Source organism: Mytilus edulis, chromosome 4 (genome assembly GCF_963676685.1).
Source record: "Mytilus edulis chromosome 4, xbMytEdul2.2, whole genome shotgun sequence".
In the NCBI taxonomy this organism is placed as follows: Eukaryota; Metazoa; Mollusca; class Bivalvia; order Mytilida; family Mytilidae; genus Mytilus; species Mytilus edulis.
In genome coordinates, this window is record NC_092347.1 from 90,065,519 (window position 1) to 90,209,697 (window position 144,179).

At 32.6% G+C, this 144,179-nt stretch overlaps 10 protein-coding genes and 3 long non-coding RNA genes across 14 annotated transcripts; 7 read left to right on the forward strand and 6 right to left on the reverse strand.

Annotated features, from left to right (window-relative positions):
* The first annotated feature begins 23,773 nt into the window (after positions 1–23,773).
* Positions 23,774–26,795, forward strand: LOC139518556 (CD209 antigen-like protein E). Its single transcript, XM_071310047.1, has 3 exons — positions 23,774–24,037; positions 25,233–25,406; positions 26,431–26,795. Exons 1-3 carry the CDS (start codon positions 23,851–23,853, stop codon positions 26,691–26,693), a joined length of 624 nt encoding a protein of 207 aa, XP_071166148.1. The 5' UTR covers positions 23,774–23,850; the 3' UTR covers positions 26,694–26,795.
* Positions 26,796–27,700: 905 nt separating this feature from the next.
* On the reverse strand, positions 27,701–29,276 carry LOC139518557 (uncharacterized). The gene is made up of 2 exons (XR_011663407.1): positions 29,189–29,276; positions 27,701–27,781 (listed from the first exon to the last, which is right to left on the reverse strand). It is a non-coding gene; the product is annotated as an uncharacterized lncRNA (long non-coding RNA).
* Positions 29,277–29,292: 16 nt separating this feature from the next.
* LOC139518558 (uncharacterized) lies at positions 29,293–32,139 on the reverse strand. The gene is made up of 3 exons (XR_011663408.1): positions 31,806–32,139; positions 30,243–30,303; positions 29,293–29,338 (listed from the first exon to the last, which is right to left on the reverse strand). It is a non-coding gene; the product is annotated as an uncharacterized lncRNA (long non-coding RNA).
* A 7,103-nt stretch (positions 32,140–39,242) lies between these two features.
* On the reverse strand, positions 39,243–83,438 carry LOC139520974 (uncharacterized). Its single transcript, XM_071314094.1, has 12 exons — positions 83,286–83,438; positions 81,569–81,683; positions 78,329–78,436; positions 77,728–77,841; positions 76,512–76,625; positions 75,685–75,798; positions 74,861–74,974; positions 74,044–74,157; positions 72,388–72,501; positions 69,911–70,194; positions 68,280–68,553; positions 39,243–40,864 (listed from the first exon to the last, which is right to left on the reverse strand). Exons 2-12 carry the CDS (start codon positions 81,657–81,659, stop codon positions 40,281–40,283), a joined length of 2,025 nt encoding a protein of 674 aa, XP_071170195.1. The 5' UTR covers positions 81,660–81,683; positions 83,286–83,438; the 3' UTR covers positions 39,243–40,280.
* On the forward strand, positions 45,514–48,214 carry LOC139520977 (acanthoscurrin-1-like). The gene is made up of 2 exons (XM_071314098.1): positions 45,514–45,575; positions 47,644–48,214. Exon 2 carries the CDS (start codon positions 47,651–47,653, stop codon positions 48,104–48,106), a length of 456 nt encoding a protein of 151 aa, XP_071170199.1. The 5' UTR covers positions 45,514–45,575; positions 47,644–47,650; the 3' UTR covers positions 48,107–48,214.
* On the forward strand, positions 53,984–57,845 carry LOC139520976 (acanthoscurrin-1-like). Its single transcript, XM_071314097.1, has 3 exons — positions 53,984–54,077; positions 57,221–57,333; positions 57,379–57,845. Exons 2-3 carry the CDS (start codon positions 57,228–57,230, stop codon positions 57,732–57,734), a joined length of 462 nt encoding a protein of 153 aa, XP_071170198.1. The 5' UTR covers positions 53,984–54,077; positions 57,221–57,227; the 3' UTR covers positions 57,735–57,845.
* LOC139520975 (acanthoscurrin-1-like) lies at positions 62,719–65,580 on the forward strand. Of its 2 annotated transcripts, XM_071314096.1 has the most exons (3): positions 62,719–62,775; positions 64,941–65,296; positions 65,342–65,580. In XM_071314096.1, the coding sequence occupies exons 2-3, from the start codon at positions 64,948–64,950 to the stop codon at positions 65,464–65,466; spliced, it is 474 nt and encodes a 157-aa protein (XP_071170197.1). In that variant the 5' UTR covers positions 62,719–62,775; positions 64,941–64,947; the 3' UTR covers positions 65,467–65,580. The 2 variants fall into 2 exon arrangements, with proteins under 2 accessions (XP_071170197.1, XP_071170196.1); XM_071314095.1 differs by having other exon boundaries at positions 64,941–65,580.
* A 13,490-nt stretch (positions 83,439–96,928) lies between the features above and the next one.
* Positions 96,929–103,086, reverse strand: LOC139520978 (palmitoyltransferase ZDHHC22-like). The gene is made up of 2 exons (XM_071314099.1): positions 102,903–103,086; positions 96,929–98,005 (listed from the first exon to the last, which is right to left on the reverse strand). The coding sequence occupies exon 2, from the start codon at positions 97,992–97,994 to the stop codon at positions 96,942–96,944; it is 1,053 nt and encodes a 350-aa protein (XP_071170200.1). The 5' UTR covers positions 97,995–98,005; positions 102,903–103,086; the 3' UTR covers positions 96,929–96,941.
* LOC139520981 (uncharacterized) lies at positions 102,723–105,068 on the forward strand. Its single transcript, XR_011663982.1, has 2 exons — positions 102,723–102,951; positions 103,729–105,068. It is a non-coding gene; the product is annotated as an uncharacterized lncRNA (long non-coding RNA).
* Positions 105,069–105,344: 276 nt separating this feature from the next.
* On the reverse strand, positions 105,345–107,804 carry LOC139520979 (uncharacterized). The gene is made up of 2 exons (XM_071314100.1): positions 107,229–107,804; positions 105,345–106,339 (listed from the first exon to the last, which is right to left on the reverse strand). The coding sequence occupies exons 1-2, from the start codon at positions 107,802–107,804 to the stop codon at positions 105,692–105,694; spliced, it is 1,224 nt and encodes a 407-aa protein (XP_071170201.1). The 3' UTR covers positions 105,345–105,691.
* Positions 107,805–111,945: 4,141 nt separating this feature from the next.
* Positions 111,946–114,890, forward strand: LOC139520982 (temptin-like). Its single transcript, XM_071314101.1, has 3 exons — positions 111,946–112,146; positions 113,344–113,491; positions 114,735–114,890. The coding sequence occupies exons 1-3, from the start codon at positions 111,964–111,966 to the stop codon at positions 114,824–114,826; spliced, it is 423 nt and encodes a 140-aa protein (XP_071170202.1). The 5' UTR covers positions 111,946–111,963; the 3' UTR covers positions 114,827–114,890.
* Positions 114,891–116,128: 1,238 nt separating this feature from the next.
* LOC139520983 (temptin-like) lies at positions 116,129–127,295 on the forward strand. The gene is made up of 3 exons (XM_071314102.1): positions 116,129–116,346; positions 123,395–123,545; positions 127,130–127,295. Exons 1-3 carry the CDS (start codon positions 116,164–116,166, stop codon positions 127,219–127,221), a joined length of 426 nt encoding a protein of 141 aa, XP_071170203.1. The 5' UTR covers positions 116,129–116,163; the 3' UTR covers positions 127,222–127,295.
* A 15,497-nt stretch (positions 127,296–142,792) lies between these two features.
* On the reverse strand, positions 142,793–143,925 carry LOC139520984 (5-hydroxytryptamine receptor 4-like). Its single transcript, XM_071314103.1, has one exon. The coding sequence runs from the start codon at positions 143,888–143,890 to the stop codon at positions 142,880–142,882; it is 1,011 nt and encodes a 336-aa protein (XP_071170204.1). The 5' UTR covers positions 143,891–143,925; the 3' UTR covers positions 142,793–142,879.
* Positions 143,926–144,179: the final 254 nt, after the last annotated feature.

A 144,179-nucleotide genomic window follows, 5' to 3' on the forward strand; every position in this document is an offset into this window, starting at 1 on the left:
TTATGAAGAATCTGGTGCCATCTCATACTTTCGATTAGACCTACTGAGTTATTTTATTTTCCTTTTCAAAATCCTCCTGCCCCCCCCCCCCCCGCCCCTCCCTCGAATACCAAATGGTCGTTCACTAAGGTGCATCTATGTTATATTAATCCTGTCTGGTGGACATTTTTCTCATAGGCAATCTTACCACATCTTCTTGTTTTTATAAATGGTATTTTTCTTTCAGATTGACTCGCACGAAAGTGTTTTTTTTTTCTCCAGAATATTGTATGTTATTCCACAATTCTGTCCTGAATAGACATAAAGATATGATCGATAAAAGCGTAGGTTGACAAAGTTGAACTACGATAAGGTGTCCGTCCCAGGTCAGAACCATATGATGATGAACTACGATTAAGTGTCCATCCCAGGTCAGAACCATGTGATGATGAACCACGATCAAGTGTCTGTCCTATGTAAGAACCATATGATGATGAACTACGATTAAGTGTCCGTCCCAGGTCAGAACCATATATATGATGAACTACGATTAAGTGTCAATCCCAGGTCAGAACCATATGATGATGTACTACGATTAAGTGTCCATCCCAGGTCAGAACCATATGATTATGAACTACGATTAAGTGTCCGTCCCAGGTCAGAACCATATGATGATGAACTACGTTTAAGTGTCCATCCCAGGTCAGAACCATATGATGATGAACTACGATTAAGTGTCCATCCCAGGTCAGAACCATATGATGATGAACCACGATCAAGTGTCTGTCCTATGTCAGGACCATATGATGATGAACCACGATCAAGTGTCTGTCCTATGTCAGGACCATATGATAATGAACCACGATCAAATGTCTGTCCTATGTCAGGACCATATGATGATGAACTACGATTAAGTGTCCGTCCTATGTCAGAACCATATGATGATGAACTACGATCAAGTGTCCATTCCAGGTCAGAACCATATGATGATGAACCACGATCAAGTGTCTGTCCTATGTCAAGACCATATGATGATGAACCACGATCAAGTGTCTGTCCTATGTCAGGACCATATGATGATGAACCACGATCAAGTCTCTGTCCTATGTCAGAACCATATGATGATGAACCACGATCTAGTGTCTGTCCTATGTCAGGACCATATGATGATGAACCACGATCAAGTGTCTGTCCTATGTCAGGACCATATGATGATGAACCACGATCAAGTGTCTGTCCTATGTCAGGACCATATGATGATGAACCACGATCAAATGTCTGTCCTATGTCAGGACCATATGATGATGAACTACGATTTAGTGTCCGTCCTATGTCAGGACCATGAACCACGATCAAGTCTCTGTCCTATGTCAAGACCATATGATGATGAACCACGATCAAGTGTCTGTCCTATGTCAGGACCATATGATGATTAAACCACGATCAAGTGTCTTTCCTATGTCAGAACCATATGATGATGAACCACGATCAAGTGTCTGTCCTATGTCAGGACCATATGATGATGAACCTCGATCAAGTGTCTGTCCTATGTCAGGACCATATGATGATGAACCACGATCTAGTGTCTGTCCTATGTCAGAACCATATGATGATGAACCACGATCAAGTGTCTGTCCTATGTCAGGACCATATGATGATGAACCACGATCAAGTGTCTGTCCTATGTCAGGACCATATGATGATGAAACACGATCAAGTGTCTGTCCTATGTAAGGACCATATAATGATGAACCACGATCAAGTGTCTGTCCTATGTCAGGACCATATGATGATGAACCACGATCAAGTGTCTGTCCTATGTCAGGACCATATAATGATGAACCACGATCAAGTGTCTGTCCTATGTCAGGACCATATAATGATGAACCACGATCTAGTGTCTTTCCTATGTCAGAACCATATGATGATGAACCACGATCAAGTGTCTGTCCCATGTCAGGACCATATGATGATGAACCACGATCAAGTGTCTGTCCCATGTCAGGACCATATAATGATGAACCACGATCAAGTGTCTGTCCTATGTCAGGACCATATGATGATGAACCACGATCAAGTGTCTGTCCTATGTCAGGACCATATGATGATGAACCACGATCAAGTGTCTGTCCTATGTCAGGACCATATGATGATGAACCACGATCAAGTGTCTGTCCTATGTCAGGACCATATGATGATGAACCACGATCAAGTGTCTGTCCTATGTCAGGACCATATGATGATGAACCACGATCAAGTGTCTGTCCTATGTCAGGACCATATGATGATGAACCACGATCAAGTCTCTGTCCTATGTCAGGACCATATGATGATGAACCACGATCAAGTGTCTGTCCAATGTCAGGACCATATGATGATGAAACATGATCAAGTCTCTGTCCTATGTCAGGACCATATGATGATGAAACACGATCAAGTGTCTGTCCTATGTCAGGACCATATGATGATGAACCACGATCAAGTGTCTGTCCTATGTCAGGACCATATGATGATGAACCACGATCAAGTGTCTGTCGTATGTCAGGACCATATAATGATGAACCACGATCAAGTGTCTGTCCTATGTCAGGACCATATGATGATGAACCTGTCAGGACCATATAATGATGAACCACGATCAAGTGTCTGTCCTATGTCAGGACCATATGATGATGAACCTGTCAGGACCATATAATGATGAACCACGATCAAGTGTCTGTCCTATGTCAGGACCATATGATGATGAACCACGATCAAGTGTCTGTCCTATGTCAGGACCATATGATGATGAACCACGATCAAGTGTCTGTCCTATGTCAGGACCATATAATGATGAACCACGATCAAGTGTCTGTCCTATGTCAGGACCATATAATGTCTCGACGTTGACCTTGTTTGTATTGTTGTTTGATATATAGTGTAGAAACACACTTTTTCTGGTCAATGCTAGTGATCGATTACGGAAGTGTATAGGGTTAATAAAAATAGAAAAAATATTGAGATCAACTATCATATACATGTACAAAAACAGAAACATTATTATGTCATGGGTGCATATAGAACACTGAAGATATATCTAATGCCGTTCTAACAAAGGGACGCTCTAGATCTATAAGCAGCATTCTCGTTTATGAAATACCGAGTAATTACAAAAACCCTTCTAAACCTTCTCACATTATTCTCAACAATATAAATGAATAAGCCGCAAGTCGCCATCAAGCCCTAATATAGATTAACAATACAAATCTGTATGTTTCTTTTCAGATATAATCACAGTAGACGATCGTATTCAAATTAGCACTAATTTATTAAATTCATATCATGCCGTGAATAAAACTTTAAATCATTAATTGTGTTCTCACATGGCGAAATCCATGTCAAGAAGCAAGGCTTAAAATCGTTAATTATTCTTTAGATATAGATCACCGTGCCCCAGACTAGCACTTAAAAATTATGATGTAATAGTTTAATTTTGTGTTGGTATTTGCATGTTTCATTCTGAATTAAATGATACAACTATGCTTTCATTTATGATATAAGGAATGTCAATACTACTTAATATTAAATTGACTTATCATTCTGGAATATTTAATTCGTCAGTAAGCATGAGATTATGACTCAATGAATTGCATTACAGCCCATTTGACCGCTATGATGAAATGGTAACGTCACATTAAAATGAGTTTTTTTTTTAAAAGTGTATTATACATTTTTTATATTGATTGCAGGATTTGTTGCTCGTGCTGTGTGGATACATTAGAATGTGTCCCCATGCTTGTAACTTGCATGGTCTTATTGTTTAGAGTTATGTTTTTTTGCTTGTGACAGAGCTGGCACTAGTATAAATTGTTTTTATCATTACATTTTTTATTTTAATTTCATTTTACTTTCAGATATATTGAGGATGTCCTTCCACTGAATGATCCATATTTTAGTCAGAACTTGCATCTCATATATCCCAGTGAACTTGAAATTAAATATACTGTTGACACTAGAAGGATTGCTTCATACCTTGATCTTTTCCTCAATATTGACACAGAAGAACGACTTCACACTAAAGTCTGATCAAGTCTATGACAAACGGGATGATATCAATTTCCCAATTATCACTTTCCCATTTCTCAGCAGTAACATATGGTAACATATACCCTCTGCTCCGTTATATGGTGCTTACATGTTTTAATTGATACGTTATGCTCGTGCATGTTTACACTATACGGAGTTCATACACAGGAGTGTGCTCTTTGTGAAAAAAACTGCTCCAACAGAGTTACGAGGAGGAAAGCTTAAACTGACACTCCGTAAATTGTATGGACACCATCACGAATTGGTTGATCTAAACGATGTGTCTATGTCTAAACTAACTAATGTATTTTTTTCTGCGTCATATGTGGTTTGTTATCTCTATGTCGTCTGTCTTCTAAGCAAAAAACGTGACCTTTCCCCGAATAATTAGATATAGGAAGATGTGGTGTGAGTGCCAATGAGACAACTCTCCATCCAAATAACAATTTTAAAAAAGTAAACCATTATAGGTCAATGTACGGCCTTCAACACAGAGCCTTGGCTCACACCGAACAACAAGCTATAAAGGGCCCCAAAATTACTAGTGTAAAACAATTCAAACTGGAAAACCAACGGCCTAATCTATATAAAAAACACGAGAATACTGTTAAACCATGTGTGAATTTGCATTGCTATACGGCGAGTTTCAGTAATATAAACTTCCAATATTTATATATTTGTTTTTGATGTTTCTATTGTGGTTTCGGTTAGATAAAGTGTTATGTTTTATCGTGTATAGTCCAAATAATTATAAAATAGCCTTTCAGTACCGTCATTGTCGTGATAATTGTTTGGACTGGTATTGTTAAAATGATTTTATGTAGTTCAAGATTAAATATTGTATGTAGTTCAAGATTAAATATTGTCTGTAGTTCAAGATTAAATATTCGCTAAATAAGTAACGCAGTTCTGCCGGTTACATGTTGTATCGACTATTATATCATTTGTTTCACTGTGACGAGTTTTCTTTCCTGTGTTTGAGTTGTATTTCTGTCACGTAGTAAATCGCGGACATTAAGAGCGTGGGTGACGTGATGTAAACTGTTCTGTGTACTGTGAACAGACATATACTCTGACAATCTCTATAACTATATATGACCGCCGTTGTAGTAAACTTGGAATTGATAGTAAATAGCAAAAAAAATGTTCACTTTATTGATAGTATACCTATTAAGTTTACTGGTTGGTAGATTCTTATAGACTCTATATATATATATATATATATATATATATATATATATATATATGTTCATAGTATATAGAAAAAAAAACGGACAAAATGCATTTCCCCCAAGTACCTATGAAAATTATGTGTAATTTTAAACAGTCTTACACGGAAGTCTTGTCGATGACTTAAAAGTCCGTCCGAAGACGGGAACATTATCCGGACGCCTTTATTTTCGTTCTCCTCCTAAAATAACCCAAACAGAATAATCATAAGCGAGGATGAAAAATGCGACTATGCATGGTACATATAGGACACAACGGCATGGTGATAATTTATTGTGGAAAGAAGAGAAGCGACAAACAAAATGAGGTCTCCTCATTTTATAAAATTTTATATTGAATAGTATAGATTGTATGTTTGATTAACATTGCCATATAAGCGGGAGGTTTGGCTAATCATAAAACCAGGTTTAACCCACCATTTTTTTCTTAAAATGTCCTGTACCAAGTTAGGAATATGACAGTTGTTATCAAAAAGTTCGTTTCTAATGTATGTTGGCGTTTGTTTTTGCTGCACTTCAGTGCTCCTGTTGCTAATTTGTTTCCTCTTAATGTTGATGTGGTTCCTTCGGTTTTTGTTTGTAACCCGGATTTGTTTTCTCTCAATCGATTTTTCACTTTTGAACAGCGGTATAATACCGTTGCCTTTATTTACTATAAAAGACAATTAAAAGAGAGTCCACAGATACAAACAGGACATGCAAACTCAATAGCATATTGCATCACAATAGTTTGTTTTCTTCATGTTATGATATGACCTTCAAGTTCTACATGGTCATTTTTAACTTAGAATGTAGACCAGCTAGGGGTATAGCCCTGTGACTCTTGGTATTGTAATGAGGAATATAAGTATGCTTTATTTTGTCGATTATAAGTTCTGCTTTTTAAGTTTTTCCAATGCAAGTCTCATTTTGTTTCAGTATGTTGCATGAAGCTGCATGATTTTATATGATAGTCGGTTAAAGAGCTAACCAGAGCTCATGTTTTATCTGATATTATATGTGTTATTTATATGCCAGCTTTATTTTTTTTTTACTAACTTACTTTTTTTACTTACTTCAATGTGAACTGTGTATGATAGTAACTAGAGGTTCCACCAATAAGCTTGTGTGTTTCTGGTAATACATAGATATGTATAATAACCACAAAATGAATCAACAGATACTTATATAGATTGTGATATGATTATGATTTTTACATCAGAGGCCCCTGAGGGGCCTCGGGTGTATTGCCATCGCCTACTTTTCAATTCGCGCAAAGATCAAAGAGATGCATATATAATTAGTGTTGGAATAATAACCGACATTATAGACCCGCGGACCTATATAGTGCAGAATAAAATTCCGTATCACTTCTTTTAAATTCATGTTTTCAATGGATACTCAGTTTTTTTTAATTTTTCTTAATGCAAAATTTATAATATGAAAATGTTTTGTCGTTAGAAATATTTGTATTTTAATCAAACGATCTTCAATATCAAAAAATTGGTGTTGCGGACGAATACCACGAGTGCGCAAGAGGGCAAGAGCGTGTAGAAAATCGAGAGGAAATCAATTCACACATTTATACACAGAAAGGTAATTATATTTCAATTATTTGATTTGGAGTAACCTTTTTAAACCGTTTGTAGCATATATTTGTCTATAATATTAACAGAGCAAAACCAGGAAAATTTAATCTGTCATAATATTAAAATAAATTATCAGGTCACGTCCCCCGCAGCCATTTTGAAAATACCAGCAGATTGGGTAGGAGTAACAAGAACCTGCAAGGCCTTTAAAGATAAGGTTACTATTTGTATATTTTTTATAACAACAATTTGTTCTTATAAAGATCTCAACAATTTTTTGAGTTAAATTTCTTTTCTTCGTGAATAACAGGTAGATTGATCACTTGGACACACACACGGAACTATTTTCTGTTTTTTAAGATACTGTTTCGGATTTTCGCTCCTTCTCCGACTTAGTTTGTTGCATTAGTATATATGTGAATATGTCCCCTTGACTGGAAAATACGCGGAATTTGTAATGACTTTGACTATGTCTATGTAAGTAATTCTAATATATAATTATTGGTTGAATTTATTGTTTATATAATATTCAGAGAAGACTTTTTCTTCTTCCTATAGAGTTGGACTCTTTTTGAGTGTATAAAGACTCTTGCTCGTGAAATCAAGAGTCTTACTTTACACTGAACAGCTGAAATGTCAGAATTTGGGTTAATCACATTTACTGAATTACTATAGATATATTGGGAGAAACCTTACAGTTTTGGAGATATAAATATAGATTAACTGTCCTGTTTTTTAAGTCTTCCTTAGCTTGTAGTATTGTATTATTTTGACCATACATGACATGTATCGCCAAAATTATATGATAATTTGATGACGAATTCCAACGTAGCAGATTTTGCAGTTTATACTTTATCTGGTTTACTCCCTATAGAAGCTGAAATCCACGTCAAAGCTATCAATCTTTTTGGAAACATATATAGAGCGAATTGTGATTCAATTGAATGGCGGCTAGCCGAAAGACAGTTACAGATAAAACCCCATAATAGTTGCAGCTGGTTTATTGAAGTCAAGGAATTATGTTTAAAATATGAAATTAATGACTTATATGCTTATTTAACCAATCCGTTATCAAAATTCCAATGGAAAAAGCTAGTTAAATCCAAAATTCATGACTTTTGGACATCTAAAATTACTGATGAGTCAAAAGGTTACTCAACTCTTAAATTTATGGACCATAAATATAAAATTGGATCCGTACATCCTTTAAATTAGCTATATCAGTTAATGCAAATCTAAAGGACATCAGAAAAATTCCTGTACGTCTTAAAATTTCAACTGGAAACTATATCCTACAAACCCACAAGGCATCATTTTCAAAGAATAATTTTATAAGTCCAACTTGTAAACTCTGTGGTAAAGCGGATGAAACGGTGGAACATTTTATTCTATTGTGTGAAAAGTTAGAAGAGACAAGAATACCACTTTTGTCAAAGATCTTAGATAATGGAAGCCTGATCCTAGCCAAAGTTGCAACTTCGTTTCCAATTGATCTTATCCAACTAATTATCAATCCGTTCTGTTATGTAGACATTAATGCAAACAGAGCCATTTTTGAGGAAACCAGTAACATTTTGGAACCCCTGTGTAGACAGTTGCTTTATAATATGCATAACAAACGCTATGCTTTTAAGTTTATTAGCTAATATCATGAATATAGATAAGCAAGGCAGTAGAAAATCTAACTTCTAATTGCTTAATAGTGTAGTTTAGAAAGATTGACCTTGTAAGTACATATCGGGCACACATGGTCCCAGAATGAGTTGTTTTTGTATTCAAAGAACATTTTAGTTTTATTTCTATCAAAGATTTTTCTTATGTTTTATTTGTGTATGTAACATAAATTCTTGAGGTGGCGGAAAATTTTTATATTTTAAAATATGAAGTGATGCGCGTTGTATTGTGTTATATTGCGTATTGACATTTTCCTCTGTGTGAATGGAGGTGTGCCTTGATTGGCAGAACTACGATTACAGATTACAGATGACATACTTGTGCTTATCATTCTCTACAGCATTATTTAATTTAAATGTGTAACCATATCCATGTCAAATTTTAGTAACTTATATTAGACATTTGTTCACACATACATGCATATGTGCATATGAGAACTTGAATTGAGCAAATATGATTAGTTATATCTATGAGAAATACAATCAGTTAAACTTTATCTACATGTATGAGCACCCATGAGATCTTAAATGATCAGTTATATGTTGAGTAAAATTTGAGCTAGATGTACTCAATTGAGTTAGATATATATCAATATTGAGACTAATCTTAATGGTTATTTGAGCACACATGAGCCTATTTATACTATTGAGAGCAATATTGGGATACTGCATGAGCAAACTAAGCAAATCTTTATTGAGACAAACCTATGAGCGCTATATATTTAAATTTGATCTTGACAATTTTTTGTTTATTTTTAAAAAAATATATAGGGACAACAGAGTTGGTGTATGTGGGTTCGATTCCCACCCTAGGCATTCATTTATATTGGCTGGTGCAAAGCGGGCAGTTTAGCTTAGTGGCCCCACACTGACTCTGTTGTTCATATGTTACTTAAAAAAATTCGGCGGCATCGTTCAGGTCTTGCCATCTTTATTTTTCTATTGGAAAATCAGACACAACAAAACCATTGAATAATTGTGAAAATTATACCACAGATAACTATGGAAAAACTTTAATTGTTTTTGGCATAATTAAACTTGGCTGCCATCCAAGATCTAAAAAGTTTTTATATTGATGAATTATATATATCAGATTTGGATTCTTTTGGTTACAAAACATTTTGGATGGTACATGTAGGTAGCGGCCAAATCTTTATTCCTAAAGGCTTAAAGCTTTCAGGTCTGAAAATTGCCCAAAATCATCACATTTTGACAAATTTGGAACATAAAATGTACTTTTATGAAAAGAACTGATTTATTGAGTGTTAAGACTTTTGAAATAGACCCAAATTACGAACCAAATTGAGAACTTTTTGGAGTTTTATAGTTTAGGCTATTTTGGGCAATAAGTGAAACTTGTCCTTTGAATCAGTGGTTTCACAATAACCATTATATACTAAGTATCTGTTAGAAGATAGCTCTTTCACAGTACATTGTTAAACTTAAAGATAAATATATACCGACAATGACCAATATTAATGATGGAATGAGATTATACATGTATGTATACTGTTTTATATTGTTACATGTACATACATAAATGAAAATTAAAACCAAACTGTTGTCATTATTCATAAAAAAAGAAAAGGGAGGTATGATTGGTATAAATCAGACACCAGCTCTAGACAAAATGATGAAAAAGAAATAAAGCTTATAACCATACAACATTTTTACAATCAGAAAAAAACTATACATAAATCAGTTAGAAATAGCCATGAAATGTCAAATGTTAAACAATATATACAAGAAAACTAATGGCCACATCAATGTACAATCGGGAAATCAAGATATACACCAAAAAATTAAGGCCTGTTTTACAGGTTTCTTATGGTAGTTGTGTTCTATATGTATAGTGCAAAATGTTCTCATTGCTAAACCAGTGGTATCCAAAGTATTAAATCCAGAACAAAGTAAAAAAAAACTAACAGTTGAAAAACTATCCAAATGTTGTGATATTCAATTGACAAAAATACCATCATTAGCAAATGGCTATCTACATATAATACATTGTAATATTTACAATGAACCATTTAATAATTAAAAACCAATTGTTCAAAGAACAATTGAAGGTCTTTCCACAAGTGAAGATCTATTTTATTATCAAAATATTAAAAATCAATCTAAAATGTCAGTTCCTATGGCTTTATAATATATAAATATGAATTTAAAGCAAAGATCAAAATCTAGAACGTGCAAATTACCTATGACCTTGACCTCAATTTCAAGGTCATAAACCAAGGATCTCAAATCAAAAGACCCTAGGTCTTTATTATGTATGGTTAATGAGTTATATGACTTTACGCATAATTCTAAATATAAGATGGGCAAAAACTCCTATTTATTGTTTACGCACCCTTTCAACAAAAATTTATAAGTAATGCCAATGGCATGTCGCAACTAACAATTTAGTGAAAATAAGATGTAGATATGTTATAAGGTTTTGAAAATAAGTAAAAATAAGCCAAAATAAAAAATTTAGAATATGACCTTGACCCTTGACCTTGACCTAATTTTCCTTTTTTTTGGACCAAGGATCTCAAATTAAAAGACTGTAGGTCTCTATCACTTATGGTTTACCAGTTAGAAATGCAAATCACTTATATCAAATACATAAGGGGGAATAACTCTCATATGGAGTATCAGGATAGCTTCGGTTAAAACTAAACTCCGAATCCTGAAGATGTAACGAGCAATTTGGTACAATAAATTTGTTGTAATCTCTTACGGTTGCGAAGGAGTAGTGGCCACAAGAAAAACAGTGTTTGGGGAGATCACTCTTACTGCGCGGTTGTCAGATTTAAAGCGTATAAACTATACGATATCATATTCCAAATATCTAAGCGACATCTTTTGAAACAACAAAATTACCCAAGAAAAAAAATTAGGCATAAGAAAAAAAAAAAAAATAATCAGAACAAAATCAATAGGTCTTTCCACGGAAAGGTGGAAAGACCTTATTAGAAAACAGAACCTACAATGTACATGTATAGCTGCTAATTTAAAAAAAAATATAATGGATAAATGATTGACTGTGTTACAATAAAACCAAGATACAAATGTAACTCAGTGAAGCTATTTATGAACATTTAAAGAGTTTGTGTTGACTGCAACAAAAATCTAGAATAAGGGATAGTAATCTTGCTGTGTTAACATCCATTTAATTAGCAATTGATCCAAAAGCTAAATGTTTCAGAAAAAAGACCTGGATACTACATGTACAAACATTGTTAATTAATGCCATTTGTAGAGCAGGATCTGCTTACCCATCCGGAGCACCTGAGATCACCTGTTTTGGTGGGGTTCGTGTTGCTCAGTCTTTAGTTTTCTATGTTGTTTCTAGTGTACTTTTATTTGTATGCATGTCTTTTTCAGTTTTAGTCATGGAATTGTAAGTTTATTTTCCATTTATGAGTTTGCTGTTTATCTGGTATCTATAGCCCCAAAGTTTCCCCTGGGTCAATTATTTTTTTCGCCGCCCCTTTGGCCAAAACAATATATTTTTCCCCACTTTATTTTTTAATTAGCCACAATATTACAATTTATCTGTTTTGATATGATTGTCTTGAACCTCTTTTTCATAGTTCAGTGAGTGACTATATAGCTACTCGAAGAATTGTTTGCTATGTTGATTCTCTATTATAAGTTATACGCTAACGATTTTTGTATGTGTGCATATATATGGTCATAATGCCAATCTAACAGTTCTCATTTGACCAAGTAATCATTGATAATTCACAAAGTTAAGTTCCCTAGTTCAAGTCAGTATCTCAGATATGATAGCATATTATATTTAATATTTGTACTATATTGTATGGTGAACATATCTGTCTGGTAGGTATAATATAAACACCTGTCATTTATCAATAATTCAACACAACTTGAGGTCCTCTGATGTTCAGTACTTCAGTACTTTGATTTTATTTAGTTGTAATAAATAGATGAAGAATGTTCAATCTTAGAAGCGTGCAAATTCTGCATTAAATATTTAAAATATAATAATCTGACGCGCCACATTTATAAAGAGTTATTTTTGTTTTCATACCTGAGGGATGTATTATGTTATATAATAAAAGATGGAAAATAGCGATGTAAGATAAATAGTTTGTAGAATATAGCGATACTTGTTACAGATTTCGTAGATCACAGAACATAAATGGAACATATAATTATTACGTTGAACACACATTGCTAATTGCTTTGCATCACGTTGAACACAGAGTTATACATGTAACGAATACCACAGAGTATAGCGATAAATGATACATATTACGTAGAGTATGGCGATAAACGTAACATATTACACAGAGTATGCCGATAGATGTTACATATTACGGTAAAGCGGTAAATGTTACATATTACACAAAGTAAAGCGATAAATGTAACTTATTACGTAGAGTATGGCGATAAATGTTACATATTACGAAGAGTATAGCGATAAATGTTACATATTACAGAGTCAAGCGATAAATGTTACATATTACACAGAGTAAAGCGACAAATGACACATATTACACAGAGTAAAGCGATAAATGTTACATATTACGTAGAGTAAAGCGATAAATGTTACATATTACGAAGAGTATTGCGATAGATGTTACATATTACAGAGTCAAGCGATAAATGTTACATATTACACAGAGTAAAGCGATAGATGTTACATATTACAGAATCAAGCAATAAATGTTACATGTTACACAGAGTTAAGCGATAAATGTTACATATTACTTAGAGTATAGCGATATATGTTACATATTACAGAGTCAAGCGATAAATGTTATATATTACACAGAGTAAAGCGATAAATGTTACATATTACGTAGAGTATAGCGATAGATGTTACAGCTTTCCAATTGTCAGCTTTCCAATTGTGAACTTTCCATTTCTAAGTAGCAACATTCCAGCAGCTCCTGCATACGGGGTATATATCTCCCAATTGATACGATATTCCCGTGCTTGCGTTTCCTATCATGATTTTCTTGATAGAGGGTTACTGCTCACAAGGAAGCTATTAAACCAAGAGTTCCAAATGGTGAAGTTGAAATCATCCCTTCGTAAATTTTACGGACGCCATCACGAGTTGGTTGACCGTTATGGAATAACCGTTTCACAAATGATATCGGATATGTTCCTTACGTCGTAACTACAATCCCCTTCCCTTTCATGAATGTGACCTACCGAATTAGACTATTTACCGGATTTGTAATCACATAAGCAACACGACGGGTGCCACATGTGGAGCAGGATCTGCTTACCCTTCCGGAGCACCTGAGATCACCCCTAGTTTTTGGTGGGGTTCGTGTTGTTTATTCTTTAGTTTTCTATGTTGTGTCATGTGTACTATTGTTTTTCTGTTTGTCTTTTTCATTTTTAGCCATGGCGTTGTCAGTTTTTTTTTTTTAGATTTATGAGTTTGACTGTCCCTTTGGTATCTTTCGTCCCTCTTTTACATATTACAGAGTCAAGCGATAAATGTTACATATTACACAGAGTAAAGCGATAGATGTTACATATTACAGAGTCAAGCGATAAATGTTACATATTACACAGAGTTAAGCAAAAAATGACACATATTACACAGAGTAAAGCGATAAATGTTACATATTACGTAGAGTATAGCGATAGATGTTACAAAGCGATAAATGTTACATATTACACAGAGTAAAGCGATAGATGTTACATATTACAGAGTCAAGCGATAAATGTTACATATTACACAGAGTTAAGCAAAAAATGACACATATTACACAGAGTAAAGCGATAAATGTTACATATTACGTAGAGTATAGCGATAGATGTTACAAAGCGATAAATGTTACATATTACACAGAGTAAAGCGATAGATGTTACATATTACAGAGTCAAGCGATAAATGTTACATATTACGTAGAGTATAGCGATAAATGATACATATTACACAGAGTAAAGCGATAAATGATACATTTTACGTAGAGTATAGCGATAAATGTTACAAATTACGTAGAGTATGGCGATAAATGTTACATATTACGAAGAGGAAAGCGATAAATGTTACATATTACGTAGAGTTAAGCGATAAATGTTACATATTACGTAGAGTGTAGCGATCAATGTAACATATTACGTAGAGTATAGCGATAGATGTTACAAAGCGATAAATGTTACACCTGAGATCACCCCTAGTTTTTGGTGGGGTTCGTGTTGTTTATTCTTTAGTTTTCTATGTTGTGTCATGTGTACTATTGTTTTTCTGTTTGTCTTTTTCATTTTTAGCCATGGCGTTGTCAGTTTTTTTTTTTTAGATTTATGAGTTTGACTGTCCCTTTGGTATCTTTCGTCCCTCTTTTACATATTACAGAGTCAAGCGATAAATGTTACATATTACACAGAGTAAAGCGATAGATGTTACATATTACAGAGTCAAGCGATAAATGTTACATATTACACAGAGTTAAGCAAAAAATGACACATATTACACAGAGTAAAGCGATAAATGTTACATATTACGTAGAGTATAGCGATAGATGTTACAAAGCGATAAATGTTACATATTACACAGAGTAAAGCGATAGATGTTACATATTACAGAGTCAAGCGATAAATGTTACATATTACACAGAGTTAAGCAAAAAATGACACATATTACACAGAGTAAAGCGATAAATGTTACATATTACGTAGAGTATAGCGATAGATGTTACAAAGCGATAAATGTTACATATTACACAGAGTAAAGCGATAGATGTTACATATTACAGAGTCAAGCGATAAATGTTACATATTACGTAGAGTATAGCGATAAATGATACATATTACACAGAGTAAAGCGATAAATGATACATATTACGTAGAGTATAGCGATAAATGTTACAAATTACGTAGTGTATGGCGATAAATGTTACATATTACGAAGAGGAAAGCGATAAATGTTACATATTACGTAGAGTTAAGCGATAAATGTTACATATTACGTAGAGTGTAGCGATCAATGTAACATATTACGTAGAGTATAGCGATAAATGTTACATATTACGTAGGGTAAAGCGATACCTGTGACATATTACATAGAGTATAGCGATAAATGTTACATATTACGTAGAGTATAGCGATAAATGTTACATATTTTGTAGAGTATAGCCATAAATGTTACATATTACGTAGAGTATAGCGATAAATGTTACATATTACGTAGAGTATAGGGATAAATGTTACATATTACGTAGAGTATAGCGATAAATGTTACATAATACGTAGAGTATAGCGATAAATGTTACATAATACACAGAGTAAAGCGATAAATGTTACATTTTATGTAGAGTATGGCGATAAATGTTACATATTACGCAGAATATAGAAATAAATGTATATACAATATAGCCAAATGTTATATATCGCGTAGAAAAAAGTGATATATAGTATGCATTAATACGTAGAAGAAAGGTCGTTAAATGTTAAATATTATTATGTAGAACAGAACGATACATGCACCAACAAAAAACCATAGTGCGATAAATGTAACATATTACGTGGAGTATAAGACTAGATACAACTATAGAATGTAGCTTGTGTTATGTATTATATTTTTTCACAGATGCGATTAATGCTACGTATTACGTGGAATATAGTAATTATTGTCAAATAGATTGGAGAGTAAATCAAACTTTACTTATAAGGTTTAAAAATGAATATCTACTGCATTTAAGTAGACAGAAAACGGAAGAAATCAGACCGTCTTAATGTAACAAACAAATAATGTGTTTCAAAAGTGAGTCTTCTTTCTAGTTTAATTTTTATAGAGATTAAACTGTTAGTTTTCCTGTTTGAATGGTTTTACAATAGTGATTGCTGGGGACTTTTATAGCTTGCTGTTCGTCGTGAACCAAGGCTCCGTGTTGAAGGCATTACTTTGACATATGGTTGTTTACTTTTTAGAAATTGTGACTTGGATGAAGAGTTGTCTCATTGGCACTCATTCCACATCTTCTAATATCTATCTTAATAACAACAGTTACGTTTTCTATGTAAAGAACAGTTTATCAGGTGTTCTAACGTTAGTAAGCATAATAAGTATTTCGCATGCCTCACCATAAAAAAATCACGACAACATTTCTTATAATATGAAACCATAGTTTTCTGGACTACAATCTTCATATGTGAATATCTTTGTTGTTCCAATCTTACAAATTTAAGAAAATGTGTTGTGTTGAATGAATTGGTAGACCTTTAAGTATGATAAGGGAAAATATATCGGATGCCGGAAGAATGATTACCAATTTCGATAATCAAGGAGACCATAAAATAATTGTCCTGAAACTCACTTTTTTACTGGTCTATTCTTTGTATCAAGAGAAGTCTGGTTCTGCAATTATGTTTTCAACATAAAAAAGCAATTTTCATTGATTTACAATATGTTTTCATGTCTAGTGATGATAATAAGATAATAAATAAGAAATAATATTGTCTGTTTATAGCTTCCGTTCAGTATGTGTAGACAAATTCTGAATTGAAATTACTAATATAATAAGACTACAAACAATCAGAAAGTATCATAGTCATAACACTCTATTAACTATAATTTGTCTAACTTACAGTATACATTGTCACGGAAGAATATATTCCGTAAAAATTGGCTCTTATGAAGAAGGAATTATCGTGGTATAGATATATAGACTGACCAAAGTACTATAAAAGACTAATTTAATGTTGTATTGACAGATGAGGATAGTATCAAAGCTGACGTCATTACTACTGTCACAAGAGCAGTCTATTTTTTCGCCAGAATGCTCTCATGGTAATAATCTTTCATGTTTAGTTCTTTGAAGAAAATAAAAAAATTTAGGGAAAATTACATGAATCGTAACTAACCATTCCCAGAATGGTGGCACCAACATATATGTAGACTTTTTCATTCGTGTAAACGTGGTTATGTATCATTTTATAATCTGTCATTTAAAGTGATAAAAAAAACGTTTACTACAAGTTTATTTAATTACAGTAATCAAAAAGCACTCTTACATCTTACTCTAACACTGACATATTTTGACAAATAAATATGCAAGTGTCTGAATTAATCATAAACAAAATTTCCATTTGAATACCAACGTTATTTCAAACTTTATTCCCTCAAATCGTTTCCTCTGTTTTACAAATGATATCCTGTCGAAGTAATATAATGCTACTGCCGAATCAGGCTATTAAATCGATATCAAAGTTCAGAGAGTTTCAGAAACGGAATTGTTTTTATTTCTTGACACGCATTATTACTTTTATTTATGATCTGCAAAATGTTACATTGTTCATTGTTTGCGGTAATATATTCATGATTCAAACGTTTGTAATAACTACTTGCGGGGAGCATTTTAATATTTCTGAGTGAAATGAGTACCATGTAACTTTTAACTAACAATACGTTTGATATATACAAATGTTACATTTCTCTATTTTGTACTTCAAAATATAGATCACATAAACACCTTTACGAAACAAATAACCTTACTTATAATTATATTTCAGGAACATAACAATGTAGTGGGGTTAAACTAGGTGTTTGCTAATTTCTATACAAAACGCCGATCTGATAGATATCAAAAACACAAGTACAACCAAAACAACAACAAAAAATATTAAAGTACGTACATTCTATCAAATAATACTGAAAGAATGCACAAAATACATTTTCTTAACCTGCTGATATGAAATCTTTGTCGACCTTTGGTCTTTAGTTATTACTCGGTTCTTATAAAGAACAATCTAAAGATTGTTATAGTTTAGACCGTATATTACTTTTTTTTTTAACTTTTATTATTGGGATGGGAACGCGGAACGTATTAAAGAGACAAAACCCAGAACACAAAGAGCAGAAACAGCCCGAGGCCATCGTTGCAACGTGAGTCTCCGATACAGAGAGATAATCATGCACCCGGAGTTGGGCTTTAGCTGGACCCGGACAGACTCATAAAATTTGAAATCGTTTAGCTAACAAGAGGTAGATATTGCTAAAATGATCAATATGTTGTTTGTATCCCTTACACGTCAAAAAACAACTTTGCTGTTCCCTTCTTGTTACGATGTCTCTTATAAGCGGCTAATGGTTGCAAAAAACACAAACAAAACATACGAAAACAGTTCTAAATAAACAAAGATAGAAACAATGATTCAAAGGGAGAGAAACAAACATGCAAGCAAAATGAATCGAAATAGTCAATATTGTATTGAAACATGTGGAAAAAGATATTTCCTTTAAAATGCTTTACTCGTATCGTGATGTGAACTTGATCATACACAGCTATTTGAGTGTTTATCGATTGCTCATATCTTCAGCGCATAGTGCATCTTTTCATCTTGGCATATACAAATGCATCAAGTCTAATTTTCTTTACACAAATGGAAGTCTGAAAATATTTTATTAACTTAACTTTGGCGAAATTGTACTTTTATTAGAAAATGACATTATTGGTTATTTAAATTTGATTATGGAGAAGTATGATTTATATTCATATTGTCTGTAAAGTCATTTCTGTATTATCATCAAATCTGATTTATACTTAAGGTGACTTGCCTATCATATGTATAATGCGTTGTATAAATTGGAAATAACCATAGCAGATGGCAAAGTGTGCTCTAAAAACAATACGTATACCCCATTAGTTAAGTCGAACTTGACGGCAGTGCACTCTATCCACTTGTCTTATTTGATTTAATATAGTTTTGTCAGAATAACAGTTTGGTATATTACATGTATTGTCTGACATAAACGATTATTTCATCATGTAGAAATCCTCGGAGTTTGAAACTTAAGTCTTCTCCATTGAATGACATTTTTTGCTAGTTTTAGAGGCATAAAGTTCCGTTTTATATCACAAACATCATTGATATTTTTATCGTATTTTCACTTAAGAATTGAATGCTGCTTTTTGTAACTTTATAGGGTTGTAAAAGCGTTGACCGTGCGCACATTTTTAGTATGAAGCGAGAAGCATTCAATACTTATAATTACATTTTTTTTAGCTAGAATCATGAAAACACGATTTTTATTAAGTTTTCATTTAATTTACCTGTGCACTTTATTGTGGGACCTCGTGTCATCATGAATGATAAATGTTATTGTCTAATACAATTGTTTCAGGAATAGCACGTGATGTGAAGTTAGCAAATCAGAATAACGTATTATAATGAAACATACATCTAATGTAATTATTTGTGTATAATAGACTTCGTTTTGTTATTATCCTTTAATTTAAATGATTAAAAAAACGTTAACAACTACTCAAGAATTTTCGTCTCTAGCAAACCTGATTATCTATTGCAATTGGCAGGATATGAATTACGTGGTGTTGCAATGGATCTATAACAAACCTGGTCATCTATTGATCTGGACAGGGCATGAATTATATAATGTGACTTACCTTATACTTAAGTGCCAGACCATTGCAGATATAAAAAAGAAGATGTGGTGTGATTGTCAATGAGACAACTCTCAACAAGAGACCAAATGACACAGAAATTAATAGCCGTCAACAATGACCAAAGCCCATACCGCATAGTCAGCTCAGTATGAAAGACCTCGATATGACAAATGCAAAACAATCCAAATGAGAAAACTAACGGCCTAATTTATGTTAAAAAAAAATGAAAGAAAACAAATATGTAACACATCAACAAACGACATCCACTGAATTACAGGCACCTGACTTGAGACAGGAACAAAAAAATCAGAATGCGGCGGGCTTAAACATATTAGCTAGATCACAACCCTCGCCCTAACCTGGTACAGTGGTGTAACAGTACAACATTTTAACGAATTATGAAAATCAGTTGAAAATGGCTTAACTCATCAGATGGGTACAAATAGAAATACATCTAACAAACAGAGTGGACGTGGTCGGGTATTTTTATATACCAACAACAAAAAAGATATATATTATAGTATATTTAATGTTTTAGTGTAAATGAATTATTTCTTAGTGAACGGGAGATAACTCATTTTGCTATGCCCATCATAAATGCACTCTAGATAGCTGATAGATAAACTTTTTTTTTATTTCCATTAGAGGACCCATTATAGGCATAATCAGTACATTAATTCTCACACAATTGCAATAGACAATACACAAGAAAATAAAAGATAGAAATACACTAAAAAAACGTAAACCAGTATATATAGGTATATATATAAAAGAAAATGTGGTATGATTGCCAGTAGACAACTCTCCACAAGAGACCAACATGACACAGAAATTAACAACTATATTTCACCATACGGCCTTCAACAATGAGCAAAGCCCATACCACATAGTCAGCTATAAAAGATCCCGAAATGACCATTTAAAACAACTCAAACGAGAATACATATGCATACATTATATATATAAGTTATGTCACTTCTGGCACTTTTCAGAAGCTTACTTACTTATATTGGGATCACCCAACAGATTAGTCATTGCTAGCAAAATGTTATATATAATACAAAGGGAGTATATGTTCGAAGTGGGAGATTGAAAAAAAGAGAAACCATGAAATAGTTTGACAACTTTTTTTCGCAAAGTCGATCGTGTTTTTCGCTAGTAGAATGGTGTTTAAAGAAAAATATACTATCTAAGTAATGGAGACCATTCAAATCAAATGATGTACCCTAACCAGAGTTTACTCAATCATGGAGATTTTTGCAATAGATACCTTACTAGGTGCAGTTGTAAAGGGAATGTATTAATGAATGTAACACGTTGAGCTCAATGCTGCTATGGACATTGGTGAGTTCCTGTAGTTACTCAAAGTTTAATTCCTTCGTGTACTAATAATTGTCAGAGTAGTTCAAAATGTCCTCAATTTCCGGTTCTATCATATCATTGTCTTTTGTAGGTAATACTGTGTCATTTCTTAACCATATAGGTTGTGAGTGGGTGTGTAGGTCATACCATTGAACGCATTGTATTATAGTATTATTGTGTCATGTATTATTTTTAGCTTTACCATATCGACGGATACCATTGCGACAACTCCCTTGTTGCCTAAAATACATTTCAAAGATAAACAGTTGAGCTAAATAACAAAATGTCCTCATATTGATATTCCGAGTTTCACCAACTATTTTCAGCAATCAAAGATATATGCTGTTTTGGGTTAATCTTTGATTTCAATATGTTGCGGTGCATGCGTAGTCAGTTTTTGACATCAGAGCTAGGGTTGTGGTTAGCGTAATTGAAAAAGTAGAGATTAGAGTTGGAGATAAAACAAAACCATCAAATATACCAGGATTATAGTTTGGTACGCATAACACACGTTACATTTACATCAGACCCGTCAGTTGTGCTCGAATTAAAACAGTTTTAAGTCAAATCAAATTGAAGAGCATATACCAAAGGGACATTCAAACTCATAAGTCCAAAATAAACAATGTCAGTTAAGCTACTACAAAATCAGAATCTCTTGAATTAATATTGAAAGACGTTGTTCAAACAAAATCAATTCGGTCCTTCAGGTTATGAGCCTCAGAAAACAATTATATATGTGTTTGTTAACACGTTTGTATATATGACATTGAAATGTTATGATAGATGTAATTATAGAATTTAAAAAAGAACAATATAAAAATCAATTTTTATTGATATTTAGTAATAATATTTTGAAAAAAATGTTTTCAAATACTCTTGTTAAATTCGGTAAAGAAAACCACCCATTACTCAAGGTCAATATTGTATCAATGCCTAATGTTCAATCTTTCAATCTCATGTTGGTTTAGTTTACAGAAAACGACTAGGGCCAAATTTAGAGCCAGCTTCAATCGCAATATTATTTAGTAGTAGGTTGTATTGTGTTGATGAATACACACCATTGCACACGTTAGTTTATAATTGCCCTTTGGAGAAGAAGAAACAAATAAGAAACCACTATTGACGTCTTAAGTCTTTCCTGCCTCCTTCAAAGATGAAATTGTTAATGTTGTTGTGGATTGTATTTTCGTCAAACACAGGTAAGTTAATTAAGAAGAAGAACCAATTTTCAAGTATTTATTTTAATTGATCAATGAAAGATATTTTTTTCATTTTATTAGAATTTGTTCAGATTTTTTAGTGATGTTCGTTGTTGATTGGATTTGTTCAGAATTCATTTTTGTTCGAAGGATTGGAATGTTGGTGGTTGATGTGCTCTGTTGTACTTTTCAGTATTTTTGTTATTCCTGCTATCCTTTTTGTATTGTCATGTTACAGTAAGAATAGGAATTGAAAGAATCCTCATTCCACAAAGAACTCGAAATTCTAATAAATACATATTCTCATGAATCAAAATGTCCATAACTATAGGTACCCGAGAGTACACAAATTATAATACAACATAAAACAAACTATTATTCGGATTGTATTGCATCTTTTTATACGACTGGGAAAGAAACTATAAGGTAAAAAAATTATAGTAAACACAATTTACTAATATAATTATCTATACATCAGGCATTTAATAAATAGTCCCGCAAGGCTATTCATATAAACAGTTTTCATTTTAAGTTTATGACTACCTGTTACCGAAACCGTTGGGACTTTATGGTGAGAAAAACAGAGAGTTTACAAAACAGTTTTACTGCAAAGTTGCTGAACGATAACTAACAGACAGTTTCTTTGTTTTTACGTGATGAGATCAATGAAAAATAGTTGACGCCATCATCTTCTATACTACATATATAATGTAGCATTCTACTGTTTTCATTGGATATTACGACCATGCACGTGCTTCAAAGGTTATTTTACGTATCTGTAGTGTTGTTTCTATTTATTTGTATATTGGTGGTCAATCATATAAAAAAAAATCATGCTAAATTTAGATTTATGATGTCACACATAACGACCATAGCGGAAGCTTAAGTACCACCTTGGCTAAAATAAATTCGACTCGTTTGATTTTCATAAAATTTTGACAAAATATTTACTTTGACCCTTTGACAAAAATATTAAACTTTCAAAAACATTGAACCACACACTTTCTCGGAAAAAAATCATTGGATACATAGCAATTTGACAAACACTAGTTTTGATCGTCGAGAAGCTTAATATTTCCTTATGAATACAATGTCAATAAAACGTTTAGCTGATTTTACAGATTTATTTCCCTGTATCGGAGTTACAATGTACCACCTTAAAAAGCAGACGATAAGAATACAAGAAAGCTTATGCAACAAGCTATGAAGTTGTTAAAAAACATATTGGTATTTTCCGAAACATGTTAAAGATAACAATCATTGAATTCATACAACTCTTCCCATGAAAGTATTTTATTTTAAATGTTCCAGCTAATGGTCGAGAGTGGTTGTATTATGTGGTACAATGGGACCATTTACTAAGTCTTGAGCCAAATTCACCTCAACAGTTCATGTTCGGAACCACTAAAGGCGATACAAACAGTTGTTTTGAATTCTGCTATTTTACTGAACAATGCAATATGATTATCGAATCTGAATGCTGTTGTTATGCCAGTGACTTTCCAACAATCGACACTTATTATTTCACAATGAGCAGCAGCAACCAAAATAAAGTATGGTTAAAACGTCCAGTCCACGGTATGTCATATAACAATAATACATACACAAATGTGTTCATGCAATATTCATAGGGTTAAAAAGTAAAATGGTTATTTCGGGGGAAGCTATAAAAATCAGAATTGCAATGCTGTAATGGGGATAAATGCATGGAGAGAATACATTTTCTGTATGAATCTTTGTCATATATATTTAGGCAAGTTCTTAGTATATACAATAATGTATATACATGATACATGAGGAATGGAGTACAATCAAGTATTAAAAAATAGGATGAGACAAGAAAAGAAAAACAACAGAATTAACAATGCAAGTCATTGGTCGGCTCGGTAGAAATATGGCAATCAACTGTACAAAGTGTTATTTTGTTTGTGAAACTATGCCGTTGTTGTCGGTTGGATTGGTGGGGGTATAAACGTATCACGTGTCTGCGATACGTATTGTCAGGGCTGGGTTTTTGTAAGTTGGGTAGCAGTGAAGCATTTATTTGAACTTAAAATTCGGATATTTTGGTGCAGCTTCTGTGCTACAATAATTTTCAAAATGCACATCCGGAGCAATAATATTGGTGCCGATGATGATATAATTATCCCGAGAACAGCTATAGCTCATCAGTGAAGACCGTATGGTAACATGCATTTGTTAACATCATTGCCCTTTCGTTTTCGTTGGATACTTGTCTAGTTGGTTATCATACAGAATCTTTTTATTTTTATGCACGGTCTCTATTGATAGAAAACAATTTTAAGTGTGAGACTTGGTACATTAGACTAAAAAAGAAAGGATTTTGTATAATAAGACAATGATGACAAGATTCTAGGAACAACGAAGTTTATAAAACCCTAAACAGATGTCAGTCGTGGTCATAACTCTACTACAGTTCTCGCGCAAATCACATTCAATATGATCAACCTCATTTCTACATTTGAATAAATTGTTATCTGTAATTCATCATTTGCCTGATTTCAATTGATGGATAAGCAGTTCTAGTTGCACTCCGATAATAGCAGACTTGTCCTTGTTCTGTTATGGAACACATGTTAATATTCAAAATTGATTCAATTATCTATACTTAAGTACTTAATGTTATCGAATCATGATTTTGATTGATTTTCAAAAGTCTTCATATTATTATCTACCACACCTTTAAATTATAAAGTCAAATAAAAAAAAAAATAATTGCCCAATAAGAAAGAAATACATGATCTTGTTTCAGTTTGTGATGTGCCAGGGTTTATTTATTACAACGAGGTATGTTTTAAAATATTTGAAGAAAACACTAAAACATGGGGTGATGCCAAGCAGGAATGTGAGCTCTTGGGAGGAAGATTAATTGTCTTGAATTCAGAATACAAGCATAACACTACTGTGGAAGCATTACACAATTTTTGTAAGTATAGAACTAGATAATAAAAAATAATAAAGACTTTATCAAAAAACTGTTGTAGGCCGTGCGATTACAACATTTGCAGTTTACTGATAATTATGACATGTACACTAATCCCTATATAAAGGAATAAACAGTTACAAAGTTCCTCTCATTTGTTGGAACTCGTGATACTTTACGTCATATGACAAAACTAGCAGTAGCATCTGGACGACATTTATACATGTTTTCCCTCAATTGATTTAGGACTTTCGAACAGCGGAATACTACTATTGGCTTTATATACCTTTAACTTATGTCTGTTTGTATCGTTTACACAACGATGTCGATATAATGCAATTGTATGCGACTGTCGCACAAGTGAGAGGTTAAGCTAGCTATAATTTCATGTTTAATCCACCAATTCTACATAAGAAAATGCATGTACCAAATCAGGAATATGACAGTTGTTTGAGCTGTTGATTTTCTCATTTGAGTATGGACTTACCGTTTTGAATTTTCCTCTGAGTTTATTATTTTTGTGATTGTGCTATTACTCTCAACTACTTACCGGTTAAAAATTCTTAGTCCAAATTTACATTATATTAATTCAAGAGTACAACCTTACGACGATACAGTAACTGATGTTCTGATGTTGATATTATAGCAACCTTAAACTATGTAATATATGTTCCATGAAATAATCATATCTTATAGTTACAATTAAAGATTTTGAAAACATAAAGTATATCGAAAGATAGAATTGTAAGAACGATGGATTAGATCTCAAATTATTAAATCCACCTAATTTTCTATCACATTTGGTAACTGGCAATGTGTTTGTACAACTGCATGCGTTTTAGTATTTTAGAAAATATTGTGAGGACATTATATTTTCCAAAATATTTTAATTAATGAACAACTTGCATACACATTGGGTTAATGTTTAATATATTTTGTTAAAACAAAGACTAATGTCGACTTCTATATGTGTCTTCGATTTTTTTCTTTTATCGAAGTAAACATCCGTCTTTTTTATACATTAAAGCTCCCAATCCGTACACTGGCCAATATTTTGTCGGCGCTACAGATATAGGAAGTGAGGATACTTGGCGTTGGGTAGATGAACAAAGCATTGGATCAGCAACATACATGAAGTTCCATGGGAATAATCCTAACAATTATGATTTTCACTACCCTGGGGAAGATGCTAATTGTGGCGTGCTTAAAATGAGACATGATGGGATGGTAGATGATTACTGCCTCCAGGAGAAAGGGTTTATATGTGAATACGTTAAAGGATTACCGTGATAAATTAGGTTGTCTGTGATTCCTTTAACTGACAACCTCTAACACATATTTGATTAACTACAACTATAACAGTACTTCTGTGAATAAATTATTTTCCAAATAAAAAAAGTATCCACATTAAGTACTATGTGTGTGAAAACAACCATTTGTTAAATAACAACATAACATTCTATCTCCAGATAATTTAAAAAACTGGTCAAACTTATTCGCGGGATAACATTTTTGGGGGATTTCGCAGATAAAGGTGAAACACAAATATAAATATTCAACATATTGTCTGTAGAATTGCCTGCAACTATTGGCGAAACCTCGAAATTAAATATCCTCAAATGTAAAGTTTACCTCAATCCACGAAAATTGGAATAAATTTATCCACAGCATTTGAATTTGCTGGTTTTTTTTACAACCAATATAACTCTATTCTGTCCTCAGATTTGCCCATTTATATTTGAAATCCATAAATAACAATCGATAAAATAACACCCTGTCTATTCAATAATAATCGATGAGACTATCGGGTTTCTACGCATTGATATCGTAATATGTATGCTGGGAGATAATATTTTAATTTATCTTACCTCCTATACATTTCTATGAATATGATTAGTTAAAAGCAACCGCGTGGAGAACGTGTATATTCCATATTTGGTGTTGAGGAAAAAACTTAAGGTTTTTAAAGACACAAATAACAACCGTAACAACTCGTTAGCTTAAAATTTATTTTTAAGAATTTATTTTAATCGTTCATCATCAATTTCGTCTTCTGTCGAAACCTTTTTGACTTTTCATCAACACCATAATGTTATGATAAAAGGATGTAACACTACTACTAACTGTGTATTGAAATAAGCCCCGGGCTACTAGCTTTATATGAAATGTACACGGCATCCATGCTGTTGTTTTAACCAAATCATATTTATAGAAATGAATTTGAGGTAGGATTAGTTTAACAAAAAAACAAAGATTAATTTCTTCATTTGATTGCACAGTAAAAACAAATATTGACACAATGCTTCAAATTTATTCAATTATATTATGACATGAATGGATGTTAGCAAGACATTCTCATTTCCACACTGCCTAGTATCCTGAAACGATAAAACATATACAAACATATATCATCACGTTTTATATTTATATATATATAAAACTAAGATTTGGTGTGATTGCCAATGAGGCAGCTCTTCACAAGAGACTAAATGACACATCAATCCACAACTATAGGACATCGTTACCCATCAAACATGTCCCTTTGGTGATGTTACAATAATTTCGTTTAAAAGGTCAATTTAAAGAAAAATGCACAGACGGCGAATCTAAAACAAAAGAGTAAAACGGTCTGATGTATGCAACCACAACACATAGTTGTAAACAGCAGTAAACAATTACGAATACTGGAACATGGAATGCCTCGATAATAGAAATCATAAAACTAATAAAACTCTATTTTTGTTATATGTGCCCATTTTCAATCCTTATTTAGGACCTGTATGCACAGACTTCGTATTAGTTGAGATACTACGACAATTACCCCAGACAGAGTTATCTCGACATAGTTTGAGATGTTCCGCTCAATTAAAGTAACTAAATCAAAAGCAATCATACAACGTAACGAAATACAGACTAAACAAATCAAAAGCTAAAGCTAAAAAAGAAAACCATTAGTACACACACTACAGAGAAAACTAAAATTGTCATGAACAAACAGTGACCTCAAGTGCTACGAAAGATTCAGCAGTTTCTGCTGCACTGATTACACCCGCCGATGTAAATTTTTCTTTAACACATTGATAACACTGAAGTTGCAATCAAATTTTGATAATTAAAGTATTATCTGAAAACCAAAATGAAATACGAGCTGACATGTCAAACATATTAAATTGCCCCGCTATTATTTTTTTTTATTTGCTTATAAATATATATGTTTTGTGTACAAATGCGTGTTATCAAATTTTTCATTAATGGGGTTGAATATGCAGATTTACAGTCAAGTTGCATACGTCCTGTTTTGTTTTTATTTTTAACCATTATATATTTACAAACGCAATGCATACAAGTAGACATGCAGTTGCATTTGAACAGGGACATTTGGTGTAAAACCAGATACATGTATGTTCAATCCACCGGAGTAACTTATTATCTAATGATACATTTTTTTTTACAAGTTTGTCTTGCGGTATAACTGTTTGAAGTATTTTGTGCTTTTGTGCTTTATCCGTCTTGAAATATACGATCGATTTTTACCTTTTAATTTTAAACTATCGAATATTTCTGTTAGCAATTAACTGTTTAAACTGAATTTAGTTTTCACTACTGTTCTGTTCTATTCAATGTCTATTTAAGTAGGTTTTTTTTGTAGTTTTGCATTGAAGTTGTTGTTATTAAAGGATGTAGATATTTATATATGCTTCAAATAATGTTGAGTTTAATTGTCTCATGAGCAGTATTTCTCATTTATAATTGCATCATTACATGTATTAGTTTTACGTTTTTACCTATTCTGCCACCACCCCAGTGTCCTCCGCCACCGCCCCAACGTCCGCCACCCCAACGTCCACCACCTCCACCCCAGCGTCCACCACCACCACCACCCCAACCTCCTCCTCCTCCTCCCCATCCTCCATCGTCATGATCACCACCTCCTCCTGTAAAAAAAAAAAATGATCCTTTGTATAGCCAGCAGTGATATGTTGGTTGTTTCTTACCGTCGCTTATGCATGACTTCAAGTATGTATAAAGCAAGATAATTGTGGATTTAGCACGGTACTTGGTATTTTATATCCTCCGAAAGCTATCAAAAAAGAAGAGAGGATGTAGATACCAAGAGAACAGTTAATACTTTTAAAAGAAAATTATATGTAAACTTACCACTCCAGTATATTGCCTTATGGTAGAAAAGGTAATTGTAAACTAACCACAACACTATGTCGCATCGTGTAAAATAAAGGCGACAGTAGTATACCGCTGTTCAAAACTCATAAATCCATGGACAAAAAACAAAATCGGGGTAACAAACTAAAACTGAGGGAATCGCATTAAATATAAGAGAAGAACAACGACACAACATTAAAATGTAACACACACAGAAACAGACTAAGCACCAGACAAAATCCTATGAGAATAATAAATATAACATCAAAACCAAATACAAGACATTTTTACCAATTATTTCTGTGTTTTATTCAAGCATCGTTGTCAATATAACTGAATTTTGATGCGACTGTCATACAAGTGAGAGGTTTAGCTAGCTATAAAACCAGGTTCAATCCACCATTTTCTACATAAGAAAATGCCTGTACCAAGTCAGAAATATGTTTGAGCTTTTTATTTTCCATTTGATCAGAGACTTTCTTTTTTTTTTTTTAATTTTCATCGGAGTTCATTATTTTTTGGGTGATTTTACTTTTTACCACCCTAGTATGTTGATTCATGGTAGAAAAAGTAAGTGTTAACTAACAACAACATTATGTAGCAAAATAGCAGACAAAGATATATGAACTTACCACCCTAGTATCTTGCGTCATGAAAGCAAAAGACATGTAAACTTACCACCCCAGTAGTTAGCAGTTGCAACTCCAACTAGCAATGCAAATATAAACAACTTCAACATCTGAAATTGACAAGAAATTGGTGGATATTGAACATTATTAAATGCAAGTATTAACATATAAAAATAAACACAATTTTGCGAACATCGTAGTACACACATACACCTTTGTAATATCTGCAAATTTGGGAAAATATTGATCGAAGATCAGTAGAATAAATAAAGACAACAGAAGAATACCTCTGTTCAAAAGTCATCAATCGATTGATAGAAAACAAATCGGGGTTACAAACTAAACCTTATAGGTACCAGACTTATAATTTATTAAACCATACGTGCGTTTCGTCTACATAAGACCAGTGGCGCTCGGATCAAAATAGTAAAGAAAGCCAAACAAGAACAAAGTTGAAGAGCATTGATGACCTAAAATTCCCAAAAGCTGTGCCAAACACGGTAAAGATTATATATATGCCTGGGATAAGAAAATCCTTAGTATCTAGAATAATTCGTACTTTTGCAAACTGTAAATTTATAAAAATTATCATATAATTGATTATCATGTCAAGACTGAAGTGGTGACTAACAGAGACAACAACCTAACAAGAAAGCTGTGACTGTTTCACAAGTATCATCGACTTTGTATTTTTTAAAGACTGTCATATAGTAGACACATGGGTAGTGTAAACGACTGCAAAATTATCTCTATACATCTTTGGTTTTGTTTTGCTGTTCTATTGTCGTTTTGAGAATTTGAAATTTGCCCGATTATAAGTACAAAAAGGGATATTTGGTAAGATTACAATGAGGCAACTATCCAATAGAGAATAATAATAAAAAAAAAAAAACGTTGATAAACGCCATTATAGTAATATATATTATTCGATACAGTTGATGTTATGGTGGAAGCTTATACAAAAAAAAAGAGACCGTGATAAGGCAGCTCTTTGATTCTTTAACCTTTATTGGTAAAATTTGATAAAATGTTGAACCAACTAGAATATAATCCTCATACTTACTGTATTAGAAAGTACAAATGGATCTCGAGTTTTATTTGTTTCAGTAGATTTTAAAATTTTGTGTTACGATATATTTGAAATACAAAAACAAAAATGCCCAGTACTTATTAGGACGAGTTTTTGAAAGCAAGAATTACACTGAACGTATATATTCTGATACATTGACAGTTAGTTCATTTAGATAGTTTAAATATATTTATTTATAGTGCATTGGGAAACAAGTTATTGCAACGTATGTTAAAGCGAGAAATTATTATTTTCCTTAATTTTAGGAGAGTGTCTTTGCCATCTTGAAAAGAGAAGATTAACACTTGGTAAATAATATGCGTCCGAAATAGTTATCAAAGGTACAATTTAGTACGCCAGACACTTCTTGATTAACCTTCATCAGGCAATGATGTTTTTGTATTTGAAACTGATTGCCAGTCTTTATCTTATTTACATTTTTGATTTTTGAACGTTTTAGTTTCCTAATGTGCAATACTGTTTTTACATCTATTAAACAAGAAATTTGAAATTGACTTTGAATAATATATAAAGTACGCTTACCTTTTGTATTTGAATGAACCTCAATACTACAATACTACCAGTTATTTGAGTTTATATAGTATGACCAGTACAATCTACTTGTACGTTTGCCATGTTCTACATCTTTTTTTAGAAGGTTACAAATTGGTTATAATTGTTCAAACTGTTTGTTGTCTAAATTGTTAAGTAAAAGGTGATGTTTTAAACACAATGTATATAGGTTATTATCCAATAATTACACGATATTAATCAGTGATGACTTCAATTATTGACTTTGTTGACAAACATATAAGGAAAAATATAAGAGTGAAACCACAAGAATAGTCGTAACTTCAAAGCTTAATAATGTCATACAAGTCCGTAGGATAAGTAACTCATTATGACATTATTACTAGTTCAAAACCGCATGTTGTATGCATTAGTCGCGTGTTATTCCGCGTGATATTTTGCGTCGTATCAGTTGGGCATTTTCACACTTAGAGAAACAGATTCTTCAACTTTATCCCGTTGACTTTACAAATATTCAGAGTGAAAAGTTTATCGTTATTTACCAGATGGTGCGGTAGGATCTATACTTAAAAGATATCTACTAGATTCAACTAAGAAGTTAAAATAAACAAGGAAATCCGATCAGAAAATGTTTTAATGTTCTTTTAACTTTAAAATTATTGATGTTGTTGAAAAACCATGAATATTTCTTCTTTGACGGCATTTCCTGCCCTTTGAAGAGTATGTGTGTTACAGTGAATTTGTATAATCAGGCATTATGTAGAGTTCCTGATTTTAAGGGATTATTTAGAATCTTTAAAATCATTAGTGATTATATACAATCCTTGAAAATTACCAATGATTCTACATAATCAATGAACATTTCAATAATTATTTTACAAATTCCCTAATATGATTTCAGGGATTATCAATAGTTCAAAGATCGTTTGTTGATAAAAATTAAATATAGAAAAAAATTTCAAACAAAGTTCAAGTGAACAGTAAGTTTAAATTGTTAAAAGGCTCCTACTACTTTAACATTAACATAGGATGGGGATGGTGGTAATTAATCTTAAATAAAAATTAACAAATCTTAAATATCTGACGAACACATTAAAATTTGTGAATAGCAAAAGAAATTAAACTAAATATACAGAAATAAAAGTATAGCTTATCATATATACATTTCTACGATCAGCGTCTCTGACATTCATACATTATTGTTTTGATCAGGTTTTGGACTTGCTGTTAACACTATTGTAAGCAAATACCGAATTCACGTGGACGAATTGATTTAGTTAATACGCAATTTTAAGTCCATCATGGTTTACCAAAATCATTTATGACAAAAATGGTCTTAGTGTACATCCTAAGCTATTTGTGGTAAAACACATGTTGAAGAAGGTTATGGAACATCTATTTTGTGGAGACAGATGCTTTTAAGGACTCAAAAGTAAAATAACGAACATAAAGAAACTGGGGACAATTCTAAACGGAAAGTTTCTAGGCAAATGGCTAAATAAATTTTTTTAAACACAACAAACAAATAGATAACAACTGTCATATTCCTGACTTGGTACAGCATTTTCTTATGTAGAACATTGTGGACTCAACCTGAGTTTATAGCTAGCTAAACATCTTGTATGTAATTTCACTTGTTTGACAGTAGCATAAAATTCAATCATATAAACAATATTTTGTGGACAAAATAAACATACATAATAGGTGAAAATGTCACAAATAGGGGTGCGGCAGTCAACATTGTGTTTTAATCTCAATCACTACAAAAACAATGAAATATGTCAACAAAGAACACGAAAAGGCATATAGACACTTAATATTAGCAATACAAAAGACAAGAATACATTTTACGGTCGTAATACTCCTGTTAACATGTGTTAGTGTATAATACACAACTGTCCAAGGTTAGGGGACAGTTTTGTCACTGTTACCATGTTTAACCCCGCCTCTTTATGTATGTGTTTGTCAAAAGTCAGTAGCTTGTAATTCAGTGGTTGTCGTTAGTTGCTTTGTCACATATTTTTTTCCATTATTTTGTACATAAATTATGCTATTAGTTATTTCGTTTGAATTATTTTACATTTGTCATTTCGGTGCTATTTTTATAGCTGACTTTGTGGGATGGGGTCGCACATTGATGACGGCCGTACGGCGACCTATAATTGTATGATTTTCTGTGTCATTTGGTCTCTTGTGAAGTGTTGTCTTATTGGCAATCATACCACATCTTCTTTAAAAAAAAAGTTAACCAACAAACACACTTTGACTTAATTCAGTACATTTTTTCTAATAAATTGATCGGTAAAACGGGATAAAAACTGAAAAAAAACACATTAAAAGGTCAGGAGCATTATAATTGAGCGATTATTTCGTTCTGATAGTCTTTAAAATCTTGATATCGAATTGAGCTTTGACCGTTAAAGACAGTTTTGTAGTTTTCATCTGTTAGTTTTAGTTTGTGATTATTCCGTTTCAAAAAAGTTTTTAGATCCGTGTATTCAAAACTATATAGATAACCTCAAAGTATACAATAGAAATCAATAGGAGCCTTTATAAAAACTATCGCTAGATCTCAAAACAAGAACCTAAAAACGTTTTTATATTATGTCATGCTTGCCTTGCCTCGTTTAAATTATTGTTTCATGTTTTTTTTTATGTTTGTACATGTTGTATAAATTTCCTTTCCAAAAATCGAAACCATGAAATATGTTTAAAAAGAGACATTAGGGACATTGTATCGACACATACTAGTTTAAGCAAAAGCTTACATGTAAAACTACTGTTTGACCTTGATGTTTGGTTGACATATATATAGCATATTATGAGGTTTACGTATTTGGTTATGATAGTTACTGTAATATTGTGGTCATATCAACTAGAAACTAAATATACATGTTAATTGTGAGTGGATTTTGAACCCGAATTCAGTTTTCACCGATTATGTCCGGGAGCTTTTGACACACACACGCATAATCTGGGTTACTAAATATATTGATTTGAATATTTTGGTTAAAAAAATAAACATGCTTCTCGTTATGGTGTTTGTTTGAGTACCTTAGATGATATAACTGTACGATATAGTCTTAAATATAATAATTGAAAAACACCTTCTGCATTGTTAAAAATGAGGGGCGAAAGATCCCAGAGGGACATTCAAACTCATAAATATAAAATAAACTAACAACGCCATGGGCAAAAGAAAAAAAGACAAACAGACAAATAAAAGTATACAAGACACAACAAAGACAACTTAAGACTAAGCAACAAAAAAAACCCACCAAAAACTGTGAGTGATCTCAGGTGCTCCGGAATGGTAAGCAGATCCTGCTCCACATGTGGCTTAAGAAGTCACGCGCTATCTAGAAGGAGCAAGAAGTTTATTACCATAGGAATGCCGACAACTTGTTGTAAATGCTACTCTAAATTCAACAAATATGTTGTCACGATGTTGTGCTCGTATTTTTTTATGACAGATGCAGTAAAATGTATGTAAAGATAGTCGGAGGTGACTGAAAAACTGTCGCGGCAATTATTTTAGATGCACACTGTATAAACTCAGGACGATTAACTGCATGTATCTTCCTAGATGTTATTTAATTATTTTTGTTTAATGATAACAGACGCATATAGATATTACTAATTAAATTGATTTTTTGTAACTCCAGACTTGAGTTTCTACAAATTAAAAGACTCTTCAGTGACGGTTGTATCAGAATAGTTTAAAATAACCAAATAGAGTTCGAAGTTGAAGAGCATGGATGACACTAAAGACAAAACTTGATTTTTTTCCATATAAATTGATATTGAATGCCAGTATTGGCAATAAAGACTTTAAAATAATAAACTCACAACTATAAACAAAATAATCAGCAAATGTTTTTTAAACCTACCAATTATACCGGATATGACACCAAATTTCATCAAACTATTCAAAAATGACCTTTCACTGTCGCTTTATAAAAATGTTATCAGTACAATTATAATATGTTGTTATTGCTGGTAGCGACCCTAATGATGTGCAATCGTCATCGTCAACATAAAACATATAACTAGGATCGTTTAAAACACCAGCAAGGTTATCCTTGTCACAATCCCCCCCTGCTGCTACGCCAAAGGTGTGGATGTCTTGTTGTTTTGATAATTGAATCTCCAGATCGATTTCATCAAGATTGTTCCATCTCGCGTTTGAGAATAACACAACGAGATTTCGTGATGAGTTGAATAAGTTACTTTCTCGTATATGTTTTAAAGCATGACTTGTATTTGAAATTGTTTCCCTATATCAATCCTGACCTTCAATGCAGCGGAAATTAATTCATCGATATCAGCAGACCATGATAAAGTAAACACTTGTTCCAATTCGTCCGAATATGAAAACATGCCTATGTTTGCATCAGGATTGTAAGTTTTAATTTGTTCTACTGTTCGTCGGATTGCTGTGAGACGCGTGTTGTAATCTTCTCTTGTTTGGTTATTGTTTGTATCCAGAAGGAGAATGACCTGTGATTCAGTTACCAGAGAACAGTCTGTAAAGATAAAACAACAGACATGTGAAGGTGGTTAAAAAATACAAAATTTGAAATGTTTAAAACAATAAATTCATAGAATCGACACATTTTTGTATCTAAATATGTATATTGTTTTATCCTGTTATGATGAATTTGTTGGTTTATTTTAGGATAAAGTTATTCACAAAGTAACAAAAATGAAAAATTTGGTGATTCCAAAGACCGAATAAGAAACCTTTGAATAGCCGAACCTCAATGTTATGGGCTACGAAAAGATACAAAAAATATACTAAACTATAGAATAAAGAGATTTGTATGATTGTCAATGAGTCAACTATCCACGTCATAAATATGACAGTTATCTTTTATCCTTTTTTATTTGACTAATTTGCCTCTGTTAAAGGAGTCTCTGTTTTGAATGTGCCTTGATCTTTTGGTATTTTTTGTAAGTTTACTTTTTATCAATAGAGTCCAAATGACGTGGATTTAAGGAATTTTCAAATATAGATAAAAGTAACGGCAACCATCAATGAGCGAAACTCATAAATTACATTGATAAACAGAAATTTTCCACATTTAAACATCTTATTACAGTACCTAACTCTTTAAAAAGTCAGGAATGCATAGAAAGAAACTCAATTTTCTCCAATAAATGTACGTTCTGTTCTTTTTTCAAAATGAATCATTATATAATGTAAGACGGCTGTTATCATTAACTATTCTAAGCGTCAGCTATGTATTTAAGACATTAAAGCAGTTACAGTCAAAACTTATATAACGGCTACAGCTATGTATACTATTAATTGAAAATCTGACTTTTTAGTTCACCCTCTTGATATGCATGACCCAATGTAGTAATATCTTCGCATTTTGAAGCTCAATTCATAGGTCAGCTTTCATATAAGGTCATCATGACCTTAGGATTATATACAAGTTTGACTGTGAATTTATTTTTTGTTTGACAAAAGTGCGATAATAGGTGCTTACGTAAGTCGCATAATGTATTATCCAAATCACTTATAACATTACATATACAGTTTGTACTATTTCGTTAATTGATGAATAGATTCATTATCTTGAATGATCATAAAAAAAATACGACAACTGCTTTTATTTGGTTTAATTTATTCCAGGTTTTTTTGGTGGTTTATTACAAATTATTGTACTCTACCACACAAAACAACAAATCACTAATCATCTGACCATATGTACTGATATTTTGACAGGTACTACAATTCTATGATTGAAACAATGAGGTAGAACAATATCACTGAGTGTTGAATGTATAACGTACCACTTGAATATTAGTCTGATATAAAATACATTCCTTCATTGTTATCATAAGCCAAACATGCAAGTAAAATCTAAACGCAAAAAGATTTGTTAAAAAAATTGACTTGATAGAGTAGAAAAAATAAAATCAATGTCTTAGATTTACCTAAATAACGAAAATCAAATTATAGAAATAACAAATTAATAAATACTATATCAAGAATGCGTTTGTTGAAGTGCTTTTTATACCCCACTCGTAATTGAAAGTAGAAGAAAGCAAGATGAAAGTGTCTAACAGAAATAACAACAAGGGCATACACGTTACAACTCGTTCCTGTTATACGTCTGACCAATTTCAAACTCATTCCCTTTTGAAGTTCTGGCGGAAAATGTGACGAAAACTTTAAGTTTAATTTATCATATTGAAAAATACAAAAGTATCTAGAAACAGGAAATCATTGTCCGTCAGATCTTAAAAAAGCACTGTCATGCCGCTGACCAAATATAACATCATTCTGTTCAGTAGTACCAGAGAAAAGTGTGACAGAACAATTTGTTAGATGAACAAACGGACACGGTAAATGCAAAAAGTAAAATCCCAAAAATACTGAACTCGAGGAAAATTTTAAACGGAAAGTCCCTAATCAAATGGCAAAATCAAATGATAAAACACATCAAACGAATGTACAACAACAGTCATATTCCTGACTTAAGTCCCCCACTAATGATATTAAACACAGTGAAAACTAAGGTCAAGTATATATTTGTATATGCGTTTTTGTTTCTTAGACAGCAATGGAAAATCATTTCAAACAGCCTTTAATAATAACATATATCCAAGAAACAATAAATTATATAAGAAATTTCAATTTTCACCAAAGATACCTTATCCTTACACTTTGCGCTGTATGACATAAAACCAGATTTTCAAGCGTTCAAGAACAGGAAAATGTGCTGTCAGGGCAAAATAATATCGGTATTAAGGTACACACCATCATAAAGGTTGATGGTCAAATCGTTGTTAATTACTTATTACTATGGAACGCCACAGATGTCTTATGTGGAACTCTGTTATTACTTTATGTCGTTTTATTATTACTTAATGGTCTTTTGTCTTTACTTAATATGGGTTTGACATAACGTAATGATGTTTTAATATAACTCAATATGGAATAGTCATTACTTAATGATATTTCGATATTACACGATCTGGTTTCGTATTGACTTGATATAGTTCTGTCATTACTCAATATGGTTTTGTCATTACTCGATGTGGTTTCACCATTATTTAATATGGTTGTGTCATTAGTCAATGTGGTTTTAACATTATTTGATGTGTATGTGACTTAAAGTAATGTAGTTGTTTCATTACATGATGTGGTTTTGTTATTTCGTAATGATGATTTGTCTATTCTTTATATGGTTTTAACACTACGTAATGATGTTTCAAAATTTGACGATTTTACACTACTTGATGTGTTTGTTTCATTATTTGATGTGGTCTTATCATACTTTGATGTGGTCCTGTCATTCTTTGATGTGGTTAACCCATTACTTGATGAGCTAAAACCACGTGACCAATTCGTCTTAAACTATTAGTATCTTAGAAATATAGTTGAATCGTCTAGGAAATTAACTTCATCTCATTTTGAATAACTAAGAAAGGTACTTAAGTTATACATTTTATTTTATGTACTTGTTTGGCTTTATAACTATTTTGATCTGATCGTCACTGATGAGTCTTATGTAGACGAGACGCGCGTCTGGTGTATTAAATTATGATCCTAATACTTGATAACTATTTACATCACTGGGTCGATGCCACTGCTGGTGCCATTTCGTCCGCGAGGGTATCACCACTGCAGGGGCGGATCTACCCATTTTAAAAAATGGGGTTCCAACCCGGGACAAAAGGGGGGTGTTCAAACTATATGCCCCCATTCAAATGCATTGAGCGGCCATAAAAAATGGAGGGGGTTCCAACCCCCGGAACCCCCACCAACCCCCAAATAGATCCGCCAATGCACCAGCCCAGTAGTCCGCACTTCCTTGTTGACATGCATATCAATTCTATAGTGCATGTATATAGTCAGAAGTGATCAACCATTGTGGCACACAGTCTGTGAACTCATGACGATTTAGAGGCACCTGTATCTGTCTTTAGAGATACCATTGATATAACAAAAGATGGGGTATAATTGCAAAAGAGACAACTCTTCACTAGAGACCCAATGACAAAGAAACTATAAGTCACCAAACGACCGTCAACAATGATAAAATCCAATACCGAATAGTCGTTATAAAATGAATCGAAATAACAAATGTAAAACAATTCAAACGAGAAAGCTAACGGTCTTATATATGTACAAAATATTTCCTCACGAAAAAAAAATGTTACACAGCAACAAACGACGATCACTGAATTACAGGTTATTTACGAGTTATTTTTTATGTATGGTAGCTGTTGCATTTTGGGGTACTATATTTTAGACGATATTTGAATTTTTCACATCGACATTGATAGTGAAAGCTAATTTTTCCAAAACAATTTATAAAAAAAACAGATAACAAATCGATACAAAATAATTTTGAGCTTAATGTTTAAAAGTAACATACGAAACAATCAATATAAGTCTCTTATACCCTAGAAATAGATAGACCGGGTATGACGGTAAATGAGTTCTAAATATTCTATAAATCTGACATTTTACTGTCGCTTTTTAAAAATGTCATCAGTGCAATTATTATACTTTGTAATTGATGCTAGTGACTTTAAGGAAGTTAAATCGTCATCGTCAACATAAAACATAAAGCTAGGATCGTTTAAAACACCAGCAAGGTTATCCTTGTCACAATCTTTCCCTGCTGCTACGCCAAAGATGTGGATGTCTTGTTGTTTTGATAATTGAATCTCCAGATCGATTTCATCAAGATTGTTCCATCTCGCGTTTGAGAATAACACAACGAGATTTCGTGATGAGTTGAATAAGTTACTTTCTCGTATATGTTTTAAAGCATGACTTGTATTTGAAATTGTTTTCCCTATATCAATCCTGACCTTCAATGCAGCGGAAATTAATTCATCGATATCAGCAGACCATGATAAAGTAAACACTTGTTCCAATTCGTCCGAATATGAAAACATGCCTATGTTTGCATCAGGATTGTAAGTTTTAATTTGTTCTACTGTTCGTCGGATTGCTGTGAGACGCTTGTTGTAATCTTCTCTTGTTTGGTTATTGTTTGTATCCAGAAGGAGAATGACCTGTGATTCAGTTACCAGAGAACAGTCTGTAAAGATAAAACAACAGACATGTGAAGGTGGTTAAAAAATACCAATGTTAAAAACAATAAATTCATAGAATCGACAAATTTTTATGTCTAAATATGTATATTTTTTATCCTATAATGATGAATTTGTTGGTTTATTTCAGGATAAAGTTATTCAGAAAGTAACAAAAATAAAAAATTTGGTGATTCCAAAGACCGAATAAGAAACCTTTGAATAGCCGAACCTCAATGTTATGGGCTACGAAAAGATACAAAAAATATACTAAACTATAGAATAAAGAGATTTGTATGATTGTCAATGAGTCAACTATCCACGTCATAAATATGACAGTTATTTTTTTATCCTTTTTTATTTGACCTATTTGCCTCTGTTAAAGGAGTCTCTGTTTTGAATGTGCCTTGAACTTTTGGTATTTTTTGTAAGTTTACTTTTTATCAATAGAGTCCAAATGACGTGTATTTTAGGAGTTTCCAAATATAGATAAAAGTAACGGCAACCATCAATGAGCGAAACTCATAAATTACATTGATAAACAGAAATTTTCCAGATTTAATCATCTTATTACAGTACCTAACTCTTTAAAAAGTCAGGAATGCATTGAAAGAAACTCAATTTTCTCCAATAAATGTACGTTCTGTTCTTTTTTCAAAATGAATCATTATATAATGTAAGACGGCTGTTATCATTAACTATTCTAAGCGTCAGCTATGTATTAAAGACATTAAAGCAGTTACAGTCAAAACTAATATAACGGCTACAGCTATGTATACTATTAATTGAAAATCTGACTTTTTAGTTCACCCTCTTGATATGCATGACCCAATGTAGTAATATCTTCGCATTTTGAAGCTCAATTCATAGGTCAGCTTTCATATAAGTTCGTTATGACCTTAGAATATTAGTAATAATCTGATAAAATTCATTCCTACTTGAATATTAATAATAATCTGATAAAAATTCATTCCTACTTGAATATAAGTAACAATCTGATAAAAATTCATTCCCACTTGAATATTAATAACAATCTGATAAAAATTCATTCCTACTTGAATATTAGTAACAATCTGATAAAAAAAATCTGTTCTCTCTTTTTTATTATAAGCCAAACATGCGTATTACATCCAGACGGAAAACATTTGTTAAAAAAATTACTTGAAAGTGAAAAAAGACAATCAATGTCTTAAATTTACAGAAATAACAAATTAATAAATACTATATCACGAACGCGTATGTTGTAGGGCTTTCTATACCCAACTCGTAATTGAAAGTATCTAAAAACAGGAAGTACTAGGTGTCTAGCAGATAGAAAATAAGGTATAGACGTCATTATTTATTACTGTTCTTCCTCTGACCAAATTCCATTTCATTCTATTTTGAAGTTATTGAGAAAAGTGAGTCGACAAATTTAAAGGTGCCTTCAACATATTGAAAGATTCAAAGTATCGACAAACAGTACATTTGTGAGTCATAATGATTGTTCATCAGATCCTTAAAGAGCTCATGCTTTAAAACTAATCACTGTGAAGCTACTGACCCAATATAAAGAATTTTTGTCATTTTAAGTAGTACCGGAGAAATGTGTGACAGAAAAAGGTGTTGAACGAACAGACGGACTGGTGGACGGATAAGGTAAATACCGTATATCAATCCCATCACCAGTTTTGATAATAAAACAGCGAAAATTAAGGTCAAGTACATGTGTTTTAGTATCTAAGATACTAATGGAGAAACATATCGCTTTAAAAAATAAAAACTTTCCAGAAACTAATAAATTACATCAGAAATGTCAATACTTCAGTCTATTCCAAAGAAAGAATACTTTAATATCCTTACATTTGGTGCTGTTGTTGTATTGCCACACAACTACAATTTTTAGCGTTAACAGGAAAGAGTATGTGCTGTTAGGGTTAAATATTATCAGTATTAAAGTACACAAAATGATGAAGGTTGATAGTGAAATCGTTGTGAAATACTTATTACCACACTGCTTTTCATACTTCAGTTTCTGAAAATGTAAATTCTTTCATTTCCTGTTTTTGTTGGTGTTTAGATTTTTGTCTCACTTATACATGTTATATATATTCCTCATCACCTTTTATTGGTGTTTTTATAAAAACAAAATGTGTCAAACATGTTTCATTATAATTATATTTTGAAATTGATCAATTGTATTTTATCTAATTATTTGGTCGACTGTTTTAAAACTTTCAAATTTCTTTCTTTTTTCCTCAATGAAATTATGAACAGATATATCATGTTAAGGAGGGGTATTTGCGAAAAATAGCAGTCGAGAGAATTTTAAATTTCGCGAGCCGTAAGTCGAGGGAAATTCTTTCTCAAGACTCGCAAATACCCCTCAAGAACATGCTATATCTGTTTAATTACACCGAATGTTAATGTTTAAAAACGCATTGATGATCGTGACGTTACAAGCGTCCAGTCGGATAGAGTATTTCTTTTGGCAAATACCACGGCAGAGAGGGTAAAAAAGGCATATCCTTTTTGCATATACCCCGGCGGCGTTTAAAAATTAACGATATTCATTTGATAACAGTAAATTGGTGAAAAATACACTGGCTATCAACCAATTAAAACCCAGGATTCTTACATAAGGTGTAATTACAAACATACTATCCCTTAAGTAATATATAATCCAATAATGTCTTCTGTGTTTAATGATTACATGGGGAAAGTATTTCGAGTTAAAGTAAAGGTATGTCAAGCAAAGCTCATACAATGTTTCCCTTAGCCCTTTTCGGAGTCCTTGGCATTATACTGGGAAGATTATGAGAAAGATTCTTTAAGTGGATATAATGTGTACTGTCATAAACAGATGTGACAAGGTCAATGGCGTGGCAAAGTAAACCCCAAAAATTAGGTGGATAAAGTAAAACAATATAAAGTGTAAAAGTATTTCTTGTGCCAATAATTGCATGAAACGTTTCACACAAGGTTGTGACTTGTTTGAGGAGAAGAAGCGAATAATAAAGTGGGATGGAAGGATGATACAATCCGCCATCACTACTTGATCCCTTTCGAGTAACAGAGGTATAATTCTATTTGTAATTAGTTTATTTTTAATTCACCAGTGTATGTCAATGTTTATGGGTTTTCTCGGTATTAATTTACCTTTAATACTTTTCCATGTACTAGTAAAAAATCGATTTACATACAACATACCTACAGATTTTTATTCAGTGTGAGACTTTCTGACCCATAAAACGAAATGATAAAGTAAAAACATCCATAGTTTATCATAAAAAAAATATTCCCAAAAGTATTTATCAAACATTTATAAGCATAATTTGTCATTTTCAAAAACTTCATTGGGCTGAGACAGTGCATTTAAAATCTACTTAAAGAATGAACATAATGTAAATCACAAACAATTACACAAAAAATTAAACTACAATGCAGCAGATTAAAAGATAAAACGTTTACTAGCATTTTGTAGTCTGTGCTTTTATCATATAATTGATAGGTGAAATTGCTATGTCACAAAAAAACCAAGGGATTTCAAGGAGCCTGTATTCATCACATATCATATTAACCTAATTTCAAACTAAGTACCCATATATTAAATAATTATCTGTTTTCAAATAAAAGGCATATTGGTGGTTAAGTTGACGTATGCAGTCATTAGAGAAAATTATAAATTTTACCCTTAGGTCTTTGTTTACCAAAATGAAAATGGACTGTCCTATATATATAAGTGAAATTGAACCTAAATTAAAAATTTACTCCCCCCTTTTTAGTTGTCAGAATTTCAAATATTCATAGCATTTTCTCCTTATTATTTTAGTAATAATAATCATCTGGAATGAGAAATATATTTGGAAAATTTTACCCCCCACCATAGGTTAGGTGTTATAACTTCAAATTATTGAAATATTTAGACTTATCATACATCTGACACGTTATCGTATCCTGTCCCGTTGACTGATACCCCTTCATTTTTTTGTGAAAATCCTGTTATGGACTATTATCTAACTTTTAAAAGGCAGTGTTTTTAAACAGCCGTAGCCTATAAGTCTGCTTTTTATTTTATTTCGCATGACTGAAATAATGCACCAATAAAATTCCTTATCAAATAAAATATGTTATCAGACAATATATTGCAATTCCTTTCTAAGTCAATGTATTTTGAACCACATGCTTTTGGACATGGTAATTTGACCCATATCATTGAAAGTCTTGATACTAAACATTTATATCTCTACCAAGACTTTTTTAAACAGGGATCTATTCTTCCTTTAAGACTCCAAAATTGAATGCGAAAAATGTTACCCAAATGAGAAATTGATATAAGTCACTTTAAAGAAGCACAATCAAAATGCCGTGTTCTATATAAACAGCAATGTGGTTTTCAAAACTACGATCTGTGAGAAGCCTTTGAACCAGGTGATGTAACAATTTCCACATGTAATTTAAATTCTGGGCTAGAAGAACCCTAATTGGTTATTATGATAATTATCTTTATACTAAAGACAGTATTCATCATATATGATAAATGATGCTATAATTAATGAATATTTATGCATGTTGACATCAATAAAAGTCATAAATCAAGATTATGATGACTTTTGCCTTTTTTGGTAAAATTATGACAATTTTGAAATATAATCCTCATCAATCTTACAATGAATGGTCCAGTATATATACTCCTACAGGACACCGATGAGAGCACACAACGTTCCCATCCTACACAAGGTATGTAATCTTATTGATATCTATTTATTTTCTATGACATTTGAAAAATAAATTACATTTCTTCTAATTCTCTTGCGAAATTTTTATGTTTAAAAAATAATCCCTATTTATTTAGATGCCTTTGAATATTAATATTTTTGGCAATGGTATTTTATTTGCTTTAAAATACGGTTTAGTATAGTTTCTTTTCAAAATTACAATACGACTTATGAGAATAAGACCTATATATTACAGAATATATAACTTTAAAAGGATAGGCCAACCACAAAAATTATCCTACAATACTACTTTACGAACATTTGTATATCAGTGTTATTTTATTTTCCTGGAATACGCAGTTGTTACTATTTTAATTTTATAAAGAGCTGTTATAAAAATATTCAGATTAAACGAAACTAAATTGATATGGTGAAACTTGAGTAAATCTAAGATAAAGTAACCTAAAAAGGCACACATTTTTTTTTACAAAAAGCTAAACAGCTGTGTGTTAAAAGTCAAAGATACAAATATCTAAATAGCTATGTGTTTATACTGTAAGATACAAATTTATTCATATAACAATTTATGAATTGAAACAAAATTAAATTAATGTCCCACTATTATTTTGCATGTTTTATTTTCAACTGAAAATAATTTTTTTTAATTTCCTCCATTATATAGTACATGGTGTCACTTCTCTCTCCAATTAGAAAATCCCCGATATAACATGTAAAATGATGTTTGCTCTGCTAATCCTTTATTTTTATTGTCGAATTAGTCGTATAGCGTCCTTTCAACTTTCAATAAAAATAAAGGTAGCTTTATATTTAAGATCCAGGAGAAATGATATATCTCCCTATACAACTATAACTCGTGATTTATCCGTTCTACAAAAACTTTCCGAATATATCTGTTCTTTCTCAATACTATGGGTTATAAAGTAGCTTATTCATTTGGTCACAAGGCGATCAGAAAAAACAAGTGTTATGGTGCTGTAACCTCAACTATTTTTCATAAATTTTGTTCTTCAAAATTGATACTTAATTTATATTATTATCAGTTCTAAGATATTTTTTGTATCATTTGCACTCAAAGATACGAGCAATTCTCAACAAAAACATATAAAAGATTTGGTACGAGGGCCACAGAACAAACTGTCCATCCAAATCACCATTTATAAAAGTAAACCATTATAGGTCGAAGTACGGTTTTCAACATTTAACCTTGACTCATACCGAACAGTAAGCTATAAAGGGCATCAACACTACTAGTGTAAAATCATTCAAACGGGAAAACCAACTGTCTAATCTATATATAAAACGAGAAACGTGAAACACTTATGAACAAACGACAACTACTGAACATCAGATTCCTGACTATCGATAGTTGCAAACAATTGCAGCAGATTTAAACGTTTTAATGGTACCAAACCTTCACCACCCTCTAAATGTTGAAGAATTCTCAATAGAATCAGAAAAACCTAAATTTTTTTTATTTTTAAAGAGGGGAGGCTTATTTTCAAATCCTGGTTTATTCAAAATAAAAGTAAACAACATGTTGCTCCTCAAATTTTTATAATAGCGTTCCTACATAAATTTTTATAATCCATAAAAATATATTAGGAATTGGCGCCTTATGCAGAGGGGGATTCAAAAGGAAGTCTTGCTAAGCTTTAGTTTTGTTTTTCTTATGTCTAGTAATCCTGAGTTTTATTGAAGCAAAAAATCATATAGATATTTAAGTTTTTATTAACATTTTTTGTTTGCTTTTACCTAATATTCAATTCAAAATTTCTAAAAGGTTATCATGCTACCCTATTTATGTCTGTTGGTCATTTGTGTCATTGGGTTGCTGTCTCATTGATGTATCACCTTCATTTCCATTTATTTATGCTAACACGAAGAAAAATATACCCATTTAATTTGTTCTTTAATTCTTATTTCTCAAAATGAAAACATAACCAAAATTTAAAAAAAATTACACTAATATAATGTCATAAAACAAAGCTGTCATGATCTAACTTAAAATAATAAGAAATTGTTTCACATAAATTAGATTTTATATATACGCTATATACATATATTTTCAGATACAACATGCAGCTCTCCATTGCTCTATGTTTACTATTGGCAGCTGTCTGCACCAATGCCTCATACCTCAAATGTTGGGGTAAAGGCTGTGGTGGATACGGTGGTGGATATGTAGGTGGATGGGGAGGACTAGGTGGATGGGGCAAAGGAGGAGGATATGGCCTAGGAGGTGGATATGGAGGATGGGGACTAGGAGGAGGATATGGAGGATGGGGCCTAGGAGGTGGCTACGGAGGATGGGGTAAAGGAGGTGGATATGGAGGATGGGGTCTAGGAGGTGGATACGGAGGATGGGGTCTAGGAGGTGGATACGGAGGATGGGGCCTTGGAGGTGGATATGGAGGATGGGGCAAAGGAGGTGGATGGGGTATCGGAGGTGGATATGGAGGATGGGGTCTAGGAGGTGGATACGGAGGTGGATACGGAGGTGTTGTACTTAAAGGAAAAGGATCATACTATTAAATTCAGGAAATCTTAGTCTGTACTGTTTCAGGCAAATTGGACACTAGTTGAAGTTAAATCTTCATATCAATATATGTAGATATATTTTGCAAATACAAAATGTGTTTTCATTTTTTTTTTATTTATGCGTCACACACATGTAAATTTCACAAAAAGAATTAAGAAGAAGGTCTAATCATCCACTCCCCTTTCTAACTACAATATCAAATATTATTTTTTACCAATATCACAATGATCACGAGGTTCTGATTGGAGGTCAATCAAATGGAGTTATGCGTTCTATAATGTTTAAAGCCATTATTTTATATTCCTAAAACTTTTTAGATGTTATTACTATTCTTTATATTTCAACACCCCATTATTCTGTTTTCTTTATTTTTGTGGTCTATGTTCTTGAATCTTTGCATTTGTTGATCAATTATTCTGCACGTTTTATTCTCTAATCTTTCAACCCCAACCACACCCTCAATCATAGTCAATACAAATTGAATGACAAGATAAGAAATATATCCCCCTTTTTTTTTAAGTTTATGTACTTTATATTCATGACGTCACAGATACCATTCATTTTGATTTTCCCTGACATTCTAATGGACACACAAAAAACCAATATTTTAATATCATTAAAACCCCATTGAAATAAGTCAGCAAACAATTAAATTGATCGTATGCTTATATCCTTTGCAGGATGTCTATAAGGTTTTAAAGTCATTGTTCATAGGGGAAACACATTGTTCAAATAAATAAATGCATCCATGTATCAATGATCAAGGTGCCACAAAAATATTAAAAGTTACTGTTGAAATAACATTTTACAAGATAAACAAATACGACTATTGTAGGAGTCCCTAAATATATTATGTACGTTTAAGTTATTTGAACATAAATCACAAAAAAATAAAATTACAAAAAAAACCAAAGTCCAAGGAATTTTGAAATCGGAATGTCCTTTATCAAATGGTATAATCAATAACTCAAACGAATGGAAACAACTGTTATATTCCTGACTTGATACAGGCATTTCCTTGTGTAGAAAACACTAGTAGTGAATTAAACCTAGTTGTCTATGTAGCTCAAACCTCCAACTTTTATGACAGTTGCATAAAATTCCTTTATTTTGACAACAATGTGTGAACAAAACAAACCAAACAGATATGACAAGTAAAAATAGTAGACATAAGCAAAAATAAAAGACAAGAACATTAAAAAAAATACCACAGCACAACAACACATTGGCGGGATATACCGAACCTCGCATTAAAGACATTACAAAAAAAGAAGAAAAGGTTGATAAAATCCAACAACAAATAAAAGAGCGCTATAAGACGTAGTTTAAATGATAAACAACATCAACGTATAGAATATATAAATGAAGATCATCATCTTTTATTTGTAAAGTTGATACGGAATATTTATCAAAAAGGTCTTCCCTACTTTCTACTCAGATTTTCGCGTGAGTTTTCTAACGCATAGGTAGCAGCTGGAAGCTCTTGAATACCAAATGAGTCAGGAGATAGATATCACACATGCAGGTGAAGTTGGTATATTGCTTCACAGGTGGGGATTATTTCAAATTTAAAATCCTCTCGTTTGTCGTACATTTTGGAACTAAGATGACTTTGTACTTGTTTGGCTTTACAACTGTTTTGATATGAGCGTCACTGATGAGTCCTATGTAGACGAAACGCGCGTCTGGCGTACTAAATTATAATCCTAGTACCTTTGATAACTAATGACAGATTATGTCAGATTCAAGGTATAAGTATAAAAATTAGTCGGTGGAAGCTGTGTCTGATTTATTTCTTTCTAGTTCTTTAAAATTGATTAATGGAACCCAATCAGAAAAGTTTGGATTGTTAATTTATTCCAGGTTTATTTTTATGTTTTATTACAAATTATTGTACTTTACCAAATAAAACAACAAATTACTAATCATCTGACCATATGTACTAATAGTTTAACAGGTACTACAATACTATGATTGAAACAAATGAAGTAGAACAATAGCTCTGAGTGTTAAACGACGACTTGAATATTAGTAATAATCTGATAAAAATTCATTCCTACTTGAATATTAATAATAATCTGATAAAAAATCATTCCTACTTGAGTATTAGTAACAATCTGATAAAAATTTATTCCCACTTGAATATTAGTAACAATCTGATAAAAATTCATTCCTACTTGAATATTAGTAACAATCTGATAAAAAAATCTTTCCTATCTTTTTTATTATAAGCCAAACATACGTGTTACATCCAGACGGAAAACATTTGTTTAAAAAATTGACTTGAAAGTGAAAAAAGACAAACGATGTCTTATATTTACAGAAATAACAAATTAATAAATACTATATCACGAACGCGTATGTTGTAGGGCTTTCTATACCCAACTCGTAATTGAAAGTATCTGAAAACAGGAAGTACTAGGTGTCTAGCAGATAGAGCATAAGGTATAGAGGTCATTATTCATTACTGTTCTTCCTCTGACCAAATTCCATTTCATTCTATTTTGAAGTTATTGAAAAAAGTGAGTCGAAAAATTTAAAGGTGCCTTCAACATATTGAAAGATTCAAAGTATCGACAAACAGTACATTTGTGAGTCATAAGGATTGTTCAGCAGATCCTTAAAGAGCGCATGCTTTAAAACTCATCACTGTGAAGCTACTGACCCAATATAAAGCAATTTTGTCATTTTAAGTAGTACCGGAGAAATGTGTGACAGAAAAAGGTGTTGAACGAACAGACGGACTGGTGGACGGACAAGGTATATACCGTATATCAGTCTCATCACCAGTTTTGATAATAAAACAGCGAAAATTAAGGTCAAGTACATGTTTTTTAGTATCTTAGATATTAATGGAGAAACATATCGCTTTAAAAAATAAAAACTTTCCAGAAACTAATAAATTACATCAGAAATGTCAATACTTCAGTCTATACCAAAGAAAGAATACTTTAATATCCTTACATTTGGTGTTGTTGTTGTATTTCCACACAACTACAATTTTAAGCGTTAACAGGAAGGAGTATGTGCTGTTAGTGTTAAATATTATCAGTATTAAAGTACACAAAATGATGAAGGTTGATAGTGAAATCGTTGTGAAATACTTATTACCGCACTGCTTTTCATACTTCAGTTTTCTGAAAAGGCAAATTCTTTCATTTCCTGTTTTTGTTGGTGTTTAGATTTTTGTCTCACTTATATACATTCCTCATCACCTTTTATTGGTTTTTTTACAAAACCAAAATGTATCAAATATGTTCCCTTATAATTATATTTTGAAATTGATCAATTGTATTTATCTAATTATTTGGTCGACTGTTTTAAAACTTTCAAATTTCCATCTTTTTTCCTCAATGAAATTATGAACAGATATATCATGTTAAGGAGGGGCATTTGCGAAAAATAACAGTCGAGAGAATGTTAAATTTCGCGAGCCGTAAGGCGAGGGAAATTCATTATCAAGACTCGCAAATACCCCCCAAGAACATGCTATCTCTGTTTAATTACACCGAATGTTAATGTTTAAAAACGCATTGATGATCGTGATGTTACCAGCGTCCAGTCGGATAGAGTATTTCTTATGGCAAATACCACGGCAGAGAGGGTAAAAAAGGCATATCCTTTTGCCTATTCCCCGGCGGCGTTTAAAAATGAACGATATTCATTTGATAACAGTAAACTGGTGAAAAATACACTGGCTATCAACCAATCAAAACCCAGGATTCTTACAGAAGGTGTAATTACAAACATAATATCCCTAAAGTAATATATAATCCAATAATGTCTTTTGTGTTTTATGATTACATGGAAAAAGTATTTCGAGTTAAAGTAAAGGTATGTCAAGCAAAGCTCATACAATGTTTCCCTTAGCCCTTTTCGGAGTCCTTGGGATTATATCGGGAAGATTATGAGAAAAATTCTTTAAGTGGATATAATGTGTACTGTCATAAACAGATGTGACAAGGTCAATGGCGTGGCATAGTAAACACAAAAAATTAAGTGGATAAAGTAAAACAATATAAAGTGTAAACGTTTTTCTTGTGCCAATAATTGCATGAAAAGTTTCACACAAGGTTGTGAATTATTTGAGGAGAAGAAGCAAATAATAAAGTGGGATGGAAGGATAATACAATCCGCCATCACTACTTGACCCCTTTCGAGTAACAGAGGTATAATAATTTCGTTTGTATTTAGTTTACTTTTAATTCACCAGTGTATGTCAATGTTTATGGGTTTTCCCGGTATTAATTACTTTATAATACTTTTCCATGTACTAGTAAAAAATCAATTTACATACAACATACCTACAGATTTTTATTCAGTGTGAGACTTTCTGACCCATAAAACGAAATGATAAAGTAAAAACATCCATAGTTTATCATAAAACAAATATTCCCAAAAGTACTCATCAAACATTTATAAGCATAATTTGTCATTTTCAAAAACTTTATTGGGCTGAGACAGTGCATTTAAAATCTACTTAAAGAATGAACATAATGTAAATCACAAACAATAATACAAAAAATAAAACTCCAATGCAGCAGATTAAAAGATAAAACGATTACTAGCATTTTGGAGTCTGTGCTTTTATCATATAATTGATAGGTGAAATTGCTATGTCACACAAAAAAAACCAAGGGATTTCAAGGATCCTGTATTCATTACATATCATATTAACCTTATTTCAAACTAAGTACCCATATATTAAATAATTATCTGTTTTCAAATAAGAAGCATATTGGTGGTTAAGTTGACTTAGGCAGTCATTAGACAAAATTATAAATTTTACCCCTAGGTTTTTGTTTACCAAAATGAAAATGAACTGTCCTATATATAAGTGAAATTCAACCTAAATTAAAAATTTACTCCCCCCTTTTTAGATGTCAGAATTTCAAATATTCATAGCATTTTCTCCTTACTATTTCAGTAATAATAATTATCTGGAATGAGAAACCTATTTGGAAAATTTGACCCCCCACCATAGGTTAGGTGTTATAACTTCAAATTATTGAAATATTTAGACTTATCATACATGTGACACGTTATCGTACCCTGTCCCTTCGACTGATATTTGGACTCCACCTGTCAGGGACAATTATCTAACTTTTAAAAGGCAGTGTTTTTAAACAGCCGTAGCCTATAAGTCTGCTTTTTTTTTTTATCTCGCATGAATGAAATAATTCACCTATAAAAAATCCTTATCAAATAAAATATGTTTTCAGATAATATATAGCAATTCCTTTCTAAGTCAATGTATTTTGAACCACATGCTTTTCGACATGGTGATTTGACCCATATCATTGAAAGTCTCGATACTAAACATTTATATCTCTACCAAGACTTTTTTAAACATGGGTCTGTTCTTCCTTTAAGACCCCAAAATTGAATGCGAAAAATGTTACCCAATAGTTATCAAAGGTACCAGGATTATAATTTAGTAAGCCAGACGCGCGTTTCGTCTACATAAGACTCATCAGTGACGCTCATATCAAAATATTTATAAAGCCAAACAAGTACAAAGTTGAAAGCATTGAGGATCCCCAAATGAGAAATTGATATAAGTCACTTTAAAGAAGCACAATCAAAATACTGTGTTCTATATAAACAGCAATGTGGTTTTCAAAACTACGATCTGTGAGAAGCCTTTGATCCAGGTGATATTACAATTTCCACATGTAATCTAAATTCTGGGCTAGAATAACCCTAATTGGTTATTATGATAATTATCATTATCCTAAAGACAGTATTCATCATATATGATAAATGATGCTATAATTAGTGATATATGTATGCATGTTGACATCAATAAGAGTAATAAATCAAGATTATGATGACTTTTGCCTTTTTTGGTAAAATTATGACAGTTTTGAAATATAATCCTTATCAATCTTACAATGAATGTTCCAGTATATATACTCCTACAGGATACCGATGTGAGCACACAACGTTCCCATCCTACACAAGGTATGTAATTTTATTGATATCTATTTATTGTCTATGACATTTGAAAAATAAATTACATTTCTTCTAATTCTGTTGCGAAATTTTTATGTTTAAAAAAATCCCTATTTATTTAGATGCCTTTGATTATTAATATTTTTGGCAATAGTACTTTATTTGATTTAAAATACGGTTTAGTATAGTTTCTTTTCAAAATTACAATACGATGTATGAGCATAAACATTTGTATATCAGTGTTATTTTATTTCCCTGGAATACGCAGTTGTTACTATTTCAATTTTATAAAGAGCTGTTATAAAAATAATAAGATTAAACGAAACTAAATTGATATGGTGAAACTTGAGTAAATCTAAGATAAAGTAACTTGAAAAGGCACACATTTAAAAAAAAAAAGCTAAACAGCTGTGTGTTAAAAGTCAAAGATACAAATATCTAAATAGCTATGTGTTAATACTCTAAGATACAAATTTATTCATATTACAATTTATGAATTGAAGCAAAACTAAGTTTATGTACCACTATTATTTTGCATGTTTTATATTCAACTGAAAATTAGGTCTTTCCACTTTTCTGTGGAAAGACCTATTGTATTTCTTCTGATTATTATTATTTTTTTTTTTTCTTCCGCCTAATTTTGATATTGCGACAAATGTTTGTTTCGCAATATGTCGCTTAGATATTTCTCATATGGTATCGTACAGTTTATGCGCTTTTACATTTAACCCTGCTAAGCCGAACACTTTTCTTTGTAAGAGTTATCTCCCTATTCACTGTTTATCATCAGAGTGCATCTCCTTTGTAACAAAAAAAGATAGTGACAAAATTCTTTTTACAAATTGTTCGTTACATCCTAAGGAAAATTTGGCTTATTTGGAGCGAAGCGATTCGATGAAATTTTATAGGAGTTATCTACCTTTACAAAATTATTTTCTCAATATGTGTTATTAACTAATAAACCGTCAACCGTATAACCCTGGAATGTATTTATTTGAGATCCGTAGGCCCTTTATTAGAAAATGGGGTCAAGGTCAAAGGTCAAGGTCAAGTTCTAAATTCGGAATTTTCCATGTTTTTGCATTTTCTCCAACCCTTGAAAAGGTACATATTAAAGAACAAGTGCAAAATGATTGCTATATAGTTATGAAGATATGTTACATTTGGTCTGATACAATTAAATAGCATCTAATAGGAGTTAGTGCCCCTGAAATGTCTTGATATGAGGTTATTTGATTATAACTTCAACTAAGTGCATTTTAATGGCATTTGACCTTGTGCAAAAGGTTGGATGACAAATGACCTTGAAAAATGACTACCGGAAGTGACCTTGAGAAAACCGGAAGTAACCTTTTTTTGCAATTTTTTCGTATAAAAGTACTCAGAATCCATATATTTTGTCATATAGATACATAAACTGATTACTGAAGACTAAAAATGACTTCCAACAAACCGGAAGTGACCATGTATCTCCCATTCTAAATACAAAAGTATATAGAAACTATATATTTTTGGAATCAGTGTGAAAGAAGCTATCATATTAGACCGGAAGTGACATTCATTTCACCGGTAGTAGCATATTATCTCCTTTATATCACTTAAAAATATGATTAAACCATTATTTATCGTATCAGTATGAACAACTATCTTCTTATCAAAATTTCTTTGATATGGAAAGACCTTCAATTGTTCTCTGAACAATTGGTTTTTAATTATTTTTATTTTTTAATTTCCTCCATTATAAAGTACATGGTGTCACTTCTCTCTCCAATTAGAAAATCCCCGATATAACATGTAAAATGATGTTTGCTCTGCTACTCCTTTATTTTTATTGTCGAATTAGTCGTATAGCGTCCTTTCAACTTTTAATAAAAATAAAGGTAGCTTTATATTTAAGATCCAGGAGAAATGATATATCTCCCTATACAACTATAACACGTGATTTACCCGTTCTACAAAAACTTTCCGAATATATCTGTTCTTTCTCAATACTATGCGTTATAAAGTAGCTTATTCATTTGGTCACAGGAAGATCATATTAAAATAAAGTGTTATGGTGTTGTAACCTCAACTATTTTTCATAAATTTTGTTCTTCAAATTTATATTATTATCAGTTCTAAGATATTTTTTGTATCATTTGCACGCAAAGATATGAGCAATTCTCAACAAAAACATATAAAAGATTTGGTATGAGGGCCACAGAACAAACTTTCCATCCAAATCACCATTTATAAAAGTAAATCATTATAGGTCAAAGTACGGTTTTCAACATTTAACCTTGACTCATACCGAACAGTAAGCTATAAAGGGCATCAACACTACTAGTGTAAAATCATTCAAACGGGAAAACCAACGGTCTTATCTATATATAAAACGAGAAACGTGAAACACTTATGAACCACATCAACAAACGGCAACTTCTGAACATTAGATTCCTGACTATCGACAGTTGCAAACAATTACAGCATATTTAAACGTTTTAATAGTACCAATTCTTCACCACCCTCTAAATATTGAAGAATTCTCAATAGAAACAGAAAACCTTTTTTTTTTTAATTTTAAAAGAGGGGAGGCTTATTTTCAAATCCTGGTTCATTGAAAATAAAAGTAAACAACGTGTTGCTCCTCAAATCTCTAAATAGCGTTCCTACATAAATTGTTATATTCCATAAAAAAAAATATATTAGGAATTGGCGCCTTATGCGGAGGGGGATTCAAAAGGAAGTCTTGCTAAGCTTTAGTTTTGTTTTTCTTGTGTCTAGTAATCCTGAGTTTTATTGAAGCAAAAAATCATATAGATATTTAAGCTTTTATTTACATTTTTTGTTTGCTTTTAACTAATATTCAATTCAAAATTTCTAAAGGATTATTATGCTACCCTATTTATGTCTGTTGGTCATTTGTGTCATTGGGTTGCTGTCTCATTGATGTATCACCTTCATTTCCATTTATTTATGCTAACACGAAGAAAAAGATACCCATTTAATTTGTTCTTTAATACTAATTTCTCAAAATGAAAATATAACCAAAATAAAAAAAAAATTACACTAATATAATGTCATACAACAAAGCTGTCATGATCCAACTTAAAATAATAAGAAATTGTTTCACATAAATTAGATTTTATATATACATTATATACATATATCAGATACAACATGCAGCTCTCTATTGCTCTATGTTTACTATTGGCAGCTGTCTGCACCAATGCCTCATACCTCAAATGTTGGGGTAAAGGCTGTGGTGGATACGGTGGCGGATACGGTGGTGGATATGGAGGTGGATGGGGAGGACTAGGTGGATGGGGAGGTGGATGGGGCAAAGGAGGAGGATATGGCCTAGGAGGTGGATATGGCGGATGGGGACTAGGAGGAGGATATGGAGGATGGGGCCTAGGAGGTGGATACGGAGGATGGGGTAAAGGAGGTGGATATGGAGGATGGGGTCTAGGAGGTGGATACGGAGGATGGGGTAAAGGAGGTGGATACGGAGGATGGGGTCTAGGAGGTGGATACGGAGGATGGGGCCTTGGAGGTGGATATGGAGGATGGGGCAAAGGAGGTGGATGGGGTATCGGAGGTGGATATGGAGGATGGGGTCTAGGAGGTAGATACGGAGGTGGATATGGAGGTGTTGTACTTAAAGGAAAAGGATCATACTATTAAATTCAGGAAATCTTAGTCTATACTGTTTCAGGCAAATTGGACACTAGTTGAAGTTAAATCTTCATTACAATATATGTAGATATATTTTGCAAATACAAAATAGCTGTATAACTGTGTTTTTTCAGTTTTTTATTTATTTATGCGTCACACAAATGAAAATTTCACAAAAACAATAAGGAAGAAGGTCTGATCATCCATTCCCCTTTCTAACTACAATATCAAATATTATTTTTTACCAATATCACAATGATCATGAGGTTCTGATTGGAGGTCAATCAAATGGAATTATGCGTTCTATAATGTTTAAAGCCATTATTTTATATTCTTAGAACTTTTTAGATGTTATTCTCTATTCTTTATATTTCAACACCCCATTATTCTCTATTCTTTATTTTTGTGACCTGTTTTCTTGAATCTTTGCATTTGTTGATCAATTATTCTGCACGTTTTATTCACTAATCTGAAAACCCCAACCAGACCCTCAATCATAGTCAATACAAATTGAATGACAAGATAAGAAATATATCCCCCCTTTTTAAGTTTATGTACTTTATATTCATGACGTCACAAATATCATTCATTTTTATTTTCCCTGACATTCTAATGAACACAAAAAACCAATATTTTAATATTATTAAAACCCCATTAAAATAAGTCAGCAAAGAATTAAATTGATCGTATGCTTATATCCTTTGCAGGATGTCTATGAGGTTTTAAAGTCATTGTTCAAAGGGGAAACACATTGTTCAAATGAATAAATGCATCCATGTATCAATGATCACGGTGACACAAAAATGTTAAAAGTTACTGTTGAAATAACATTTTACAAGATAAACAAATAGGACTATTGTAGGAGTCCCTAAATATATTATGTACGTTTAAGTTATTTGAACATAATTTACGAAAAAGTAAAATTACAAAAAAAACGAAGTCCAAGGAATTTTGAAATCGGAATGTCCTTTATCAAAAGGCATAATCAATAACTCAAACGAATGAAAAACAACTGTTTTATTCCTGACTTGATACAGGCATGTCCTTGTGTAGAAAATACGAGTGGGGTTAAACTTAGTTGACTATGTAGCTCAAACCTCCAACTTTTATGACAGTTGCATAAAATTCCTTTATTTTGACAACAATGTGTGAACAAAATAAACCAAACAGATATGATAGGTAAAAATAGTAGACCAGCAAAAATAAAAGACAAGAACATAAAAAAATACCACAGCACAACAACACATTGGCGGGATGTACCGAACATCGCATTAAAGACATTTCAAAAAAAGAAGAAAAGGTTGATAAAATCCATCAACAAATAAAAGAACGCTATAAGACGTAGTTTAAATGATAAACAACGTCAACGTATAGAATCTATAAATCAAGATTTATCATGTTTTATTTGTGAAGTTGATACGGAATATTTATCAAAAAGGTCTTCCATACTTTCTACTCAGATTTTCGCGTGAGTTTTTATAACGCATAGGTAGTAGCTGCAAGCTCTTGAATACCAAATGAGTCAGGAGATAGATATCACACATGCAGGTGAAGTTGGTATATTGCTTCACAGGTGGGGATTATTTCAAATTTAAAATCCTCTCGTTTGTCATACATTTTGGAACTACGATGACTTTGTACTTGTTTGGCTGTTTTGATATGAGCGTCACTGATGAGTCCTATGTAGACGAAACGCGCGTCTGGCGTACTAAATTATAATCCTTGATAACTAATGACAGATTATGTCAGATTCAAGGTATAAGTATAAAAATTAGTCGGTGGAAGCTGTGTCTGATTCCTTTCTTTCTAGTTCTTTAAAATTGATTAATGGAACCCAATCAGAAAAGTTTGGATTGTTAATGCGAAAGCATCATCAATATATCTGAATGAGAAATTAAAAGGTGTAGCTTCTTCAAGTGTTTGAATGAACTTGTTCGTTCCCATAGAAATGCTAACAATTTCTTGAAAAATCTGTATCCGAATTCAACAAATATGTTAAGAAACTCCATCATACTGATGACTTTTTCCTCTGTGTAGCATGTTTTACCTTTTTGTTCACTATTAGCAAAATATGCCGTATGCTTCCCCCATGCGTATGACTATGGTATCATTTTGTTTACTTTACGTTTTACATTTTACATTTTTGTTATTGATAGATAATAATTATTAAAGAATACTAGTAATGCCTCTAAATTACCATGTTTTCTAACTTGTCGGAACTCTTAACTCAAAATTGAAAATCATATATATTGATGGTATGCACCGATAGCACTAGAGCTTTGATCGTACATAATGAAGGGAGCAATTGTGTACGCTATATGATTCTGTTTGTAACTGTAAAAAAGCAATACCACATCAAAATTCATTTTATTATTTCATACTAGAATATTATTTTTAACTCAATGTCTCTTATGTGTGTCGATCATTAAATTATCATGTCTTCCCAAATCACTAGGTTCTCTTGTGGACCTATCCATTCTGTACACTATTCTCCTTTATATAAGCAAAAATAAAAACGTTTCTTCCAACATATGTACAGCACATATACATAGACAAGAAAGGTGTCATGCATGTATTATTTACGAGAAACTTTTTTTATTGATTACATGTATATATTCCCTAAGTATCTCAGTTTTATTCATAATCAAAGTATGTTTCGTTTGACTTTGGTTTTATGCCAAAAAATATGTCAAAAAAAGATTTTATTTAGTAAGATCTATGTATTAAAATATTAAGTTAAGATGTAAAAAATTAATAAAATCTAAAAAGGTTAATTTTCTTAGTGAAATGTTTAATGTTCCTCATGTTCATGTATGAATGTTTATAAAAATCAAGATAAAATTATAACGGCTTGTTTTGCCATCCCATGAAACACAATGATAGATTAAGAACATGCATAGTTTGTTTTTTTAAAGTCCCATTGTATGACTTCATTTGTGATTTTCAAAAACTTTATGGGTTTGAGACAGTTTAACAAAATATACGTATGGCATGACAATGACGTCAATCATCAACAACTGATACAAAAAATAAAACTCCGAAGCAGCAAATTTAAAAACAAAATGAGTTTTAGTATCTTATAATTTGTGCTTTAATCCTTTGATTGATAGGTTAAACTGCTATGTAAAAAAAAAACCAAGGTGTTCCAAGGAGCCTGTGTTGCTTACATATCATAACCTAACTTCAAACTAAGTACCCAAATATTAAAGTCGTATGAAACGAGTGACCGGTGAAAAATAATGATGATCCAATTCTTGAACCAATGCATAATTATATATCATAAACTTAGTCTTCTGTGCACGATTTCATCATTTTTACGCACACATTTCGTATAATTGTCAAAAAATATTTCAATCGGTCAGTGTGAAAATATGGCAGCTACTTAATTGTCGTGTTTTGCCGTATGTAACGATGATCACCCGTTTGTAAACAATCAACAAAGAAGCATGGATATGCAGGTAAGCACGTGTATGACAGGTCCAATAAGATATAGTTTATCTTGATGACGGAGAGATGTTTACGTTTGTTTTTCCGTTCGCACTTGCGTATTACAATGACCGGATTTGTACGAGAAAGGTCACACTGCATACGGAAAACATGTCGGCGAATTGTTTGCCGGAAACAAGCAATTAAAACAAAGTAAACTTCTTCTAAATTTGGACAAATTTAAGAATTTTCTTGAGAAAAAAGTATGTGTACATAAGTTTTATAATAAAAACTAGCCATTAAGTTATAAAAACATTAGACCGTTCAGGTTTTCCCGTTTTAATGGTTTTTCACTAGTCATTTTTTGGGGCCCTTTATAGCTTGCTGTTCGATGTGAGCCAAGACCCCGTGTTGAAGACCATGCCTTGACATATAATGATGTACTTTTGTAAATTGTGATTTGGTTGGAGAGTTGCCTCATTGGCACACATACCACATCTTCCTATATCTATATCATGCGGTCAATTGACAAATGTTTAAATTGGACACCTATTAGTTATTTTGACCCAAGAGAAAATGGACCGTCCTCAATGTATGGACAGTTGAACTTAAATTCCAAAAGTCAAAAAAAATACTGTCCCCTTTTAGATTTCAGAATGTCAAATCATCATAGCATTTTTCCCTTTATTTTTTTAGTAATAATGATTATCTTGAATGAGGTACTTTGGAAAATTTTAACCTCCCCCCTTTCCATATTGTTAGGTGTTATAACTTCAAATTATCGAACATTAATTTAAATCAAGTTATAAATATGCTAAAATAACATCGGAAATTTATAACATATGTAAGAAATGATATCATAACATGTTATCTTATCATGACTTTTTGCCTTAAACCCCACCTTCTTTGTGCAAATCCTTGCTCTGCATCTTCATGGATATTTTGACTCTTACTACCATGGAAAACTATCTTACTTTAAAAAGAAACTTTGTTTTAGCAGTCGTGGCATAAAAGTCTGCTTTTTAGTATAAATATAATAATGCTCCAATAACAATGTTAATCAAATAAAATATGTTACATGGTAAGTTGACCCCTATCATTCAAAGTCTCGATACAACACATTTAAATCTCTACCAATACTTAAAAACAAAATCAGGGGTCTGTCTTTGCTTTAAGATAGCAAAATTGAATGCGAAAAAAGTAACCCAGAGAAATTGATATATAAGTCACTTTAAGAAACACAATCGAAATGCCTTGTTCACTGTGGTTTTAAAAAAAAATACGATCTGCGAAAAGCCTTTGAACTTGGTGACTTTAAACTTTTCAAACGAAATTTGAATTGTGGGTTAGAACCTTAATTGGTTATAATGATAAATATTATTATAATAAAGGTAGTATTCATCATATATGATAAATGATGCTATAATTAGTGAATATTTATGCATGTTAACATCAATAAAACTCATAAAACAAGATTATGATGACTTTTGCTATTTTTTGGTAAAATTGTGACAATTTTTGATGAATTGAAATATAATCCTCATCAATCTTACAAAGGATATTTCAGTATATAAACTCCTACAGTACACTGATGAGAGTGCACAACGTTCCCATCCTACACAAGGTAAGTACTTTTATAGTTACCTATTTATTGTCCATGACATTTGAAAAATACATTTAGGGGAATTTTGTCAATGATATTTCATAAGAAATGAATAACGTTAAAAACTTTATATTTGGTTTGTTTTACAAATTATAACTTTGATGCGAACAACCTTCTTCTTCAGGAACTACAATAAATTCCATATGTTATTAGAGAAAAATTAGATTCCAATTTTTATTCTTAATCTTCATTTTAAATGAAAAATAAACCATTTTTACTAATACTATTCAAAATTATGCTTGTTTGGCTTTGTTTTTTAAATACCACATTTAAATTACTTCTTTTCCTATTATGATTACTTTAAAGATTTCACAGTAGACATTATTTTTGAAAATTGGATGCCTCCTATATACCATAGAGGATTAATACTTAAAGATACAAATATTTGAATAATTGTGCTTTGATAATTTTATTTAGGTCCATTTGATCTTTAAAAAAGAGAACAATAACCAAGTTCTATTCATATAAAAACTTTAATAATTAAAACCCAAATAAGTAAATGAACAACTAATATTTTGTATGCTTTATTTTCAACTGAAAAGATTTTTTTTTTAATTTCCTTCAAATTATTTCATCCTGACCTGAGGCAAGAATTGATTTTTGGCTGAAGTAACATGGATCATGACCCTGATCATACATGTCTTAATGACCATTTTTGTCAATACTGTTACTGTGCATTATATATAGTACATAGTGTCCCTTCTCTCTCCAATCGTCAAATTCCTGATATAACATGCAGATGTCTAATGAACATTGTGTAAAGAAAAAATAAAATTTTAATGACCAAATATTGGTTTATCCTACTTCTCCTTATTGTCTAATGAGATTTATAACGTACTGTCAACTTTTGGAAAAAAATTAAAGTAGCTCTAAATTCAAGATCCATGTTCAACGATATATCACGTTACAACTATAATACCAGATTTCTCCGTTCTATATCAAATTTCAGAACTTTTATGTTCTATCGCAAACTGTACATCATGAAGTAGACTAAGCATTTGGTCAAAGGAGGATATGAGAACAATAGTTGTAAAGTTTTGTTACCTCAACTATTTTTTTCATGATTTTTGAACGATTTGAACTCAATCTATCAGCAGCAATTAAAATTGAAAATGGAAATGGGGAATCGGGAGACAACAATTCGACCAAAGAGCCGAAAACAGCTGAAAGCCACCAATAGTTACCTAAAGAAACGAAACACAATTACAATGATGCATACATTAACAAAGACATACTAGCAGTTACTGATATGCCAGCTCAAGACCTCAATCAAAGTATCCCTCCCGTTAAGGATTGAGTGTCATATCATCATAAAATATATAAGTAGAATATAACCCGTATTACAACTGGTTTTAGAATAAATTTATTTATTTGAGATACAAAGACCTTATAAGTGAAACATTATTACGGCTAAATATGCCATCATTATGACCTGAGAACAGTGTCGTAACTATATCCCTTCTTAATTAGTCTGTTGAAAGGTTGTTTTGTTTTTTTAAATCAAATGATGTCCTTGTTCCGATGATAAAATTTAGTAAATGTTTTGACAAGTTCTAATATCGAAAACCCTGGTGTAATAATTTGTCAGTAATACATAGATTTATTTCTCTTAAATCTAAAACGTTGCTAATACACGAGCGAATCGTACAAGTAAAGCATGTTTTGAAGAATCTTCTATAAAAAGAGAACATTAAAACCTTTTAAAAGTGTGCTGTAAATTTCTAAATATCAAAAAGGGTTGATGGAAGGGGTTAATGTCTAGTGCTTGTTTATTCAAAATAAAGTAAACAACATGTTGCTCCTCAGATATCTACATTGATTCCTAAATATTATTTTTTTTTCAATAAAAAATAGGAATTGGCATTAACAATATATTCAATGTAAAATCGCACAGACCATAATTCTTTTAAACCACATGTTTGACAGAAAAGCATACACTCATGTGAAGGGGGTTCAAAGGGAAGTCTTGTCAAGCTAAGTTTGGTTCACTAACAAAATGTCATACAACAAAGATGTTGTGAACCAGAATGCACCAACTTAAAATAATAAAAAGTTGTACCACATACACTGGATTATATATACATAATATACATTAGCATCTACACATAATAAACATATATTTTCAGATACAACATGCAGCTCTCCTTTGCTCTATGTTTACTATTGGCAGCTGTCTGCACCAATGCTTCATACCTCAAATGTTGGGGTAAAGGCTGTGGTGGATATGGTGGCGGATACGGTGGTGGATATGGAGGTGGCTGGGGAGGCCTAGGTGGCTGGGGAGGAGGATGGGGCAAAGGAGGAGGATATGGCCGAGGAGGTGGATACGGGGGATGGGGTCTAGGAGGTGGATACGGAGGATGGGGTCTAGGAGGTGGATACGGCGGATGGGGTAAAGGAGGTGGATATGGAGGATGGGGTCTAGGAGGTGGAGTTGGAGGATGGGGCCTTGGAGGTGGATATGGAGGATGGGGCAAAGGAGGTGGATGGGGCCTTGGAGGTGGATATGGTGGATGGGGTAAAGGAGGTGGATGGGGTATTGGAGGTGGATATGGAGGATGGGGCCTAGGAGGTGGATATGGAGGAATCGGAGGTGGATACGGAGGTGGATACGGAGGTGTTGTACTTAAAGGAAAAGGATCATACTATTAAATTCAGGAAATCTTGTTATATACTGTCTCAGAAGGCGAATTGGACACTTGTTGACGATAAATCCTTATTTTAATATATGCTTATATATAGCAAATATAAAACAGCTGTATGACAGTGTTTATTGTTTCTTTATCCAATAATGTTTTATCCTTCATAAAAATGTAAGTTTCACAAACAAAACAGAAGTGTAGGTCTGATCACGCACTCAGATAGCCCCACCTTCTAACAACAGTTATCAATGTGGATTAATAGTCAATATATATCATGAATCATAAGGGTCTGGATATTGGGTTCACCATTTCTGTGTTCTTTTATGTATAAAGCCATTTTTCTCTACTCTTAATTAATTGTATCTGCTGTTCTCTATTCTTTATATAACAGCACCTCATTGTTCTCAATTCTTTATTCTTTCGGCCTATTTTCTTCATATTTGTTTGCCCTTTATTTTGCATTCTGTTAGCCCCACCCAGCCCTTTAAACATAGTCAATACATAGACTTGATATGAATATAAATTTTTGTTATAAAGTTTATGTACGTTCTATACATGTTGTCCCAAATATCATTCATTTTAAATTTCCCCGAAATTTTAATGAATACCAAGGACGAATTTTTTTTCGTACAGAAAATAATAAACAGCTGCGCCAGCAGCGCATGATACGCCCGACGTCTTGTGTGGAGGTTTTATGCAATAATCATAAATAGTTTCTGAGAAAGTTTTAAGCAATAACCCTATATTGTTTTTGAGACACGGCGGGACATGTGAAACCCCCAACCCTGTTTTTTTTTTCTTCAAAAAACTAAATATCACTAAAATAAAATTTTGAATCAAGACCAAAAAGTATACAGATCTTTAGATTAATTTAACAAAGAAGTGTTTAAATTTTTAAGCAATAATCATAACTTATTTTTGAGATACGGCACAACATGTAAAAAAAACCCTCCCCCTTTTTTACAAAGTACTCAATAACTCAAAAATAAAATTTTGAATCATCACCAAAAAGTATAAAGACATTAAGATTAATTTATCTAAGAAGTATTTAAAGTTTTAAGCCATAATCAAGAATCGTTTTTGAGATACGGTGCGACATGTGAAAAAACACACCACTGTTTTAGTTACAAAGTGCCGTAACTCAAAAAGTTTTAATCTTATTTTCTCCAAAAAGTATACAGATTATTTGACCATCATAAGAAACAACTATGTTAAGTTTCATGAAATTTGGATATGTCGTTCTCAAGTTACGGTGCGACCTGTTTATGCCGGACAGACAGACGGACGGACGGACGGACACCGGACATTTGTATACCATAATACGTCCCGTCAAAATTTTGACGGGCGTATAAAAAGCGCATGCAACGACAAAAAATGTTTGTTCCTAAATACAATATTTTCTGACTTAAATATTAAGTTTGTTGACGACTGCGCTCTGTATTACCTAAGCCTGAATTTTGTTGAAATTCTGTATTTTTTTGTCTAGTTCACAAAAATGTTTTTGGGCCTTTTTTGGATGTGAATAATCAACGCATTAAACTAAAACTTGGACCCAAAAAGTTCTGTTAATTTTTTTCACATGTCTTTCCACTAGTTAAAAAAAAGTTTTGAACTTAAAAATCGGGACCTATGTTGTAAGTTATCTTTTTTCAGCCGTTTAACGAATATATATGATTCAAGTAATATACATGGATGTTTCACTTAGAAAATATGTACTTAACCCAAATCAAATCAATATGTTGAGCCAATGTATTGCAATAGATCATTAAGCTTAAGTATGTTTCAACAATGATACAAAATGTCAAAGAAGTAGCTTTCAAGGTAATTTTCAATTATGACAGAGGTTTACTGTAATATGCCTTTCCATTCAGGTGTAATACCACCATTGATTATCCCCTATTAGTCTGTTAAATTTGCCCTTCACAATAAATTGTGCAGAATTTATGTTTGTTTCAAATAACGAAATTCTTGGCATGTGTGAAGTTTTATCTTGTCCAGTACTAAAGACATCATTTGACTTAACATTTCATTGCATATAAGAAAATAACTGGAAGTTTACCAATAAAATTTCCGCCTTTATCTAACCTGTGTACAAGCTTTAAAACCATGAAAACTCCAGTTTCCAAAATATTTTATAGAAACCACAAATACAAAAATAATGGTGATTTAAATACCCAAGATATATGTTTATGACCCAGAATGTTTTACTTCGATAAAATGTTGAATTAATTACCTACAACTATCAAATTCATAGGAATAATTTTTTCGACCTATTTTTGTGTGCAATCGGATGTACCATAATTTGGTGGTATTACACCTTCAGACATTACTTCGAACAATTTCGAAAAAATAAAACTTGTGTATAGACTTTTTATACGTGTATAGGCCATTTACAGCCTTCGAGGACAGGCTTTCAAAAGCATACACTTCCCCATAAATTTCCAATGTTACAATGTTCATGTTACTAAGTCACAGTGTTCGATGACGTAATTTTCGCTGATTGACCTCGGGTCAACCCATGTAACGTGTACTCATTCATAAATGTACTATTCCTGGGGTCTCAGAGGTCAAATCTTGAACAGTACTGCAAGTATATATACTACGTTCAAGCTTGATACATCTCTGAATTTGATTTTTGATTGAATATTTGACACAACGTTGGTTTCTGACACAATAAATACGGTCAATTAACTGACACTGTACATTGTGTTCATTTAAAGGAGAACAGGTTTGTATTTATAACAAAACCTTCGATTTGATAAAGACAAATTATGAATAAGACTGCCTGAACATGGGGAAACATTACTAAAATATCTGTACTACCTGTACAATTGACTGGAACAGTTTCTTTCAAGATGTTGTTTAAAATATCATCCAAAAATGATGTGATAAATGTGTAATATTGTTTCCTTGAAATCGACAACATCTCTGAGTAGGATATAGACTGACCAACAGCTACAGTGATAATTCGCCCACCAATGGAGTTTATTAAAGTAGCCTCATTAACGGCGTCATTACTGTCTGTTGATAAACCATCGTAGAGCAATATTATGTAGCTAGATATTCTACGTGATCCAAATGATCTGTTGGTTAACATCTGTAAAATCACAGAAATCTTACATTTTGAATAGCTGTGTCATAAACGAAAACAATTAATGAAAATAATTCTATCTCACTTTTATGATATAAGAAGCAAATGTTTAAAGTTAATTAATCTATCTTCTCAATTTCCTTCATTATTCAATTATCCTTATCGCTTCAATCTTCTTAACATCATGTTCAAGCATAAAAGACCATCGAAATAAATATGAAAATTATTTTATGGAACAGATTTTATTTATTGTATATGAGTACATGAGACGTGGTAAGACATTATTACAGATATTCATGTTTGCAAAACAATTCGCTTTAACAAATGAAGGCAACAATAGTATACCGCTGTTTGAGATTAAGAAAAAAACTAATCTGGGTTACAAACTAAAACTGAGGGAAACGCATTACCTATAAAAGGAGAACAACGACACAACAGAAACTCAACATTAAAATGTAACACACACAGAAACGAACTATGATGTAACAATGGACATTTTCTTTAGCTGGTACAGGACATTTTAAGAAAAAATGCAGGGTTGAACCGGGTTTTGTGGCATGCCAAACATCCCGCTTTGATGGAAATGTCAAATATAACATTAAAATGTCAACATTACATGACAGGACTAAAATACAAATAAATGGGAGATAATATAGGACAGAGAAACACACGCATAATAGTTAAAAAAAAGTTACCAGGTTTAAAATCTAATACGCCAGACGTGCGATTCGTCCATACAAGACTAACCAGTGACGCTCATATGAAAAAAGTTCGGAAGCCAAAACAAGTACAAAGTTGAAGAGCACTGGGGACTAAAAGTTCCAAAAAGTTGTGCCCAATACGGTTAGGTTTTTCTGCCTGGGATAAGAACATCCTTATTATTTAGAATAATTCATACTTTTGCAAACAGTAAATTTTATAAAATGACTATATACATGTAATAGATGTACATGATAAAACCGAAGTGGTGACCAACTACAGAATAAAAACGGATACATTACATAAAACAACCTTATCCAGCACATCAAAATACACAGCTAAGTTAGCCAAAGCCTCAACGCACAAAGTGACGTCACATTTGAAACAGGTGATAGGGGCCGACTTAATCGTCAGTGAGGGGAGAGTTTTTGCTGCTGTTGAAGGCCTCACTGTTACTTTGAGATAAATAAAATCAATAACAGCGCTGTTATTTTGGGTTTTTTTTGTGTTGTGTGCTGTGCATGTACTGATTATGTGTCATAGATGAATACCAATATCATTTCTTTTTTGTATTAGAGATAACCGATAATGTTAACTTGTTGCAAACACTTTACGCCCATATAGGCCAATTGCTTAATTACAGTTATGTTAATTATTTATTTACCTCTTTTGCTTTCTTTAACGCTTGAGATGTAAATGTGGCACCATTTCCCGCTTTGATATGCTGAAGTTTAGAAATCATACCAGAAGTAGATTTATAATCATCAAGATCAAAAAGTACATTAGCATCAAAATCATATGTGATAACACCCACTTGAAAGTCATCTTTACCAATGGGTGTTCTTTTAATAAATTCAGTTATAAAACTTATACTTCTGTTGATATTTGTTTCCAAGCTAGAAGATGTGTCAATAATAAATACGATGTCTGCAGGACCAGGTCTGCAATCTGCAAAACACATCATACCACATCTTCTTTTTTATGTAGACACTTGAAACATCATTTAGCTATATTTATCTAGTTTATTTTGGTTATATATACCATGCGAATGAATCGTTTATTGAATTAAACAATCAATAATAAGACTCTTTCTTTGATATTTTAAAAAGAATAGAAACAGTTTTGAAGGAATGGAAACGGAAACACGTTTTCCAATTAAAAAAAACCGATATTTTTGTTTATATTAGCCACCAATAAATGATCACATCAATATGAAAGGTCTTCAATACATCAATTTCATACTCGTAATGAATTGCAACTGGCATGTTTTTGTTAGTTTCAATATCAATACAACTGAAATATATTAGGTCACCACGCTAAATATTTTACGTGTATTGTGTTTTACATAAATTAGGGATTAACTTTTCTTGGTTTAACTGATTTCCATTTGTCATTTCGGGACCTTTCATTGTTTGGTGTAATTTGGGATAAGGGTTTTTCTTAGTTCTATAATCTGATAGTTTCATTGGCATTCATATCAACTCTTCTCATGTTTATTTGTATGCTCAATTTACATTTCAATAACAAAACGTCAAAACAACGCTTTATTGATTCCATGCGATTGAAGCACTTTCATGGAATTACCTTCATTTGGAACACTCACAGCAGAGTATTCAAAAACCAGGAATATATATGAACCTTAATAATCAAAGCCGCGCTTCAAAATTATTGTGAAACTGCCTATTCTAGAGGTGACGTGAATCAAATGTAGATATTTGAAAATTCCAAAAATCTTTTAGGGTACATACAATCTAACTCTCTTTCAACTTGTAATAGTATTAAAACATTTAACTTTTCTTCACTTAACACAAGTATTCCACATTCCAAACTAAAAGACAAATTGAAGAGTTCGTATTGCTTTGTTTCATAAAAAAGAATGGCCAACGAAGATACAAGTATCTTGTCTTAGGAAGAGATAAATCCTACTTTCAAAGGATCACTTTGATTCAAACAAAAAATTATCTGAAACTGACATTGTCAAATGCTTGATTTCTTGATTGACAACATATTTGTTACGTTCGGAAGACGTGTTTTTCCACAGACTATCGGCATTCCGATGGGAACGAATTGTGCCCCTCTTCTTGCCGACTTGTTTCTTTATTATTATGAGGCTGACTTCATACAGGAACTTCTTAGGAAGAAAGATAAGAAGTTAGCAATATCCTTTAACTCTGCTTTTCGCTATAAGGATGATGCTCTTTCACTAAATAATTCAAAATTTGGTTACTATGTTGGACACATCTATCCCATTGAACTAGAGATTAAAGATACAACAGATACAGTTAAGTCGGCCTCATATCTTGCCTTACATCTAGAAATTGACAATGAGGGTCGATTGAAAGCAAAACTTTACGACGAAAGAGATGATTTCAGCTTTCCAATTGTGAACTTCCCATTTCTAAGTAGCAATATTCCAGCAGCACCTGCATACGGTGTATATATCTCCCAATTGATACGATATTCCCGTGCTTGCATTTTCTATCATGATTTTCTTGATAGAGGGTTGTTGATCACAAGGAAGCTATTAAATCAAGAGTTCCAAATGGTGAAGTTGAAATCATCACTTCGTAAATTTTACGGACGCCATCACCAGTTGGTTGACCATTATGGAATAACCGTTTCACAAATGAAATCGGATATGTTCCTTACGTCGTGGTTACAATCCCCTTCCCTTTCATGAATGTAACCTACCGAATTAGACTATTTACCGGATTTATTATCACATAAGCAACACGACGAGTGCCACATGTGGAGCAGGATCTGCTTATCTTTCCGGAGCACCTGAGATCACCCCTAGTTTTTAGTGGGGTTCGTGTTGTTTATTCTTTAGTTTTCTATGTTGTGTCATCTGTACTATTGTTTGTTTGTTTGTCTTTTTCATTTTTAGCCACGGCGTTGTCAGTTTATTTTCGATTTATGAGTTTGACTGTCCCTCTGGTATCTTTCGTCCCTCTTCTTTAATAAAGAGCTTTATTTCAAAAAAAGAATCGAACAATATGATTCAATATTTCACACTTCATTGAACATGGGAATGTGATAGCAAACTGTGTCCTTTGGGTACTTATTCTTGTTCCTTGTTTTATAGTATTAGCAAAAAATATGATTTGGAATTAAAAAAAAATCAAATTAATAAATATATACCTGTTTGACAGACATCGCCTTCGTATCTACCTGTACAGTCACAACTGTAGCTGTTAATTAAATTATTGCAGGATCCAGTATTCATACAGGGATTAGACTGGCATTCATCAAAATCTGTCATACAATAATTAAAATTGATGCAAATTTCATGTATAAAGTGAATATATGTAATTAAATCCCAAATCATAATAAGTTAAGGAACGATCTAGTCAGATCTTACACAAATGAGTATCTGTATAAACCATTTGGACAATATATAGTGTGAAATACCAAATATTCGTACACGTATTCGTATATACGAAATGTTTTAAAAGAGGGACGAAAGATACCAAAGGGACAGTCAAACTCATAAATCTAAAACAAACTGACAACGCCAAGAATCTTTCTTTTTACATTCCTCTATCTCTGTATACAAATAATTTGGTCGATATAAGGAAAATGCCTACAAAAATTATTCTGTATTTTTTCTACTTTTTTTAGCGATTTTAAGGTAATTACATTTTATCAAGGAGTTCAATTAAACTCTTGTCCTCTAAATACCTCAGCAAAAAGACTTGGCAAATGATTTATTACAGGTAGATTAACTGTATCAATCTTTCTTCTATTTTGGATTGTAATAAAAAACAGTTCACAACCGATTAGGTTATTTGCTAAAAAAAATTAAATAGGCAATACATGTGTTAGACTTTGTTTATATAAAGAAAATAAGTGATTCATTTTAATTATAGCAAGAAGACAATTTTGGTGACACCATTTGTTTTCTTTCTGAAGTTTTGAGACGCCCTGGCATTTTAAAAAGGACCAGTTTTGGCAAATAAAACTCATCAGACGTGTTCTTAAAATCTTCTGTGAATGGAGCACGATTGAGGACGTTGGGTTTTGATTGAAGGATTCGAAACAAAACCAACCGCTATACAAGGACTTTTAAAGAAAAGATGTAGTGATGTGTATAGACAAATGTCCTAGACATAGTAAACTTCCACGGTGAACGATGGAATAAATGACTTCTGCTTTCAAATAAATATGCATCAGATGAAGAAAAAGAAAATGCTGGACTAAAACCAATATTTCAACTTGCAGGGATTCTATTGGTATTTTTTATCAATATGATTGTTATTATTTTAGATGCATTAGTTTGCTCATCACTGGTAATTAATATTATTTCAAGTTAACACATAAATTGGTTGTTGCAAAAATTGTATTATATAAAAGTTAATTTCACGAGTTACATTCCCAAAACAAATCTGAGATTCCTGTGATAATATCTTGTGGATTTATAATTACATCATATTTGAATACGAATCACATTTTGATAAGGGTGTTCACTTTTTGGTGTTTTAAATATATGGATATGATTGAGTGTGCACATACAAGTGAGATACTTTGGTCTCATCTGGACACGTTTGGGAAATTTGGACACGATTAAGAGTTTATTTATAGATGAACACGATAAGACGTTCATTAAAAAGACACTCTTTGACGCCCCGCTGATACTATACATGTTTGGAGTTAAATGGCGTTATATAGACACGTTTGGAGAAATGAATTCAATTCTGCGTTTTCCATATACCCTGTCCTTTACATATTTTTTACAAAAATGTGTTCAATAACAACTATGATGATATATTTTATTTTATCTAGGTTGTCATAAAGTACCTGTATGGCAGTTAGATCCAATATACCCAGGTACGCATGAACAAGTATATCTGTTAACGTGATCTGTACAACTTCCACCATTAGCGCAGGGATTTGATGCACATTCATTAATATCTTAATAAAAAGGTAAAACTACTGAATGCTAAGAGTTCACAAACACATTTTTACTTTACTATAAGGAATGTCAACTCGGTTAGGATAACTAATCGAGTACACGGTAGGGTTATCCAGCGATACTCGTGTACTCTTTCGAAAATATCTACAAATTGAAATACAATTATACGTATTGTATACTGTGTGGGTCGTTGGCGTATTGACGTTCAATCCTTTTAATTGTTCGATAGGTTATAAATGAAGCCGTTATAAATTATTACATGTACAAATTGAGTAAGCAATAATCCAATTAACAACAAAACTGAAAATAGAAATCGGGAATTTGTCGAAATACATCCACCAGACACAAACGCTAGACTGTGTCATCCAACGGAACGAATAAGAAACAACTGTCATAAACATGCCTTTAATAGTACACACATGTTGGGATGGGTATAGTATACACACATTTTAATGAATATGTATGACTGCAGGTCAATAAAACGTCAACAACTATTAAAATTTCTTTGTAAATTAAGCCAACGTATTGGTCTCTGTGTGATATTTTTAGAACTGGAGCTGTAGTTAAATAACTTTAAATAAACAATGTTCTTATCTTAAACGATCTTTAATTATTCATTGTCCTTTTTTATCGACAAATGTAAGATTTTTAGATCTTGTCCAATATACATCACCCTGTTTCCTGTCCCTAAATTCACAATACCTGTTTGACAATTTACTCCTCCATATCCTAAAACACAGTTACACATATAGGTATTAATTTGGTCTGTACACGTCCCACCATGGTGACACGGATTTGAGGCACATTCATTTACATCTGAAAATTATAATATTTTTAGTTTAATCAACCGAGAAAGGAAAAACTGATTGCTTTAGAAAATAACATGTAAAACACAGTTGTTTTATCAGTTAAGTATGCACTCGTTTACATTAATGATTTCAATAATGATAGTGTGAATCCATGAAGGAGTATCAAACATTAAATGCTCAAATTATGCCATATCATCATATACGAGTACGAAAATATTGATCCTTTTACGTGTAATTAAGCATACATTTGACGACTATAGTTTATCATGTCATAAGGGACATAAATTTTTCATAACGACAATTTTAAAACCATGATGGAGTTCGTAAAACTGTCGAAGGGAGTACATGTACTTCAACTTAACCACTTTGAACCCACCATTGCAAAAGCTTCATTGTAAGCACTGACCCTCTAAGATAGGAAACGCAAACCCTGACATGTCGCAGCAGGCGCTGTGTGAATGCTCTTCATATAAATAAAATGCCTTCAAACCGAGGATACGAAGTCTATATTTGATGTGACGCTTAAATAAAAAAGATTACAGAGTTGAGTAGTGATCCCACTGATCCATTGATACTGGAGAGTCATTATGCATCTGTGTCCAATGAGTAAGTCTTAATGTAAATACCATAAATTAAATAATAGTTGTGCAGGTATCATTAGAACATATTGAAACAAAATAATCAAGCTTTTGTTACCAGCTTAATAAAGACAGATACCTGTCTGACATCTCAAGCCAATATACCCAGGAACACACAAACAACTGTATCTGTTAACGTGATCTATACAACGTCCGCCATGTTGACATGGATTTGATCCACATTCATCTTTATCTAAATCATGAAAAATGTTGCGTCAACTCAACAATTGTGTACAATTTTTACTTTGTTTTTGGTGTGGTAGAAATCATGTAAAAACTTTATTATGAGGTGTTTGACCATTCGATATTGTTAGTCAGAAACAAGTATGTTGCGTTTGAAGTGTTATCTTTTCATCATCTCAGTTTATCTAGGTCAATGATACAAAACTAAATTTTCTACATTTGAAAATGCCTGTACCAAGTCAGGAATATGACAGTTTTTGTCCATTCGTTTTTGATGCGTTTTGTTATTTGATTTTGCCATGTGATTATGGACTTTCCCAATTGATCTTCCTCTAAGTATTTTTGTGATTTTACTTTTTCCTCTTGGAAACATGGTAAGCTCTAGAAATATGAATTTCCACAGTATTTTTTCTATGATTACACTTATCTAGATAACGTGTCATATAATATGTATTAATATTGTGAAAAAAAACAAATGCAAGTGTATTGTTCAAGAGTGCACATATTTATGCGCCAATGGTTATTTGAAAACTACAAACATTTATGATGAAAATGGATTGTGAAAAACACCTAACATATAGAGTTCCTATATAGGAATGTTCCAAACGGATAGGCATCAACAAAAATTGTCCATACTGATTTTGCATTGATTCAATAGGCCAATTATCTTTTTATACGTTTGTATGATACATCTATATTTGTAATAACGAAGGAGAAGCTGACCTGTTTGACAATTGACTCCATTATAGCCTTGCATACATAAACAACGGTATCTGTTCAAGTGGTCAGTACACGTTCCACCATTTTGGCAAGGGTTGGATCCACATTCGTTAAAGTCTACAAAAGCCATACAGTATATCCATTATCTCAAATATAAAAACTTAAAAAGAATGATCTAGTTCATATGCAAAAATGCAGAACACAATCGTTAAAATTATATATCGGACGAATGAATTGTTATATTCGGTTTAACGACCTCACTACCATGTAGTTGGTGAGTTTAGGTACCGACAAATCGTATCGGTCGGATGATGACAGAGAACTATCAATAATAATAACAGTATCATTGTATTGCACCATATTTTATAAACGAATCAATTTGTGCAGTTTGTATCAGATACACTCAACGATTATGCATTTCAAAAAATGAACATGTGAAGTTACCAATTGTCATTCGAATCATCACATTTATTATAGACTCTTGTTTGAAGTAGTCTATACGTGTCAATATCGAAGAAAAGATCAAGATAGGAAGCAACTCTTCAAGTTCTTTACTATCGTTAATCTCGAGTTTACTGAAATATAAATGATGTAGGCGCTACTTAAACTGTTGTTAATTGAGTGACAGAACATCAACATATAAGAAAGTGAGAAACAAAAACGATTGCAAGTCCCTTTTTTAGATGGTTCGGTATGAATTCTGCTTCATACGAGTACACAACCAAGTCAGTGCCCAAAAAGTACCCATTTCGATATGCTGAAATCTTGAACAGAACATTATGAATAGAAAATTGACCAATGAAAAATGGCACATGACTACAATTAGAAAACAGTAAAAAGTACCGATGAAATTAATCTTTTACACGATGCACTATTATTTTTCATGTTTCTATACTTCTATTATTGTCAAATCAATATTTTAGAGTTTCAAGAAGCGGTACAATGAAGTAACTGTATACAAGTTTAATGTTTTAGTTGCCACTGATTGCAGTGTCATGACCCACACTAGTTGTCGTTATCTATATTTCAGTGCTTTCTATTTCCTTAAACAAATTTAATTGATGAAAGCGTTTTCATCGCCTCTTCGTTTTGTTCACCACGGGTGAATGCTTGACACGTGTCTGTTGTAGCAGAAAGTAAGGTACATTGTATGTCTTCATTTTTAAAATGCGTGTTTTTAGTTTACTAATCTCATGATGTCAACATTATTCAGTTTTACCTTTTTCACAATTTATGCCAATATACCCAGGAACACAAGAACAGCTGTATCCATTGGCGTGATCTATACAAGTTCCGCTGTTTTGACAAGGATTAGATGCGCATTCATTTATATCTGAAAACACATATTTTACTATAAAATATAACGTGGACGTTACCAATTTAACATTCATAAATCATTAGTCAAAGGAAAACTGACAACGCTCTTGTTTAGAATAAATCCGACGGAAGAAAAACAATATTTCATAGGAACTAAAAGACTGAGGAGCTAAGCACCCATATAATTGACAAGGCTTTTGCAAAAAAAAATGGCGGAAAAAAAGAACATTCCACAAAGCACACTGAAGAAACTAAAATGCTTGGGTTCACTCGTATTAATAATCGCTTCCCAATGATATATCCCATGGAACCCTTGTGAATGATGCTCCCAGTGTATTTGATACTTGTATGAAGGTTTACAAGAACGAGAACTGTTTCAAATCCAACTTATAGCAAGACAATAACCTATGTGAAAGTTAGTAACAGGAAACATGAATATTTCAGAAAAAAATCTGGTTTAACCAGTTTCAAATCTAACAAACGGCTCAATACTCTTAAAGTACCTATTTGGCTATTCTTTCCAGTAAACCCATGCCGGTAACACCTGTAGTCATTAAACTTGTCTACACAAACACCACCATTTTGGCACGGGCTAGATGTACAATTTTTTTCTGTAACAAATAATAGTAAAATACAGTAGGACTACGGATTGCATTATCCATATATTAAATCTGGCTCTGTTTTGTTTTTCTGTATTACTTCACAAATTATAAATCATAATGTATGTATTATTGATTGGTGTCATTCAATCGTTAAACGGATCTCACGCAAACCTACCCATAGCCTTTCCAAAAACAAATTTTATTGAGTTATATATCATTAAGATAATTTTTCTTTCCATTCCTCTTAATTGTTGATTTTGTAAAAGTATACTGAGTAAAATTAAATTCTTTATATAAATACCATAATGGAAATAGAAGGCTTATTAGCCCAGTCACAATTAAATAACTAAATATCATTAGGTAGGTAAGAGTCACTTTAAAAGCATTACTCAAGATGCTAATGACTAGCAATGTTCACAGCTTTGTCCAAAAATATACAAAATTAATTTATTCAATTTAGTCACTCTGTGCGCACCTTAAAAATGAGGGTTACTTGATTTTTACCATAATAAAGCCTCTAGTTGTCTTTGGTTTTTGTTTTTGGTGTCTCATAGTAGTGTAACGTGTAACCGGGCGGGGACGTTAAGATATTTTTATCCTCGGGTTCGTACCAGTTTCCTGGGATTTAAAAAGCAATTCAAAAGTTCTAAAGTCAATAAAAAGTTTACACTATCACTATCAAATATGAAACAAATACTATACTACATAAAACGAATTTCAACACCTATCAACCTAACCCGAATCTGTTGAATTGAAACTGTTTGAAACTATAGTCTGAAACCTAAATGTATGGAACTGGTTTGAAACCTAAATGTATGAAACGGGTCTGAAACCTAAATGTATGAAACTGGTCAGACGGTTTAGACTATTGTCTGAAACCTAAATGTTTGGAACTGGTCTGAAACCTAAATGTTTGGAACTGGGCTGAAACCGAAATGTTCTAAACGGGCTGAAACCGAAATGTATTAAACGGGCTGAAACCGAAATGTATAAAACGGGTCTGAAACCTAAAAGGTATGAAACTTTATTTAATAAACATGTCTATAACTGTCGGAACAACAGGGTAGCACTAAGGCATGGTATGTCAGCAAACACTAACTGCAATAGTGAGAGATATGAGACACAAACCTTAGCACCAGCCATGTTTGGACAATATGTACCGAACCAACAGTCTCAGTCCATTCTCTATTCTCTCCGCAGGTTCCAAGCACTTCACTTTACTTAAAGTAAACCTTCTGCCTGCTATAAACTACTTCCTTTCCGATGTTTACTGTCTGCTGTCTTCGGTACAAATGACGATTTGAACTGAATAGCTACCCACTATTTATACTTAGAACGCGGACCTCGAAGAGAGCATCCTAGCAACAATTATACAGGTGAAAGCGTCTGCTATCAACCAAGGATAAAGGGTTGATTTTTAATGCCGTTTTCAATGATAAAGAGATAATATAGGAATTCAATGAGGTTTCGAAAAAAATACAACTGTAGAAATATTATAACCTTCTTAAACTGTAAATTCGTAACACTACCCACTCTTCCGATTTCATGCGTCCTCGCATAAGTTTACAATTTTGTATTCACTAAATCAAAACACAATCAAAACCATTCTCGTCAACACTAGCTGACACCATACCAAGGTCCTACCTTTAAACCTCAATGTATCCACTCATTCCGCAGAATATCTCTCCCAGCAACTGTTTGTACACCGAGGGTTATACCATGATAAACAATCTGTCGACAAGCGTCAGACCTAGGGGTACCTTAGCCTACTCACAGTTCCGGGGTTCCTGTCAGCCTCTTTCGACTAGCAAGTTCTTTCTGTTTTGTTTGTTATGTTTCTATTTTCAAAATATCCTACTTTAATTCACATTTGTATCTACAAACAACTGAGCACTGAACTTTAAATAAATCAAATTTTGACCAGATAACCATTTCAAATATTCTATTTCGAATACCACTTGAAAAGTTGTGTTGCCAAATACCGGTTTGTAACAAATTTGCCATACAACAGACTACTTAGAGATAATATAGGAAATTCAAAGAGGTTTCGAAAAATATACAACTGTAGAAATATTATAACCTTCTTACACTGTAAATTCGTAACAGTAGCTACCTCATTTACGTATACTAATGCCTGTAAAACCTTTCCCAAAATTTTTTTAATCATATCATACATCAATGAAAATTTAAAAAAGGTAATATAAAATTAGGAGTTCCTGATTTAATAAGTCAAAATCAGACAACGAATTAAGTTTCTTCTGAGGAATGTGACTTTAAAACCATTCTCGTCAACACTAGCTGACACCATACCAAGGTCCTACTTTTTAACCTCAATGTATCCACTCAAAAAGAGGAAGATGATACAAAAAGGACAGTCAGTCAAAATACATAAGACAAAGATAAACTAACAACGGCATGCCTGTCTTCAAGTGAACGAATCAGATCAAATCAAGGTTAGAAAATCTACAATGATAAATAAGAAAATTTGGTATGAGTGCCAATGAGACAACTCTCTATCCATGTCACAATATCTATATTATTCTTTATCATTGTCTTAAACTGAACGATTCAATAAAAGTATAAGCAACATATCATTGAATGAAACAAAACAACACCGACAACTCAAGTGTATTGCATAAAGCTCTGTTGTTTGCCTCTGTATTCGTTGTGAATATAGCAAATACAGAAAGCACGCAACAGATTTGTTTAAATCTTAATCATATTAACTCAATAGACCACTTTCGAGTTCATCCGTCACCGGCAAAAACTCGTCAATTATGCACGCCTTTATGACGTCATTTACCAGATAGAGGGGGTCGCCTGTATCCCTGCACTATTTACGTTCATCAAGCGTCTTAGTGATCGTCTTTGTGCAGGATAAACTAGAAATAATGGTTGCTCTGTAGGTTCTTACTGACAATTCCCTAATGACAGCAGTGTTGATTGTCAATTTTGAGAATTCAATTTGCCGAACAATTCGTATAATATAGAATTATAGTTTTCCAACCACTCGCTCAACATTGGAAGGGAAGTGACGACGCCCCAAAACGCACAAATGACGGTGATAAAAGCGCGTATAATTGACGAGTTTTTTCCGGTGACGGATGAACTCGAAAGTGGTCTATTATAAACTATAATTACCATGACATCCTGTTTTGAAATGCTTTGGACAGGGTGTTACCAGATAACACAATTGTGTAGATGTACAGGTATTATTTGTTCTGCAAAACATTTCCCGTGAAAATTCATAGTGCTCCTGAAATTAATTGTCATACATATATTTTATTAGTCTATTTACAGTACATTTACTAAATCTGATTTAAATAATAAGTGGTGAATTGCCAATGTACAGTGTTAAAAAGTTTTGTAATGGCAAGCGACAATGTAAACCCAAACAGTTGATGTGAAAGGGATATTCAAATAGTACATAAAATACAACATAGAAAACATAACTCCAAGCAAAATGAACCCAAAAAGGAATAGTCCTACTAAATATTAAAATAATAAAATTTCCACTATGCAACATCATTTCGTATCTGTTCATTCGTGCTCCTGATATATATGATAATGAAAGAAGCACCTTTTAAAATAAATATACAATATTAGGTCAATGTCAGAAAAATATAAACTTTTTTGGATGAGGCTGATAAATTGGGAGAGGGCGAGGTTCTACCGATTCCTTCCCCAGATTTGCGCCGAATACACTGCAATATAAATTAATACATTGAGAGCTATTTAAATTATAAAACCCTAAACGAACCCTTGATTGTGGAAAAAGTTATCCATGATGAAATTGACATTGCACAAAATATAGCTGTGTTACTATATTTAGAAAATAAATACAGCTAGTTGCAGTATAAATATAATAACATGGAAAAGGTTTCCAATCTCTTTAGTCTAGAGGATAATTTAATATATGTGAAGGGTGCAAGTATTTTGGTATCGTTTGTTTTTTTCGTTGTCATGAAGTATGTGGCTTCAAAGAGGGGACTATCAGTCCATGCAGTTTTGGCATGATACACATGATATTGTCTAACAGTATCAGTTGATTGTAAGTTTGCCTTGTTCTTATCATTAATTGTATTTAAACTGAGGTAAGAGAAATCCTAGTGTATTTGTTTCGTGTTGATTTCATTTTTAGCTCACCTGGTCCTTGGCGTCCGTTGCCGTCCGTCGTCGGTCAACTTTTACAAAAATCTTCTCCTCTGAAACTACTCGGCCAAATTAAACCAAACCTGGCCTGAATCATCCTTAGGGTATCTATTTTATAAAATGTATCCGATGACGCGGTTCGTCATTCTGAAACGTAAGCCTTATAGGATAAACATGTTCATAAAGTGTTCTTGGGTTGTTGTCCTTGACTTGTAATTTAGTTATTATCCTGAATATTGTAATATAAAAGTTGTTCAGCAAAATTAAAATCTACAAATAAGGCAACATAATCAAAATTGTCAATTGACCCCACAAAGAGGTTTTGCCCTTTAAAGTCATTGTTTTACAATTTTTGTAAATTTTTACAAAATATTTTCCTCTGAAACTACTGTGCCAAGTTCATTATAGATAGAAATAATTGTAAACAGTTATAATGTTCAGTAAAGTAAGATCTACAAACACATCACCATCACCAAATCAGAGTTCTGTCATGAATTCTATTTTATCTATAATGTATGTCATTTGTTTGATATGCACATAGACCCAGGTGAGCGACACAGGCTCTTCAAAGCCTCTAGCTTTTCCTTCAAATAATCGAAAACAACATTGTTGTATTTTTTTCTTTGTTGAGTAAATGTGGTGGCCAAACTCAATATTTTATGAAAACGCTTTAAATCATATTTATTCGTGTCTTAATCATCTTTACCCTGCAGCTTGTTAAGTGATCTTCACAGTAACCTTCGGTATTAGCACACGCAGGATTGCTCCGTTTGTTTCTAGTCGGAACTTTAAGGAATGAGTATGCCTGACTTCGTTGTATTTTCCACGGTACTTCTACCGCTGCGTGGTTCGTGTTGGAAAATTCTATAAAGGTAAATTCATCGTAAGCAAAATAGATATTGAAGATAAAAGATCGCCTATGTTATAAATATTTAGATATTATATTTTATAATAATTAAACTGAAATCTATAAAAAAAATATATATATATATATATATATAAATAAAGATCAAGGTCAATATACCACCAATGGCATCTCATATAACTACAAGTTTTAACATACCAAATTTGCTGCTTGCCGAAGTAAGGTGTTGCCTCTTAATTGTTCTTCAAAATACAAAACAAAAAGTATTTTAATAACTTTATATATTTAATAAACCTTGCAATATAGTTAATCGAGCACTGCATAAAAATAATTGACAAACTTTCAGTTCATGGAAAAAAAACTTCTATAGTCCTGATATTATTGTATATATTAAAAACACTTACCTATTAGGGTCAAGATAAACGCGTAATGAGAAGGAAACATCGTGTCACTGTGAAAGACAAAAATAACCAGGAATAAAATAAATTAGGAACAAAATGCTAATTGAATGGTTATTCTAAGATAAAAATTATCCAACGAACACCATCTACATATGCCAAACAAAGTGAAATTGAATGACTTATGTATTGTTTAATACATTTTCCGAAAATATTTTGTTCAACAAATATAACTTTATTACTAAATAAGTTTAAAAGTTATTACATTTTATCTTTATGTAATTTGTGATATTGTTAAAAGGTTTGCAAAAAGGCGTGCAAAAGCAGCGTATTTTTGATACCCGGGCACGTCCACTTGTATTTTTGTCCTTCTGATGAGTCAAGCCTTTTTTTACTGATTTTTATAGTTCGTTCTTATGTTGTACTGTTATACAAATGTCCCAGGTTATGAGGAGGGTTGTCGCGCTGACATGTTAAACCTCGCCACATTATGTATGTACGTTTGTTTATAATGTGTTAAATATTTGTTTTTCGTTCATTTTTGTACATAAATTAGGCCATTAGTTTTCTCGTTTGAAGTGTTTTACATTGTCATTTCGGGGCCTTTTAAAACTGACTATGCGGTATTGAATTTGCTCATTATTGAAGGCCGTACGGTGACCTATAGAGGTTAATGTCATTTTGGTCTTTTGTGGAGAGTTGTATCATTGGCAATCATACCACATCGTCTTTTTTTTATATATATATACACCTATTTGTTTTTGACGCTATTTTGTCCTCAAAGATGTAATTGCAATTAGAAAGAAATTTTTTTTTTAAATAAAAAAAATCGAATGTGTTTATTGTCATACAAGTGAGAGGTTTATATGTATGCATCTGACTTTTATTATTATGCAAAAGAAAGAAAAAAAAGTCGTTTAAATAACAATTGAAAGTAATAGCAGGCTAGATATCTTTAACACCAGGTTTTATCCATCCTTTTCTGCATAAGGAAATGTATGTTCGAAGTCACGAATACGACAGGTTTTTTTTTCCATTCGATTGATGTGTTTGATCTTTTGGTTTTGCCATTTTAGAAAGAACTTTCCGTCTTGAATATTGTTTCTTTCAGTTCGTTTTTTTTGTTGTTGTTATTTTGACTTCTTTTTATACTAAGGCAGAAGAAATTGTTGAAAATGTAGAATTTTTCAAAATTGATCAAGCTTAAGATCAATTACAATTTTGCAATTTCTTTTGTAAGGTATACCTCGTCAATAGTTGTCAAAGGATTTCTATAATTTAGAGAATGAACAGATCTAAAGCCTCGGTCATACCTTACCGGATAGCACGAACGGACGCCTAATGGATGATATAAAAATTGTCCGTTGACAAAATTTGTATCCGTTTGGAGTCCGTTGATGTACTGACCGGATAAAACGTACGTGTAACGAATGCATAACTAGTATATCAAGTCAACAGAAACTATATTCTTAGATATTTACGAACAACAGTTACTATCTAATATCTTTTTTGTAACAGGTGTTGTCCCAGATGGTTGGCTGATTGGAAATATTAAACCGTTTTTCAAAAACAAAGGTGACAAAATGGACCCAAAAATTATAGACCAATCACAATTCTAAGCTGCCTTGGGAAACTAATTACTGCATTGAGTGAGTGATTAACTAAGTTCTCAGACGAATTTCTTATCTTGAACGAAAATCAATGTGGATTTCGTAAGGGCTATTCAACAACCGATAATTTGTTTATAATTTTTAACATTTTTTAAATTCTAAAAAACAAAAACAAAAAAATTGATTTTGAAAAAGCTTTCGACAAAGTTTGGTGGGATGGACTATGGTACAAGTTGCTAGTACAATGTAACGGTAACATATATAATATAATTGTTTTAAAATATGTATAACGGTACAAAGTCTTGTATTTCTTATAATGATTGTAAGTCAGAATTTTTCCCATGAAGTAACGGGGTACGCCAAAGGGAAAACTTGTCCCCATTTCTTTCCGCCTTATTCATGAACGACCTCGGGTCATATTTATCAAACTGTAACTTAGATGGTCTTAAAACTAAAACTAACGAAATTGAAATCAAACTAAATACATATTTGAAATTATTTGTAATTGTATATGCTGATGATACTGTGCTAATGGCAGAATCAGCTGCAGATCTCCAAAGGTAACTTGACTCATTTCAAGATTATTGTACTTTATGGAAACTGAAAGTAAATGCTGATAAAAGTAAAATCATGGTTTTTTCTAAAGGAACACTTCCAAGAAACCTAAATATAAACGGAACAGAATTAGAAATAGTGAATAGTTTTAATTATCTAGGGATAGACTTAGCTAGAAGTGGGAATTTTAAGAAAGCGAAACAGTCCATAGCTAATAAACCTACGAAGGCTTTCTACGAGGTTCTAAAATTATGCAGAAACCACGGCCGGACTTTCAATCAAAACGCAACTAGAATTATTAGATAAAATGATAAAGCCTATTATATTGTATGGGTGCGAAGTTTGGGGTTTTAGCAATAACGAAATAATCTAAAAAAGTCCACCAAAAATTTTGCAAATTGCTTTTACATTTAAAATCTTCTGCACCATCGTATATGGTATATGGCAAACTTGGAAGATATCCTCTGATAATTGACATAAAAAATAGAATGATATCATTCTGGGGTAAAATTCTTTCTTGAAAGGAGTCAAAATTGTTAAAAATTGTCTATAACTTATGTTTTCAATTGTCATTTGTAAATGGAGAAAAAAAAATTATGGTTAGATAACATAAAATATATTATATTTTGAATGAATGTGGCTTAACATATATTTGGAATTCACAAACTTTTATTAACTTGAGTTGGCTACGTCTTACAGTTTGTAGAAACCTTAAAGATCAATTTGAACAGAATTGGCACTTACTGTTAGAAGAATCACCAAAAGCTGTAAATTACAAAGTATTTAAAGATAATTTTAGTTCTGAAGCTTATTTAGATATTTTAGATAACAAAAATCTTGTAGAATTTTGTAGATTTAGAACGACGAATCATAAATTACCCATTGAAGCTGGTAGATGGTTAAACACCAGCAGACAAAATAGAAACTGTGCTCTGTGTAAAAACAATGAACTCGGGGATGAATTTCACTTTATTTTGGAATGCCGATTTTTTTAACAGGAGAGGAAAAATTACATAGAAAAGTATAGCTATTCAAAAGCAAATATTTTAAAGTATAAATTATTAATGTCATAAAAAATGGTACAGTTGAATAACCTCTTCAAATTTATCAAAACTTTAAATAAATCTGTGTGAACTCCAGGCTTTATCTAGTATGACGCCACCCCTTTTAATTATTTTGTAACAATTCTTGTATTAATTGAATATTGTATATATTGTAAATATTGTACATATGTATTTTTCTATACCTTGTCAAAATGATGGTTTATTGAGAATAAAGATATATATAACATATGTAGGACTCTAAAGTGCGATGGTACTCTAAAATGCGATGGTCACGCTAAAGTGCGATGATTTACGCTAAAGTACTATGATGGTGTCTCACGCTAAAGTGCGATGTTCTACGCTAAAAGAGGGTACGATGGTGTATCACACTAAAGTGCGATGGTTGTTTGTTCGCTAAAGTAGAATGGTGTATCACGCTAAAGTGCGATGGTTTTTTGTTCGCTAAAGTACAATGGTGCATCACGCTAAAGTGCGATGGGTCAAAGGGTAAGATTCGAAGTATTAAAACTTAGAGGTTTAAAAGATCTTTTTGCAAAAGCTATCTATATTTTCGCGGACCATCGCATTTAAGCGTAAGAGAGCATCGCACTTAAGCGTAGCCCATCGCACTTTATACCCCAGTCCCACTAGGCCACGATTGAGCTTTATGTACGGGGCGCCGAATGGGACTCTTGTGATTTTGTACTCGAAATTCAATTTTGTACGGACAAAAGTGAGTTTTGTTCAACAAAAATGAGTTCAGTTTAACAAAATTTGTAGCATACTACAAATTTAAAATTTTGTCATACAAAATTATCTTTCAGTGGACAAAAGTTACTTTTGTAATGACACAATTCATTTTTGTAACACAGACTTTACTTTTGTGACTTAATTTGAAAATTGGGCGACAAAATTCAATTTTGACTCACAAAAGTCAATTTTGTATGCAAATTTGTTTAGTTTGGATACTGTGAACTAATTTGCATACAAAATCGACTTTTGTGAGACAAAATTGACTTTTGTGAGACAAAATTGACTTTTTTGAGACAAAATTGACATTTGTGAGACAAAATTGACATTTACCTGTGCACTTTATTGTGGGATCTCGTGTCATCATGATAAGAAGTTTTATTGAGTGAAACAACTGCTTACGGAATAACACATGATGTGCAGTTAGCCAATCAGAATAACGTATTGTAATGAAACATACATCTAATGTAATTATTTGCACATGTATATAAACAGTATAAACTGAAATCGAAATAACTGTAATTCCGAAATTTTGCGCAATTCAAAATGAATTGGTTGGTGCAAGCAGAAATTTCTATATCTTCAGTATAATATATATAATATATATATATTATACTTTGCTAATTATTTTATTTTTGAAGTGGCGGTAAAGCCGTAATTTTCAATCAGCGGATCTATATTTTTCCCTGCCGCTTTTTCATGCTGGAAGCTTGTAATACACAATGTTCCATTCAATTCAAATTAACTGAAAAGCAACGTGTATTCATTTCTTTTAAATTTTCGTTCATTTTGAAAGACAGTTTTACTTCGGAGTTCCCGTTTGTTCATCCGGGAGACCCCATCACCTTTAGTCATTACGATTCTCGTTCAAGTTTATTGTCACTTTCTCTTGCTTACCCGTCTGAAGTAATTTCCGACATTATATTATACAAATTTCATGTCACACAGAAAGCAATTAAACTCTTTTGCTTTTCAATGTTCTTTTTTACTATAAATTATTTGTTTTAAAATAGCACTAGTACTTTCATTTTCAAATTCTATTTATAGACCATATCGCGGACGTGAAAGAAAGCACTGTAAAGAAAGATTTATGTTTACATTTATATGAGAAAATGGTTATATAACAGTTATAACAGGAATATCAAATTAAAAAATATTAGTATTAACCTCTTTTTTTGTGTCGAGGATTGAATACGTCCTAGCCGTTTTCACTCACGTTGACAGTTGTTTTGGGAAAATGTATTTCTTTGAATGCAAATGAATGAATGTCCGTGACAAAGTTTGCTTTGGCATTTTAATAAATAAAATGACAATATATAGTGTATAAGCTTTTAATTTGTTATTGTGGGAGTTGACGTGTTTAATGCATGCACGTGTTTATGATATTCTTATCAATATATACTACATTTCGCTTTCACGTCATATCAACATTCCTGATTTTTTAAGTCTCTGATCTTTGCCGATTACCGGCGTATAGTAAGTTCATGTATGGACAGTTACCCCAAGGTATAAACAAAACAGTTCCGAGATCCATTCTTTGTACTTTGAACAGTTTTGTAGAAACATAATTTATATGCAAGCTTTAAGTTGGTCAGCTAGTGTTAGTAAAGGACAGTAAACCAAACTCAGTCGCTCTTCGGTCATCACGACATGCCAATTTTTTTTATTTTCATGGGAGGAAAGCACTGTTTAAATGTTACAAGATATTTCATTTTTCATTCTTCAATTTTAGCTATATTTTGATGAGATGCATTCAATACTCTGCCACCAAATTGACCATTATTCCGACGAAGCGGAATATATTCCGACATCTTGAAAATATTTTTTCTGGTGTACGGGAGATAACTCCCATAGCAACAAACGCCGATTTTCCCGTTTTCCGCTAGAGGCGTTCATTTACGTACCTCTCATATTAAAGCTGGACGTTGTATTGACACCTGGTGGTTTTTTTTGTTCAAGACTTTATGTTGCACTTAAGATTTCTTTTTGATTAGTTTGTTGGTCTAATGATTCATTGACTTGTACACCACATTTTGTTTAAAATGTATTAAAAAATAAAAAATAAAAAAAGTCCCCAGGAGAAGATTTGATTGTAAATGAGTATATCAAGTCAACAGAAACTATATTCTTAGATATTTACGAACAACTATTTAATATATTTGTTGTAACAGGTGTTGTCCCAGATGGTTGGCTGATTGGAAATATTAAACCTGTTTTCAAAAACAAAGGTGACAAAATGGACCCAAAAATTATAGACCAATCACAATTCTAAGCTGCCTTGGGAAACTAATTACTGTAATTTTGAGTGAGCGATTAACTTAGGCCGTGTTCACACCAAACGTCGTGTAGAGTAAACATGTTTACAATTAGTTTAGTGTAGTGTACACTGGTTTCACATTACATTTGTTCACATCTATACACCTTGTTTAGCTACCTGTACATAAGATTTGTTCCCACTTGTAAACAATATGTCATTTAAATGTTCATTACGTAGAACTGAATTCAAAAATTTTGGACAATTTTTCTAGCGGTAAGGGAACAACCATTTGACTTCAAAAGGGGGGTGGGGTGGGAATGGAAATATTCCGATCCCCAATTTGATAAAAAAAAAATGGTCATACAGATGATAAAAAAAATATTCTGAATCAAGTTTCCCCATACATTATAGTGTTAAATATTGAAAAAAAAAAAATTTGATCACCAGCATCGAAAAAAAAGAAATAAAAACGTACGCGCGAAAAAACAATCTGACTCGGATAAAAAAAAATAACCCTCCCCCTTTTTTAAGTTAAGGGGTTGCTACTTTATATAAGCGATTTTTATAATTTGCTGTAGTTTGAATATACTAGAGATGTCTCGATTACGCATTAGAAAACGTTAGCTGCAGAAGCGTGCTTACAGCCGAAAAAAAGGATTGAAATTTGAGATATTACATTTTTATCTTTTCTGTTTGTTTCAAATGGTATTTCTTCTCCAATGAGTATTTGGTAAAAGAATAGGGTAACATTTTTTTATTTATTTTAAGTGTTATTAAACGGATCTGATCGAGATACTAGACAAACATATCATTTACCCCACACTTTTTTTAGTCATGCATTTATGCGTGAATCGTTGTTTGAGTAAAGACCAGTGGCGAATATTTCTGTGTACGTCAAGTCGATTCGGGAAGAACTTTTCAAATGAATTAGGCAGCAACTATTTACTTCATTTTTTGGGGAGGGGGAGTTGGGGGGGGGGGGGGGGGGGTAGAGGGGCGTTGGCTATTGATTTTTTTTTCAGGACAAATTTTGGTGACAAGTCGAAATCAATTTTAGCATTATATATAGTGGCAGCTGAGGTTGAAGCAAACAAATTTTTTTTTCAGGGCCAAATACTGGAAACATTTTTTGTTTCAAAACAAAATTCATAGCTCACCACCCCACCCCTTGCCTTTATGTTTTATACTCAATTATAATAGCCCCCCCCCCCCCCCCCCCCCCCGAAAATCAATTGGTTGCTGCCTTATGGGTTCGGCAATGATGCTGCTTTGAGTCTTGATCAGGGGTTATAAAGTACGTGAATTTTTTTTTACCAAAACAAATCTGTAAAATTTAGACAACAATTTCTGTACAGAACTATACTTATTATTATCAAAAATATCAATTTTACTCAAAAATAGTGTCCTCCTTAAATATATACACGGTAAAACTAATGTCCTAAATGCCTAGTTTTGTGTACACTTAACCTACACAAGCCCCACATTGACTATCGACTGTGTGTAGATAAAACATGATTTAAACTACATGTAAACATTGAGTTTTATCAATGGGAACGCAATTTTGTTTAGTTTACGTGTGAGTTACACTTACACAACACCGAATTTAGGTCAATGTGAACACGGCCTAAGTTCTCAGACGAATTTCTTATCTTGAACGAAAATCAATGTGGATTTCGTAAGGGCTATTCAACAACCGATAATTTGTTTATAATTTTTAACTTTTTTGAAATTCTAAAAAACAAAAACAAAAAAATGTTTTGCGCTTTTATTGATTTTGAAAAAGCTTTCGACAAAGTTTGGCGGGATGGGCTATGGTACAAGTTGCTAGTAACGGTAACATGTATAATATAATTGTAAATATGTATAACGGTACAAAGTCTTGTATTTCTTATAATGATTGTAAGTCAGAATTTTTCCCGTGTAGTAACGGGGTACGCCAAGGGGAAAACTTGTCCCCATTTCTTTTCGCCTTATTTATGAACGACCTCGAGTCATATTTATCAAACTGTAACTTAGATGGTCTTCAAACGAAAACTAACGAAATTGAAAACAAACTTAATACATATTTGAAATTATTTGTAATTTTATATGCTGATGATACTGTGCTAATGGCAGAATCAGCGGCAGATCTCCAAAGGTAACTTGACTCATTTCAAGATTATTGTACTTTATGGAAACTGAAATTAAATGCTGATAAAAGTAAAATCATGGTTTTTTTCTAAAGGAACACTTCCAAGAAACCTAAATATGAACGGAACAGAATTAGAAATAGTGAATAGTTTTAATTATCTAGGGATAGACTTAGCTAGAAGTGGGAATTTAAAGAAAACGAAACAGTCCAGAGCAGAAACCACGGACTTTCAATCAAAACGCAACTAGAATTATTAGATAAAATGATAAAGCCTATTATATTATATGGGTGCGAAGTATGGGGTTTTAGCAATAACGAAATAATCTAAAAAGTCCACCAAAAATTTTGCAAATTGCTTTTACATTTAAAATCTTCTACACCATCGTATATGGTATATGGCAAACTTGGAAGATATCCTCTGATAATTGACATAAAAAATAGAATGATATCATTCTGGGGTAAAATTCTTTCTGGAAAGGAGTCAAAATTGTTAAAAATTGTCTATAACTTATGTTTTCAATTGTCATTTGTAAATGGAGAAAAAAAATTATGGTTAGATAACATAAAAAATATTTTGAATGAATGTGGCTTAACATATATTTGGAATTCACAAACTTTTATTAACTTGAGTTGGCTACGTCTTACAGTTTGTAGAAACCTTAAAGATCAATTTGAACAGAATTGGCACTTACTGTTAGAAGAATCACCAAAAGCTGTAAATTACAAAGTATTTAAAGATAATTTTAGTTCTGAAGCTTATTTAGATATTTTAGATAACAAAAATCTTGTAGAATTTTGTAGATTTAGAACGACGAATCATAAATTACCCATTGAAGCTGTTAGATGGTTAAACACCAGCAGACAAAATAGAAACTGTGCTCTGTGTAAAAACAATGAACTCGGGGATGAATTTCACTTTATTTTGGAATGTGTTATGAAAGGATTTAGGACACTTTTAGAAATAATTAGAAATTGAAATAAAGTAGAGCTTTTTAAAACAAAAATTATATATTTCTAATTTACTAAGTCAGTTAAAAGTAAAAAGAGAATATGAATGTCAAATGATTTGTTGATATAGGAAAATAAAGTAAGAAGAAAACACATAAAGAAGGTAGCGAATAACAAGCATTATCTTAGATGCATGATAAGCAAAAATAGTACAAATCAAGAACCTCATTAAGTATTTGGCACGCGTTGAGAAGGTTGCTAGGTCGACGGACAGATGTATGTCGAATTGATATTACATCCAAGGTTATAACCATATTCACAGAATGTGTAGATACTACAGCATCATGAATATTCAGTAATACATTTAGGCACACGAGATAGTTATTAATAACCAATCAAAAAGTTTAGATACGAAGATTGACGTACACAAGATATTAATTAAAATTTAACATCTTTAATTATCAATTATTATAAAGATCAGAAATTGAAATTCTTCCAAAAATATTATTTTATCTAATTTGAGAAATAAAAGTCCAAATGTTTTTCAAAAACAAATAAATACATTTTGCATATTATGAAGCAATAAATGTTTTGGCAACACTTTCCATCGTTTGCAAAAGGAAGCTCAATCTTGTCTGGGGAACAAGAATGTCGGGTAATGAGTAGTGACTATAAAAGCAAACGTAAGTCTACTGCCCGTACATTACATTACATTACAATCCTTGTTCCAACCAGCAAATTGAGTTGTCTTATTTATTTCATTAAAAAGGTAAGTTATATAATGTTAATTAAAGTAATTTAATAAAATAAATTAATTGCAAATTAATAGGAAATAATTCAATAAATATAATAAGTTTAATTCGAGCAATATTTGAAATTGAAATATATATTTGTTATTGTCAAATGATAACCTTGTTGTTAATCTGTATGATTTATGCACTGTAATATTTTACGATCAAAAAGAAAAGAAACATTACATTACATTACAATCCTTGTTCCAACCAGCAAATTGAGTTGTCTTATTTATTTCATTAAAAAGGGTAAGAAGGCGCGAGTCCCACTCTCGCTGCCAAGCCAGTCCACAACAACGACATGTAGTCCCCAGATGTCCAAACATCCTTCTACCGACAAGAACTGTAGAAGAACTGAGAAAACAAGAAGAGACAAATCAACACCATGTTGTTCAATTTAGAAACCACCGAAGACAATTCAAATACAAACATCAACAAGAGATACCATGTTCAGACCAACAACAGATGACAGCAAAAACAACTTCACAACAAATGCCAATTTTTATAACAGGAGAGGAAAAATTACATAGAAAAGTATAGCTATTCAAAAGCAAATATTTTAAAGTATAATTTATTATTGTCATAAAAAAAGAAGGTACAGTTGATTAACCTCTTCAAATTTATTAAAACTATAAATAAATCTGTGTGAACTCCAGGCTTTATCTAGTATGACGCCACCCCTTTTAATTATTTTGTAACATGTCTTGTATTAATTGAATATTGTATAATATATTGTAAATATTGTACATACGTATTTTTCTATACCTTGTCAAAATGATGGTTTATTGAGAATAAAGATATATATAACATATGTAGGACTCTAAAGTGCGATGGTACTCTAAAATGCGATGGTCACGCCAAAGTGCGATGATCTACGCTAAAGTGCGATGTTCTACGCTAAAAGAGGGTACGATGGTGTATCACACTAAAGTGCGATGGTTGTTTGTTCGCTAAAGTAGAATGGTGTATCACGCTAAAGTGCGATGGTTTTTTGTTCGCTAAAGTACAATGGTGTATCACGCTAAAGTGCGATGGACCAAAGGGTAAGATTAGAAGTATTAAAACAAAGAGGTTTAAAAGATCGTTTTGCAAAAGCTATTACCCCAGTCCCACCAGGCCACGATCGCACTACGATCTGTGAAAAAATGCAAATTTTGATGATCGTAGTGCGATCGTGTAGATCGCAGTAAGGTCGTATGACGGTCGTGGTGAGGTCTTCAAGATCGTGAAGAGCGTGGCCAACTTTGAACATGTTCAAAACAATCGTGGTGCGGTCGTGGCGAAATCAGGTCGTAGTAGAAGCGTAGTGATTTTTTACTCTTTTACTTAAAAAAAAAAAAAAAAAAAAAGAAAGAAAGAAAGAACAACCAGTTGAGAAAAGTTTGAATTGACCCATGATAAGAAAGATAATTTAAACGTTTAAATACAAAATATATCAAAATAAAACTAATAACTGACCTTCTACCTAACTAGGGATTGCCTCTTCTAGTAACTATAGGACGCCTCAAGTCAGGCAAAATATTATGAAATTTATCTTATATAGATTGAAGACACACAGATGTAAAATGCAATGCTTCCTTATTTTGAATTCTTATAACGGGAATTTCTAATTCGTCATTGATAATTTTAGTGGATTTTCCAAATTTCAAATCAATTTAGTCAGTGCAAATCCAACGATAATCCTTATCACCCACTTGTGTACATGGATGTTTTGTAAACGACCAAGGCATTTAACTCTGATTTTTAACAGAAAAGTAAAAAATCGAATGAATGTTTACGTTTTATAAGAAGTTATCAATATTTTATATCCAATAACAGATTTGACATCAGATAGACGTCTTCATTTTATTTCATATTTTATAAAAATTGCTATTCATAGGTTTTGCAAAGACGAGTCAAAACATTTCCTTAATTAATAAAATATGCAGTTGTGTCCTTGACAATTACACCATATCTTCTTATTGTTATAATTACTGCAGAGTTTGTTACTCGACCTCAGAGGATCCAGTAGAATGGGACCCCGTGTCTGTAGTGCATACCCTTATATTTTAAAAATTGCGTTTTTATGAGTGAGCTGTCTACATATTCCATTGTCATTTGGTCTCTAGCGAAGCGTTGTCTCATTAGCAATAATATAATTATACCTCATCATCTCATTATTATATGTACATGTGATAAGATTATTTTTATTCTTTGTGATTCGAAATTGTTCGTGCTCTTTCTGAAAATCGAAAATGACAGAATTTTGTAAATGACACCATTTGTCACTTTTAAAGAGTGTTTTACTTCACCTGCATTGTTGCCCGTTAGTAATAAATGATTCCCTGTAAATTATTCTCACTTTTTTAATTAACGTCCTTATTTTTTGTTGTTGTCTTACTTCAATGATTTGTAGCACTTATTAAAATGTTATTGAAACAAACTAAACAACAACAACAAAAAATAGTCGAAGGTTGAACCCTGTAGATAAATTTTGTTAATAAATGGCTTTTTAAATGACTTTTAATGCACAGTTTACATTTGTCATGTTTGGTCTTTTTATAGCTGACTATGCGGTATGGGCTTTGCTCATTGTTGAAAGCCGTACAGTGACCTATAGCTGTTAATTTCTGTGTCATTTGGTCTCTTGTGGAGATTTGTCTCATTAGCAATCATACCACATCTTCTTTTTATATTATGTTTATGTACCAAGAGAGCAATCTTATAAGTATGTTTGCTGTATGTTAATGTTTTTTTTTTTTTTTTTTTAAATGTATAATTGTTGTTTCTGTTATTTAAACTTATAAAACGTTTGATTGGGAACATGTATATATTACACTACAATCACTAAAAACCATATGATGACCTCAAGCTATCTTGGTTAACTTTTATACTTAGTATTTATCTAACGATATATTTAACGTTTATTCTTTTTTTCTATTTCATATGTATTTTTCAGCTATTTTTAAGTTTTAAATTGGTTGTGATATACATTTAGCATCTTTCAAAAACGAAATCGATAGAAGTTTTATAATTTATTCATGATTACTGTTATAATCAATTTTCAAGCCATCCCATGTTATGCCATTTTCTCTTTGCTTGAATAAAATTGTCATTGGAAACAAGAAATTCAGTGCCCAGAAATCTCCAAATACAGAGCGGTAGTTCTGGTTTAAACTGTTCTTCGATTTAACTTTTATTTTCTTTACAAATTCAAACATTGTCATATTTCTGGCTACGAACATTGTTTGTCCACTAAAATATATCATTCCAAAAATGGCACACATCAACTCAAGATATAAATGTAAAATCAGCAACACTATATGAAAACTCATATTCTCTGTTCCAGATACCCACCGATAAAATGCAACAACAGGAATAAAATCCGTCCATGAGTATGGCGAATAAAACTCCTTCAAATATTCTACAGTGAAATAAAAACCCAAAGAACCAACCCAAATTGAATAAAATGCCCACACATAAAAATAACGTTGATTTCTGAAACCGATACATGTTCCAGCAAAGTAACAATGGTGGTCACGTTTTAAGATGCATGTTTTACAAATGTCACAGTGGTGTGTTCTAGGTGGTATATCTATTTTACACTTTTCACAAAACGTAAAAGGTAGTTCTCCATTGTCGTGTTGAATATTCATAACTTCTGTCGCATGTCCATTGGATAAAGTACTTTCGGAAGCATACGATTCGAAGTATTCCGGTGGATTTTCCCACCTTTCTTTCATGTGAACTGTCGGACTGTCACGAGTCTTTTGAAAGTCAGTACTATACAATACTGTGCAAAAATAGTTAATTAACCATTCCAGGCACAGAAAAACTGCTAGTACTTTCATCCAATACCGAGTCCATCCATCTTCAAAAAGTCCAGGCAGAATATAAACCAAGAAAACGTACAACTGTGTCGTTGACTGAAACGTAAACAAAATACGGCAAAATTGTTTGAAGGCTTTGGTACTCTCTGAACTTTTCTGGCGACGACTTTTAACTTTTTCCATGAAGGACAGTTCTCTGTACGGTTTGTCCGCAAGTTCTTCTTCTGGTTTAGACATATTTATTCTTACTGTTGCCATTTTTCACTGGTCTGGAAAAAAACATATAAATTTAATGAAATGATAATTTTACTGAACTCGTTGCTTAGAACGATAACGAAACTTTTTTTACAGAAATGATACGTTTATATTATAGGTGTATGTTTAGTCTCAATCACGTGATACAGAAATGATACGTTTATAATATGGTTGTATGTTCAGTCTCAATCACGTGACATGTGTCTGTTATATATACTAAAACGTTAGTGCCTACGATTATGTTTTAAATTGTTTTCTTTGTCAAATATAACTTTGCCATTGAATAATTTTGACAGTTATTATTATATAGCTCTTCAACTGTTTCGGTTCTTACACATTCTTGTCATTCAAATATTCGACATTAAGCGTTACTGATCATCTATATCAAGAAAAGCGCTTCGAAGGAAGGACATTTATAAAGTGTTGTTTCTAGTTTTTTATATCATGACGACGGTTTTGTTGATATGTTCGATTTTGATACAGATGTGTTTCAATCCCATTTTTCTGTAAACCCCTCTTTTATCATTTTATGTATGAAAAACTTAAATTAAAAAATAATATTTACAGTATCAGTAACTTTACTGCACCAGATGTCATTTCGACAATTTATGTTTTTGTAGTCCCAAGATGTATGATATATTAAACAAAATACTATATACGCTTGAAAAGTTATAAAATAAAAAATGACCAAACCTGGAAGCGGAACCAGGTTTATGCATGAGGCAGAAACATTTCTTATATTACAATGATTACCATATATAACAGTAAATGTCAATAAATTTTATCCGTTTAATTTATAGAAAGTACATCAGTACTCAGTCGGGTATTTGGCTTGCGATAACCACAGGAACTGACAGTCCTAGCAGGAACTGACAATACCTTAGTACTCAGTCGGGTAGTTGGCTTGAGATAACCGCAGGAACTGACAAACCTCGCAGAAACTGACAATACCTTAGTACTCAGTCGGGTACTTGGCTTGAGATAACCACAGGAACTGACAGTCATCGCAGGAAATGACAATACCTTAGAACACAGTCGGTTAATAGACAGGAACTGACAATACCTTAGTACTCAGCCGGATATTTGGCTTCAGATAACCACAGGAACTTACAGTCCACGCAGAAACTGACAATACATTAGTACTCAGTCGGGTATTTGGTTTGAGATAACCAGAGGAACTGACAGTCCTCGCAGGAAATGACAATACCTTAGAACACAGTCGGGTAATAGGCAGGAACTGACAATACCTTAGTACTCAGTCGGGTATTTGGCTTGATGTAACTGAAGGAACTGACAGTCCTCACAGGAACTGACAATACATTAACACAAAGTCGGGTATTTGGCAGGAACTGACAATACCTTAGTACTCAGTCGAGTAGTTGGCTTGAGATAACCGCAGGAACTGACAATACTTTAGTACTCTGTCGAGTCTTTGGCTTGAGATAACCGCAGGAACTGACAATACCTTAGTACTCAGTCGGGTAGTTGGCTTGAGAAAACCACAAGAACTGACAGTCCTCGCAGGAACTGACAATATCTCAGTACTCAGTCGGGTAGTTGGCTTGAGATAACCACAGGAACTGACAACATCTTAGTACTCAGTCGGGTAGTTGGCTCGAGATAACCGCAGGAACTGACAATACCTTAGTACTCAGTCGGGTATTTGGCCTGCGATAATCACAGGAACTGATAGTCCTCGCAGGAACTGACAATATCTTAGTACTTAGTCGGGTAGTTGGCTTGAGATAACCGCAGGAACTGACAGTCCACGCAGAAACTGACAATGCCTTAGTACTCAGTCGGGTATTTGGCTTGAGATAAGCACAGGAACTGACAGTCCACGCAGAAACTGACAATACCTTAGAACACAGTCGGGTAATAGGCAGGAACTGACAATACCTTAGTACTCAGTCGGGTATTTGGCTTGATGTAACTGAAGGAACTGACAGTCCTCACAGGAACTGACAATACATTAGAACAACGTCGGGTACTTGGCAGGAACTGACAATACCTTAGTACTCAGTCGAGTAGTTGGCTTGAGATAACCGCAGGAACTGACAATATCTTAGTACTCAGTCGGGTAGTTGGCTTGAGATAACCACAGGAACTGACAGTCCTCGCAGGAACTGACAATATCTAAGTACTCAGTCGGGTAGTTGGCTTGAGATAACCACAGGAACTGACAGTCCTCGCAGGAACTGACAATACCTTAGTACTCAGTCGGGTCGTTGGCTCGAGATAACCGCAGGAACTGACAGTCCTCACAGAAACTGACAATACCTTAGTACTCAGTCGAGTATTTGGCTTGTGATAACCGCAGGAACTGACAATACCTTAGTACTCAGTCGGGTAGTTGGCTCGAGATAACCACAGGAACTGACAGTCCTCGTAGGAACTGACAATATCTTAGAACTCAGTCGGGTAGTTGGCTTGAGATAACCACAGGAACTGACAGTCCTCGCAGGAACTGACAATACCTTAGTACTCAGTCGGGTAGTTGGCTCGAGATAACCGCAGAAACTGACAGTCATCACAGGAACTGACAAAACCTTAGTACTCAGTCGGGTAGTTGGCTCGAGATAACCGCAGGAACTGGCAATACCTTAGTACTCAGTCGGGTATTTGGCTTCAGTTAACCGCAGGAACTAACAGTCCTCGCAAGAACTGACAATAGTTACCTTAGTACTCAGTCGGGTATTTGGCTGGCTTGAGATAACCGCAGGAACTGACAGTCCATCTGCAGATATTAAACTAATTAAATACATTCTCATAAATATATTTATTCCGTTTGGGTTTTTTTTCTGTAATTTCTTATTTCAGTTTTAATAGATAAAGAAGAAATATGACATATAGATTCAAAACAAAAAATCTATACAAGCCCATTACAAACCCAATAAGTAAAGTAGGTCTGTGTACTTGTTTTTAAATCGATTTTTTTTTCTTAACCTAGGATTTCTCCATATTTTTCTATGAATGAACTTTATCTTATACTTAATAGAAAAATGAAATAAAAATATGGGGTCACCGTTTATTTACGCTCACAATCTGCCTCCGAAAGAAGCATACATTTTTGTAAAGGTACTTTTTTTCTGTTGAACTAATAGGAGAAATAGAGGTATCATCAAAATAAAAAAAAGAACTAAATTACAGAAATCGCTCAAATTTTCAACAGTTTAGTTTAAGTACAGCTTATTTGAAAATAATAATAAAAAACATATAGGTCACCGATAAGTTAAAAAAAGATATTTCAATGTTAATGCCAAAAAGTTGCATTTTTGCACAAAAGGGAGATAATTTGGAGCTTTTTCAATGATATATACATTTTAAACGTAATCTGGGGCCAAAAAGAATTGATTTTTTTGAATGATTTGTGTACCATATGATAAAGTTACAACTAAAAAAGTAATAAATAAAATTTGTAATAAAAAAAATGTTTAATCTCTGTTTGAAATTTGTATACCCTCAAGTCTCCTTAAGGATGTTTTCGCTACTCTGTTTCAAAATAACAAGCTTTTGAAGACTGTTATACATTGATAGTATATTGATAAAAAAATATATGCTAAAAAGTAGAAAAATCGAAGAGCCTGTATGCTTGTTTTTGAGATATAAGTTATTGAAAATTTGTTTTTTTACCATTTTTTTTTTGTCCAAATCCCTGTTACAACAACAGCATGGTACTTTTATAATAAGACTGGCTCAGTTCAAGCTATAAATGAAATAGACATTTTGTATTGTAAAGTGGTATGTACTTCTACTGGACAATCTTCAAGTTTTCATTTTTGCATTTTTGCGAAAACGGTCGTTATTTCAGATTTCGCAAGTATATCTACATTTTGTAGCTATATATGATAATAATAGTAAAACAAAACATTTTAAGGATAGAGGTTCTCAAATGAATGTATTGAATACATTGTGTCAGGTTCACACTTAAAATTTACGAAGTCGTCTTATAAATAACTGTTAGAGGTAAAAGGTGTGTATTATTTAAATGGATCGAAAGAAATAGACCAAAAAGTTTATCAAAAGAAAGGTTGACAAACCTTTTTATCTGATTAGTGTGTGGGTTATACAAGATCAACACTAATTTTCTGTGTTATTGTGCACATTTTTAATTATAATTTTCAATTTGGAACAATAAATGTTTCTGCACCAGATGCGAATTTCTCTAATTTTTGTGCTATTTTACGTCTACAGGGTGCTTGCTGTCTTTATACACCAAACTATGCTTTTTATATATTTTATAGTTCGATTTCTGACATAATATAAAAGTTTGATAGGCAAACTGTATATCATTAAAAAGTGGGCAAATTGATGAATGATATAACAGTACGAGAAAACTATTTGCATTGAATCATTGAAAAGGGTCTAACATATCTATCAGTTGATTGTTACATTTCAATGATGATCATCGAATGCAAGACAGGATATATAAATGCGATAGCCCTGACATAAATGTAATACTATTAAAGTCGTGTATCATTAACGGGTATATTTAGTTCAACACTTTTGATAGAAGAAGCAGTGGCGGATCCAGAAGTTTTCATAAGTGGGGGCCCACTGACTGCCTAAGAGGGGGCCCGCTCCAGTCACGCTCCATGATTCCCTATATAAGTAACCAATGTTTTTCCAAAAAGGGGGACCGGGCCCCCTGCCCACCCCTAAATCCGCCTCTGAGAAGTGCCATAATTGTATGGTTTAGTATTCATGAATAGAGCAAAAGAAGGCCCTCATTTTAGTCAGGTTAACTTACAGATAACATTCCACTGAAGTTAAAAATAGATCTAGGCATAAAACATGAAAGAGCAGGTCTTACAAGGAAGAAAAACGTTGTCATCTTCGATCGTAATATTGCTATTTAATCTGAATGTATAATTAAGTATGGGGTAATACACGGAACACTAAATAACTTACTTTATTTGGCACGATGATTTCAATCCGAGGAAGAGTTGAATTTCTGAAGGTGATCAAAAAGAGAAACCATCAAATGTATACTATTTGTTTATCTAGCAACACACCTTAACAACCAGGGGCCTGTTATTCAATTTATCGTAAATTTAATGCAAGTAGTATTGCTAATCATCAGTAATACAAGCTTTGCTTTTTAATTTTTTTTGCTGTACAATTTTTAATCATTATATTAAGCTAAACGACAAGTTGAACAACGGACCACAGGTAAATTTCTTTTTTTGTTCATTGTTAGTATAATAAAATACATTAAACAAAAATATCGACACAACTGTCATGCGCATTTGTAAATATCTACATTTTTCAGGTCATTAACCTACCCTTTAAAAATCCAAATATGTAAATATGAATAAAAAAATAATACAAAACTTAAAGTAAGGTGATGAAATGGAAAATATATTAACGCCACCGAAAAAAAGGAACAGAGTGTCATCCGATAAATAATACTTTTTATTGCTGAATCGTAAAAAATATTGTGACAGCAAGACCACTTTTAGAAGTGGAAAATTACAATTTTAACTTGGATTATTTTTTTTTAAAGGTGAGGTGCATTCCCGGCAGGGGGAGGGGCAAGCGACTGTGATATTTTTTTTAAAGTTTCAATTTGTCTGGTACAATTTTCAAGTTAATATGAGGCAAAAAATGCAATAAAATGTAAAAAATTACTATTGAAGACAATTACTCCAACAACAAGTCGACTGAAGATTTCGGCCATTATAACTTGTATTGCTGATCATTTGTACTATTTAAAGTTTCTATTTCTCTATTACAGTTTTCAAGGCAAAAATGAAAAGAAAATGTGAAAAATCGTCAACGAAGGACTATAACTTCAATAAGGAGTCGACTGAAGATTTCAGCTATGTTGACGTATTTGTTGATCCTGTCAAGCTGATCATTTTTGCTTTTAAATGATTCCATCTGTCTAGTTTAGTTTATATGATATTAGGCAATAGCACCAACACATTGTAATCAAAATACTGAAGTACTGAACATCGGATGACCGCAGGTTCTTGTAGATACTCACAAGCTCTTGAAAGTGAGGTTAATGTACAGATATATTTTTTTCTGAGACAAGTTCGTGCATGGAAGATAAATAAATGACAGGGAAATCAACCTCATCATAATAACTATTATAACGTACTGATACAAATCAGTATACTCTGGTTTGTTGTTATAAAATACTATATTAATATTTGTATATTACAGCTACGTGTATATATAATTTTCATCCTTGTCTTGTTGATCATTATTGCTATTGTCTGTCTATCATAATTTTCGAGATAATACGCAACATTTTTAAAATGGTAAAATTTGTTATTCAATGACAATAAGTCCGTAATAAGTCGTCTGATAATTTAAAAGTATAGAAAGAGCTCATCATTTTTGCACCTGTCAGATTTTCTCTATTTTTAGCGGTTTGCAAAGTAATAGGCAAAACTTGCATTTTACCCCATATGATTTTTTAGCCATGTCGGAAATCTTGGTAGGCTATGACACAGGACACATTTTTTTTTTAAACTAGATACCCCAATGATGACTTTGACCAAGTTTGGTTAATTTTGGCTTAGCTGTTACTGTTTGAGATGAGAAAGTTTTTGTAAAAATTAGCAGACGATGACGGACGAAGGACGCCAAGTGAAGAGCAAGGTGAGCTACAAAAAAAAAAGCTGAATTCAGATTCTCGTAAATTGTTTTTCATTTACATTTCGGGGCCTTTTATAGCTGAATATGTGGTATCGGTTTTGCTCACTGTTGAAAGCCGTTCGGTGACTTGTAGTTGTTAATTTCGGTGTCATCTGGTCTCTTGAGGTAAGTTGTTTCATTTGCAATTATACCACATATTCTTATAATTATATAATCGTGATGATTTATGATATATATACGTAATCTCCCTTTGTGTATCGGATGTCCTAAACAGAAACGTCTATTCCGACCAAACCGTCATGAAACCAGAATGATTCGAACTGTTCAGGTCTATGAGCTAGCTCTCAAAACTGCTTGTATTCTTTGCTATGGTCAATTTTGTTATTGTATTTTTTGTATCATGTTTGTTAATTGTTAAAATATATTTGAGTTTATATTTTCTGTTTTATTATAGAATTAAGTGCTGGATATTTTTTAGTTGTCTGTAAATGTAATTTTTTCTGTCTATTGATAGGGAGGAAAACGGGAAGGACTGAAATCTCAAAACATTATCAAACCCCGCCACATATTCATGTACATGTCCATAATCCGGAGCCTCGTCAGATGTTGTCTCATGTCATACTTTATTAGTATTGTTGTTTTGGAAAATTTGTTGTTCATTGCAGATCTCTAAAGTTTCTGCTTCATATACATACACTTGTTTTAGACTCGGTGCGATAGCATGGCTTATTATATACACACACGTTTGTTGTGATGACTTTAATATGTTATCTGTCAGCTGTCTTATAATTTGTTTATGATATCTTACATATCCCCTGTATTCATACATATATAGAAATATTTAAAATTTAAAGAGTTCATTTCGTCTACTCTATGCACGCACGAACTTATATTCCACCCCACTTCGGGCTACGAAATTACCGTGATGTTTTCGCCATCTGAGTTACAATTATAAAACCTCTTAACAGTTATTGTATGACTAATGTAGAAGCTGAAAGTGTTTTTTCCTAAATTATTTAATTAAACGATTTTTCTCCAATAGAAGTATGTCTTCTCAAAAACATACTGAATCATATTTTAACAGGAACTCCTTAAACTATTGATGGTGGCGGTCGGGCAGGAGTAGTTGGTGCTGGTGATGGTGTGGCAGGACTACTCGGGCCTGGTGATGGTGGTTGTGTGGCAGGACTACTCGGCCCTGGTGATGGTGGTTGTGTGGCAGGACTACTCGGGCCTGGTGACGGTGGTTGTGTGGCAGGACTACTCGGGCCTGGTGATGGTGTTTGTGTGGCAGGACTACTCGGGCCTGGTGATGGTGTTTGTGTGGCAGGACTACTCGTTGGGACTTCTGGTGGTGGTGGGGCAGGAGAACTCGTTGGTATAGATGGTAAAGGTGGTGTTGTACCCTGAGGTGGTTCACCAGATGAACATGTGAGCGTTGTACAAGTGAACGTTGGGACGCTGTTAGTATTATATTTGAAAATGAATGTCATGGTATATTGCTGAACGGCCATTTCTTCTGTATTAATAGCATACACATCTTTAATTGGTTTTGGACCACGTCCTCGGCCGCCTCCTTGTTTTCCTTTACGACCACCTCGTTTTCCTTTACGGCCACCTTTTTTACCGCCCTTCTTTCCTCCTCTCATTTTCTTATTGCCCATTTCAATGGTACTGCCAAGTTCTTCAATTCTGTTATTTCCACGACGTCGTGCTAATACACTGAATGGTTCTTCCATCTATATTGATATAAAAAGAAATGAAATTAATACTCCGACGACAACGAACATATTTACACCTCTGGACAGTCGTTGACAAGTTTAATAAGAGGGGTTTGATTGGCTTAACCAGCTGAGAACTTAAAGCTGAGCTATAAATAGAAATATTATGAATGCAGGCCTAGTAACATGCAGTACGGATACCTTAATAGTAATTAGATATAGACTATCAACAATTAGATGATAAATTAAAATTCAATATTTTCCGACGCCAATAGATGAAAAGGGTTACCACCTTCATAATGTACACATGCCTACCTATATGACGATATAATTCATTTTTGGGGGCCTTTATCTTGCTCTTCGGTGTGAGTCTAGGCTTCGAGTTGAAAAACGTACTTTGACCTACATGTGTTTAATGGATTACTTTTACAAAGTGTGATATTGATCATAATGGACAGTTGTCTCATTAGCACTCATACCAGTTTTTCTTATATCTATTTATTTTAGGGGATATGCAAATGTAACGCACTTTCTTAGTCTTTTTGTTTTTAGTATACGAAAAATCATTCTCATGTAAATACAGGAATTGAGTATTAAGTCAGTTGAACTGAAAAATTCCCCAAAATATTTAATGATAAAAAAAAATCGCATTATAGAAAGAAGGAAGTCCATAGACGAAGGGAACACTATCTAAGAAACCAGAAGGCAAAAAAGAAATAAAGACGAAAATAACATGTCAGTAAACAAAAAAAGCACGATACAGATTAATGAAATAAGGAAACTTATGTGAGTTTCAACATAAAAACTTTCGTTTTTTTATTTTTTTTAACCCAATCGTTTCTTTACTATTCAAGTTTTCATTTCATGCATTAATACTTTCTTTTTTTAAAGTGATAAAAATTTATACCTCGAAACCCCATATTGTTTCAGAAAAGCTAATTTTAGCGATGAAATCTCCCTCTCCTGTTGTTGTGGACACATCAAATACACAAGTTTCTTCTTTCTCAGCAGTTTCTTCTTCATCAGGGCAATCTTCATCGAATTCAACATCTTCATCAAATTCAACGTCTTCATCAAATTCAAAATCTTTGTCGAATTTATCAAATCCGAAATCTTTATCCTCTTTATCAAATTCAAAATCTTTATTTTCTTTATCAAATCCAAAATCTTTATCGTCTTTATCAAATTCAAAATCTTTATTTTCTTTATCAAATCCAAAATCTTTATCGTTTTTATCAAATCCAAATTTTTTGCCAAAACGATGTTTAGAAAATTTCGTTTTATCAACAAGGTTATCATCAACGTCATCAATGGAGCTTAAATCAGACTGACTCAAATCTAGACCATCAACATCATCAAAAATGTCGGGAAGGTCGTCTAGTTCTTTACTATCTCTACCATTTTGGTCATCTGTGTTTAGTGGGTTATTAGGTTTGCAATGGCACCCAAGTGCAATAAGCACTACAATCAATATTATTCGCATTCTGAAAAAGATGAGGTATGTGTTTGCATTTCAAGGAAATATAAAACTAGTCTGATGATTTTTTTTCCAATACTCTTCAACGTTAAACGTTTCATTTCTGTTTATTCAAAACCATTAATTCAATATCAACATAAGAAGATGTGGTAGGATTGTAAGTGAGATAACGTTCTACCAGAGACCAAATGACGTAATTGTTAACAACTATAAGTCCCAATGCGGCCTTCGACAAAGAGTAAAACCCATATGGTATATAAAGCAAGCTGTTAAAAGGTCCTGACATTATAGAGTTGACTTAGTGTAAAAATTCGTTACAAAATACGTTGCGTCAACTAAATAAATGTCATTCCTTTTTACAAGGATAACCTCAAGGGAATCTTTAGTAGAGCTATTAATGAGAATTTCTGGACTAATTTTTATGCCCCACCTACGATAGTAGAGGGGCATTATGTTTTATGGTCTGTGCGTCCGTTCGTCCGTCTGTTCGTTCGTTTGTCGGTCTGTTCGTTCGTCCGTCCGTTCGTTCGTCCGTCTGTTCGTTCGTCGGTCTGTCCCGCTTCAGGTTAAAGTTTTTGGTCAAGGTAGTTTTTGATGAAGCTAAAGTCCAATCAACTTGAAAATTAGTACATATGTTCCTTATGATATGGTCTTTCTAATTTTAAAGACAAATTAAACTTTTGACCCCAATTTCACGGTTCACTGAACATAGAAAAAGAAGTGCGAGTTTCAGGTTAAAGTTTTTGGTCAAGGTAGTTTTTGATGAAGTTGTAGTCCAATCAACTTGAAACTCAGTACAAATGTTCCCTATGATATGATCTTTCTAATTTTTATGCCTAATCATATTTTTTACTCATTTTCACGGTCCATTGAACATGGAAAATGATAGTGCGAGTGGGGCATCCGTGTACTTTGGACACATTCTTGTTGGTTATTAAAACACGTTTATAACAGACAAAAACTTTCGCTTGTTCGATCACATCCAGATATGCATATTTAAGTCTAAGATAAGGGTCACCTTATTTTAATACACTTTAACGGACGAAAGATCACTCGCGATCTTAACATTTAATAATTTTGATTAAAATGTATATATCAAGGTCATTTTTCATTGGTATAGATTTTTATCACATGATACATCACTTGAATGCGATACTCCATCTGTCTTCTTGAACTCAAACTTAAACAGAACAAAACTCAAACCTAAATAAGACGAAATTCAAAACTAAATAGAAAGAAAATCAAACCTAAACAGGACGAAACTCAGACCTGAAAATGAATATCCTGCGCTTTAAAGAGCTGGAAATAAATAATCTTGCACACAAGATAGGATGAAAATGAATAGTCTTCGACACAAAATATAGGAAACAATTGAGTACAAAAGTGAAAACAGAATCCCTAGAATATCATAAAAATAAAACGTACAAGTCTCTAGTGGAGAGTTTTCTCATTGGCATTTATTCACATCTTCTTTGTTATATTGAAATATAAATTATACATGTACTTCTTTTTCATCTTTTGTTTATCGTCTTTTTTTTAATTTCTAGAAATATGAAAGATATGTTAAAAAAACAAAAATTGTCTTTCGCCTTGTTAAAAAATCGAGGAAAATTGATTTATAAGACTTTTAAAAAATGTAGATGTCATGAATGCTAGATACTGTATTTGCAAAAAAATGCAAAAAAAAAATACTGTGAAAATAGCATCAGGTGAAAAAAATATATACTTCACTATATATTATTTAGATTTAAAATCCTTTGGATATTTCAGAACTTAACGTTTATCAATGATTACAACGATGTATATATATATATAAGAACAGTGATGTTCTGTGCTTTATTTTACAATGCTAGTCCAAACTACATTTTTGTCATGATATTTAAATGAAATAGTGGATATTGATATAAAAATAAAGAATATGTCTATTTACTTACCTCTGTTTTGTATATGACTGAAACACTCGTACTTAGTCGTTAAATAACTAGGTATTATATCACTCATATACGTTAATAAGGTCCTGTTGTAAATCTTGAGAATAACTTATTTAATTTTTAATATAAGTTAATAGTTCAATTATTTTTAAACATCTTTATGTAATTTTGAATCCGTGATTGGTTTTAATATGTCTTTTGATCCGTTGAACGGACGGAAGCGCTCTATACATGTCCATTTGATATTGGATGTGTCCTGAATGAGATTTAAGTCATGTATAAATAGTTTTGTATTAGTTGTCATAATAATCAAACTTTTAGGCTCGTTTATCATTACATTGAAATCAAATAAATCGAATTGATATCAAGCGATATCCAAATCTGACTCGCTATGAAACCTATTGTGATAGCCCAAGAATGATAGATCCCAAGATGGAGACAGAAAGGGAGGTCTTGTTTTCTGTCTTAGTCATTATGTAAAGACCTAATCCTGATAGACCTCCTACAACAGGACCTTCCGATTGGATATAAATATATGATGTGGTATGATTGCCAATGAGACAGCTCTCCACTAGAAGCCAAATGACAGTCACACAGAAATTAACCACTATAGGTCACCATATGGCCTCAACAATAAATCCAAACTGCTATGTAGTCAGCTATAAGAGGCCCCAAAATGACTTAATTGTAAAAGAAGAAAAACAAGAATAATTAAACTGTCAATTGTTCTTGAACAATTGAGAGGTCTTTCCTTTTTTAATGTAAAATACATGTTCCAACAGACGTAGAATGTATTGAAAAGGTCAAGGTCAACCTTAAAAAGCTCGAAAACACACTAAAAATCCTTTAAATAAGGTTAAAAACACTAAATTCGCTATCTGGGACATGACCTTGACCTTTGACCTTTTGACCTTTGTCAAGGTCATTGGTCCCCAATGCCATTACTGAAGACTCCAAGGGTCTAGGACCTTTGGTTATATAGTAAAAGCTGATTTTGTCTTTTCAAAAACCTAAAACAGGGGTTATGCCCCTTATAGAAAGGTCAAATCTCTTTGGTCAAAATGTAACAAAGTTGCGCCATAATGACCCAAACATTTTCCACCATTTAAAACTTCTGTAAGTATAATGGTTTCTGAGATTATCCCATAACAAGGTGTTAGGTCAAAGGTCAAGGTCAACATACAAATTTGACCTTGAGGTATTTTTTAAAGATACATGAAATGATGATGATTGGTGAAGATCCTATGTGTCTACGACTTACGGTTTCTGAGTTTTGGTGGCCAACCGACACCGGTTAATTTTCATAGGGGCATAACCCTACCAATGAGTCGTTGAATCTTTTCGATCCAAATGTAACGAAGAACCGGGGTCTGGTCCTGAACAAATTTCACCCTTCATTTTTTTTCTACCTATTACGGTTACGGTGTTGGAACGATAACAAGGTTTTTGGGTTTCGGAGGGATTACTCCGAACCGACAAAATATTTCGACTCACAGGGTGAGTTCCAGATAGGTATTCATGACACCGATACAAAGTGTGAACATGAAAGCGACACGTCTTACGGTTACGGAGGGAAATTTTGTCAAAGTTTGGCGGAACAAGAAGAATAATAATCAGAAGAAATACAGTAAGGTCTTTCCCTTTAGTAAAAGGAAAGACCTTAACTAATGACCTAATTTATGTACAAAATAATGAACAAAAAAACGAACATTTTTAAATACACAGCAACAAACGACAACCATTGAATTACAAGCTCCTGACTTGAGACAGGCACATACAGAATGTGGCATTGTTAAACTCGTTTGAAGGCGCCCCATAACCTAGGACGGTGTAACAGTGCAACAAACACACTATTAAAATCAATTGAAAAAGGCTTAACTGATCAGATGGATACATCTAACTAAATAACAGTATACGTGGACGGGTACTTGTACGTCAACACAAGAGAAAGACAAGTTACGTACAGATCTACCTAACCATGTATATATCGATACAGAATCAAATGTACAATACCGGTGTACACTGTCAATAAAAAGACATTTTAGGGTTTTACAGTTCATACTTTTCAGGTTTTATTTAGTCCGATATCCGCAGTTAACAATATTTACACGATATTTACGTTTTAACGAATATTCGTCTATCCATCGATAACTGATCAGTGTATGTCGAAAAGTTTTAGGTTAAAACTATCTACTAATAATAGATAAGACCTTCCTTATTTGAGATCATCTACAATGTGGACGTATAGTTTAGTTATAGTGCTTAACATCCAGATTTATTCTTGTAAACCAAGTTACAGAGATTACATTCCGAATGGATATATTGTTCCAAATCCTTGTTTTTCACCTGGAGTATGGGATGCAGTCGGACATTACAACCCTGTACATCATACATTGATCAAGAATCAGTTTGGTGTAGTGAGTTTTTCAGAGAATTTATTATTATTTTGAGAAATGTATTCCAATGTATTATACGTTAGAAACAGTTGTTTGGAAGGGTTGGTAAGCCATATCGACAAATGACTATGGGGGAAATATGAATTCTTTAGTGCCTTTGAAATCTGATCATTTACCACTTCCCAATATTTATTCCATGTAACAATGGTTTGGCAGAAACAATATAATGGTTATAAGGATCAACGGATATATTTGATGTTCAGTAGTTGTCGTTTGTTGATGTGGTTCATTAGTGTTTCTCGTCTTTCATATATATTAGACCGTGGGTTTTCTCGTTCAAACAGTTGAATGGGGTTTTCTGTTTAAACATACGAATGGTTTTATACTAGTCATTTGTTGTGAAGGGGGAGGGGGGTCTTTTATAGCTTTCTGTTCAGTGTGAGCCATGGCTCCATGTTGAAGACCGTACTTTGACCTATTATGGTTTACTTTTACAAATTGTGACTGGGATTGAGAGTTGTCTCATGGGCACTTATACCAAATCTTCTTACATTTATATTTTATGAGTTTTTTTAACCCTTTGTACAGAGATTGTGGAATGCTTACCTCTCTATATAGATCTTTTCCATCCGTTCAATATGTTTTAACACCCTTATCATTATTGATTTATTAACTTCTCCCTGCCGTGCTTTACTTGTTTTAAAAGACGGATATTACTTCCGACAAATGAGAAATCTTCTAGTTTAAACTGATGTTGATACCTGGACCAATCGCTACAAATGGATAATTCGTTCTGGCTCCCGCACGAAATATCATATGCTCCTCTTGAACTGCTTCATTAATATATTAATATACACCTTTTAGTAAACCGATTTGAAAAAAAGAACAGAACCAAACCGGTATCTAGATCAAGCTATATTGATGTCTCACGTCTAATCCATTATGGGGCATCTGTTGCCGAGAGGTCTTTAATTCGGCATTCAACACTGTGGTTGCGAGTTCGATTCCCAAACGGGGCAGGTGCACTAGACTTCAATCTTTATCGACTAGGATTGTCCGTGGTTCTCTCCGGGCACTCCGGCTTTCTCCATCTATAAAAACTGACCGCCACGAAATATCACAGTAGTGTTAAACACCAATCAATCAATCAATCAATTAATTAATCAATCAATTAATTAATCAATCAATTAATCTAATCCCTTAAAGTTTTTTTTATAGGATTATGGGAGTGAAGCAAGATGGTCACACGGTCTTTGTCGTATGGATTCAGATCGAGACAATAAAACAAACGGAGAGGAACTAGGTGATCCTAATTGTGATTGGTTTACAGGAGAAATTCCTACTGTTAAACCTATAGGGCATCCGGGTAAGTAGATAATCATTTAAAACGTAAACTACACATACATTTTGACCTTAGTTCGTCCCCGAGAGTTTCACCATCCTAGAAGTCGGCACTTATGTGTTTGCATGAGTTATTATTGGTATGGTCATAATTATGAATTTACTGTTTACAAACAAAGTGAATTTTTCGAAATATTAAGGGTTTAATACTCCAAAAAACATTTGGAATACCTGAGCTGTATTGAAAAAAACTGGTGGTGTTCTACTGTTTAAGGATGTTTGCTTGACATGTTTTGAAATTTTTGTCAGATTTTCGAAATCCTCTGGTTTTATCGATGTAAATGCCTTAAAAAAAATTGCCCATGAACCCCCATTTTTCTTTTTATAAATCTTTTAAATGTATAATTATAAGCCATTTTATAAAAGTTTAATAAAATCTTATTTATTTTTTAATAGTTTTTGAGAACTTTAACTGGTCAATGATAAAGCTAAGAAAAGTCAAGAGAGAATATTTTCCCGCCAAAACTTCAATGGCTAATATCTCGAAAACAAGCACATTGACCCCTATATTATTTTTGCTTTTTTGATTCCTTAATTAATACCCTATCAATATATACTAGTTTTAGGGATGTTTTATTATATATTCAATATGATTGAAACTTAATGAAGCTAAACACATATGAGCGAAGTTAAATGGCGTTTCTTAAAGTTGCTGTTGTTGATCGGTCATTTGCTGCAATTTATTAACCAAGTAGATTTCAGATTTTCGTACTATCTGAAGTATTATAAATTGATAACAATGTACTATTATTTTACGGTCCAATGAGAACTTTTGAACGCATATCCTGATGAGAACATCCCGCTAACATGTTTAACCCCGCCACATTATTTATGTATGTGCCTGTCCCAAGTCAGGAGCCTGTAATTCAGTGGTTGTCGTTTGTTTATGTGTTACATATTTGTTTTTCGTTCATTTTTTTACATAAATAATGCCGTTAGTTTTCTCGTTTGAATTGTTTTACATTTTCTTATTGGGGCCTATTATAGCTGACTATGCGGTATGGGCTTTGCTTATTGTTGAAGGCCGTACGGTTGCCTATAGTTGTTAATGTCTGTGTCATTTTGGTCTTTTGTGGATAGTTGTCTCATTGGCAATCATACCACATCTTCTTTTTTATAGTTATCTCATCTCAATGCCACATTATACGAACACAATTTGCATATTATACAATTTCTGTCCTTGTCACTAACAATATTTTTTCTTGTAGGTATTTGTGAACCGGTTGGAAGTCCTTGGTGTATAAGGGAGCAGGGATTCACATGCAATGACTTGGAGAACAGTGCCAATCTTAAGCCTTAAAAATGATTATTGATCAAACAAATTTGTTTTTCGTGATATTAAATTCAAGATATTGAATGATAAATGTATGACGTCTTATTGATGTGCAACAAATACGCATGAACATCAGCCAGTTCAAACAATAACCAAAGAAAAAATGATATTTGATTTATTTTGTATAATTTTTAGCGAAGCTTGGCTGCAGAAGAAACAGGGAAATGATTAAAAAAAATATGTAATAAAGCACAAAATAGATAATATGAAAAGGAGACTTTAACACACTGGAATAAATTGATAATTTTTTTTCTTAATCAGTGAAATCAAGATTATATCGGCCATAGTTTCTTTAGATCCCGCAAAGTTCTAGTAAGCGGATTAATTCTCGAAATTTGAATTGAGGAAATGCTTTTATTACAGTGTTAATGGGGTAGCTTGTCTATGCTATAAATAAGTAAACAACAAAATGAGGAAAACTGAATATGGTGAAGTGATAAAACATTTAGAATCTGGAAAGATATGATTGTGTTCTAGAATACAGACATGTAACCGTGTGCACTTTTATTTTATAACGGAAGAGGTAGTATTGAATGAACTTAAACGGAAATGCTTTAAACGCGTGTAAAATAGAACAATTCATAAGGAGATGAATACTGGGGGTTGTCTTTGGTATAAGCGATTAGATGACAAAAGTATACAGTTACAAAAGTTAAGAATTTGTAGAAATATAGATATGGTCTAGAAAACAGACAGAAACCTATGTATATCGCAACAGAACATACACTAGTACTTCAAGATTATCTGTTACAGTATTGCTATGTACAATCTCGACAAATGAAGGTTAGATTATTCAACTTTTATTAAAAAGAATAATTGGCCTAAAAAGCAATATTATTGTATAGCAATATAATATTTCCCACAAAAGGTAACCAAAAGTTAGCGTGCAATAAATTCTAATATTGCACTAGTGCAATAAATCTTCAAAATCCAAGACGTCATCAACGACAAAATCTTAGTTTAAACCAATTTTTACTTTTAAATATTATATTGCTATACAATAAAAGGGTTATTTGCATGAATATTGGGAAATATTGTTCCTCGTAGAACATATATTGCACTCGCAAGCTCGTGCAATATAAAATTCTACTCGGGACAATATTCCCCAATTTTCATGCAATAACTCTATATTATTATATCCAATAAAATTGAGTGGTTGATAAATTTAAAATCTAGGCTTGGGTTTTTCCCAAAAAAAATCCCTTTCCTTCGATAACTGATCAATGCATGTCAAAAGATAAAGACATACGTAAGAACCGTCTAGGTACGATAGATAAGGCCTTTCTACTTACAGACAATATACAATGTGGACGTGCGTTATAGTTATACTGGTTACTATCCAGATTTATTCATGTAAACCAAGTTACAGGGATTACATTCCAAATGGATACAATGTTCCTAATCCGTGTGTATCCCCCGGAGTGTGGAACGCAGTTGGACACTACAACCCACTGCATCATACACTTATCAAAAATAAGTTTGGTCGGGTGAGTTTTTCAATCTTAAATTAGAAATTAGTAAAACTGTTTTTCTTCCATAGCATTACTTTTTCCCATTATTGGTGATTTTGTTTGAAAGGTAAAATGTTTAATCCACCATTTTCTGAATAAGAAAATGCCTGTACCAAGTCAAGTATATGACAGTTGTTGTCTATTCGTTTGGTGTGCTTGAGCTTTTGATTTTGCCCATTTGGTTATAGTCTTTCCGTTTTGAATATTCCTCGGAGTTCAGTATTTTTGTGTTTTCACTTTTTATACATTTACTAGAGTATAACGTTTTACTTGAATTTAATGTAAATGGAAATTATTGCTTAAGGAAGCTGGCTTGTCATGTTTTGGATTTTTTGACAGATTTTCGGAATCCTCTGGTTTTATCCATTTGAAAGTCTGGAAAAAATTTGCCCGATGACCCCCATTTTTCTTTTTATAAATCTTTTACATGTATAATGATAAGCAATATGTAAAAGTCTTATAAATTTTTTTTATAAAAATTCTTTGGGTTCCTTTATTAACCCCCTATCTATATAAACTAGTGTTTTAAAAAGTTAATTACTTTAAAACTGAGAAGCGAACTTCCTTAAAGCCGTTTAACAATGGCAAAACATATGTTTACATTAGTTATCATTGAATGGATTTGGGAAAATAACCAAATGAAATTGTATGTATCAAAGCAATTTGCATAAACGTAGAGAAATGTCAATGTTTACAAATAAGGTTTTCAGATGTATTCTTATATACATTTAACTGTGACAACATGATATGCTAGGACCAATCACACAATTAAGCGAAAAGTAATTTATTGCTCAATTTTATGACAGATTGCCATAGATAACGAGCTAAAAAAACTAATATTGTCCTTTTGATTTTTTTGGGTGGGTTTGATGTTCCTGTTGAAAGTTTTATTCAGAAAAGATATACGTAGGCATGATATGTTTTTAATGGTTTTCAATGTAAGCGATTATCTTGAATACAGATAGATTTGGCAGTGTCTGCTTGTAATTAAAGACAATCTAGTTTTGTATTTAAATGTATGTAACATAATTCAACTGATGACGTGACTAGGTTAAGCGAGGTTTTATTTCTTTTAAGATAAATAGAAATCACAGAAAATGAAATATGAGGTCTTTTTCTGTCCCTTTAAGTCCCTAAGCTTCGGACGCGCTAAATTTAAAAACGTGTTGTTTGCTTATAAAATTATCCCTCGGATCATTATTTGTATACCTCGGTTATTGACTGCTATAACACCTTAGAAAATTTTGCCGGACATGTTTGAAGAAAAACACATCTGATGTCGAATTTGAGAACATACTTTTTTCTTTAGTATGCTTGATTGATTGTTTATCGTATCTGATCAAACATGTTCACACAGCGAAGTAAAATATCGGATATTTTCGCTATTTTATGCATTTTATGCATTTTTTCTTTGATCTTTTTTGTGACAATTTTTCATATCATGCTACTTGCTTGAGATCGAAAATTATCGCTAGAAACTAAGGAGCCACGTGGCGTTGTTAATGAAATTGACAATTTCGATATAGGTAAAACAGCGATAAACAGATTATCATTTGTCATCTCAACTCGATTGCTTTTATAGCTCTCGCCGTGCAACGTACAAACTATCAGAAACAATACACGTGTCACGCCCAAGCTGAATTAAAAGCCGTACCATCACTATTATAGACAGCATTGTGGTTGGTTAAGGGCTATAACTAAAGAATAAACAACACGAACCCCACCAAAAACTAGGGGTGATCTCAGGTGCTCCGCAAGGGTAACAGATCCTGCTCCACATGTAGCACCCGTCGTGTTGCTTATGTTATAACAAATCCGGTTAATAGTCTCATTCGGTAGTTCACATTCACAAAATGGAAGGGGATTGTAGTTACGACGTAAGGAACATATCCGAAACAGTCAAACTAATAGATTGAAAATAAACTTACAACGCCATGGCTAAAAAATAGAAAGACATACAGACAAATTATAATACACAAGACATAAAATAGAAAACTAAAGACTAAGCAGCACGAACCCCCACAAAAAAGGCAGATCCTTCACCACATATGGCACCTGTCGTATTACTTATGTTATTACAAATCCGGTAAATAGTCCAATTCGGTAGGTCACATTCGTGAATAGGGTAGGGTATATTTGTTACGACGTAAGGAACATTTCCGATATCATCTGTGAAACGGTTATTCCATAGTGGTCAACCAACTCGTGATGGCGTCCGTAAAATTTACGAAATGATGATTTCAACTTCACCATTTGGAACTCTTGATTTAATAGCTTCCTTGTGAGCAACAACCCTCTATCAAGAAAAATCATGATAGGAAATGCAAGCACGGGAATATCGTATCAATTGGGAGATATATACACTGTATGCAGGTGCTGCTGGATTGTTACTACTTAGAAATGGAAAGTTCACATTTGGAAAGCTGAAATCATCTCTTTTGTCGTAAAGTTTTGTTTTCAAACGACCCTCATTGTCAATTTCTAGATATGAGTCAAGATATGAGACCGACTTAACTGTATCTGTTGTATCCTTTATCTCTAGCCCAATGGGATAGATGCATTCGACATAGTCACAAAATTTTGAATTATTCAGTGAAAGAACATAATCTATATAGCGGAAAGTAGAGATAAAGGATATGGCTAACTTCTTATCTTTCTTCCTAAGAAGTTCCTGTATGAAGTCAGCCTCATAATAATAAAGAAACAAGTCGACAAGAAGAGGGGCAAAATTGAAATGCCGATAGTCTGTTGAGTAACACGTCCTCCGAACGTAACAAATATGTTGTCAATCAGGAAATCAAGCATCTTGATAATGTCAGTTTCAGAAAAATTTTTGTTTGAGTGATCCTTTACAAAGTAGGATTTATCCCTTCCCAAGACAAGATACTTGTATCTTAGTTGGCCATTCCTTTTTATGAAACAAAGCAATACCAACTCTTTCAATTTATCTTTTAGTTTGGAATGAGGAATACTTGAATAAAATGTAGAAAAGTCAAATGTTTTAATACTATTACAGGATGAAAGAGCGTTAGATTGTATGTACTCTAAAAGATCATTGGAATTTTTAATTATCCACATCCGATTCACGCCACACTAGAATAGGCAGTTTCACAATAACTTTGAAGTCCGTCTTAGATTGCTGATAAAATAGATGTTAATAATTTAGAAAGAGGTTTCGTGGAGCACTTGGAAGACCCAGCAATATTCCTTTGTTTGTAAGGACACTTATACAGTTAAGGTATTCAATACAGTGATTGGAAATCCATTTCATCATTATTAGTTGAAATTCCAAAGAAACATAAAACAGATCCATGATTTTCCAGGATTTCCTCTTTGGTAAGTGTTGTGAGGATATATGTTGGGTTTCCAAGTAAAGTGTCAATACCTAATTCGTTTATCAAGCAGTAAATGTAATGAGTTTTACACACAAAAACGATGTTATTTGGGGCTTTATCTGCGGGGACAACAACATATTTGTCATGACGGTAGGATAAGTGTTTTGAAACATTAGGGTCTTTAAAGATTGACGTAGCATGGGCATTGATAGACGCATTCAGTTTATAACACTTCCGTACGAAATGTGTTATTGAGAGGTCCAAAATATCGTGAGCCGAAATCCATCAATTGAAAATACAACTTTAATTTTTTTATGGATTCAGTCAAGGATTATGTCAGACAGCGAGAGGGAAGACAAAGACAAAGACACTCTTTCCGAATGAATTAAGACAGTGAGGTCGTTGATACAAATCAGAATAAAGAAACTGGTAAGAACGTGGCCAGCCGGATTATATGTAAATTGGGAACTAGCACAAGTGCAATCAGCAGGTTTAGACTTGAAGTCGTCAAGACTGAGATCATACAAAACGTGCTTGTAATTGAAAATTTTAGTTGCAATAGGTTTGGTATAGGTAAAAGAAATGTTTGGTACAGAGTGGTCTTTGAAATAAGGAGGTATTTTCGATTGAACTTATTTATGATGAAGGATGTTGCCTAAGTTGGCGCCATCGAGACTTTTGTTGGCAAAGGAAAGATTAAGAAAAGATCCTTTCTCGTTTTCATCTTTTCCAATTTCCAATGCGGACTAGCTTGAAAAGTCTGTGACTTGCAATGTCCGAAATTATAGCTGTAAGTTTGTATTGGTTTGCATGAGGGTTTGTAACATTGGTTTCCAAACATTGGTTTCCAAACATAAATTGAACAGAGAATGAAGTTTTGAACGGGGTAATTATGAATAAGGCTTCGTGCGAATGTGATGAATACCTTACGGTTTTTGTATAAATGGCAGCAAGTCATTAATAGAGACATCATGCAGAGTACGTGATGTATAATGGCGATGACCATGATATGACTGCGTCTACGTCGAGGAGTAGAGTTGAAAATATTCATCACATTCACCGAGCTACACGATGGACTAGATAGAACCTATACCATCAATTTTGTCATTGCAACCATATGGTGTTGCAGTTCCCAATTGTCTAACCCAGTAGTCCTCTTTTTGTCTACGGAGAGGCGTTGCAAGATAAGGATGGTTAGAACTATGGTATATTTTTTCGCTAATGCGTACTGTTATAGAATAAAGGCAACAGTAGTATACCGCTGTTCAAAACTCATAAATCCATGGACAAAAAACAAAATCGGGGTAACAAACCAAAACCGAGCGAAACACATTAAATATAAGAGGAGAACAACGACACAACATCGAAACGCAACACACACAGAAACAGACCAATCATCAGACAAAACACCACGAGAATAACAAATGTAACATGAAAACCAAATACATGAATTTGGGATAGACAAGTACCGTGCCACGTCTTATCTCAATATCTCAAAAATAAGAGAAAACACAAACGACTCAACGTTAAAATGCAACACAAAGAGAAACGAACAATATATAACAATGACCATCTTCCTGACTTGGTACAGGACACTTTTAAAGGGGAATAAAAGTGGTGGGTTGAACCTGGTTTTAAGGCATGCCAAACCTCGCACTTTAATGGCAAAGTTAAATATAACATTGAAATGACAACATAATATTACAGGACTACAATACAAATAAATAGGAGAACATATTAGACACAGAAAAACATGATTAATAGATAACAAAAAGCATCAGGTTTAAAATTCAATACGCCAAAAACGCGCCTTGCCCACACAAGACTCACCAGTGACGCCCAGATATAAAAGATCGAAAGTGAAAAAAGTACAAAGTTGTACAGCACTGAAGATCAAAAGTTGAAAAGGTTTCGCAAAATACGGCATTGTTTTTATGCCCGGGATAAGAACATTCTTATTATATAGAACAATTCATGCTATTGCAAACAGTAAATTTTATCAAATGAATATGAAAGAGATATACACAAAGAAACTAAAGTATTAACTAATTACAGAAAACTAAACCTGAATACATAACGCCTATATATAAAAGATCGAACGTGAAAAAGGTACAAAGTTGTACAGCACTGAAGATAAAAAGTTGAAAAGGTTTTGACAAATACGGCATTGTTTTTATGCACGGGATAAGATAGAAACGATGGAATGATCGGGCTGATTGAAATGCTGGTGAAGAATGTCGTTAGCATTGAGGTTAATGTCTGATCTATGACCGCACATACGTTTGTTTAGCCTTTCTTTCGTTTCACCGACGTATACCAATCCTCAAAGTTTGCACTCTAATCCGTAGACGACATTAATCGATTTACAATTCAGAACATCGTAACTTCTGGTAAAATATAACTTCTTAGTTAAATTGCTAGTGAATTCAGCATCTTGATATAAGAAATGTGTATTTTTTAATACAATTTAAACAAGCACTGTAGCTGTGAGAATTGCCCGGCTTAACATTACCTTTACTGTACTGGACCAAAGTTTTAACTTAATCTATAACTTGTCATGGTGTCAATTATATAACAAATATCAAGTACGACCAAAAAATCTGAGGAAAACTGATTATTTGAGTGAATATTCTAATTCCAATTACCATTGTCTGCAATACATCATTAGACCGGACCAAAATTCGAAATAAATCCGTAACTGATCTTGATAAAATATATACCAATCATCAAATCAATATCTGTAAGCATGACCAAATGAAATATGGAAAATTCTTGGAATAATTGTTTGTGAGTAAGTTTGATCTATACATATCCGCCTCAGTCATATTGTTTGTTCAGCTGTTTGATGTAAATTGCTCATTAATATCAGTATATAAGGCTCATTTAACCTCAAACATCTTGAGGGTAACTGTTGTAGACTTTTTCATTAGAATTCTAAAATAAAAAAGAAGTACCTTTTTATACAAATTCAATGAATTAAACCAGGAAATCTGCAAACAAGATTTTGATTATTTCAGTGTTCAAATCACTAATCAGTTCAATGATGATACAAAATCCCTAAAATTTACGGATTTAACAATTCCCTGATTTTACAAATTCACCATAACACGGCAATGTTAAAACTGCAAATGTTGTGCTGATATTTAGAGTACTTATGAATATAATATGTTTTCAGCAGTTATCACCTTCACTGGTCATCAAATGGATAAATATGTCGTAGAGTTGTCACTTGTTAAGACTTACTTAAATTATTACAGTGACTGCATCTAACGATCCTTTACGATAAACAATTAAGCTAATCTGCAATCAAATCCATCTTCATGACTTGTATATCATTCAGTGTTACAAGTGTAGATTCTTCTGACAAGGAAAGGCCACTGAAAGCTGAATTTTTAGTTCAGTTAAGATGGCCGTGTGGAAATAGCGTGAAGTCGAATCATGGCGAGTGAAGAACAAAAATTTGCAAGACGTAGTTTAAATGACAATGAGTCAACTGATCACAATAACAGCTATAGGTCGACACAGAGAAGCTATAAAAGGCCCCAAAATAACTAGTGTAAATCAATTCAACGACAAAACTAACTGGTGGCGTTTTTCAACTTGTTTGAATGCACTAACCCTCTCTTAACTTGAGATAGTGGTGTAACAGAACAATATAAGAAAATATACAATTTTTATTTTATTTTTAGGATTTTACGAGTGCTTCAAATTTTTGGAGCATACAACTTTGTCGTATGGATTCAGATCGAGACAATAAAACAAACGGAGAGGAACTAGGAGATCCTAATTGTGTATGGTTTGAAGGACAAACCCCATCTCACACACCTATGAGCCATCCTGGTAAGCATACACATGGAAACATAAACGTATCAATAACATACGTAAATGGACTAATAACGATCTTATTTTTGATAATAAATTATTAATGTTTTGCTATTTCATATTATAGAAATATTAATTGCTTAAACACTAATACATCGAGTTGATTCATACGAATGCCGTTTTATATGTGTATGGACGATTTCACAATGAAATCTATGACAAACGGGACGATTTCAACTACCCAATTGATCTATTTTCAATTTTCAATTTCTCAGCAGTTACATCTGGTATCTTTCGTCCTCTTTTTCATACCCTCTGCCCCATCGTATGGTGTTAACATATCTTAGTTGATACGTTATTCTCGTGCATGCTCATAATGTACGGAATCCATATACAGGATTGTGCTCATTATGTAGAAACTGCTCCAAAAAATTATAAGGGGGAAAGATTAAAAATGACAATCCGTAAATGTCATGAACACCATCACGAATTGATTGATGTAAGCGATGTGTCCGTGTCTTAAGGATGTACTTAGGTGAGGTTTTGAATTTGTGTCAAATGTTCGAACTCCTTGGTGTTTTTCCATACAATACAATGTAAAATATTTTGCCCCATAACACCCATTTATTTTTTCATAGAAAACTTAATAGCTCACGAATGGTCATTTACCAAAATTTTAAAAGATTCTTGATTTTCTTTCTTTTGTTTTGAGATCCAAATAATACCAATGTGAACATAAGGTTAAAGTCCGAGTCAGCCTTTTCCCGCCATATTTTAAACCTCAAATATCTCGAAAAGGAGGTCCATGACCTATCAAATTTTTAGCTTATCTTTATCCTTGATTGATGCTCTACCAGCTTATAGTATCAATTTTAATTTCTTAATTTCTTAAATTTTACCTAACCTCACTTAAGTACATCCTTACATAACTAAGTATAAATAAAGAAGATGTGGTATGATTGCCGGTGAGACAACTCTCCACAAGAGATCAAAGTGACACACAACAACTATTTAGATATGATGTTGTATTATGTGATTCTAATCGTATATAATTAAATGTCTTATCGTTTGTACATGAACATGTTGTAGTTGTACATTTTTTTATTTTCTATTCTTATGTAAAAAAAAAACTGAAAGATCAATCACCCAGTTCATTTATAAGATTTTAGTTGAAATCAACTATATGAACACGATTAATTTTTAAATGAGAAGAAATACCGACATAGCTAGATGAGACAATTATTTATCTTATTTCTAACATAATTTTATATCAGTATTCTTGAATTTTTTAATTTTTTTTTACATTAAATGACATAGTTACATTTGTCCAAACCTGATCCTGAACTGTGGCAAATATTAAGAAATTTATATGTGACATCACTTTTGTAGCATTGATCTAGTCGTGTGAAAGACAGTTCGTAGTTCTGTTGTGCTGTCCTATGTTGTTTTACGTTTGGGTTTTTTTCTGTGGTTAGCATGTCGAAAGTACTATTTTTATTGTATATTTGTGTATATCTCTGTCTTGAATGTTCTTGTTATAGTTCGTTTCCCAGTGATAATGTTGGCTTTTTTTCAAAACTACCTCTGCCCCTTTTAATTGGGAAAATTTGCGTCATTTTTATCAAATTGGGAAATTTATAATAAACCATGATTATGACTGGAACTTCAATTTACAGCCCTTTCCTCAAGAAGTTAACCCTCATTTTAAATAAGACCCCTTTTTGTCAGTGAAGATACTTTTAATAAAAATAGACCATCAAATCTGCACATATAGTCATTTTAGGCATGAAGAATGATTAAACGATTGTTTTTCAGTTTGTATTCATGCACAATTACTACTGAGACTGCACTGTTTGGGAAAAAAGTTGTCTTTTTGGAAAAATTTTAAGCCTATTTTTTTTTCAAATTGGGAATTTTCTCCAGGGGAAAAAGCCATTATTCTCCAGTAATTTGAGGCAACAATATCACTGTTTCCGTGTATGTTGCATTGTCGTTTGGTTTTTTTTTTTTTTTTTTTTTGTTCACTTTTATAGTTGATGTGTTTCCCTCGGTTTTAGTTTGTAACCCGGATTTGTTTTTTTTTCTCTACCGATTTATGACTTTAAAACAGCGATATACTACTGTTGCCTCTATTTACATTGATATTCCACAAAGATTGTGCTTTCTGTCACCTTTATGTCGTGTCTTATTCGTCATAAAAATCAACTTTGTCTGACGTGTCCATTTCATGGGCATTCAATCTTCAACAGTTACATGCGTAAAATAATGTCTAAACAGTCATACCAAATGAAATTACAAATAATGTTATATTCCCCGTTTCAATTCTCAATTCTATAATTCAAAATTTTAAAGATATTTTGGTAGAATACAAGTCAAGATTTATCAAGTTTGATTCCTCCGCGACACCCTCACCCTTGACTCTCCTTTTTTTTAGATACACCAAAGGAACAATACTATTAATGAAGACCCTTCCAATTGTCATGTGTAGCCCTTTAACGGAGATGATAAATAGTTCATGCGTACACTATTATATCAGAGTATAACATGGCATGTATTATCAGCCAAAGCTTCAATATCAAACAAAGAGCAGAAGGCTAGAGAGTGATGATAGCACATCTGATATGAAAATTGACATGTTTTGACCTTTTTATCATATGTTTCAACAATGACGAAAACTAACAGTTTAATATAGTGATCTTTTAATGTGGTATTCAATCAGAAGCTCAACACATTTTACCATATACTTCAGCAGAAAGTATATATACCAAAGCTTTTTTTATAAAACTTTCGAAATATAATTTCCATTACATAATATTTTTTCCTGTTGGCTAATATTTTTTTCTATAGTACTTTGTTACGCTTTTTACTGCTAACATACCATTAAGGCTTATTTTCCAGAATTTGCCGGTTGACCTCGTTTCAGAATCTACTGAATTCTGATTTGTAGTCTTACAAGTGTACAACAAAACGTTGTGATTGGTTAACAACGACACAAACAATAAAAATTGAACCAATGACATACCATCGTTTTCATTTTGGTGTAGGAACAACAAGATTACCCAAGGTCTTTTATATTCGTAAAAGGCTAGATGCCATTCGATAACGTTACGGAATGGCATGCAATTATAGCCAGAAGCAGTTGATAAAGGTTTTTTGCTCTAAGTATATGATAAGCATGTGTATCATGCATGATGTTTACATTATGCAAAGTTTCAGTCAAACCTTTTCGGGCGTATTGAATGAAACAAATAAAGATAAGTCTGTTGTGTGAACTAATGTATTATGGTTTTTCGTCATCTTAGACGCAAATATTCATAACACATCACTCAAGTTTTCAGCACTCTTTTTGTATCATTAAAAAGTACATTATAGGGATAATGATCATAGGTGCCCTTAAAAGAAATACACGAGACGAACGCTATTTTTTTATTGTTGTTTTGCTGATATTGAAACAATTTCCAGAAAAAATAAATGATGAACAGATAGTTTTTCAGAATGGCAATAGTGTAACATGCGCTTAATTCCGTGTGATAAATTAATCAGAAGTGTCCATAATATTAAATTGTTCATGTGAGCTATCATGTTATTTTCTTATTTTGTAGGTATTTGTGAACCGGTTGGCCATCCCGAGTGCCTGAGACAACAAGGTTTTACCTGCGATCAAATGGAAAACAGCCCTCATCTTAAACCATAACACTTATGTTGTCTACTACAAATTCATCGATGTCTTATTCCTGTTTTTCAAATAAAGATCAAGAGTCATAATAATATTAAAAAGTTTCCAAAATCCCATCCCTTTTAAACATATTTGAAAATTATCATTATTTTCTTTATAAATGAAAACAGTCTGTTAAACATTCCATATTGCAGTCCTAATTATGAAATCGCTCAAATTATAATGGCATATTATTATTCTAAACTGTTTCCCAAAATTGATCGACCTGAAGATCATAAAAACATTTTATTAAAATCAAGTATGTCAATAAAGGTTTTGATTTTGTAAATATTGTCGGTATTTTTAACGATCATTCTGTTAAAGAACAAATTTTGGGATATTTTGATAATTGAGCTCCCTCTTATTTGTTATGTTTACAGGAAATCTACCCGGAAATATTGGTTTATTAATAGCCAAGTGTGTAAAGATGTAACTATCAGTGACAATACACATACGTCATGTAATTTTGCATTATTTCCAAATACATTTTTAGCCCAATTTCCCATGGAATAACAGGAGATCTTAACGTCGTTCGCGACCGAGAGTTAAGATCATTCCTCAGTAAATTACTTAAATATAGTCCCCGGTCAATCATTAATTTGATTGAGTGTCGTAATATTATCCATGACTTACTCAGTACTTACTGTATGAAATGAACAAAACTAGAAAAAGATGACATGAAATCTTTGGACACTAATGAACATAGTTAATTTACGTATACAACATTTTACTCTAGACAAGGAATTTGTTTTGTCCCGGTTGATGAAGCTGCTAATGATATCATTAATGTTTGACAAAAAATTAACATTGACGTTCTGCAAAAGGAAACAACGAATTCTTTAATATTCCAACTGACTCCATATTAAGTAACAAACATTAAATTATTAGATATAGACCGTTGGATTTCCCGTTTGAATGGTTTTACACTAGTAATTTTGGGGCCCTTTATAGCTTTTTGTTTGGGGTGAGCCAAGGCTCCGTGTTGAAGGCCGTACATTGACCTATAATGGTTTACTTTTATAAATTGTTATTTGGATGGAGAGTTGTCTCATTGGCACTCATACCACATCTTCCTATATCTATTAACTTTTAGCTACTTCTTTACAAGCAAAACCAAATACAATGAAAGTCCCAACTATGTACTGGCTTTCGAATCTACACAAAACTTTAACACCTTACAAATATAGATTTATTTCGTCTTCAAGCCAATGTTCCACTACTAACTTATCTATTATATTTACTAGTACACTTGGTCCGATCAAAAACCTGATAATAAATTGTTCAAATAAGGCCATTGGAAATAGTGGAATTAATTACTTTTGGAAGTACTTGATAAACTGCATGCATATATTGGTGATTTTGAATCTGTTCAAAGTTTTGACTTGTCTACCTTATATAACGCTTTGTCTCATATTCTTCCTAAGAAAACATTCACACATCTAATTAAAAGGCCATTTAAAAAGTTAGAATGCGTATACATATGTTCAAACTCTTTGATGCCAATTGGACATGCTTTAATACTTTATATACACTTGATTTTTTACTAGATAACATTTTTATTCGCTTTGGAGATTCAATTTAACGTCAAGTTATCGGAATTCTATTGGACACTTATTGCGGACCTGATTTTGTATTGTATTGAGTTACAATTTATGACTTAAAAAGGCAAAGACCAATCTTATACAAAAATTTAACAATACAGGTAGATATTTGAATGCTATATTGAATCTAAATAATGACAAATTCAGTATGTATACCAAAGAAAGTATCTTGTTGAACTAGCTTTAAACAAAGTTAATACCAACAATGACCACCGTCCTTTCCTCGATCTTGATATCTGTATCATTCACGGGAAGCTTAATGCAAAAATGTATGATAAAAGAGATGATTTTTTATTTCCTATCGTAACTCATCCATTTTTAGATGGTGACGTTCCATTTTTACAATCTTATGGTGTTTATATATCTCGACTTGTACGATTCGCTCGTGTATGTAACAACGTATTAGATTTTAGAAAGAAATTATGTATAACTGAAAAAATATTTCACCTTGACTTTTCAAATCAAAATAGTTAAAAAGTCAAACCAGTAACAAAGTTGAAGAACATTTTAAATAAGTTGTGCCAAATTCGGCTTAGGTAGTCTTTTCCTCGGATAAGAAAATCCTTAGTTCGAATCAAAATAGTTATTGGGGACCCAAAATTCCTACTAAGATGTGCCAAATATGGTTTAGATTATCTTTTTCTACGTTGGCTATAGGTATAGAGGGGGTTGAAATCTCAAAAAACATGTTATACCCCGCAGTATGTTTGCTTAATATGACGTTTATTATGGATGTACAAGTACCCGGCCACTTCCACTTGTATTTTTGTCCATCTGATGAGTTGAGCCTTTTTCAACTGTTTTTTTTTTTATAGTTCGTTCTTATGTTGTACAGTTATACCACTGTCCCAGGTTAGGGGGGTTGGGATCCCGCTAACATGTTTAACTCCGCCACATTATTTATGTAAGTGCCTGTCCCAAGTCAGGAGCCTGTAATTCAGTGGTTGCCGTTTGTTTATGTGTTACATATTTGTTTTTCGTTCATTTATTTATACAAATAAACCGTTAGTTTTCTCGTTTGAATTGTTTTACATTGTCATAATGGGGGGCTTTTAAAGCTGACTATGCGGTATGCGCTTTGTTCATTGTTGAAGGCCGTACGGTGACCTATAGTTGTTTATGTCTGTGTCATTTTGGTCTCTTGTGGACAGTTGTCTCATTAGCATTCATATCACATCTTCTATTATATATATATATGGGTTTAGGGGCAGCTAAAGGACGCCTCCGGGTGCAAGAGTTTCTAGCTACATTGAAGACCCATTGGTGACATGCGGCTGTTGTCTGCTCTTAATAAAATTCATAATAGTCTGCTCTTAATAAAATTTATAATAATCCTGCACAGGTAAAAAACTAAGGATGTTCTTGTCTCAGGAATAGATTACCTTAGCCGTATTTGGCACAACTATTTTGGAATTTTTGGTCCTCAATGCTCTTTAACTTTGTATTAGTTTGGCTTTTTAAACTATTTTGACCCGATCGTCACTGATGAGTCTTATGTAGACGAAATGCGCGTCTGACGTATTAAATTATAATCCTGGTACCTTTGATAACTATTTACACCACTGGGTCGATGCCACTGCTGGTGAACGTTTCGTCCCCGACGGTATAATCAGCCCAGTAGTCAGCACTTCGGTGTTGACAAGAATATCAATTATATGGTCATTTTTATCAATTTCCTGTTATAAAACTTTGATGTTTTTCGAAAAACTAAGACTTTTTCTTATCCCAGGAATAGATTACCATAGCCGTATTTGGCACAACTTTTCGAGAAATTTTGGTCCTCAATGCTCTACAACTTTGTTTTTGTTTGGCTTATTAAACTATTTTGATCTGAGCGTCACTGATCGAGTCTTGTTTAGTCGAAACGCGCGTCTGGCGTATTAAATTATAATCCTGATACCTTTGATTACTATTTACACCACTGGGTCGATGCCACTGCTGGTGAACGTTTCGTCCCCGAGGGTATCACCAGCCCAGTAGTCAGCACTTCAAGAATATCAATTAAAAACAGTTATAAAAGCAAAACAAGTACAAAGGTGAAGAGCATTGAGGAACTAAACTAATAGTTACTTGTAATATATACTACTCAACTGAATAGCAATAGGCGATTACAACTACGATTCTTACTGTCCTCACTTGAAGCCAACATTTTTATAATCTTATCCAAAATATTTCACAAGTGATTCTCATCTCCCAATTCCAAGCAGTGTTATCATCAATGATGAAAGTGGTCACTCTAATGCGATCTACCTTAAAGTGACCAGGGGATCTCAGATGTGGTTTTCATTCGCTGTCACAACGGTAACCGTTCAAATGTTTGAGAAAAGACTATTATGCCTCATCGACATACTGTTTGCCACATGTATACTGTAAGAAATGCACAATTCTCGTTGTTTGGCAAGTAACAATGCAAATCATGCTGTATTTTGTACCAGTGAAGTGACTGGCGTCTGGGTCTTCAAAAATGTCATGAAATTCAGGCTTTGTCTGAACACTTAGAAGAGCCCACTGACGAAGAGACTGGTTTGGAGGATAAATCGGCTCCACCAGTAAGTCTTTAAGGATATATACGTCGCACGTCTTGATAGTAGTTAACAGTCATTCTAAAAGAGTTGTCAGGACGTTCTGAAAAATTAAACTGTACGCAATAGATAAATAACATTTACGTCTAGAAAGTGTACCACACAACCAAAAACAATGTTAATTAAGAAAACAATGAAACAAAAAAAATAAAAAGCGCAATAAATATTTTGGATGAGAAATATCTCTCCACCATTATAAACAACCTGGAGTAAAATGAAGGCACTAGCTATACTAGTTTTTAAATATATAAAATTCAGAATGGAAATGGAGAATATGTCAAAGAGACAACAACCTGAACAAAAAGACAACAACCGAAGGTCAATAATGAGTCTTAAACGCAGCGAAAAAATCACGCACCCGGAGATGGTCCTCAGCTGGCCTCTACACACTGGACACTTTTAATTTGCAAAACACTCATTTGCAAATCCTAAGACTAAATAAAACTGTGTACTAGTTCAGTGAAAAAAGACTTCACACTTAACTCAAAAACATATCAATGAACTAAAATTTAAAAAAAACATACAAGACTAACAAAACAAAGAGGCTCCTGACATGGGACAGGCGCAAAAGAAACACATAGCAATACACACAGTAAAACTCAGTTTAAAAGAAGTCCGATTCTTTCTTTAAATTGTTACTAAATGGTATTATGGGCGTTCCATTCAATCACCGCATTGCTCTTTTGGTGATTAATCTGGGAAAAGTTAAGTGGCAACACAGCAAGAAAATTTCGAACAATAATTAACGTGTTAAATACACAGATGTAACGTAATCGACATCTAACTACGTTTTTACCGAGAAAACGTTGCTAGGAACAGTTTAGAGTTTGCCAAGGATTCCGTGCGATTGCAACGGTTTTTAATGTGACTTATAGATGTAGCGCAATGCAAATGACAATGTCTTTGCTTAACCACTTTCCAAGTTATTGTCGGGTCATGAATTTATACCTTATATACTTCTTTTTCATTGAAGACACGTGTTTTAATGGAAATCTGATTCAAAAGAACTTCTTAATTGAAATTCAAAACTGTCAGACCTCAGGGGATACGTACCATTCGTAATCAACGGACAAAAATACCACACTCTAATGAAAATTAAAAAACGGAAAGTCCATTATCAAATGTCAAAATTTAAAAGCTTACACGCAGAACATTGCAATTATTTTACAGTCGATACTCCACCATCTGTATATTTATTTTTGATAGGCAGACATAATTTATTAACTTGTATAAATATCAATAAGTAAATTACATATTATTCACTCCGAACGTGACTGACCTTTTTTCTGGCATTGAGTGAACATGTATCATAACAGTTTTTGTCACCATTCAATTTGGCTATTCCCTTTCCTTCGACATCTGCATTGAAAATATTGATGTTCCCTCAACATGTAAAACACCGAAGTTTAGATATCATTCATATGACAATTTCATAATAGGACACCCCACTATCAATTGCGAATTGAATTAAAAGGCCAAATGACAGTCAAAGCATCATGCCTCTTTGAACAACTAGTCAAACTGATCAGTTTCTTAATTTGTTTTCGTACTAGTTTGTATTACTCGCAACTGAGCTTTAAGCAAACAATTATAAAAACAAAATGATACTAGGAAAATGAAATAAACACAGTTTTACCACTGGGATACATACAATAGATAAACAAATTGCTTTACCACCTTAACTAATGTAAAACTTTATACTGATTGAATTGATATTTATTCGCAGTACACACTATCCTTTCAATTCCTATTATACATATTAATGAGAACTTAAACTGTTAGATCTCTACAGACATATTAACTATTAATAAACTCAGTCTGGTAGACTTTCAGGCGCATGGTCCAATATCAAAAGTCAATTAGGGAAAAAAAATTAAAACGGATTTTACCTGCCATTTCTATACACATGTTTATCAATCAGAAAACGAAGAAAACTTACCTTCATAATACTGGATACTAAATTACATAAACTCCATATAAAGAACGATACATAGCTGGGTCTTCAAAATGTTCTACTAAACATCTTTCTAAAGTACTGACTACTATTCTTTCTACAGTTAAAGATGGGCTTCAAAAATATTGTGATGAGATATATTCTACTACTGGTGTTAACTAGATGTGGATTCTCAAAAATTCGAAAGATCTACTGCTTAATCTTCGATCACAATTTTTGCAATTTTGCAGCAACATAAAAACTTTTGATTTTTCTACGCTATACACTACTATTCCCCATGCCCAGTTGAAAGATAGACTTCCCCATCTCATAAAACAGAGCTTTTTCTTTTCTATAAAAATGGGAATCGAAGATACAAATTTCTTGTTTTGGGTTACAATAATTCATATTTTGTGAAGAATCACACTGAATCTTCCAGAAAATATACTGAAGATGATATTATCAAAACGCTGGACTTTTTTTTATCGACAATATATTTGTTGAGTTTGGAGGACAGTCGGTATTTGAATGGGTACTAATTGTGCACCCCTGCTGGGCGATTTGTTTTTGTGCTCGTATGAAGAAGAATTCATTCAGAACCTTCTAAAGGACAAAAAGAAAAAGCACCTTGCGAAATTCTTTAATTTTACTTTCCGATATATTGATGATGTTCTATCATTGAATAACCCATATTTCAGCCAATAATTACATCTCATATATCCCAGTGAACTTGAAATTAAGGATACTACTGATACTAGTAGGACTGCTTCATACCTTGATCTTTTCCTCAATATTGACGCAGATGGACGACTTCACACGAAAACCTATGACAAACGGGACGATTTCAACTTCCCAATTATCAATTTCCCATTTCTCAGCAGTAACATACCCTCTGCCCCTTCGTTTGGTGTTTACATATCACAATTGATACGTTATTCTCGTGCTTGTTCACATCATACGGACTTAATATACATGAGTGTGCTCCTTACGCAGAAACTGCTTCAACAAAGTTATGAGGAGGACAGATTAAAATTGACACTCCGTAAATTTTACGGACACCATCACGAATTGGTGGATCCATACGATGTGTCTTTGACCAAACTAGCTAAGGACATTTTTACCACATGGTAGATTGTGGTTTGTCATTACGTCGTCTTATCTTTTAATTACCAAACGTGACTTATTCCCGATTGTGACTGTTTTGCTGAGTGTGCATTCGCATTACTATAAGACGTGTTACGGTACTTATCTATCCCAAATGCATGTATTTAGTTTAAATGTTTAATGTTATATTTGTAATTCTCATCGGATTTTGTCAAATGTGTTGACGTCTTTTCTATTATATTCATGTGTTATGGTAAAGAAAATTCATCACCGCCTTCATTTATTAGATTTGATTTTGTTCAACGTAATCTGTACGATGTTTTACGTTTGAAGTCAGATTCAAAACAAACCAAACACAGCTATATAATATAGTTAATTGCTATCTTAGTTTGCTATTAATAAGTATTGAAATGTGCATTGTTATTAAGTATTTAGTTCAAATATAATCTTAAATCAATCCTAATTCTATCTTATTAATTTTTTTTTGTGTTGCATTTGGTGGGTTATGTAATGTCTTTCGGTTCTTTCCTGTAATTAGTTAATGCTTCAGTTTTATCATGTATATCTTTTGTATAGTCATTTTAGAATATTTACTGTTTGCAAAAGTATAAGTTATTTTAAATAATAGGGATGTTCTGGTACCTAACAGAAAATCCTGGCCGTTTTTGGCACAACTTTTTTGAACTTTTGGTCCTCGATGCTGTTCAACTTTGTACTTGTTTCGGCTTTCAAACTTTGTATCTGGGCGTTACTAGTGAGTCTTGTGTGATAAAAAGTGCACTTCTGGCGTATTAAAATTTTAAACTTGTTGCCTTTTGTTTGTTATTATTCGTGTGTTTCTTTGTCAACCCACCATTTTTTCCTTTAAAAATTTCCTGCACCAAGTCAGGAATATGACCATTGTTATATTATAGTTCGTTTCTGTGTGTGTTACATTTTAACGTTGTGTTTCCGTTGTGTCGTTTGTTTTCTCTTATTTTTTAGTGTGAATTCACATTACTATAAGACGTGTCACGGTACTTATCTATCCCAAATTCATGTATTTGTTTTTGATGTTATATTTGTTATTCTCATAAGATTTTGTCTAATGCTTACTCCGTGTCTATGTGTGTTACATTTTAATGTTGTGTCGTTGTTCTCTTATATTCAATGCGTTTCCCTCAGTTTTAGTTTGTTACCCCCATTTTGTTTTTTGTCCATGGATTTACGAGTTTTGAACAGCGGTATACTACTGTTTCCTTTATTCAGTATATATTATTCAACCAAATTTTGATTCATCAAACCACAGCTTGTTAAAATATAATTATAGGATATAGAACTTCTAATCATAAGACAGTGAATGTTACTGTTTGATATAATTTTTTAATTTGTTAATGATTAAAATTTTAAATTAACACTAAAAATGTACATGTCGTAGCGTGAGGAACTCAGTTAAGCCTAACTTTTAAACCAATTTGTTCTATATGTCATTGTGACATTTGACTGCGTTTATGCGCTTTTAAAATCTTCAATAATTACACAAGAAGTGTTCATCGTTACAAGAACAAATCCGGTGATAAGTTGTAGTTATAGATCCAATCAAAATTCAAAAGTTGACGATAATATGGCTACGAAAAGTATAATAAACTCTGGTACAGATATTCCATAGCATTCAACACAATTATTATGCGACCTTGACGAACACAATTGTAATTGGTATATGGTGAAGAGTGGGAAAGTTCAGGCAAAGTTAAGGCAATCGTTCTATTTAATTCCATGTTTATTTTTTGCTAATGTATCTGCTGTTTGTTAATAAATACTTCTATTGTTGGAATCAATTAATTAACTCTATAATGAATAGATTGCCAATTCAAATAACAAAAAACTATAACAATCATTGTGTAGTAATGGGATAAATTTTGTGGTCCATTTTGGTTATCTGTTCAATGACATTTAATTGAAAACGAAAGAACAGTTACACTACTGTATTGACTCATTGCAAAATAATAAAAATATAATCGGAATCATGTAAATAGTGAACCAATGAATATTAGATTAGAATGTGCTTTGAGTCTTTAAACTTCATACTTTATTTAACAAATGGTTGTATGACAAAGTTGATGCCCATGGCGTACATGTATTGGCTTGTGTTATAGTAATATAATGCATTATTGAATAGCAGCGGTTTTATTGAAACCTTGACAGTCGTAACAAGAATAATAACGTAAATTCAGTGCTATAAAATCCACAAAGATACCAAAGGAATATTTAAAACTTGTATATGTCGAAAATAACCTGACAAGGCAATGGCTAAAACAGAAGACAAACGGACAAACATTAGAAACAACACATTGAAAAAATTACCTGACAAGACAATCGCTAAAACAGAAGACAAACGGACAAACATTAGAAACAAAACATTGAAAAAATAACCTGACAAGGCAATGGCTAAAACAGAAGACAAACGGACAAACATTAGAAACAAAAACATTGAAAAAATAACATGACAAGGCAATGGCTAATACAGAAGACAAACGGATAAACATTAGAATCAAAACATTGAAAAAATAACCTGACAAGTCAAAGCTCAAACAGAAGACAAACGGACAAACATTAGAAACAAAATATAGAAAAGATAAACTGACAAGGCAATGGCTAAAACAGAAGACAAACGGACAAACATTAGAAACAAAACATTGAAAAAATAACCTGACAAGGCAATGGCTGAAACAGAAGACAAACGGACAAACATTAGAAACAAAACATTGAAAAAATAACCTGACAAGGCAATGACTGAAACAGAAGACAAACGGACAAACATTAGAAACAAAACATTAAAAAAAAAATCTGACAAGGCAATGGCTAAAACAGAAGACAAAAGGACAAACATTAGAAACAAAACATTGAAAAAATAACCTGACAAGTCAATGGCTAAAACAGAAGACAAACGGACAAACATTAGAAACAAAACATTGAAAAAATAAACTGACAAGGCAATGGCTGAAACAGAAGACAAACGGACAAACAATAAAAACAAAACAATGAAAAAATAACCTGACAAGGCAATGGCTAAAACAGATGACAAACGGACAAACAATAGAAACAAAACATTGAAAAATTAACCTGACAAGGCAATGGCTAAAACAAAAGACAAACGGACAAACATTAGAAACACAGCATTGAAAAAATAACCTGACAAGGCCATGGCTTAAACAGAAGACAAACGGACAAACATTAGAATCAAAACATTGAAAAATTAACCTGACAAGGCAATGGCTAAAACAGAAAACAAACGGACAAACATTAGAAACACAACATTGAAAAAATAACCTGACAAGGCAATGGCCAAAACAGAAGACAAACGGACAAACATTAGAAACAAAATATACTAAAAATAAACTGACAAGGCAATGGCTAAAACAGAAGACAAACGGAGAAACAATAGAAACAAAACATTGAAAAAATAAACTGACAAGGCAATGGCTAAAACAGAAGACAAACGGACAAACATTAGAAACAAAATATAGAAAAAATAACCTGACAAGGTAATGGCTAAAACAGAAGACAAACGGACAAACATTAGAAACAAAACATTGAAAAAATAACCTGAGATCCCTCCCCCATCCCCCATAGCCATAATTTCGTCATCTTTTGCATTTTGATTTGATCTTTTACTGCAACCTATCAACGGAATTGTTCTTGTAATGACGAACACTTCTTGGGTAATTAATGAAACTTTTAAAAGTTCATCAACACACAACTACACGTAAATTGTTAATGTCAATTGATTGAATAATAAATACTGATTGTTAAACATGTATATTGCAATGGCAAGTAAAATCCGTTTCAAAAAAAATTCTTTTCCTAATTGAATACTGATATTGGACCGTGCACCTGAAAGTCTACCAGACTGAGTTTATTGATAGTTAATATTTCTCTAGAGATCTAACAGTTTAAGTTCTCATTAATATGTATAATAGGAATTGAAAGGATAGTGTGTACTACGAATAAATATCAATTCAATCAGTATAAAGTTTTACATTAGTTAAGGTAGTAAAACAATTTGTTTATCTATTGGATTTATCCCAGTGGTAAAACTGTGTTTATTTCATTTTCCTAGTATCATTTTGTTTTTATAATTGTTTGCTTAAAGCTCAGTTGCGAGTAATACAAACTAGTACGAAAACAAATTAAGAAACTGATCAGTTTGACTAGTTGTTCAAAGAAGCATGATGCTTTGACAGTCTATATGGCCTTTTAATTCGATTCGCAATTGATAGTGGGGTGTCTTATTATGAAATTGTCATATGAATGATATCTAAGCTTCGGTGTTTTACATGTTGAAGGAACACTAATATTTTCAGTGCAGATGTCTAAGGCAAGGGAATAGCCAAATTGAATGGTGACAAAAACTGTTATGATACATGCTCACTCATTGCCAGAGAAAAAGTCAGACACATTCGGTGTGAATAATATGTAATTTACTTATTGCTATTTATACAAGTTTGCATAATAAATTATGTCTGCCTTTCAAAACAAAAGAATACAGATGATGAATTATCGACTGTAAAATTATTGCGATGTTCTGCGTGTAAGCTTTTAAATTTTGACATTTGATAATGCACTTTCCGTTTTTAATTTTCATTAGAGTGGGGTATTTTTTTCCGTTGATTACAAAAGGTAAGTATCCCCTGAGGACTATGTACCTCAGAAACTAACAAAACCTTTATATAGAATAATTAAGAAGCCAGGGATATAGTTACGATACTGTTGTCATGTCATTAAAGATTGTTAATATTGATTCACTTATAGGGTCTTTGCATCGGAACTAAACACCTTTATTTAAAAACCAGTTGTTGGCATGACACCGGTTATGTTCTTCTCATATATTTCAAGACGGTATGATACTAAACCGCTTACTTTTATATGATGACGACATAATCTTTCAATCAGTTTAATTGAAGTCTGGAGCTGGCATGCTGGTTAACTGCTAGTAGTCTGTTGTTATTTATGTATTATTGTCATTTTGTTTATTTTCTTTGGTTACATCTTTTGACATCAGACTCGGACTTCTCTTGAACTGAATTTTAATGTGCGTAATGTTATGCGTTTACTTTTCTACATTGGCTAGAGGTATAGGTGGAGCGTTGAGATCTCATAAACATGTTTAACCACGCCGCACGTTTGCGCCTGTCACAAGTCAGGAGCCTCTAGCCTCTGTTAGTCTTGTATTATTTTTAATTTAAGTTTCTTGTGTATAATTTGGAGTTTAGTATGGCGTTCATTCTCACTGAACTAGTATATATTTGTTTAGGGGCCAGCTGAAGGACGCCTCCTGGTGCGGGAATTTCTTGCTGCATTGAAGACCAGTTATTGACCTTCTGCTGTTGTCTGTTCTATGGTCGGGTTGTTTTCTCTTAGACACATTCCCCATTTCCATTCTCCATTTTATGACAGTTTTGAATTTCAATTAAGGTATTAATTCATGGCCGAAACCCCTACAAGACCTGAAAAAGACGTTTGCGAAATCATGGTCATTTGCATTGCTTTTCATCTAAAAGTCACATTTAAAACCGTTGCAATCATACAAAACTCACGGCAAATACGAAGCTGTTCTTAGCAACGTTTTCTCTAGAAAAAAGTAGCTAGATGTTGATTACGGTACATCTTTGTATTGAACACGTTAATTTTTGTTCGAAACTTTCTTGCCGTGTTGTCACTTAACATTTCCCAGATTTATCACCAAAAGAGGAATTCGGTGATGGAATGGAACGCCCGTTATACCATTTAGTAACTCTTAAAAGAAACAAATCTGACTTTTTTTAAAACTGAGTTTTACTTTGCGTATTGTTATGTGTTTCTTATTTCTGCATTTGCTAGAGATTAAGGGGAGGGTTGAGATATCACAAAACAGTTTTAACTTCGCCGCATTTTTTTAGCCTGTCCAATGTCAGGGGTCTCTGGCCTTTGTTAGTCTTGTATGTTTTTTGAATTTTAGTTTATTGATATGTTTGTGAGTTAAATGTGAAGCCCATTTTCACTGAACTAGCTGATTTTCCTGTGAACCAGTCTCTTCTTTAGCGGGCTCTTCTATGTGTTTAAACAAAGCCTGACTCCTAAGTAATTAATAAAGACCAAGACGCCAGTCACTACACTGGTACAAAATACAGCATGATTTGCATTGTTACTTGTCAAGATGGTCCAAATATTATTACACATTATGACACTACCCCACCAACATAAAAGTATTCAGGAATAAAAAGTTAAAAAAGAAAAAGAAAAAGAAAGTTTTTAAGACTTTTAATCAACATCTATGTTCACAGTTTTCTTTGCAAATATAAATGTGGTGTTTAAATATTTCAAAAGAGACAATGGCCAGAGCTCAACATAATGTTGATGAGTTTATCTCAAAATACCTGTCTATAGATGAGTCAATCTATGCTTAGAGAACCTCGCAGGTAGTGTAATAAAGATTGGTTTTACTCAATTAATCTGTATTATTTCTCTCTACAAGGATTGAATTTTTTTGTGATCATAATATTATTGTTGTTTTTTATCTTATTTTTGTTGAACACTATAGTCTGTATTCTGTTGATATTCTCCGAACCTACACAAATTGCACTCTAATTAGTGCTGGGGGAAGTCATTAACTAACAGCGAATATTGCCGTTTCTTGTGTGTTGAAGTCGTCATTGCAACTTTCGAATAGGAACAAAAATTAAAGCACTATCCTTTTCTTTATTCATTTATCAATTTGTGAGTGTATGATATTTTATTGTTCTGAATTTGTAAATCAAAAATTTTATTTCCTTTTAATATTTTCTTATACTATATAAAACTATGACATTTGAAACATAATCTTAATGACTGTCCTATTTTAATTCACACCTATTGATAAAAAAAAAAACCTTTATAATTAAGGTGCATTCGAAGTGCTTATCTGGATTTACTTTCATTAGGAATACTCAAAACAAAACAAAATAAAAGCTGGGGTGTACAGATAGTTGAAGCACTATAAGGTTAAACAGAATAGATAACCAAAACTATCTACAGTCTAATTTGGATTATAGAAATGTAGAAACATTATGTCTTTTTCATTTTATGTATCAACTGAAAATGTAAGTTATTAATCATATCATTTCTAAAGTACAAGTCTCGTACATATATTTGATACAACAGACTGATGGTCAGGTGCTATGGATCTAACACATACCTACATTTGAATTATTAGAAGCGTTTTCCATATCATTCCATGTGTCAAACTGCCAATCAATCCCACACAGAAATGAATTCAGTAAAGAAAATGATCAATATTTTTTTTATTTTCGTACGCATTTTGTTCATTTGGAAATACAAGAAAACAAGGTCTAGATCTTTACCAGAATGTGCAAATTTAAAGAGTTATAGGTAATTCACGTGTAAGAACTTCCATTTCAATATAAAAAATGACATGTTTTATCTTGTTTATGGTTGTAATTTACAAAAAAAAAGAAATCTTTTGTTTGATTAAATTTTCCTCAACTTTGCCACATAAGGGGAAGCAACTCAAATGCCAGGGCAGATAATTCAGATAAAGTTATTTTTACAATAGAATGTGTTAGGAATTTACCTATTTCATAATGTAGCAAGAAAACGGGTCCGCTGACCCCATTTTTTCTTTTTCTTAACTGAAAGCATACTATTAAAGCTATCGTCTCATATGTTATCTCTAAATTCTATGGTATAGTTTACATTTTATTGCAGAAAATTGGGTTTTCCATGCATAATCTTTACAAAAATCTGTCAATTTTGAACACCTTGTAGCGTGAAAATAAGCACTGTGACCCATTCTTTTTATTATAACTTTTTTAATAGCATGATTTAAACTACATTTTGGCAAATTATTAAAAAAATCTATAGATTATAATTTAGACACCCCATCTACCTTTAATGCGGTTATAATATCATTTCAGGTGCACTAAATGTGCAGGACATACCTATGTTTTCGGTACACCAGAGTTCCCTTCCTGATAAGTTACCCGGAATTATTGTAACCACTCCTATAAACTTTATGTTTCTTTAAGTCAATATTCCATATTAGTGCGAAAAGAGTCCTTTTGTTTGATATTTGCAAACTTTAAACATATTCATCCTACCTTTTCACTTGATTTAACAAAAAATTCTCCGTGCGAGTGTTTGACTATTGTGCTAAACAGGAGGAATTATAAGAATTCGTGTGTTAGTTGGTAATTTTAACACGTCGTTTTGAAATATTTACTAGGATTATAAACACAAATGATTTATTAAATTTCATATTTGTCTATGTAAAGAAAACCTGACTGAAAATAAGAATAGATTTTATAAAAGACAAAAACAATTCAGCACAACTCTTGTACATGTTTCATTCACTTACCATCTTAGTAATATACTAAATTTCCATGAAATGAAGGTTTCCAAAATTAAAACCCATGTCTTAATGATTGTATATTCAAATGTTGCAATACGTAAACATTTCTCTTCTTTTTACAAAATGATCCAAAGCAACAAAGTTTTATATTGCAAGAATTTTTACATGGTGGCTTGTTTAAAAAATAATATAAGTATGGATTTATAGTTGAATTCATATATCCAAGCCACGTTATCACTAACACGGTAGGTTTTTCTGCTTTATAATTCATCAATGTGTCTACTATGGTCAACACGAAAAATGGCAGCCAACAGAGAAAGAAGCAACTTAACATAATTGCAATGGTTCGGGCCACTTTAACTTCTCTTTTCATTAATATTTCGTTTTGTTGTAAAATGCACTTACTTAGTTTGCACAAATTCCTTCGATTTGCTCGAACATTGCGTAAAATTTTCAGATTGCAAACCAACATGAAAGCAGATGGTATATAAAACACTGTAACCCCACATATAACTGCATAGTAAATATTGACTATAAATGAACATGTGTTTGAACATTGTTTTGTTTCTTGTATTCCAATATTATGCACCTCTCCAAAGATCAAACCAAATGAAATAACGACTGGAAGCAGCCAGCATATAATAAGCAAAGTTATCACAGAACGATTACACATTAAATTGTGATATCTAAATGGTAAACAAATAGCTATGTATCTGTCAACGGTCATACACATAAGATGGAATATAGATGTACTTGTAAACATGACATCTAAACTAAACGATAACAAGCACACAGATTTTAAGGTAAGCCATGACATATTTCCGAACTGTTGTAAAATGGAAAATGACATCACAAATATCGCAACAGCTATGTCTGTAACTGCCAATGAAACGACGAAGACATTGGCCTTTTGTCTAAATTTATGACGTTTTAGTACAGTAAAGATAACTAGAATATTTCCCGCAATAGTTATACAAGGAAAACAAGAAAGAAATATAATCAACACTATGTCTTCTGTAACTAATTTGTCAATTGTGGTATTTGAGCAAGTTACGTTGTTCATATCTTGTTCTTCAAATACTGTGTTTGTTTATACTAGGATCCTAGAAAATAAAACATAAACATTGGTTTAAAATACTTTACACATACATTTTTTTCGAAACATATAAAAATTGTGATTTAATTGGATGCCATCAAAATTGAATCATATTTATTCAAATTAGTTTGTCTTTGTAAAGTACGAGTTTTACGTTTTCATCCTAGTGAAATTAAATATCTTTTTTCCAATTCTCTATATGAAAATATTTATTTCATTCACAGTTTCAATTACAGTTCACCTCTGGCGAGACATT

Coding starts and splice junctions, on each gene's coding strand:
- LOC139520984 (XM_071314103.1), bottom strand. CDS start 143,890: ATGAACAACGTAACTTGCTCAAATACCACAATTGACAAATTAGTTACA.
- LOC139520983 (XM_071314102.1), top strand. CDS start 116,164: ATGTGGACGTGCGTTATAGTTATACTGGTTACTATCCAGATTTATTCA. Junction 116,347..123,394: donor TCAAAAATAAGTTTGGTCGG/GTGAGTTTTTCA, acceptor TTTTATTTTTAG/GATTTTACGAGTGCTTCAAA. Junction 123,546..127,129: donor CACACCTATGAGCCATCCTG/GTAAGCATACAC, acceptor CTTATTTTGTAG/GTATTTGTGAACCGGTTGGC.
- LOC139520975 (XM_071314095.1), top strand. CDS start 64,948: ATGCAGCTCTCCTTTGCTCTATGTTTACTATTGGCAGCTGTCTGCACC.
- LOC139520979 (XM_071314100.1), bottom strand. CDS start 107,804: ATGCGAATAATATTGATTGTAGTGCTTATTGCACTTGGGTGCCATTGC. Junction 106,340..107,228: donor AAACAATATGGGGTTTCGAG/GTATAAATTTTT, acceptor ATATCAATATAG/ATGGAAGAACCATTCAGTGT.
- LOC139520978 (XM_071314099.1), bottom strand. CDS start 97,994: ATGGCAACAGTAAGAATAAATATGTCTAAACCAGAAGAAGAACTTGCG.
- LOC139520976 (XM_071314097.1), top strand. CDS start 57,228: ATGCAGCTCTCTATTGCTCTATGTTTACTATTGGCAGCTGTCTGCACC. Junction 57,334..57,378: donor TGGATACGGTGGCGGATACG/GTGGTGGATATG, acceptor GTGGATGGGGAG/GTGGATGGGGCAAAGGAGGA.
- LOC139518556 (XM_071310047.1), top strand. CDS start 23,851: ATGTTCGGAACCACTAAAGGCGATACAAACAGTTGTTTTGAATTCTGC. Junction 24,038..25,232: donor GTTAAAACGTCCAGTCCACG/GTATGTCATATA, acceptor ATCTTGTTTCAG/TTTGTGATGTGCCAGGGTTT. Junction 25,407..26,430: donor GGAAGCATTACACAATTTTT/GTAAGTATAGAA, acceptor TATACATTAAAG/CTCCCAATCCGTACACTGGC.
- LOC139520974 (XM_071314094.1), bottom strand. CDS start 81,659: ATGTTTTGCAGAACAAATAATACCTGTACATCTACACAATTGTGTTAT. Junction 78,437..81,568: donor TTTCAAAACAGGATGTCATG/GTAATTATAGTT, acceptor TATTTGTTACAG/AAAAAAATTGTACATCTAGC. Junction 70,195..72,387: donor AGGCGATGTCTGTCAAACAG/GTATATATTTAT, acceptor TGTGTTTTGCAG/ATTGCAGACCTGGTCCTGCA.
- LOC139520982 (XM_071314101.1), top strand. CDS start 111,964: ATGTGGACGTATAGTTTAGTTATAGTGCTTAACATCCAGATTTATTCT. Junction 112,147..113,343: donor TCAAGAATCAGTTTGGTGTA/GTGAGTTTTTCA, acceptor TTTTTTTTATAG/GATTATGGGAGTGAAGCAAG. Junction 113,492..114,734: donor TAAACCTATAGGGCATCCGG/GTAAGTAGATAA, acceptor TTTTTCTTGTAG/GTATTTGTGAACCGGTTGGA.
- LOC139520977 (XM_071314098.1), top strand. CDS start 47,651: ATGCAGCTCTCCATTGCTCTATGTTTACTATTGGCAGCTGTCTGCACC.